This window comes from Peromyscus leucopus, chromosome 1 (assembly GCF_004664715.2).
Source record: "Peromyscus leucopus breed LL Stock chromosome 1, UCI_PerLeu_2.1, whole genome shotgun sequence".
Taxonomy (NCBI): domain Eukaryota; kingdom Metazoa; phylum Chordata; class Mammalia; order Rodentia; family Cricetidae; genus Peromyscus; species Peromyscus leucopus.
In genome coordinates this window covers 65,303,101-65,418,316 of record NC_051063.1, presented here as the reverse complement: position 1 = coordinate 65,418,316, position 115,216 = coordinate 65,303,101, and the positions used below count along the sequence as shown (strand labels likewise).

The following is a 115,216-nucleotide window of genomic DNA, read 5'->3' as shown; positions in this document are numbered from 1 at the left end:
CTGTGTGCCACGCTGTACTTAGGCGTGGGCCTCACTGGGAGCCCTATGGTTAGTCAATCCTGCTGGGTGTGGGTGGTGGTGGTGGTGGTGGTGGTGGTGGACCAGACGGGTCGGAGCTGCCTTCTCTCTCCTGGGGCTTCAGCTCTGTTCTCAGCACAGCCAGAAATTCAGATACTGTGGTCACTTTGGCCCCTGGTCACTTCACAGCCCGGCCAGGCAGGAGGGCGGCATTTACCGGGGTTGGCTGGAACCACAGACATAGGTTCAGATACTCTGTGTGGTAACCAGGGTCGACTACTGTCCTGGGAGGGCACCATACGTGACATGGGATCTCCCAAGTGAACCCACATCGGCCTGTGAAACCCTGGGACAGAGGGGCAGAACTCGTGCTCAGACAGGAGAGGCCAGTGCAATGACTTAATCAAAGTGCCCTCTGGCCACAGAACCCTGGAGCAGTGAGGGGCAGATGTCATATTTTTGGCTGTATTCCTCCTGCCCTGTAGAAGCCACTCCAAGGCTCCTCGGCTTTTGACAATTTTCACTTGGCTTGGACCTTGAAATTGCGCTCAACAGCCCACTTCCGGTGTCTGTAAATGCTGGGGTAGCCACCACAAGGCCACTGTCTTGTGGCACCCGCTACCCAGCTGCCCCAGTCCAATAGACTTTCTCCATGGAAGACTGCAGGCATTGGATGCCATCACTCCACGGGCCCAGAACACACACAGCAGGCGACACAGCAGTTCTTAGACTGTAATTCTCAGAGGTGAAAACTATACACAAATTGCAGAAATTGCCAGAGCAGCGTGTATCTCTAGAAAACGTTCTTTGCCATCCCACCCACTCCCTCCCCAAACCCCCACCCTCAATGACATTATCAGAATCAGCAAGACCTGTTCCCACCCCCACAGCCTTGAGCAGCAAGCTCAGGGACATTCTGGCCAGGCCACAGCAAAGACTGGCCACACGGCTATGTACAGCCAATTCCAAAAGGGTCCAGAAAGCCAATGTACCACTGCCCCAATGTACCACTCCGGCCATCTGCAATCTGCCAGCCTACAGTTAGAGGGGCCAGCCATCATGACGGCTGCCGGACTCCCTCTATGTTGCAAGTAACCATGGTCTAGGTACCCAGGGCCTTCCTCGCCCAACCACCACTCTCGACGGGCACCCATGGCTCCCAGCAGCTTCACCATACTGACTGCCTCACGGGCAGGCTGGGCGGTCAGGTCTTTGCCCCACTGCTGCCTCCTCCTGGCCGTCCTGAGTCTTCAAAGCAGCCTGAGAGAGAACTGCCCTTGGACACAGTCCAGATGGCCTAGCTGCTCCCAGATGAGGGGCAGATGGAGCCACACATGGGCAGGGCTGTGGGCTCTGCCTCGCTGTCTGCGGTGGAATCTGTCATATCTGAAGTCTCGGGGCATGGGAGAGGCTCGTTCATGAGTTCCTGGCTCCTCTTCAGCCTAGGGAGGGGGAGGGGGACGACACACAAGTGTATCCATGTAGCCCACCAAACGGCACAGCATCACTGGCATCTCCAGGGCCCACTGATGTAGACTATATGGCTTTTCCTAGGACCCATGGGATGTGCCCTTCAGGGATGTGGTGTGGGATGCCAAAAATGTCCCTTGTTGGAAACTGTTTCTGGCACATGCTGGGAACACAGGGAGCTGGGAAGTGGATATGGGTGCTGAGAACATTAGAGGTATGGGAGGCTCAGCCCTCTGCTGCTGGCCACAGAGCCACGAGGCTGGGAGCCACAGGCTGTGCATCTCAGCTTATCCAGAAGCTGTTTCAGTGGGCAGCATTGGAACAGCTTTTCAAAGACCATGGCCAAGCCCATAATTCATCCTGTCCTCCAACCACAGGATGGGGCCAGTGTCCTCACCCAGACCCAGATCGCTCTCTGCATCCTCCCCAACCTAGCACAGAGCCACTGCCTCCAGGAAGACCTCCCTGCTTCCCAGGCAGGCGAGTGTTGACCCCTTTCTCAGACCCCACTATACCAGGCTATCTCCACTGAGGCAGCTGTTAGCTGTCTGTTAGCTGTCTGTGCCCTGTCAGCACCCATGCCCTGTCTTTGCTACTGGTACTAGATACTAAAGAAAGCTTTTCTGGGTGAGTGACCAAATGGCAGACGTGACTGGAGGGGCCACCAGGAGGTGACTGGCTCTGGTCTGAGCCAAGTGTGTCCCTGAGATTCTAACCACTGGATTTAAGTTCACCTGGAAGGTCCCCCAGGGAGCCCCTGCAGGGGCCTGAGAAGAGGCCACTCAATTCTGCCTTTCATATCCACTGCTTGTCCTTCCCAGCGAGCACAGGCCACATGGCTGCTGGGTCATCTGTGCTGGGTAACCCCTGTTCCCCTCTATGGTCCCACGCATACATGCACTCACTTTTCTCGGTTAAAAATCACAAAGTCTTGCTGGATAGCATCCAGGCAGTCTTGCAGGTACTCATTCTCCTGTGGACAGAAAGACCATCTGGTGACTTGAGCTGGACGCTATGGGCCGTCCCCAAGCACAGCTCCAGCCACCCATTCCTGAGCTCTGGGAAGGAAACTCCCGGCTTCCAAGGCGCTCCGCTCTTTAGAAGCCCACCTCCTATATCTGAGAGCAGACTCACTAAAGACCAGCTGTGGGGGCAGGGGCATGACATGGGAAAGACAGCTTCCTCAACTCTCCCGTACTCAGTGAACTTGCACATGGCGCCTGGTAGAGAATCTGGTAGGATTGCTCCCTCAATAGCTGCCTCCACTTACCATTCCCCCTCAGAATCATATTTGTGTCTCCCAGCAGCACAGCCAAGCTCAGAGGTGAGGGGCCCTCTGGGGAGCTACAGGGCACAGCTAAGGAGCACCAGTGAGAGCCAGGGCAACAGCCTGGGAGTGGGCATTAAGGCCGTGGGTGGGCTGTAAGTCAGAACATGAGACTAAAGAGTGGTGTCTGCAAGAGACTTTCCTTACTTGGGTTCGGTTTCCTGGTATGAGCACCCCACTCGGGTCTCAAAACACTACAGGACAACTTTTGGAAACCCGGTTATGGGGTTCAAGGGAAGATCCCAAATCGTCTTGGAAGAGTGCTGAGAAGTGAAAATGTATGCATGGGCAGGTTGAAGAGTAAAGGCTGAAGGACCTACTAGATGGCCACGTTCTACCACAAGGTGGTAAGCTGGCGAGGATGGGAGATACTGCAAGGACCTGGCCCTTGTGTCCATGGTGACAATGGCACATCCAAGAAGCTGAAGCCCAGGGGTGCACTGATTCAAAAGGAGCCTGTGGTGATAGCCAGCAGAGCCTGGGGCTCTTGGTGGTCAGAGAGATCAGGGTTAGATCGCAAAGGCTACCAGCTGCCTTGGGGCAGGAGACACAGTTATATATTTGCTTTCCAGATCCAATAGCAGTCCTACAATCCTTTACCTGGGAGGGGTTAGGTCCCCTAAGGGGGAGGACAGGTAGGTCGCAGCAAATGCACACTGTGGGGACCAGGTGCCTGCTGCTGTCTCCACAAAGGGGATGTCTAGTGCTTAGAAGTCTGCTGAGCTAGCTCTCAAGCCCTTCTCACAGGGCCCAGTGGCCACAGACCCACCCTTTCTCTGGATGCTGAAGGCAAGACCGGGGTAAAACTAATGGCATCTGTCAGTGCTGGCTTTCCTGCCAACTCGACCAATGGGTAGCAGCTGTTGTGATGAGAGAGAGGAGGGGAAGCAGATGTAGGTTGAGAATAAAGTGTAAGTTGTGCAGATCAGCACATTTTAGAGACCAAGTGTGTAGCATGGTAACAGTAGTTAACAACGCTGTACTGTATACTTGAGATTCCTGAGAGGATAGACTTGGAAATTCAGCCTTTTCCCCACATGCATACAATAATGATGTGGAAATGGTCAGCACATGACTTGGTTTCGCTTTGATGATTATTTACCATTTTTGCTTGAAATAACATAGCAGCTTGTACACCTTAAGTGTCTATAGCATTTTGGCCAATGATTCCTAAGTAATACTTTTAAAAATAGCTATTGTAGGGGGCTTGAGCTCAGTGTATACAACACTGCAATACCAGGAGGCGAGGCAGGCAGATCTCTATGAGTATGAGGCCAGCCTGATCTACAGAGAGAGTTCCAGGACAGCCAGGGCAGTTTTGCAGAGAAACTCTGCCTTGAAAAACCAAACCAAAAAACAAACAAACAAACAAACAAAAAACACATTTCAATGTAAGCATGAGGATGAGGATTCCCAGCACCCACATAAAAAGTCAGGTAGGCATAGAGGCCCGCCTGCAATCCCAATGCTCAGGAGGCAGAGGCAAGGGATTGCCAGGGCAGGCTGTCTAGCTGGCCTAGCTGCATCAGTGAGTGAGCTCTGGGTTCATCAAGAGATCATGCCTCAGTAAATCAAGTCAAGAGAGTGAAAAAGATACAGGACATCAGATTCTGTCCCCTCCCTGTATACACATGTGCCCACATACCCACACACGTGTGCTCCCTCCCTCCTCCAGAACACATACATTAAAAAACAGATGCTATAATAAATACCCCTAGACCAACCAGCCTACACCATCACCAGGAAGCATGGCACCCAGGCTGAAGTAACCAAAAAGAGCCACAGAGACTTTTATCTTTACCTCTGTTTTTCCATTATGGTGTCTCATAAATTTGCTATTCTGCTCGCAAGACATTCTGCAAGAACCAAGGTCCCCTGGGAACAGCCTTTCAGGGTCAAGGATGGGTGGCTATACCTCACACCTCTTCCTACTGAGAATGTGGCACAGACTCCGGCCTGTAGGAGGCAGCTAGTTTTCTTCATTCCTGTCCAGTGCCCTCCAGAACCCTTCTTGACACCATGTCAAGGGTAGGAACATGAACTAGGTGTGTGTGTATGTGCGTGTGCACGCACACACACACATGAATGTTCACGTGCTGCTTGATCCTTTCTTGTGGCTCTGTTCCCTGACTTGGGCATCTCCTCTCCTTGTATCTACATCAGGTACAGACCAATCAGTACTTAGCTGAAGGCTTGATGGGACTCCAAAGCTCTCCAGATCTCTTCAGGTCTCTCCTTTGCATGAGATATCACACACCCAACATTTTGCCCCATTGCTGTGGCCACCCCAAGAGGGGCCTCCATTCCAGCAGAGGAACTGACTTTAATCACCATGAAGAGGTTGGGCTCTGTTCCTAAATGGGCCTAGCTATGTATGTCTATGTACTGTCCGACGGTAAGCAGACAGACACAAAATTCTAGCCTGAGAAGGTAAAAGCCATCTCAGGGATGAGGGTCTGGATCATAGCCATAGACAGGATTCATCCAACAAAATGCTGAGATTGGCAGGGGTGTGTTGTGAGGGTGGGGAGGAACCAAAGTGGCACTGAGGTAGTGGTGAAAAACCCAAGTATCAGGCGTAGGCCTGACCATGAGAACAGCACCAGAGCAGAGGTGGTGGTCTATCAACTAAGCTCCACATGGGCACATTCCTAGGAATTCAAGTCCCCGGAGGCCTGAGGAGCCCCTACAAAGACATCTAGTAAAAGTGGCTCTGAGTGAGACAAGAGGTAGGCTGCTGTGGGCTCTGAGAGGCCCCATGAGCCTCTTTCCTACAGACTGTCCTCTTGAGTAGTCCAGGTGCTGTCCTCCCATGCATACTTCCTTAGTGGCTCATATATATGCATAAGAATCTTCCGGTCAGGAAGACATCAGCAAGACTGAATAAATGCTCAGACTCAGCATTAGGCCGATGTGTCACTCATGTTGACAGAGAGCCTGGGGAATGGAACCAGGTCCGACCCCTATCTCTGTTGCAAACAGATGTGTCAAGGAGCTCAGGTACTGTTCCTAAAGTGCTCAGAATTCACTAGAAATGCAACAGACCTAGACCAGTGCAATAATCTCAAAAGAACAAAGTGGCCAGAGTCACACGTTCTGGTTTCAACATTGACTTCAAAGCAACAGTAGTCAAGACAGCATGTGCTAGATGAGGACAGATCAATGGGGTAGGATTAATCCATAAATAAACCCTGCTATTTATGGTCAGATTGATTTTTGAAAATGGTGCCAAGAAGTTCAGTGGGAGAAGAATAGCCCTCTCAACACATTTCTGCAACCATCTGATATCCACAGACAAGAGAATAAAGATGAGCCCTCCCCTGACACCACACATAAACATCCGCTCAAAGTGGATCACAGACATAAATAGGAGACCGGGAGCTATCCAACACACAGGCAAAATCCTCCTGACCACAGGTTCGGAGATTCTCCCCCTCACAGCAAAACAGAAGCAGTGGATGCTCCCAGCGGCTCGGCACGAAAGACTCCAGCTGCAGATGACACACCCACAAAGAAAGACAGTCTAGCAAGCACATGACTGTCACCCATCTGACAAGCATTTGCACCCAAAGTATAAAGAATGAAATAAAACGTAAAGATTTCTGCACTGGGTTCTGCTCTGTAAACAGCTTCCACATTGCTGCTCCCATTCTTTCCACCAGAAAAAAAGAAAGAAAGAAAGAAAGAGAGAGAGGCGGGGGAGGGACAGAAGGAGGGAGGGAAGAAGGAAGGAAGGAAGGAAGGAAGGAAGGAAGGAAGGAAGGAAGGAAGGAAGGAAGGAAGGAAGGAAGAGCTGATGGTCAAAAGATCAGTGGCTTTTCTTGGACCTGTCAGAGCTGAAGACAGAGGGTCCCAGTGCCCCCAAATCTACAGAAGACAGTAGAGTCCCAGATGAAGGGCTTCCCTGGAGCTGAGACTAGGGGATCAAGAGCTGCAGGAATGCTTCCTGGAGGACCTCCGAGGCTGTATTCTAGGCTCTACTCACCCATTCCTTCCTGGACTTCATTCCGGGAAGCCAATAAGTATTAATGGAGAACCCAGAAAGGTTCCCCACTTAGGGCTGGAAGAAGAGGGAAGACCTGCCAGGTGAAACACACCCAGGGTCCCCTGTGGAAGTAGAGATTGGTGTCCAAGGGAAAACCCACTGTAGTGGGGAGGAGTTTTCTGAGAGCAGACTCCACTAGCCTTGGCACATCAGCCGAGGAGAGGGACAGTGCTGGGAAATGTTGATAAGGGTGCAGAGTTAATACAGACGACAGTCTCTCCCCACCCGACTTCTGCACCCAGCGAATGGCGGGGGCACAGCACAAGGTGAACAGTGCTGACAGAAAGGGGCTTCTTCCTACGAGAACATTCTCCCACTTGGGTGAAGAAGTGGTGTTGTTTGAAGGTGAATTTTAATTGGCCAAAGACATATTACAAGTTCTACTACAACTACTGGAAAAACTTTTACATTGATTTATGTGTCTGCGTACACACACACACACACACACACACACACACACACACACACACACGCGCGCGCGCGCGCGCGCGCGCGCCAGGGGACAACCTTCAGAAATCAGTCCTCTCCCTCCACCATGTGGGTTCCAGGAATCAAACTCAGGCCACAGGCTTGGCAGCAAGCACCTCTACCCACTGGGCCATCTCGCCAGCCCTCCTAAAACTACTATGGAAAGAACTGTGATTGGTGAGCTGAGGGAGGAGATGGAGGAACCTCATGTAAAGGGCTTGATGAAAATCTGAGGCAAAGCTGGAGAGGAAAGAGCAAACACGGTAAGTAAACTGGCCACAAACACAGTAGATAGGAATCCAACCGTGTCAACGTGAGTGGTCCAAACACACCCGCGAGAGACAGACATGGGCACAGAGGACTTGGAAAGATAACCCAGCTTTGAAAGAACAGGAAAGGGCAGCTCTCCAATAAGATACGTAGTAAGCACAAAAGATGCATGGAACATTGTGGGGTATGTCAGGGCATGCCCCTAATCCCAGCACTTGAATGGTAGAGGCAGGAGATCAGAAATTCAAGGTCATTCTTGACTATAAAATTGGTTCAAGACCAACCTGGGTTACATGAAACCCTGTCTCAAAAAAAAAAAAAAAAAAAAAAAAAAAAACCAACAGAGCATGCAAACAAACAAACAAAAAACCAAACCCAACAGCATGCAAACAAACAAAATAGTCCATCAAACCAAATAACAACTACAAAAAAACCCTAGTAAAATAAAAACAAAACAAAACCTTCCCTGCTTCATACTCAGTGTAGTGGTCACATTGAAGACGCAAACTGAGCAATAAGAACTGGTGAGGACATAAGGCATTTACAGTCCGCATACGTGGCCAGTGCGGGGATAAAATGGTGCAGCTGTGGAACACACCAGGGTGGATTCTTGAAAATGGAGGCACAGAGGTGGCACAGAGGCCGGATGTCACACTAAAGTCCCTCCCATGAAAAAAATGAGAGCACACCCCCACAAGGACCTACACACAAATTCACAGCAGTGCTACAATGATTCAAAATCAGAAGTGGCCCAAATTCCAGTCAGGTGACAAAGGGCTGCGGGGAATGTGTGATATCATCTTGAAAAAAATACTAAACAGAAACGGGATGTTTTTCACAATCAGAAGAGGGGAAGTGCTGGCCTTTGGGACAGCATGGGTGAGCCTTGAAAACACAGCATCCAGTGCAAGAAGTGTGCAGGACCACACTCTCTGATTCCATCTAGGTGAAATGTCAGAGCGGGGGACATCCACAGGGACAGAGGCAGCTGCCATGCCTGCAGGGGAAGGCAGGAGAACAGCGGCTTCTAAGAAGGGGCTATGAGAAAGCTCTCCATGTAGATCCTGGTGGCAGGTGTGCGGGAAGCCAGCAACATTGCACTTCGTGTGTGTGTGTGTGTGTGTGTGTGTGTGTGTGTGTGTGTGTGTGTGTATTGTATGCTATGTGATTGTAAGAAAATAAAGGTATTCATTAAAGGGCCTCAGTCTCAAGGTTCTCAATTTTCCCTAAGAACGTTGGATGTTTTCCCAGTGTTAGCTGACTTCCAGAACACTTCCCACCCTCCAACTAAAGCTCCCACCAACTGCTGCAGGATGGCGCCGAATTCCTCCCGGTGCAGGTGCCTACCCATTCATAGCCTTCAGAGGTCAGCACAGCAGTTAGAGTCTGTACGTGTCTGGATTCTCACACTAGGTACCCACTCCCACACAGAGCCAGTTTCTATTCCCCACAGCCCTGGTTCTAAACACCCCAACAAGAACCTCTGCCATCCCTACTCTTGGTACCTGGCCCAGGAACCGTCAGGCTGAAAACCAACACACAGACACCAGGAGTGCCATGGGCAGGTGACGGAGAGAGAGGACAGGAGACCCACCTACCTATCTAGGCCTGAAAAATCAGGGCATCTAGAGGATGACCCCAGCCTTGCATGCCACACCCACTCAGGAACAACACAGGGCCCATCAGATCTGGGAGGGTATACTCCAGAGAGACAGGCCCAAGTATAAGGCAAACACTGACCATTGATCACTACTACTCTGACATCAACACATAATGGTTGCTCTCACCAGCTGCACCGTGGTCTTAGGTACTAAACTGTGACCCCCACCACCACCACCACCACCAAAAAAAAAATGTTCAGTATCTAACCCCTAGAACCTGTGAATGTGACTTTATGTGGAATGCTCAAGATTGACAGTCACCCCCAAAGCCAGAAAAGCAGGGAAGGATTTCCTTGGAGCCTTCGGAGAGCAGAGCTTTGACAACATTTTGATGTTGGATACTGGTACACCTGAGCCCTGATGCACCAGGACACAAGTTGCCTGCGCGCTAATGCCCCTGGGCACAGCATCAGGGATCTTCACTCTCAGTGCCAGCCGTTGCTCACAGCTGGTTCTCCGGGTGATCACTGTCCAGAGGAGCAAGCAGCTGAGGGCAGGTGTGTGGAAAGGCCGGGAATGACGAGGGAAGCTGGTAATGGTAGAGGGGAAGTCCTCAGCCTCCTTGGAACCCTGGGAACACTATTGCTGGACTATAGAGTGCATGCTGTGCCCAGAGGCCGTGCAGAGTGCTGTGACGGGACCTTGCACACCACACACGGGGTGGGGAAGACCCACAGCCTGAGCCCAGCACTCACCGACTGGGAACTGTCCCTGCTGCTATCCCGAGACTTGTTCTTAGCCAACCGCTTTTTCTTCTTGTGCAGAGGCCTTGACTCCAGGATCATCTCCTCCAACTCGAAGGTGGGGTCACAGTGCAGGCGGCCTTTCTGTGTAGAGACACAGGGTACTGAGCCCTGCCTGTGGGCCACCCACCCACCCACACCCAATAGCCTGGGACTGCCTGTCTGAGTGCACGGGCTTCTTACATTGGGCACAAAGCCCGGCTCCACCTTCTTTTCACTCAGGTCCTCCCAGAGCACGTGGGCCAGCGATGGAGCTGTCTGCATGTCCTGGAGACTGGAAAACCGGTGCTCAGGGTTCACGGTGAGGAGCTGCAAGGAGACCACCCTCTCAGACAAGTCCCACAGAAGAATGGTCGCCTGCCCCAGGTTGGAGCAGCCCTTGAAGGTGTCTACAGGTATGAGGCTTGGAACCTCAGGATCGCCAGCGGCACGTGAGGAAAGGTGGCATCAAGCAATATGGCCCAAGGGACTGACTGTGTGATCCCAGTGCCCTGATGCCCAAGGACAACAGGACCTGCAGGGACGTTCTGCCAAGATTTGCCAGCAGGTGGCAGTGGTAGCCTGGCTAATGTCCTCTCACTAGCATGTGGGCCCAACTCGCTGTAAGGCAAAGCCTCTTCCCGTTATGATGTGGAACTTCCAGGCTCTAGAAATCCAGGTATACACATTGGGTCGGGACATCAGGTCACCAGGGCCAGGTGCCTTCTGTTCAGGTGTCATATATAATAACCCTTTCTCACATCTGTCCTGACCACGGGCTCTGCTATCTGGACTCACCCTTTAGGATACTCCAATCAACATATTTAGAGAAAAGCTCTTCATGTGATACGAAACCCCTAGTCCAGTCCCAGGACGTCTAGTGTCCCTGTGTCCCTGACAGCTGTTACCCTCCATCCTTCTTCCAGTCGTTATAGACAGAACTTGGCTGTGAGAAAGGGACGGGGGACTGGCTTTCTCCTTTGCTCTCTGGGAGTGGTGACCCAAGCCCGGGCACCTTTCAGGGTGGGTGGGGGCAGGGGCAGAGGAGACTAGAGCCCAGTCTGAGTCACGTACCAGCCTGGTACCCTCTCCCTCCTACATGTGTGATGTACAAGGTTTGATGCCTGAATTCTTTGCCTGGGTCTGAGCATCCTGTGAAGTGGGAGATAGCCACATCCTGACACATGGGTTCCTGCCGGGGTTACAGAGAGGGGTATGCCATCATGAGGGCCCAATCAGGCTGCTGGAACTAGAAACCCACGTCTCTGTGGTTGTCCAGGAAAGGCTACGGCTGTGCTAGTGAAGGGGTCTGTGCCCATGGAAAAGATGGGGTGCCTCCCTGAGATCCTCAAAGAGTGAGGGCAGAAGGGATGGGACTCTGGCGGGGCAGGGGGAGGAAGGAGGCTCACCTTCCGAAGCAGGGCCACCATCTCCTTGGACCAGGTGGGCACATACTGGACACTCACAGTGCTGAACAGCTGAACGAGCGACTCCACAGCGTTGTTCGAGTGGATATCATAGGGCCTCTGTGGGCAGGGATGCACTGCACTGGGTGCCCCTCCCCACCCCTGCACCTGGATGCCCTGCACTGGGTGACCCTCCCCACCCCTGCACCCGGATGCCCTGCACTGGGTGCCCCTCCCCACCCCTGCACCTGGATGCCCTGCACTGGGTACCCCTCCCCACCCCTGCACCCGGATGCCCTGCACTGGGTGCCCCTCCCCACCCCTGCACCCGGATGCCCTGCACTGGGTGCCCCTCCCCACCCCTGCACCCGGATGCCCTGCACTGAGTGCCCCTCCTCACCCCTGCACCTGGATGCCCTGCACTGGGTGACCCTCCACACCACACCCCTGCACCCAAGCACAAGTGTAGGCACCCTGGAAGCCCATCTGCAGTCCCAGATGCAGGTCCAGCTCTGAGAAGAGCAGCTACCTGATCCAGAGCCTAGTGGGGAAGGCTTGCACCAGGACTGAACTGGGTACCACAGCCCAGAAACTCATCTGTCAAGAATATGCATTCCCTACCACCACTAAGACCTAAGGTCTGGGTGGGTCAGTCCCAAAGGCCAGGAGGTGCTGTGTTCATCAGGACTGGGGTTTCATGGAATGGTGGGGGTACCCCTAAAGAGGATACCGAGGGCAGTATGTGGCCTAAGCACATCAGTGTCTCTGCTCCTAGAGAAAAAAAAGCAATGTCCCTCCCAGGAACCTGCTGGACATACATCCTGTCCATCGCTGACCACCCCAGGAGACTCGCTTGCTCAAGCATCTATCATGCTTTGCTAAAAGCCTGAGTCCTCTGAGGTTTAGGAGTACCATCCTCCCTCCCTGGCTCTCAGCCAGTCTGGGGCGAGGAAGTGGCTAGCTTAGGGTTACAAGGCTCCGTACCCATCCTCGTAGCAGCTCGTAAGCCATCACCCCCACCGACCACCAGTCCACCTCGAAGGAGTAGCCAGTCCCGCCGTTGACGAAAGAGTGGAAGATCTCTGGAGCTTTTCCAACAAAGAGAAGAAAGAGCTGAGCTGTGGGGCTAGAGGGCCTGATAACCGGGCAACTCACAGTCAGGCCTGGAAAGCAGGCTGCACAGATCTAAAAGAGAGCCCTACCCACCATGATCCTGCACCGTTCCACCCGCAGGGAGCAGCGCCCTTCTGGAACAGCCCACAGCAGTTACAACATCGGCCACAGCTAGACCATTGGGTTCCAGCCCAGGTCCTCTGTTCTAGTGAGTGTGCAGGGACAGAGGGGGCCATCTCATGTTTCCATCCCATGACTCCCATGTACACCCGCAGATTTTCTGCATGTATCAGATCGATCATATAAAAAAGCCTTTCTGTCAATCCTCTTGTGACTTTATATCTGACCCTGGAGGAAAGACTGAGGCGGTGGCATGGCCCTGCATGGCAGGGTGTCACCTGAGGCCTTTGGCTTACCCATGTATGGTTTGGTCCCAGCTAAAGCTGTCGCCCTCTCCCCATCCTTTATGATGGTGGCAATGTTGAAGTCGGTCAGGTGTGCGTGTCCTGTGAAGAGAGGGCAGACCTGGTTTTCCAGATCCCAGGCAGGGTGCCCACACTCCTCTCAGTGTCCCAGAGCTCCAGACACTCACCTTGCTCATCCAGGAGAATGTTGTCAGGCTTGACATCTCTAGGAGGACAGAAGGTGACAAGAAAATCAGCTCGAACCCATGCCATTCCTGCCCTGACATCTCTGACAGTCAGGGGCTCTCCAGATGCCTCACTAGAGGCAGAGGCCCGGAAGGCATGACTTGGTATTTAGGGTGGGTTCTACATAGGACCTGGTGTGAGGCAGAGAGGACACTATTCAGAGGGCACCAAGGCCACCCAGAAGCCGGCTACAGGGAAGCCACCAGCAATCCATCTTCTGGGTCTTGGTGGCCAGAGAGTATCTGGGACTGTACAAAAGGTCGCCTACAGCTGGAAGACCCCAAGGACTGCAGAAGACCCTCAGGGCCAGGTCCCCATGATGCCCTCACCAGAGCCCTGGAACTGCAAGGGAGCGAACTCATGTACATTGCTACCATAACTCGTTTTTGGTTCTCTCCCCTTGACTTCCAGACACAGAACTAGTGTTCAGAAACCATCACACACCTAAATTATGTCCGGACAACAGAATCCCCAGGGCAGAGAGGCAGAAATCAGGTTTATTAGACTTCTAACACACCTCAGTTTACACCGAGGCTGCAGGATTTCAACCTAATTTCTGCTTCCTAATTCTACCTGCTTGCTAATTAGACATTTTCCAATTCCATCTGCTTTGCAAGAACACCGCAATCAGTGTGAAGTCCCAGGATGTGGTCATTGGACAAATAAGAGCCTGGATGTAGCCAGGCCCTGTGGTCCGCTCATGAGGACTAAGTCCTCTGTATCCAGCCTCAAACTGGGTTGTTTGGACAGGGCCCACCACTGGAAACATCCCACCTCCTTATGAGAGGGTGGGATGAGGAGCCAGACCAGACTCTGCTAGACTAGGGATACCCCCTTAGGTGGTGTGACCCAAGGTTATTACCAACCATTCAGCCCAGGTGGGTGCCTCATCCCCAAGGTGTTCACACACCTGTGGATGATGTGCTGGCTACGCAGGTAGTCCAGGGCCAGGGCCATCTCACAGATGTACAGCCTCACTGTGTCCTCTGAGAACTGGACATTCTGCTGTAGGTGGTAGCGCAGGTCTCCACCCAGAAGCAGATCCACCACCATGAACATGTCCTCCTCATCTTGGAATGAATACCTGTGGGCACCAGGGGAAGACTTGGCATATGAATGGCTGAGGAGCTAGAGCAATGGCTTCTGCCACACCTGGTCCTTCCTCCTTCCAATCTGATCGCCATCCTGCCTAAGGCAGTGACTACATCTCTCCCTTCTCAGAGCTGCACTGGGACACTAGGGAAAACAGAATAGCCATGTCCCAGAGGGTGGTTCAACTATGCCCTGATGTGACATAAGTGACACGGGATGCCCATAAGTGACATGGGAGACCCAAAACAGTACACATTCCTGGGCTGTTTCAGGTCTCCCTGGTTTCTTCTGCGAGAATAACAAAACAAAAACACTGGCTAGTAAAAGAAGAACATGAGTCAGTGCCAGTGAAATGCTTAGTACAGAGCCGGGCAAGAAATTGGTGTTGAATGACCAGAAGCCATGGTGATGATGGTAGTGGTGATGGTGGAGACGATGCTGATAGCAATGGTGATGATGGTGGTGGTGATGATGCTGATAGCAATGGTGATGATGGTGGTGGTGATGATGCTGATAGCAATGGTGATGATGGTGGTGATGATGGTGATGGTGGTGTCGGTGAACGTGATGGTGATGGCAGTGATGTTGAGGGTGGTGGTAATGATTTCAATGGTGGTGGTGATGATAACGATGGTTGACAGTGGTGACAACGATGGTGGTGTGACAGCGATGGCGGTGATGATGACTGTAATAAGAGATGCTGGTGGCAGCATCTTGCATGTTGACGATAATGAAAACGATGGTGACAGCAGCAGAAGAGTGTTTTAAGGACTTCCTTCCGCTCAGTACTCTCTTGTGAGCTCTCGGAGGCAACTCTAATTTTTATTTTTATTTATTTTATTTTATTTTATTTTGTTTTTTCGAGATAGGGTTTCTCTGCATAGCTTTGCGCCTTTCCTGGTAGCCCAGGCTGGCCTCGAACTCACAGAGATCCGCCTGGCTCTGCCTCCCGAGTGCTGGGATTAAAGTCATGCGCCACCACCGCCCGGCTAGGCAACTCTAATTTTTAAACAACTGACTCTTTCATGAAGAAAGTCACAGAGAATTCCGTTTCATGTGATGTCCCACTTCCTGCCCTCCGTAAGCCACCCTGTCTCATCCTCAGTGGAAGGTGGCCTGGAGAGGTGGCACAGGCAGGAGTCTGCAGAAGGGGTCAGGAAGAGGGCCGAGGAGCAAAAGACTTGGGTTGTCGTGGTGGCTCCAGTACACAGAGCCCTAGATGGCAGGGGACATCCCCAGAGGGCTGGTGTGTGGAAAGTGCAAGAGCAAGAGGAAAGGAAAGAGCTGGGCGGTGGTGGCGCACGCCTTTAATCCCAGCACCCGGGAGGCAGAGGCAGGCGGATCTCCGTGAGTTCGAGGCCAGCCTGGTCTACAGAGTGAGATCCAGGAAAGGCACCAAAACTACACAGAGAAACCCTGTCTCAAAAAAAAAAAAAAAAAAAAAGGAAAGTACAGACTCTGAACTCCTGGCTTGTGGCCCCCAAGTCACACCAACACCTGCACAGTTGTGACAGCCGCACTGGGGACCTCCTGTTTCACAAGTGAGAAGACTAACAATAAAGAGGTCAGGAGTGTGGTCGACAGCAAGGTAGGGAACTCAACCAGAACCCATGAACCCGACCATTAGGAACACTGTCTTCTAGAAAGCCTGGGGAGGGAGGCTGGGTTGCTAAGGCCCCAAACAGGAAAGTCCTGGGCTTCCTTTTTTCCAAGATGTTTCATTGTCAACACTGTGTTCCCACCTCACAGCAGACTGCCCTTCTTTCTCCTGACCCACCCCCGTGCCAGGCCTGACCTCCTGAGCTACAGCATGACGGGGCAGGTCTGAGGGGTACTTCTCATTTAGACCTCCTCACTTTAGATGTCGCTCAAGCATGCTGAAAACAAGATGATGTGTATCGTAAAAATGCTCTCTGAGGCCGGGCGATGGTGGCACACGCCTTTAATCCCAGCACTCGGGAGGCAGAGCCAGGCGGATCTCTGTGAGTTCAAGGCCAGCCTGGGCTACCAAGTGAGTTCCAGGAAAAAGGCACAAAGCTATGCAGAGAAACCCTGTCTCGAAAAACAAAAACAAAACAAAACAAAACAAAAAAATGCTCTCTGAATCTATCACTCTTCAGCCTGCCTGAAAAGCAGCAGCCACAGCACACCAGAGCTTCTGAGGAGGAAGGAAGCCACTGAGCCATGCTGTGTAGCCGCTGGGAAATGGCCGCTGTCCACTTTGAAGTTTCTTGACAACACAAAACAGCAGGTTGCAGTTTGGGGGATGGGTCTGTGCTCTAAGCAAGTCTTAGGTTCACTGTCAAACAGAACATACTTGCTTTCCACTACCCCCAAACAGCAGTTGGCAGCTCCTTCCTGAAGCTCTGCCAATGGATACAGGGTCACCTACAGGAGAGGGCCACCTATGACTTCTAAAGGCTACTTGGCCAGAGATCCCTACTGTTGGAAAGCCTGTGGTCCACGGAGCCTTTGTCAATCATGCCTGCCCAGGAGCACAGCCCAGAACAGTCTAGATAGGAAGTCTACATAGCCCACTATAGGAAGTAGTCAAGGAGAGCCCCTGGGTCAGGGAAGATCCATGTACTGGAGAGGACTCCAGTGTTGGGAAGGCCCCCTTTGGGTCAGGAAGCAGTCCTGCAATGGAGAGGACCCTGGGTCCTTCCTGGAGAGGAAGGAATCAACCTCCCAACAGCTCATAGGTTCTTATGTGTCTGGCACTCATTTTGTGCAGTGTGGTGGCTTGAAAGAAAATGGCCCCCATAGGCTCATAGCAAGCGGCACTATTAGGAGATGTGGCCTTTGGAGTAGGCATGGCCTTGTTGGAGGAAATGTGTCACCAGGAATGGGCTTTGAGATTTCAGAAGCTCAACCTCAGCCCAGTGGCTCACTCTCTCTTCCTACTGCCTTCAGATCTAGATGTAGGACACTCAGCTACCTCTCCAGTACCATGTCTGCCTGCATGCTTCGATGCTTCCCACTATGACAATAATAGAGTAAACCCCTAAACTGTAAGCTAGCCCCAATTAAATGTTTTCCTTAGTAAGAATTGCCATGGTCATGGTATCTATTCACAGCAATAGAAACCCTACTCAAGACATGCAGGAACCTGAAGGTCCTCCCCTAACTTGGTTGTACAACTTAGTGCTAAACCCTGGGCTCCTCAAAGATTCTGGGGAGATTCTATACAAATCCCAGCACATCACTGGTCCCTGGGCCCAGCAGGCCCTGAGCACAGAAGCTGAATAGATGGTGGGGGACACAGAGGCCTGAGGGGGGGCAGGGGAGCATCCCAGTGGTATTAGAGCCAAAGAACAGCAGGGCCCCTTATCCCATTCCAGAAGGCAAATCACACTGCAAGGAGCATCCGTGGCAGGCCCTGGGGCGGGCTCACCAGAGGTTCACCAGGAAGACATGCTCGATCTCCTGCAGGATCTCCAGCTCCCGGAAGACATTGCGGACCTCATCACGCTCGATGCATTGCTGCTTGTTCATGTACTTCATGGCATACATCTTCTCAGTGTCTCGCTTCTGCACGATGCACACCTGGAGGGCCAAGAGCCGTTGAGCAGAATGCCAGAAACCAAACTCTTTAGCTCCCTCCACCCTGAGAGAGCCAGGGTCCGCAGCCAGCAGAGGGACAAGGCAGTGAGCGGGCCCCTTCTACAGGCTGGCAGAACCCTGTCTCAGTGCGCCCAGACAAGAGTCCTAGCTTCATGGTGGGCTGCCCTGTGTAGAGTGCTAAGCCCCTCACCAGCCATGACCTGTGTAAGTGGTCTCACCTTACCAGGCTTCAGCACCCCTTCATAGCATGTAGCTATGAGGGCCACTAGGGGCTGCTGTGTGGTTTAAGTGTGAAATGCTCCCTCCACAGGTTCAAGTGTTTAAGCATCTAGCCTCCAGCAGGTGGCTCTGTTTTGGAAGCGGGCCGAAGCTTTAGCAGGTAGAGCCTTGCTAGAGGAAGCAGGTCACTGTGCTTGGGAGCAGGGGTGAGGTGTATGGCTTAGCCCTACTTCCTGTCTGCTCTCTGCTTCCTGGAAATGCCCTCACAGACCCATCCAGAGGTGCGTCTCTTAGTTGATTTCAGATCCCATCAAATTAACATTCCAGATAAGCATCACGGGAATGAAGGAGAGAACCCACTTAGCACAAAGCTGTGCATCCAGGAAGCCTCCATCCACACCACAGGATCACCATTTCCACTGAGCAGGGACTGTCCTTGATAGCAGGTCCCTGTGCAGTCAGCCCTTAAGGCTCGGCATTTTCTGAGCATGGCACTGTCTTGGTCAACTACCAGCACCGGTACTACTTAGCAGAGAGGAACAGGTGAAAAGAAGGACGGGGTGAGGAGAAAAGCAGCTGGTAGCCCTTGTGGCCAAGAACCAAGGACAAAGATTCCCAAAAGAAAACAGGAGGTCAAAACACAAAAACCAGGTGCCCAATCAACACCCACCCTCACTGCAAGCCACAGTGACCCTCTGGAGGACAGGTGACTCAGATAACCAGAGCCATTGCTGAGGGTTTCTACAGACTATGGTCTCCAGGTCTCTGTGGAACACTAGCTACAGGTCAGAATGATTCTGGACCTCAAGGTGGGTGAGACTCCCAGGTGTCACCAGAAAGCTCGGCGCTCACCATATACCTCAGTGTCACCGGCCTCAGACCACCCCAAGGGGACCCACATTCCTTTTCCTGGGAATACACACAAGGTAAAAGGTCTCTAGGATCCTTTCAGGAAGCTGACATCTAACCCTATGTCCAGCAAGGCCTCCAGGCACTGAGTGGTAAGCTTAACGACTGCCACTCAGCCACTGAAGAGTCACCGAAAGGACTTTTTTTTTTTTTTTTTTTTTTTTTTTTTTTGGTTTTTCGAGACAGGGTTTCTCTGTGTAGCTTTGCGCCTTTCCTGGAACTCACTTGGTAGCCCAGGCTGGCCTTGAACTCACAGAGATCCGCCTGCCTCTGCCTCCCGAGTGCTGGGATTAAAGGCGTGCGCCACCACCGCCCGGCCCGAAAGGACTTTTAATGACACGCAACAACTGTGGGACACCAAGCAAGGACACTAAGCGGTGCAGGATAAACATCGGGGTGACGCACACTGTCTGCCTAGGAGCTAGAAGTGAGCCATGGAGATGAAAGCGGCTGGGTGGATGGAAGAAGCTGTGCAGACACTTCTTGGCTATGTTTCTGTCACTCTACTGTGAAGTTCTGGTGACGGCTGCTGGTGCTTCCGTGGCCCCTGCCCTTATAGCGGCAGCGGTAGGGCTGTCTGGCACTCTGGTCTTGGATGGAGGGTCTGTGGATGAAGTGGCTGAACAGCTTCTCTCAGTCCTGAGCCCTACATATCCTCCCACCATCCAGAGACACACCCTCTGTATCCACAGCTGCAGTTTCCAAGGCAACACTGAATACATAGCACCTTGCCCACAGGCATGGTAAGCCCAAGGGAGCTCAGCCTGAGACATGATTCCAGCAGGATATGGAGGGGACATCTGACTGCCTCAGCATAAACTTGCCAGTGGTACAAACATAGCCAGGTTCCCACACAGGCCACAAAGACCCTTGCGGAACTCTTCTGGAAGCTTCCTGTGCTGAGACTGATGCCCCAGGGATGGGAGCTCACCTGAACATGCACCAGCCCCTACCTCCAAGGTTCACCACCACCCCTGTACCCCAGTCTCAGAACTGCACTGACTCTGAAGAGTAGGCCTTTGGGAACAGGTGTGGGGTCCAGGGCCTGTAGAGGACATACAGAGAAGGGGGGTCTTGTCTCTGGGGGTGACTTGGGTCAAAGATCCTTCTCAAATCTTTCTTTTCATTAAAAAAAAAAATTAAAGCCAAGTGGAGCTGTACTCAGTAGACAGAGCAGTTGTCTAACATGCACAAAGCCCTGGGTCAAGCCCCAGCACTGCATAAAACTGGAGACGGCAGTGCAATCCTGGAAACTCAGCAATGAGGAGATGAAGGCAGTCCAAGATCATCCTTGGCTACAGAGTGAGTTCGAGACTAGCCTAGGTTATATAAGACTCTCTAAAACACAAGAAAGAAAGAAAAAAGGAAGGAAGGTGTGGCAGTTTGAATACAAATGGCCCCATGGACTCCTAAGGAGCGGCATTATTGGAGGTGTGGCCTTGTTGGAGGAAGCGTGTCACTGCGGGGTGGGCTTTGAGGTTTCAGAAGCTCAAGCCAGGCCCCGTGGCTCACTTGCTCTTCCTGCTGCCTGGGGATCCAGATGTAGAACTACCTCCTCAGCTGCCTTCCCAGCACATGGTGCCTGCGTGCCACCATGCTTCCCGCCATGATGATATTGGACGGATGTTGCCCTGCTCATGGTGTGTTTACAGCAATAAAACCCTAACAAAAACAGAAGGGAAAGAGAAAAAAAGGGGGAAAGACAGACAGATAGACAGACATCCACAGAGGCGTGGGGGGTGAGAGGGAGATCAAAGGTTGTTCCCAAAAAAACCATACAGCTCACCAGCTGGCTTCCCAGGACATATAAGAATATAAACCTAGGCCGGGCGGTGGTGGCGCACGCCTTTAATCCCAGCACTCGGGAGGCAGAGGCAGGCGGATCGCATTGAGTTCGAGGCCAGCCTGGTCTACAAAGTGAGTTCCAAGACAGCCAGGACTGTTACACAGAGAAACCCTGTCTTGAACCGCCCTCCCCCCACCAAAAAAAGACTACAAACCCAGAATCTCCCAAAAAGGCCTCAGACAGCCAAGTTTAACTTGCCTTTCTGTGTCCCTGGACTATGTTCTGTGGACTGTCAAATTAAGTCAGTCCCCCAGAAATCAGGCTAACATAAAGGAGAAGGTGAAAATCACGGCTACTGGGCAGCTGTGCACATGTGTCTGAATAAGCACAGTGGCACTCAAAGCCAGATCATGTGCTTGTTCACACTTGCTCTGCAAATGCTCTCTCAGGACTTCTGAGACCGCCGAGAAGGCGGCTGGATCCTCCTCTGCCCTCTTGCTAGAAGAACCACATGTCCTGAAGGGAAAGCTGCAGGCAGGGCCCTGGGCAATAGGTAGAGATGGCCCAAAGGCTCTGGCCAGGGTTCAGAAAGAAGGAGAACTCAGAACGTTTCAACAGCCCTTCGGTAGTATCTGGCCACTTCTCAGAGTCCACCCACCCCAAAACCAGCACCGGCACAAGCCCAGGCAGGTTTGTGTACAGGCCACCAAGATCCCTGCAAAGCACTGCCTGGCTCTCAGACTAGCTGGGTCTCTTGGGCATTCTGAACTCAGATAGACTTTGATACCAATCCCACTCCGTGATTCTAACTGTACAGCTGCAGAGAAGGACCCACAAGCTTACAGGCTGGAATAAGGTGGCCCCTGGATACATCAGCTCAATCTAGGATGGGGGGTCAAGCCAAGTCAGCCATCCTTGGCTACTAAACAATATCTACCCATTCAACAATCCTGCCCACAAGGTTTCCCTCAAGTCAAGCATGGAGTTGTGACTGAGCACAATGACAGCCAGGTCAGTGACGGAGTTAAAACTATGCCACACTGGCACATCGATTATTTGGAATTAAAGGTACTTTAAAAAAAAGGGGGGGGCAGGCATAAGCCAATAGCTGACTATCGTGCCTCCTAAAAGCAAGAGCTGAAATCCTTTCCCTAAACTGGAAGGGAAGCAACATCCTGACTCAGAACCCAAAACCAGAATGGGAGGGCTGCCTAGACCTTTCTTGTAGCTGTTCCTGTTTAATCCTCCTACACGATCTGGTCGCTTCTTTGCAGGTCAGTAGCTGTGTGATGCCGGGAGCTCTTGGTCAGACCACCTAGACAGCTAGCTGCCTTGGGTGCTGCCTTGGCCTTCACCCCCACTACCCTGCAGACCACAGAACTGCAGCCCTGTCCAAGGGTTCTGTGCTGTCATGGGGTCCCTCCCCATTGGCACATGGGTCAGGTCAGCAGCACCCACTCTCTCCTGGCAACAAACAGGAAGTCGTCTCTTTTGGGGATGGCACCTGTAGAGGAGCTTATGACATCTCTGGTTTAAGACGTCTTCAAAAGAAGATTGTGACTCAGACCTTCCCGGTGCGCCAGCAACCACCAAGGAGACCCAGGAACCTCACCCTCCTGTCTTCCGTTTCCCTACTGGTAACAGCAGTCCATGCAGGAGCCATGGCCTTCAGGCAGAGATGCAAGGGCTGAACTATCATGTGTCACCTCAGTCCTCTGCAGTATGGGGAGAGATGCTTTACAGGGTTTTCTAGTAAGACTGCCAGGCTAGGCCTCTTACCCTGTAGACAGCCTTAGACATGGCCCTCTGGCCCAGGCCTCCCGGCCCCAGCTTTCTGGTCATGAGATTGGCTGCAGATGAATGACCCCCCCACCCCCCTTGGAGCAAAGAAGCAGAAGGAGCACTGTGCTCCATCTCTAAGCTCCAGGTGGTCCTCCCTGCCTCAGGTGTCCTCACAGCCGTCCCCAAAGCTTCTACACCAAGACGTTTTTAGGTGTCTGTTCACACTCTGCCACCCTCTCTTGCATGTGAAACCCATCCTGAACCATTCTGGAAAGCTTTGGGGGCTGTTCTGTGATCACAGAGGAACCCGCAAAGGTCAGCATGTGGCCCCTGGAGGCACCTGTCTGGGTCCGAGGCTAGTTCAAGAGTGTCCCTGGAGTCCCCGCTCTGAGACTCACTCTTCCATCACTCTTTCTCTCTTTCCAGGGTTATGGTGGAGGGGCCGTACGGGAGACAGGGTAGCTGTAGAATGCTTTGCAGAGGCTGGCAGCAAGCCCTTCTGATGGCATGTGAGGGACAGCTTGTGTGGACTAGGGCTGTAGGGCGGTGGGTGCTGGAGAACGTGACCCAGTTACTCACACAGGTCCTAAGTGAGACCTCTCCAGAAAGTGGGCAACACAGATGACTTTGCCCTACTCCGTGAATGTGACAGGAAGAGCCTGGGTAGCAGGGACCACTGAGACATCAAGTATGTGGATAGAGGACTCCTGAGGGTTTGAGAGGCCACACCTGCTCCAAGACTGAGCCAGTGGCAGGTTGGCAGGCCACAGCATCTGAGCAACAGGAGAAAGCACAGGCGGCCAAGTGTTGAGCCGCAGTTTTTTTCCCCCTGAGCTAGTTACAATCCTTTTTCAAATTATTATTTTGAAAGCCTATTGAAAATTTCAGAATGAAAATAAGTGTCAGCCACAGCAGGCCACCCAGCCTACCTGGTCCTGGCTCCAGGCCCTTCTCTGAGTGACGCTTCATTCTGCTCCCAGGGAGCAGAATTAGGGGCCTGTCGGTCAGAGCCCAGGCCAGTCAGAGTATGGACATCGGGGATTCTTGTCCCCCTCCCCCAAATACACTTTCAAGCATGAGGCAGAGAATGCCAGTTACTTCCAAGACAGAAGTGAGCAGGCTGAGAAACTACCCAAGGAGGGCCTACCTTTAGGGGGTGGGAGGGGTCTTTGCCTAGTAAGTCGAGAGCCTTAGGTTATTCTGTCCCTTTTGTGCCTCCCCTATGAAAGCTGCCTATATACCCCCTACCTAGGGTCAGTCATATACACCCACACACACCACAGGCCCTTTCTCCAGGACCCAAGAAAAGCCAAGGGTCTCAGTCTCCAGAGAGAGTATGAACTGTAGCTGTTTGGAGCTGGCATGTGGTAGGACTTTGCTTCAGTCCCAAGAAGTCGAACTGCATGGCCATCCCGAGCATGCCTATCATGATACACCGGCTCCCTAGGGAGCCAAGACCTTGGCCTAAACTTGTAGCACACCCTCACCTGGGGCAGCTTCTCTCTCTTTGGAACCTGCTGATCTAGTCCTTCTCTCCTTAGCGATCTAAACCTTCACTGTCTTCCCACACAGGCTGGCCTGCCCAAGTCATGCCGAGTGGGGCTGGCTGCAGAGTTCTGGACTGTGGACACACTTAACACTTGCTAAGGACGATACTGATTTTGCCCTTAGAATGGGTCATTAATTGCATCTAAGTGCCCTTTGGTGGAGGCAGCTGAGCAGGTTTAAGCCCAGCTGGAAAAGCCTGGCTCTGCTGGCTTCGAATGCCACCCCCTACGGGGAGGCTCCAAGGAAGAGTTTTAGGCGGCCCTGATTTAGAGGGACGGCAGGTGTGGCCGGTCCGGCCGTGCAACACTTCAAAAGGTGAATGGAGACCCAGGGCCTCTTACAGCTAAGCCTTTGCAGCAGGCCCACTGAACTGTTTCCTCAAAGGAAATTGGTCTGGACGTTCTGGGCCACTTCCTCAGTAATCCACTTACACCAGACAAAGAGGAAGTGAGATCAGATCTCAGAGGAGTGAGTCCTGCTGCTCCTGGGCGGCAGGGCGCTCCGCAAAATGCCACTGCTCAGCCTGGAATAAGCTGGTGACTAATGGCGGTGTAAGTGCCATTCTAATTGAACACTGTTTACGCATCTTGCAGATTTAAGTGATTCACCCCAAGCTTTTTTTCTCTCTAAGTCATTTTTGTTCCCCAGAAAGCAAAGGGCTGACAACAGGTACTTAAAGCCTTGAAACACTATAATGAAAAGCACCTCCTGGGAGTAGCAAAACCCAGGGAAGGCAGACTGGACCACAGGGGACCAGATAAGGATCCTGCCTTTCCCAGGATTCTGTTGGTTGCCAATGCCAGCAGCACAAAAGTCACAGGATGGGCCCTGGAGAAGGTATATGTGGTTGCCAGACCTAGGGAGAGGTGCCTGGGTAAGGCACAAAGAAAACAGTGTCACCCCACCCCCCACCTAACAGAGCCAAGCAGTTCATGCAGAGGAACAGCAGGGCAGGGGCTAGACAGAACAGAGAAGGGTGCTCCGATGACTCACAGGCGTCCCTGACAGAGCAACAGCGACTACACCAGTCTCCTGCTTCTCCCAAGAGGGTGTGATCTTGAAGATCTCTGGGAGATCGGCCCTCCTCAAATCCCATCCTGGGCCCCTTCCTGGACCAGCTCCTGCTGTTCGCTAGTACCCAGCACCTGTCCTCAGCCTAGACCCACCCCCTTGCCTGTATCTGGCTCTCCCTTACTGTCCCCTGACCTCTGTCCTTCAGAGACTTCAGAGGAATGCTTGTCCTGGAAGAGGTACCATTTGGAGGGGGTACCTAGCTCCATGTAGTGAGGAGAGGGACAAAACAGGAACACACACAAGGAAGAGAGGGGACAAAGACTTGGCTTTCTCAGCTCTTAAGCACTGTTCCTGGGGCAGCAGCTGGTGGGACTAAAGAAGCTTTGGACGTCACTATACATTAGTCACTTCTTGTCATTGTAACAAGACACCAGACAGAAGCATCTCAAGGCTCGAAAGATTGATTTTGGCTCACAGCTTAGTAAGGTACAGTTCACCATGGTGAGGAAGGCATGACCAGAGTCCACGGTAGCAGACACCTGAGGCTGGGACCTGCCATATCCCTTAGAATTAAGAAGCAAAGATGCATGCTGCTGCTCAGGTCTTTCCTCTTTTCTTCCTCTTTTATTCAGTCTGGATCTCCAGCTCACGGGATGGTGCTGTGCCCACTGGGGGGTGGGTTTTCCTCCTGAGTTCAAGCTCGGCAAACACTCTCATGCACACCAAGTGGTTGTTGCCTCATACACGGATACATGGAGACAGAGCAGGCAGCGGAACAGAACAGAAAATCAAGAAACAGACCAAGCTGCACAGAGATACTTCTTTTGTCATTACAAGTGGCTTCTCAAACTTAAGTGAAAAAAGAAAAATGAATTTTTAGTAATTGATGTTGGGAACAACTAAGTCATTGTATGAAAATTTGATCCATGCCTGACACTACAAACCAGGATAAGCTCCAGGTTATGAGTTTTAACCTGACTCATAGAACCTAAAAACAATAGAAGAAAACATGAAGATGTCTCTCAATGGAGGTAGGGACAAATTTCTGTGGCTCTGAATCCAAAAGCAATTTGGAAAATAACTGATAAAAATGGTTGCATAAAAGAAAATTTCTGTGCATGGGAAAGGGTGTATAAATGAACCTGAAAGACAAGTAAACTGAGAAAATATTTGCAACTTAGGTCAGATCAAGGTTGGCATTCCTAATACATGTATATCAAGCTCTAGAAACAAACAGAAATACCAACCAAAGAGGAATGTGAACAAAAAAATAGGCAAATTAGCCTACCATAAGAGAAATGCAAGGCAAAGCTGTGAGTTGTTGTGCCTTTTCTGTCAGGCTGGCATAAATCCAAGCAGCTGGCAACAGGCCCTGTGGCAGGCACCCTGCGGACGACATTGGTGCCACCCCCTATGCGGGGAGACTTGGCAATTTCCAGCACAATTCATGTGTACCACCCTCCAGCCCACATACTCCACTTCTAGGAACTAGCCCAAAGACAGACTGAAGAAGCACACGGGCATGGCTAGTGCACGAAGCACAGGGACAGTGGGGCTTGTTGATACACCTTCAGACGTAACAAATCGTGGCATAAATGACTGGCCGAATGATGGCCTCCAGAGGCGCATACGACCTAATCCTGGAACCTGTAGATGTGTTCCTATGCCTGGGAAAGGGACTTTGCAGCTGGGATGCTGATCTTGAGAGAAAGACAGCATCCCGGACCAAAGGTATCTGATGCTGCCACATGGTCCTTACCAGGCAGTGGTGGAGGTGGGGGAGCTCAAGTCAAAAGGGAGAGACAAGACCGAAACAAGAGGCCCGAGTGGCAGCAAGACCACCAGCCAAAGACTAAGGAACTCCTCTAGACATGGGAGGCAGATTTGAAATGGATTCTATCCGGGAATGTCCAGAAGGAATGCAATCCAGCCCACACTAGGCTGTAACATATAAGTGGTCAGCACTCATGGAAAATGACTGCCAAGGTCATATGCACACAGGTCTCAGGCAGGAGCAAGGCTCTCTGATGATGGAGGCTTGCTTCAGTCACGGACAATCTGATAAAGACATCTAGAGATGGAGAGGAGCTCACAGAGAGGATCTCTCAAAGACAGAGCAACCTGGGCCACCGCTAAAACCACACAGCAGGGGAAGGAGGGGCAGATACAGAGCAAGGAGACCAAACCACTCATATAAAGATGCACTGTCAATCCAATTCAGAGAAGTAGTAAGAACAACAGTCATGAGTGCTGACCCTGACCACTGCTCACAGGCCCACCGTTGGCTATCTTAGGCGTGAAAAGGTTCTGTAGCTGCGTTTAAGAAAATGATCCTTGTGTTTTGAAGATGCCAACGGCAGCACAGAGGGAAGAGGTGGGCTGTTCTCTGTAATTCAGTTTCATGCATAAGAGAGTCAAGGGAGAGGAACGGCCTCCACAGGGGTGGTCAGGTCTACTTTTGCTCTGTGGATAGACCCAAAGCTACTGTTCACAGTCATCAGTGGAGAGGTACAGTCAGCATTAGCTCTGCTCTATGCAGAGGCCTGGAACCCAAGGCTTAGGATGAAATGAGGACAGCAGCCTTCCATGGCAAGGGTCCATACTTGCTCTACTGTCCTGGCCCTAGAAACTTGTGAATTATCATGAGGCTCCCACAACGGCACGACACACAGAGGCAGCTGATTCAGCTGTCTCAGAGCAGAGATGGGCCTTTGGAACCACCCGGGGCAGAGAGGGAAATAAGGTACATGGTGAGCAGGCTCAACCTCATGCAAGATACCCACAGCCTCCTGTGAACCTCAGAGCATGGCCTGACTCCTGGACAGCTGTGTTAGCCAGCCCCATGAGCTTCACCAGCAAGAGGAGATCCTCCAGGCCCAACAAGCAGGGGGCAACTGCTCCTGGAAGTCAGCAGGGCCACCCTCAGGACACCCTTGTTTGGTCTTTCCAAGTCAAGACTACACAAGGACCAGGTTTAGCGGAAGGATGACAATGGCCTTCACACGCCTAAGCAGGGAAGAAAGCAAGAGCTCTCTGCCTGAGCCTGTCTCGAGGGAAACAGCTATTTTTAAGGCACCAGCACTGCCTGGGTGACCCTGAGAGGCAAGCCTGGCACATTCACATCGTGTTTTGGCCCACTTAGGAGCATGTGATAAATGCTCTGCTGCACGCTGGCTCTGTGGGGCGGTGGCTAGGAGGCTTTCTTTGTCCTATGGCGGCGGCAGAGGCAAGTCCAGAACCCAGCTGTTAGAAGAGGGACTTGCAACAGGCTGCTGATGCCCCAGAGCGCAGCATTCTCAGCCTTCACAGCCCGCATGGCATCCTTGGTGCTCACGGTACCCACAGTTCCTGTGGCACTCCTGGGCTGCCACAGCCCAGGTGGTAACCCCAGCCAAGCCTCAGAGCACAGCCCCTCTCAGGAAAACATCTCTTCCCATCTAGTAAGGGAGGAAGCCCCTCTCCTCGGTCAGCCTCTTGTGGGTGGTGTGGACCTCACCTCCTGACCTTTGAAGAATCCCCCGCAGTAGCTATGTTCAGAACTCCTGTGGGCTTCTTTCACCTCCAATCCAGGAAGGGATGGAGTCCTGTTTGATCCTCAGCATTTTCCCTTCTTCAAAGCCACTGCGGCCAGCAGCCCTGGCTTTCATGAGAAAAGGCCACTGGTGCCTCCCCACCCCTCAGCGTGGGAGGGCACAGAGAGTGTCCTGGGGTGAGGACAGGGCCCAGATGGCTTCTAGAGAGGTCTGTGCTTGGAGGCCCACAGAAGAGAAGTTCATAGGATATCAGGCAGACTGAGTGCCCCAAGACCACTTCTCCAATGAAGGTCCGAGGCAGAAAAGTTCACAGTTCACTCAAAATTAAAACTCAGAGTCAGCCTGGGCCTGAGTGGCAGAGCTCTGAAGTGGCGGGGCTGGGGGTTGAGGACAAGCACCCTGCAGCTGGGCCAGCTGTATGAGACTCACTCAGACCTGACAACCGTCCACTCTGGGTGTCTCTACTGCCCTCCCAAAGCCAACTGCTGCTGTGATCCCTTAAGAAGACATCAGGTCCCACTAGGAGTCTCTCACCTCTCTCCTCTTCCACTAGTGCAAGCATGTTTTCTGCCCTCTTTTTTTTTTTTTTTTTTTTTTTTTTTTTTTTTTTACAATGAACAAAATCAGCAAAAGTACGAACAAGAGTCAATTTCAAACCATCTCAGGTCACAGCCAATATAGCCAACAGCTGCCATTGTTTTGAGGTCTCCGGGGCACACTCCCTGACAAATGAGATAGCCCACTCAATGTGCTTGGCCCTAGGAAGTTCTCATCCACCTCTGCCAATGGGGTAGACGCCACAGGTTGTCTGTGAGAGGGGACCAGGCCGACGCTTTAGCCAGAGCCTGCGTGCTGCAGGACCAGACGGCCACGACTGGGGAAATGAGGCTCAAGCATGAGCAAGGAGCACATGCACTCAGGGTCAGCAGCATCTGGAGCAGGCAGAGACTTCTGTAGTTGTCACTGACATTGGTGACTCTAATGGCCACCTTGAGCTTACATTAGTGATGCTGGCCATAGACGCTACCCACATTGGGATAGCCGGTCCTATGATGGGACCACAAAGCAATGGCCCTGACATCCACAGCACAAAGATTTGAGATGCTAGACCCTAGAGTTCAGGATCCAAGGTCTGACTGTCTTGGGAGAAGAGTGGAGCTGACGGGAAAGTCAAGACAGTCACTTGACATTGGCACAAGCACCAAAGGGTAAGTTGCTGCCAACACACTAACTTCCATCCTGCTGGTGTCAGAGTCCACTGGCTGTGAAGATGGAGGCTAGATGGTACCACCTGCCCAACTAAGCTGACACAGGCCGCTTCCCAATGACCTTCTCATCCTGGTGTCTTGGGTGATCCATACGGGCTGTAGGATGAACTGGCTCCAGCAGCCCCAGAGGTGACCCAGGACCCATGATTCAGCATTAACAACTGGGTAACATCTCAGTAGTCAGGCATCTATGAGCTCTCTGTGGCCATGAATGGCCTCCCGCTGCTGTGTGGACCAACTTAGAACCAGATTCTCTGCAAGACAGACTCAGTGAACCATCGGCTCAGTGATGTCCCACAATACTCCTGGCAGGAGGCAGCCACTGAGGGGTTGCCATGGCAACCACAGTGCTGTCTTGTCTCTGAAATGCTGGGCAAAGCCAAAGTGTCATCACTGGGGGGCCACGTTAACAGATCTGTCAGGGAAAGGCAAGGGGGCCCTGGCCCAGCCTCACACCAGCCCAAAGCCCCCAAATTGCACGTCCACATTGAGGATCATCTTCCTCTGGCTGGAGCCTCTCCTGGATCTAGCTGAGGATTTGGAGACTCAGGAGGGGCAGAACTGCTGGAGTGGTTGGGGACTATGTCAAAGGCATTTTGCCCCCAACTCTCTTAGTTCTTTTCCCATAAGCTTAAGGACAGAGAGCCAACAACTGCTGTCTGTGTGTTGGGCCTGAGCCTTTCTACCGGGGTGCACTCTCTCCTTTCCCATATCATGGCTCCATCGGTTCTTCCGTGAGAGCTCTGCAGCCACAGTGCTAGGTCCAGCTCCTTGGGGTGAGACCTCATGCCCAGACTGTAGTAGGGCAGAAAGGGGCCAGGTCTCCCTCCCTAGAGATCACCGTGTCTAGGCACCCTGGAGCCTCTGTGTGACCTGTGGCTGGTCGTAGCCTGGGGACAGAAAGAGAGTCTAAGGAACAGAGAGTGACCAGGGCATTAGGGAGGGCACAGAGAAAGGTGAATGGAGAGATCCATCCAGTTTGAAACTGGGCCCATAAGGCCTTCAGCAGAGGAACATTCCTGCCATAACAACAAACTATGCCTGCTGTCCCAAAGCCAATCAAAGTACTAACACCCCACCTGGACTAGGGCCCCTGCACTCCCTAAAGGACATCCAGACCCAGGAGTCATGCATCTCCTTGGATCTTCCTAGGGCTCCCTTGATCTTCCACTTGCTGATGACACTTTTCAGAGGATCTTCAGAACCGCCACTTTGCCCTATAGATAGCACTGACTGACATTAATGTTCAGCCTTGAGCGTATTTGGCACATCACAGGAAACATGCTTCTAAAACTCCCCACACCTACTGGAAGCCGGAAGCTGGTCCTGTCTTCCCAGCAAGAAGTGTCCATAGGCTGCAAGATCACTACCTTGACTGCCTGGACCCCTGACTGGGTATAAGTCCTATATCCAAGGCTGTCCAGCCTCTTCCCAGCCATAATGGAGCTCAAGAGAGGAGGCTTTCCCTTCACTATGGGGAGGTGTTACAGCGAGGGTGCTGATGGGCAGGACCACGGCTGGGAGGCACAGACCAACCAGGTCTCCAAATGGAAAACTGAATTCCTCACTACAAGAATCAACACCATACAGAACAACACCACACACAACTCTAAGAACAACAAAATATGGGGCACATAAAGGAAGGGGTCAGGTGACATCCCCAAGCCTGCCACTTTGTGGTACTGAATATTGTGAGGTAAAGGACAGAGAGCCAACAAATGCAGGAAGGTTCTCCAAGAATGCCCCAGAGCTGCTGAGGACACATCCTCCAGGGTCTTTCCCTTTCACCACAATCTGGCCTGCTCCAGGAGGGCCTGCCCCTCATAGAGACCCTAGAGGCAGACCTGCCCCCAGATAGGCTTGATCACAAGCCAGCGCAGCTCACCTGTGCCAACAAGGACCTCTGGGTGCTCCCAGATATGTCATGTACTCTCCCTGAGTGTCCTTCTCCCAGGAAGAGGGAACGCTGATTCTCAGATCTCACCACATTTTGGGGATACTCATTTTTGTTTGCTGTGATGTTACTATACATAAGAAATTATGTATATAGTATAAAAATGTTACTATACATAAGAAATCCTCTGTGGTCAGTTTACACACACACACACACACACAGAGAGAGAGAGAGAGAGAGAGAGAGAGAGAGAGAGAGAGAGAGAGAGAGAGAGAGAGAGAGGCTCCAGCAATAATGGTAGCTGGGGCTAGAATCCAATTTCTTGGAATTAAAACAAGAACAGTTTGGGGAGGGTGAACTTCTCAGATACAGCCTCTTCCAGCCTGAGAGAATACCAAGGTTTTAGTCAAATGAGCTAAAAGTGAGAGAGGACAATGCGGGGAAAGGTAGGCGCTGAAGTCGAAAGGCCGGACAAGCATCCATACCGACAGGAAAGTAGATTGATTTTCTCAGAGCCCTGACTATTCTCACCTGGATGATATGTCTTGGAATTAGTTATAGCCACATCACTCCCTAAACATCAGTCAGTGGAGAAGATGGGGGGGGGGTGTTAAGTGCTGTGCCACCTCCTGCAAAGGCCCTAGAACCCTGGGGCAGGTGCACACTGACCACACACTCACGGGGAGGAACCTGAATGCTCCACAGCTCTGAAAGAGGCGCTGCTGCAGACAGGAGAGTATCCCATCTGAAGCTCACTCCCTCCTGGCATCCTCTGAAAGTAGCCAGGCTGTCATGATGCCCCAGAGGACCAGAAAAAAAAAAAACAACAACAACAAAAAACCGCTTTATTCCATCCCCACACCTATGCGGATTTCATTCCCATGGCTGAAGAATGAAGCTGGCCCAGCCCCAGCCCCCTCTCTTCTTGGAGAATAAAACTCCCTGTGCTAAGACACGCCTTCTCTCAGTTCTGAATTACTGGTAGGTCTGATTATGTCTCCTGCTCTTCAAGGCCAGCCTGCCATTTCCAGAATGCACGGAAGCCTGGCAGGACAGCAAGTCTGTCCAGCAACAGCACCCTTCCTACAGGAAGTCCAGGATTCCGACAGGATGTTTCTTGGGGCTTTGGTTAAACCGGAAAGCCAAGTGTGAAGTTCTGACGCCTGAGTCAGGGGGCTACTGGATCCTGTTGCCACATGCAGGTGACCCTGGGCACCCAGTTCACACTTGATGAAGAAGGACCTTGCAAAGCCCATGTTCAGAGGGTGTCTCCAAAAGGTGGTCAGGGCCAAGGTCATTTGTGCTCACAACGATGATGGTCATTTCAGCTAGTGGGTTCTTCTAGCCTTCACCTTCACTGCCACGGCAGTCGTTTGTCTTTCTAGTCTGTGTTTCTGACTTCAGCTGTATTCCCAAGCAACTGCCCGTGTGTCCCAGTTCACTCCACCTTATGGAAACAACCCAGCAGATTCTGTTCCCAGGAACAGCTTTAAGGTGCTTCCTGCTCAACAAATCCATTACAACAAAATCAGCCCTCAATACCCCAACAGGAGGCCAGGGGAGCCCAGAGTTTCTAAAGCAGAGGCCTGAGTCCCAGACACCTAGACATTGCCCTCACAGGCTCCTATTGAGACATAAGAAACTTCATCAGCCCAGCGGCGGTGGTAGCGCACGCCTTTAATCCCAGCACTCTGGAGGCAGAGGCAGGCAGAACTCTGGCGAGTTCGAGGCCAGCCTGGGCTGCAGAGTGAGTTCCAGGAAAGTGGCAAAGCTACACAGAGAAACCCTATCTCGAAAAACCAAAAGAAAAAAAAAAAAAAAAAAGAAACTTCATCAGCAGACCTATCACCATCAGGGAAAACACGAAGAGACAGCCTCTCGCTTCCACTGGGAAGGCTACAACCTTAGAAACCCAGACAAGTATGGGCAAGGATGTGGAATGATGGGTGTACCCTCTGTGGTGGCAAGGTAACATGATTTAGTCTTTGCTGAAATAGCGTGGCAGTTCCTATAAGGTGATATGTAAGACTGCCCTGTGATATGGCAATTCTACCTCTCAGCAACAGAATTTAAAGCGGGAAAATCCAGCTACTGTTGTAGGCTCACATTCATGGCAGCAGCAGGGCCCACAAATGGTCCATCTGTGTAAGCAACCCAAGAGTTCATCAACAGGAAATCACTGCACACAGGATCAATAGGATCGCTCTACCTTCAGAGGAAGGCATTCTGACACATGCTACAGCAGACACACTTGGAGGGTATTTTGCTACAAGGACCCGACCAGAAACAAAAGACAGGTGTTTTATAATTCCACTCACTACAGCATACTGAAGGCTTGTGTGCCCCCAGATTTGTACATTGACATTTTAAGCAACTAGGTGATAGTAGCAGATCATGAAGGTGGGGGGGGGAGGGGGACTCATGAATAGGACACACCTGATGAGGGACCCCAGGGAACTCTGACCTCTTCCCACCAAGTGAGGACACAGCCAGGAAGTCGGTCCCCACCAAACACCATATCTGCCTTCATTTGGGACTTCTGGCATCCATAACTATGAGAGATATTTATTGCTCGAGCATCCAGTATGTGGTGCTTCCGTCACAGAAGCTAGAAATAACCAAGGCAAGGTGTCCTGAGTACTCAGAACCAGAGATAGAAGCAGAACTCGGCTGCCAGGGCCTGAAAAGGGGGCAAGGGAGAGTTATCACTTAACGGAGACAGCTTCATTCTTTTGCAAGATGAAAGTAACTGAAATCAGTCACACAACATGACCATGGGAACATGGGACTGTACACCTGAAACCGCATAGATGACAAACATATGTTAAATGTAGTCTACCAGTTTCTTTTCAAAGAAATTGGGGAAAAAGTCAAGGACTAGTTATAACACATTGGTATAGCCCATCCCCAAGAGTCATAACCCCAACAGGTGAAGTAGCCCTTGGTTAAAGAAACTTTGGATTGGAAACACTGATCTCAAATGCACACACTCTGCCACCACCAGGCACTCGGCAGGGCTTCCGTAGACTTCATCTCACCTATAGAGAGTCCTCTGCAGGGAACACACCCTCTGGAGCACAGCATACAAGTGGATACCTTCTCAGATCTACCAGACATCCCAGCTTCCTTTCTAGGGCCCCATTGCTTCCTGTCTGGGTCTACTACCGTGGCCACTGAGAGTAGCTGGAAGAACACAACCCAACCTGTGACAGGCTTTATTCTCTCAGACACCCACCAGGCAGCCAAAGACTCCCAGTGGCCTAGGTAGGCAGCTGATTGGGATCAGGAAGGAGTGTCCCAACTGTACTACCTGCCATCTCAGAAAATGTGCCTGTCTCCTCGACCCCACAGCAGCCTGTTCCCAGGCCAACAGCTTTCAAACCCAAGACTTGGTCAGAGGACCCATAATCCTGGGGTTCTGCAAATGCGTCACAGGACAGGATACCCCAGATGCCTTCTTGAGGATCAGGAATGCTCCTCCCCCGAAGGAGTGTGGGGGACAGTAGATGAAGGAAGGGTTGGATAAGGAGTACCCTGAAACCACCCCCCCCAGGGGAAGGAAATGGGAAGATCTCCAGAAAACAGCACCTACTTCCTGTTCCCCATGACCCCAGCTTAGCCCACTAATGGTGGGCTTCATCGTGGGGTGCTACAACCTAGCCCTCTTCAGACCTAAGTTCTGAATGCCCCCTGATCCCAGTACGTCCAGCAGCTGTTTTCCTGAACCCAGTTCCAGCTGCTGTCCTCTGCTATTCCACAAACCCCACCTGCCTGTCCCTCCTACCCACACCCGCCATAGCTCTGGCAGCATCAGCACAGAGGAGTCTCAGTCAGGCTAAGCATCTTCACAGCCTCCCAGCAGCAGGCCTGTAGGAACCTCTGGACCCGGGGATGTTAGCCACGCCTCCCTGTGGTGTGTTTTCAACCCTGTGCAAAGTGCTCATCTGCTTTGACTTACATTCACCCCAGGCTCCAGCCACCAGAACAGCCATCCTTTGTGATACAATGAAGTAGAGGCAATTAATCACCCTCAATCACCCTGTGCTTTGTACTCTGGTAGCTGTACAATCTCTTTAGAGAGGACTTTCGGAGCCTGAATAGACACAGAGCCCAGACAGCTGTGAGGCCGGCGAGGAGGGAAGTGCCCCGACAGCTGAACAGAAATGTCTGTACAGGAGGGGTCCATCCACAGCACACCATGCTGCAGAAGCCGAGGGCTAATTCCAGTCTTTTCAGAGCCCTAGTTAAGTCTCTTTGCGTTATAATTACCCCCAATCTGTAGCTATCACAAGGCAGCAATCAGGAAGTTAGATCTGGCCAAGAGAGAACAAGGCAAGTGAAGACAAGCTCAGCGGCCCCCTGCTTGAGGGACAAGAGCTTCAGGGTTAATCTGAGAGAAGGCAGGCTGGGCCACCACACTGGGTTCTGTCACCTTGCACACCTAAGAAACAGACTTAAGTACAGCCTGGCCTCTGGCCTCCAGTGTGGCCTGAGCTGCTGTTCCGGTTGGCAGGCCGATCAGAGGTCACGGTAACCTCTTGAACCTTGGGGAGCTGCCGCACAGTGCAGCTCTTCCAAGATGCACCCCGTGCTAGGCCACAGTGCGCCCCTTATTGAGGAAATCCGCTCAGACTGCAAGATGGCTACAGTATTGTGAGTGGGTGGGTGACAGGACCTTACAGGGTGACCAGGCCACTCTCTGTCCTCAGCTGAGCCAAGAGCCCCTGCCTGAAAGTTGGTGGAGGGCGGCACTGACGACCCCAGAAAGGCCAGAGCCCCTGCTTCTTCCCTGACAGTCCTGAACTTTTTGCCCCAGTGATGGGGCTAGCTTCTCTGAGGAGAAATGGAGCAGGTCTGTGTGGCTCTGTGGTCCCATATGTCCCCACCCTCCACTGGCCCATCCCGAGAGACTCTTCCTTACCTTGCCAAAGCTGCCCTTCCCAATCGCTCGAAGGATCTGGAAGTGGTCGAAGTTCACTGTGGAGTGAAGCAAAGAGACACCAGGTGAGGTGGTGGCAAGGCCCTGTGCCAGGCGCAAGCGCCACACTTGAGAAGTTTGCCCCTGCTTGGCAATCCTGAAGCCCATCAGGGATCCATCCACTTAACCCCTCAGGAGGGCTGATCACGTCTCTGGGTGAACTCCAGCTGTACAAAGGATGGCTCAGACCCTCCTTGCAGGATTGCCATGGGGTGGGAACACCTATACGATGACAGGCAGGACTGGGGTCAATGGGCCAAGGCAGGCTCCCCGACTTCCTCTGCTGCAAAGCTGCACCCAGCAACTCCACTGACCTCACACCCCTTGAAAGAAGTGCAACCGGAAGCCCACGCATCTCAACACTTGGGGCACCAGCCCCTGGCTCTGGGGTTCTCCAGCAACAGGAGGGAGCATTTGCCCTGGTGGAGCTCACTGGACAAGCCTGGGGCTGCAGTGATCTTTTGATTAACAGTGGGGAGCAGCACAGGACAAAAATACAACACAGCCTGGTTGTCCTTTCCAGGGATCACCAGCGCCCTACTGATGAAGCCTCTTTGCTGCCACAGCCCTGGTGAGTCAGGCACCTCCTGCCTGTGCACCACATCTTTGTCAGTGGAGGATTCTGAGTCCCAGACTTCCAGTTGTGCCCTGACTGAAGCTTTCCCACGGGGTCAGAACGTGTCAGTCTCTTTTACTATCCTTTTCTCAGGAAGGCCTGTGGGATGGACTCAGGCAGCCCTGATTTCTGTCCATTGCCACTGAGCCAGGCCCCTCCAGGCCAGCAGCCTAGGTCCCCAAGTGTATAACTCCACACTGCACCACTTAGAGAGTCTACCCAGGGTCTTGGGCCTAGCTGCATGGACACTTACCCTGAAGAGGACCTGGGCTGCCTGTGGCTAGCGATACATTACTAATTCACTCCATAACTACTTTCCCCCTGGAGATTTGGGGCCAAGTGGGGCTCTCACTTCTAGATTATGGGCATGAGACACGTGCTCTGCTGCTGCTCCAGGGTGGGGATCTGATTAGTATAGGCCTAAGTGGAAACTGGGTTGGTGGGGGGGGGGTGTAAGATGAAGTGGGCAGGGTGCCAAGCATCTGGACTGGCAACCAGGTCGGGAAGGCCTGTAGGGAATGGGTCCACTTTTCACAGATGAGAACGCACAGCCGTCTGATTCAAGCCTGTGCAACTTTAGACAGCATGTTCTAGGCCGCTGTCTACTGACCCCAGGGCTGCCTAGCTTGTGACCAAGTGCCGGAAACCTCAGCCTCTGCCCACGGTCTGTCTGTTGCCCTCAGGACCCAAACTCATCTGAACCTCATTCCTCAGCCACTCATCACTTTACAGCATTTTTTGTTTGTTGGAGAAAACTGCAGACGGCAGAGAGAAAGCAACCACAGCAGGGTGGGTGGCGGCCAGCCCCACAGCCCCTCCTTGAGCAGGAAAGCATGGTTGCTGTTTAGTGTAAGCCACTGCATCGACCAGCTCGGACCGGATGCCTGGCTGTCCAAGCCCATTCATGTGGACAAAACTAACAGAATTAATGGAGAGCACGTGGTGGGTAAGGTGGGAATGTGCAGACACCGTCCAGCGGAGGTGCACATATACCTTGCTCTTCTCTTAAGCCCTAGCCCGTCCCAAAGGCACGGCTCTGCCCAGAGCTATGAAGTGAGGTGAAGATGCCATATGCTGCAATCACCACCAGAATCTCCCCAAACCTTGCAGTTTAAGTACATCCATGACCAACACTAGTACTGACTGGTGATGAGGTGCTACACAGGGTTCCAGAACGAAATGAGCAGGGCTTGGGGAAGGGGTCTGGCATCAGGTGCGGGAGCAGCAGGCTGGGAGTAGAGGCCAGACACTGACCTTAGGGTCTAAAATAAGGTCTGCATCTGGATGGAGGAGAACAGTATCAGAGGAACAAGCCTGGGCCAGCCACAGTGCAGCTTCTGGAGATGGGCTCTGCTAGCAAGCTTTGGGCCAGGGTTCCTCTGCCTGCCTAATCAGAACTCAGATACAGCTGCTGCTGCCTAGAGGTCCTTGGCCTCCTACAGCTGCACAAGAAATCTAACACACTCAGGCCCCCATAGTTAGGCAGCCTCACCCACTCCCAACAGTTGAAGAGAAGTGTGGCCTCCATGTCCACCTCCAGAATGGCAACTTGGAGTCTGCTGGACCTGACCCTGGTTCCATTGGTGCCCAGAGTCCAGTCCAACACCACTTGAGAAACAGGTTAGGCATTCTCCTGCCCATGGGAAGCTCACTGAAATGTCTCTGGCACCCTCAGCAGCCAGCACAATGTAGGGCATCAAGTGTCAGCCTCACGGCTATGAGTTCACACAGGAACTCAGCCGAGACAACTAGCCTTTGCAGAGCCCAGGCATAATTTCCTGATTTAGCCTTTACTGGAGAAAAAGGATGAGAAAGAAAATACATTAAAGAACAGGTCAGAGGCATGTGGGAGTCTCCTAGCAGCTGTCCTGCTCCACGCTCAGACACTTGTACAGCCGAAGTCACCATTCAGGTTTGTGGGGATGCAGCCTCCTAGGAAGGCTGGGTATAATTAATTGCACACGCTTTTAATCCCAGCACTTGGGAGGCAGAGGCAGGTGATCTCTATGAGTTCAAGGGCAGCCTGGTCTAAATGTTAAGTTAAGGCCAGTCGCGATACATAGTGAGACCCTATCTCAAAAACAAACAAACAAACAACAGGAAAGCCTCCAGGGTCCTAGAGAAGAACCGGCAGGATCAGTCGAGGGTCAAGGCCAGGGGGTGCACAGTGAGAGCTGTGGTTTCGACACTGGCTTGTCTGCGGCCTCTCAGCAACTTTCAGCTTCCTGCCATGGGCCAGAGTGGTGCTGGCGCTGCTGCCCACAGTGTGCCCACCTCCTTGGATCCTTGGTCTCCTCCGATGCCTAGGGCACATGAGGATCTTGCCTGCCAGCTCCTGCGGTGGGTGAGGGAGACAGGCAAGAACGATACTACGCTGGCCGCAGCCTCGAGAAGAAGCAGGTGCCAGGTGGCTTCAGGTTTCAGTACGCAAACCTCACAGGCACATTCATTCCATAGCCAATTCATAAAATCACCCAGAGACGTGGCTGCCACGGGAGTTTCCCCGGTGATGGAAGTCAACATGGCCTGTACAGGGAAAAAACCCTATCAAGACAAGGGTGCTGAGTTCATTAAGTTGACCCACCCTCCCAGGAATTGGCCAATGGCCACATGAAGATGCCCTTGGTGTGGGAAAAAAAAAAAACAAAACAAAACAGAGATTCTTGACTTTCGCCAGACCTGCCTCATTCACAACAGCCTTGTTCTTCCAAGTGACCAGGGTCACTTCTACTTGCCATCAATGCTAGCAAACTTACCTGGCTTCACCTCCAAGGATGCTCAGAACCCAGCCCTGCTGCCCAGCCCCAGATGCAGGTTCCCATTGCAGCCAGAGGTCTGGCTAAATCCCCCCAGCACAGAACAGTCCAAAGCTCTGGGGTGTCTTTCCAGTCTTTTCTTCATTGGGGAGACACAAAGAAAACTCTGGTGTGGAAGAAAACACACTAGACAAAGAAGTAAGTGGAGGACAAGACAGGGAAAGGGGGTGCAGACTGCCTGTTTTTACAAGGTCACCACAGGGGACACTTTTGAAGTGGACCCTGAGCCGAAGAAAGAGCCCGGGTGAGAGCTGATCAAGACAGCGTGCACAACTCCAGGGCTCTTCGCTGTGTGATGGCGAGGTGAGATCTCCCCCAGCGTTAAACACCCTGTGAATTATCAAGTAGATAAAAGAAAACACTGGCTCAGTTCCCCACAGGCCCTTCTTATATGTACACATCTCCTCCTCGAATCAAAATGGGTGTTTGAAGAGGAGACGGTCGGCCTTGTACGCAAGGAGAGATGGCCCAGCTCCGAGGTCCAGGCCCCCAGATGCTCTTCCTGTCGTACAACCGACTGAAGCGTGTGGGTACAGACTCTTCCTGGGGCAGATAAATATTTCAAAAATCAAGGGTTTTTAAAATATTTATTCTTCGAAGAAGCTTTCATTTTGCAGAGTGTGGCTGGAAGTAGTCATTGCTATATGGGGACAAGTCACCTCTCTTGTTCCTGTAGCTCTGTAGCCGTTTTCTCAAGGACGAGTCACCATGCGAGGTATCAGAGAGTCACACAGAATGCTGTTCAAGTCATTGGCCGGGGTCACAACTACTAAACTAAACCCAGCAGGAAGAGACAGGGTATCTCAGTGGCCGAACCCACCAGCTCAGAGAACTTCCATGTTCTCTCAATGTGGCATCTAAGGTTCCGAGTGCCCCCATTTGATACTGAGGCTTCCCTGGGTGAGAAACACCCACCACAGGAAAGACAGGCAGGGCTGCCTTCTTCCTCTCTGGTTTCCCTGTGGCCACCGCCTGCTTGACTGAGCGGCCTGAGCAGGAGTTTTCTACACACAAGAGTCCTTGGCACCTTTGAATCATGCACAGAGTGCTGCCCATTGGTCCTGCTGCGGCAAGCAAATCAAGGGTGGCTGGAAGGAGCAGAGGAAACACTCATTTTGATGACAACATCAAGACTGTGTATCAACTAAAAAAAGCGGTCGAGAAAGAGAAAGTCAAAAACATAGATTCTTACACAGTTAGCACAAAATCCTAAGCAAAACCTACAGGTCTTCTTTGAACATGCTTCTCCTAAAACCAAACACATACCCTGCCTGTGACAGGGCCAGGCCTCCTCCCCTGTCCCACATGGCACCTCAGGTCTGGCACTGGGTTCAGCACACAGACTGTGGCAGGCACAGAGACAGGTAACGCTGCGGAAATGCTAAGTCACTAGGTTCTCAGTTAAAGCTGACAAAAGCGTGCCCCTGTGAGGAAGGCAGAGGGAAGATGGTCCCTGGGAAAGTAAAAATAGACCCGCGGCTGCACTGTGAGTCATCCTATTGTTATCAGTGACACAATCAATTCCCAGTCTGAAGGCCTCCCCCGCAGGCCTGGAGGGGCAGCCATGCTCTCCACATCCCCGAGACATCTCCAGAGAATACGATCCAAATCCAGGACAGACCCAGGAAGTTAAGTGCTGGACAGAGAAAAGCCAGGGATGAGGGTGCCACCCACGGCCCCCCATGGATCTGAGGCTGGAAGCCTTTCTGGAGACTGCCTCTCCTGGTCACCTATGAGAGCCTCCTGACCTCAGCGCCCTCCTACAGAGCCAGCCCCTCGCCCACAGGATAGTTCCACACGAAGGTAGAAACTGTCTGAAGGGATCATAAAAGACATAAAAGATCATAAAAAGGCAGGTTATAAGCCGAATTTGCCATTATAGCCTATGACCCAGAAAACTCTCATGAGGAAAATCTCCCAGCCCAAATGACTCAAGGCCTGGTTCAGCACAGTCCTGTGGCTTCTATGAAATGTGTGGCCCAACAGCATCACTGGCTACCTGGGGTACAGGCTCTTCCCTTGGGAGGAATCAATGAAGAGTCAGGCAGCCCAACCCTGTCCTGCAACAGGCCACCTATATGGTACAGACGGGACCCAGGAGTGTCCCTCAGAGCCGCTCAAGGCTGTGGTGGCTCCCCTTTCCTACGTGAGCAAGCTTGAGTGGGGCAGACCAGCTGGCTGGCCAAGGCAATTAGGTATTATAAGGGGTGAAAAAGAAGAATGCTCTCTACCCTGGCTGGACCTCAGGCTACCTCTTTCCTCAGCCGGAAGATGTCTCTGGCCCCAAGGGAAAATGTCCAGACGCAATAGTAGGGAAGTAGATGTCTCTTCTGGCTCTGATGCTGGATTCCCCAGTTCAAAGTATCAAGGGGCAGGCGACAGTGAGTGTACTTACTGCTGTCTCAAAAGGCTCGCTCAGCCACCTCCCACCACCCTGGCCCCAGGCAGAGCAGGGGTGCAGCCCTCTAAGGCCATGAACTTGTAGCCTATGCTATGGCCTGGACGGCCAGTGATGCTCTCAGCCATCACCCCAGCTAGCCAGGCCACACAGGGAGGCACCCCCCCACCACCACCCCAACTGGGAACTGCTCCTGAGATCCTCCTTGCCTGGCCATCTGGGGCTCACCTTCAAGCCTTCTCTCAGAAGCTGGCTGAGGTCTGGCACCCCTCAGAGCCCTGCCTTTGTATCTTCTGTTAGTCTTTGTCTCTAGCCCTGAGGCTGGAGCAAAGGCCTCTCCCTGTTTCCCTGCAGCAGACACAGGATTTAGAAGTAGCTGAGATAAAGCTGAGGTCCCAAGGGACCCTGGATCCCAGAACAATCCGGTCTTCTCATAGCCAGGATCATGCTGAGAGCCTGGGGGCCTGGTGCACCCCCACCACTGAGTCCCTGGGGGCAGTGACCTGGCCCATCCCCCACCTTTTGTTTACAGTAAATGCTCCCCGTAATGGCTTCCCAGACTGCTCTGCCCACCCTGGCCCTGCCACCTGAGCTAATCTGGAATCCTGTTCCCGTGTTCCATTCTGACATCCCCAGACTGCACCGGAAACTTCCATAAATTAATGATTAGGGCAGCAGCCAGATCAATACAATGGCTCTGGCCAGCCACAGCTCAGCTCCTGGGGCCTGCGGGGAAGCTGCCTGGGATGGGCAGAGAGCCTACCCCACAATGGTCGGAACGTGGGGTTCTCCCGCAGTTGTGGGCAAGCACTGCTTCCCCTAAGATTGCCCAGGGGAATCCTGTCGTCCAAAGTCCGACTTTTGCTAACCCTTCAGGTGCTCAACACCCTTAGAACCACCAGGGACAAACCTAGGGAGTCCCAGGTCCATTAGTATCCCATTAGACAAGGACTTACCTTGTTAGGTTCACAGTCAATGGACACAGGCCACACTGTGACACAGGTGTGTGTGTGTGTGTGTGTGTGTGTGTGTGTCTGTGTGTGTGTCTGTGTCTGTGTGTGGTGTGTTTTACTTTCCCTGGCCATGACTTAACACTGAGACCCAGGAGAGCACCCCTGCTGTGATACCCAACTAACTTCAGTCACCACTGGACTTGGGCCTCCACCACCTCCTGGGCTCAGGTGTTTGGGGAGTCAAAGATCCAAACCTACCGGGACCTCTATCCTTCAGATCTCTGAGCTGGGAAGGCAGGATAGAGTGGGGGTTCTCATCCAGGCTCCCTTCCCAGAGACCATAAGGATTTGGGGTTCAGCTGTCTCACAGGATCCCAGAATTACAGACAGGAGGCCTGTGAACTCACCTGCTGCCCCAGGTTCCTCCCCTCCCCAAAGCTGATCACAGCCACACATACTCTCCGTAGACCTCGCTGCTAACGGCTGTCCACGCCCCGACTCTGCTCAGGGTCTCTGGAGCTCCCTGCACGGTGAGTCCTCCTGACCCTTTCCGGTATCACAGGACCCCTCTCCTCAGCAGGTGTGAACTCAGGTTTGGAGTACACGGGCCTCTTGCGTGCTCGGGTGGGTGCTGGACTATAGCAGTGGCTTCACGCAGCAAGAGTCCAGGCAAGGGCCCAGGACAGCAGGCAGCTCTCCAGAAGTGGTACCATGCCGGGCGGTGGTGGCGCACACCTTTAATCCCAGCACTCGGGAGGCAGAGCCAGGCGGATCTCTGTGAGTTCGAGGCCAGCCTGGTCTACAGAGCGGGATCCAGAACAGGCACCAAAACTACACAGAGAAACCCTGTCTCAAAAAAAAAAAGAAGAAGAAGAAGAAGTGGTACCAAAAATGTATTAGCCTCACATGAAGGTACGGAGCAGACAGGCCAGCCGGAGAGGAACCTGGGATGGCCTCGCCAGGGACTGTTTTTTCGTTTTTTGTTTGTTTTGTTTTGTTTTTATGTGAGAAACAAGTCCTGTGCCTGAAGCCATGGTTGGAGAACAAGGGTCAGGGTAGGGTGGGGGGTGTAGACAGACCAAGGGCTGAAAGGAATCTTCCCAAAGCTGCCCTTCCACTGGCCACTGCAGGCTCTGGACGTCCGCTGTAGCTCCACCGGGCTCCAGGCCATCATCCCCTGAGAGGAAGACTGGGGAGCTCCTAGGAAGAGGCAAAAGGTACTGGACTCCCAGGTGCAGGCCTGGGCTGGGCCTCAGCACTTCCAGACCTCTTCACATGTTGGGGAACCACATCCCTGGGCAAGCATAGTAAGGGTCACCGAACCCAGGGAGGCCCCACACCTGTGCTTAGCTCTGCTGCCTCTGACATTGGTCAGCACCTGAGATAGCAACTGCCAGAGCACCCTGAGGGCAAAGCGGCCGCCAGCACTTTCACTCCCCCGTTCCTCCTAGGGGATGGGAATGGAGGCCCAGCTATGTTAGATCCCAGGGCTACGGAAGGAGGTACAGCCCAGCAGCAGGTCATGCACAGTCCTGTGCCCAGCACCTCCTCTCCACCATCACCTGCAGACGCTCACTGCACAGTGGTGCGGGGACAGAGAACTGCCAAAGTGGTACTGCGGCGGCTGCCTAGTGCAGCCGGGCTTCGCACCCAGACAGGCGTGAACTCACATCTTACTCTCGCACACATTAGCACTTCCACAGAGGCGAAAACACCTTCCCTGGCTGCTGTCAACAGCACCTTCCCCGCAGCCGCCTCTTTCCTGGAATGAAGGGCACAGAGGGAGCAACTGGTGCCCTGCCTCCCAGGGCTGCTCGCGGAGGACAAGGGGCACTTCTGTGCCCTTTCTACTTGGTCTATGAGAATGGCACTGCCCCCACACTCATGCCCTGGCCCATGAGCGACAGGTTCAAAGCTTTCTCGACCATTCCTCCATACCCAGCAGGGACAAGAGTTGGGGCTCTGGGATGGTCCACTGTGCATCTCGAGACCCAGTTGCCAGCTCCTATCCACACAGTATGCACAGACTCCTTTTCAAAAGGAGCCACTCACTGCCCCCTGATGTTTACATCTCTGTCCTACCTACATAGGCTAGAGCACATGGCCACGCATCTGAGTGCTTGCTGAGGACCCAAAAACTATGGCCCCCAGATCCCAGAGAACCAAGGACAGGGACAGAAAACATGTATTTCAACGCACTAGAATCTCATCCCACACACAGACTAGGGGTGAGAACAGGCCATTTCATCACGAAAGGGTTTTGTTCTAAAAATGTTTAGCAATAAATGGTAGGAAAATATCAACTTGCTAAAAGCTCCACATTGGCCCAAGGACGTGACTCACTGCTGGAGATCCCTTCAGGGCATAGGGACAGCCATCTCCTCCTCCTCAGTGGCCCACAGGACTGAACCAGGAGATGCCAGAGTTGGACACTGCTGCCATGACCCTGAGGGACCAGTCACCTCCGCCTTTGGGGCTCAGAAAGTAGAGGGGTTCCTGGAGATGAGCCAGGTCACAGCCAGAGCAGAGCCACCCCAAGGCAGCCCCTTCATGAAGCCCACATCCTATGCAGCCTCCTCCCTGCTAGAGTGCCCTGACCACAGGACAGCTCACACAGATTGGTGACTGGTGGAACTGTGCCCCCTATGCACGCTGCAGGTACAAAGACCTTGCTCAGGACAGACACTGCTCTCCTTTCTCATTTGAGAGGAAGGACCATAGCTTACTTTGTGGTCTGAGCAGCCCAACACTCAACAAGAGCCCAAAGGATCTGCCTGAATTCAGCCTTGGTCTCTGAAGATCATGGGGCAATTCCAATCACAGAACAGGAGACCCCATACATGTCTTCTGGAGGTGAGGCCCAGTGGCAGCATCCAGAAGAGAGACATACAGAGAGAGAGAGAGAGAGAGAGAGAGAGAGAGAGAGAGAGAGAGAGACAGAGAGACAGAGAGAGACAGAGAGAGAGAGAGAGAGAGAGACAGAGACAGAGACAGAGAGAGAGAGAGAGAGTGAGTCCTAAGGAATAACTACCTTCTGAGCCTCACCACCAGGCACTGGGATGATGGTACGTAGCAGGAGAGAAATGGTTAGGAGGTGGCCAGGCTCACCTGACCTGAGACAATTGTTTATCAATTCCCAGGGTACCAGCCAAATCAGGAGGCCCCTGGGGAACAGGCTACAGTTCTCAGAAATGCAACACCATGTGGCCCCACATCTGGGCTTCATCTCCCTGTGCTTTGGCAGGTCCTGTCCCACCTCCCACCCCCATACCCTCCCCATCTCCTCCTACTGGAGGGCTGACCATGGAGGAAGCATCCAAGACTCAGCAGGATGCATCTTCTACATCCTTTGACAAGACAGGGGCTTGACGGTGCTCAGAAAGTTGCTAAGGCAACGGGCAAAGTGCAGTGTGAAAGGAGTCTGTGGGGCGCACATGAGCATCAGTGTCTGTACATACACCAGAGCAACATGAGACTGTCTCCTCACATTCATACCCATTACAACCCAGGGCCCAGAACACAAGACACAGTCTTACACACTCATAGCACAACTCACACCCACACACTCACACATTCATCTTACCCACACTGGCACAGGCACACTCACATTTTCACACATATTTCTATGATTTCACACCCACGGCATTCACACCCGCCCAAGACACACACACAGACTCTATCTGCAGAGCACCCAATCTAGAAGCCTGGGTGGCTTCATTTCCCACAGGTCACTTCCTGCAATAGCCAGGGAACTTGAAACTGTGCTTTTCAAGCTGCCACCCTGTAGGGACAGGAAGGGATCTGAGAAGTCCTACCTGGTTCCATGAAAATATCAACCACGATCGGATAACACCAAAAAGACTAGGCAGGCTAAACTTTACACAACAGGATCGGTCAGCTCTGAATCTCTGGGATTCAAAGAGAGGAATAGCTGGGATCCTGAAACCCAGGCAATGTCCTCTTGGGCACTTGGGGAATGTCCAAGGCAGGTGGAAGGATCGCACCATTTTATCTGATTTTTCCTGGCTCTGCCCAACAGAATCCCAGGGGACACACACTGCTGACCTTAACAAGCCTCCATTACAGCCCAGCTCACAGAACTTACTATGTTGGGGACATTGGGACACAGCAGCCAAGTTGGGCATACTGGGATTCCCTCTCCCCGCCAACAGAGTCTCACACTCTTCGATTCACATTGGTTCCTCAGTCATTTTTAAACATGTCATGGAAAATTTAAGGCACTCAAGTAAAAACAGAAGTCCCGAGGCCAGACAGGACTGGTCCAGAGCCTGTGGGCCCCTGCACACACCCTTACTTCTCCTCTGCCAGACATCCCCTCTCTAAGCCACCCTTAGCATCCCAGTTTTACATCACAACACCAAGAGTCTGTTCGGCATGATCCTCAAACCTTCTCCAGGACATGTTTCTCCTAGAATTTCTTTCCTCTTCCCAGCTGTGGATCTACCCATACCAACCTGTGCGGTTCTTTCCACATCTGTATAGCTTTCTGCTGTGGGTGCACCCTCTCCCATCTCTCCTACTGGGGTGTCTGTACCCCGAGATACCATCAAGAGGAACCCTTTGGTTGAGTCCCTGGGCTTCTTCACTTCCTACGAACACTGTGTGGCTTAACAGAGTACCCATTTGTCCTCTTGTGGTTCTGAGGGCTGAAGTGTCTGTCGTGTGGGTCTCACTGAGCTATAAAATCCAAGTGCTAACAAGCAGACGGCATGGGTCTGCCCAGACGCATATGCTGAACCTCCCCCCCAGGATAATGGTACCGGGCAGTGGGGTCCTTTAGAGGTGTCAGGTCCTAAGGGTGCCTCATCCCTTGGTGCATTTATAAGGGAAGCCTCAAAGGACCTCCTGCCATGTCCACCAAGTGAGGGCATGGCAGAAAGACACTGTTCAAGAACCAAGAGGCAGACCTCAGCAGATGATAAATCTGCCAATGTCTTCATCGTGGACTTCCCACTTACCACACTGTGAGATACAAATGTTTGTGACAACAGCTGTGGGCACCAGGACAGCACATCTTCCTGAGGCTCCAGCGGAGAATTCTTCCTTGCTTTCAGCTTCCAGAGAGGGCTGAACCCTAGGCAGCTCCCCTTCCATCCTCGGCCAGCAACCCACCTTCCTCTAGTCACTCTCTCCCAGCCTCTGTTTCTGCTCTCCCAGCTCCCGGCCCTTCAGCCTTCCCGCCTCCCGGTCCCGAGGACAGCTGCTGTGCACTAAGGGCCCACCTAGGTGTTGCATGGCAACCTCCTGGCCCCAAGACCTTCCGCTTAGTCACATTTGCTAGGTCCTCTTTGCCATGTAAGGTGACAGTCACAGCTTCTGCAGATTTAGACACGGACCCCCTCAGAGCACGGTCTAATCCATAACAGCAGGTGAGTGAATACTAAAGCCCCTTGGAGTCGCTGAAGGGAGGTAAAGGTGATGAGGGCTCTGAAGCTGCGAAGCAGAGGGCTCCTCAGAATCGGCAGGCTCCTGCCTCATCCCCAGGCTCTGGACTCACCGGACAAACACGACCTAAGGAGATTGTCAAGTGGTAACCTCTCCAGGCAGACTTCTTATGAGGCACAGTCCCTACCTGTCTTGTTAGGGGTTTTATTGCTGAGAAGAGACACCGTGACCACAGCAACTCTTATAAAGGAAAACGTTTAATTGAGGGGGCTTGCTTACGGTTTCATAGGTTCAGTCCATTATTATTATGATGATGGAAAGCATGGTGGTGTGAGACAGACCTGGTGCTGGAGCAGCTGAGAGTTCTACATCTTGCAGGCAACAGAAAGTTGACTGTCACACTGGGCGGTATCCTTAGCATAGGAAACCTCAAAGCCCACCTACATGGTGACACACTTCCTCCAACAAGGCCATACCCACTCCAACAAAGTCACACCTCCTAATGGTGACATTCCTTGAGATTATGGGGGCCAAGTACATTCAAACTACCACATTCCACTCCCTGGCCCCCATAAGCTTGTAACAATATAATAATGAAAATGCATTTAGTCCACCTTCAAAAGTTCCCATAGTCTATCACAGTCTCAAAAAATGTTTCAAAAGTCCAAAGTTCAAAGTCTCTTCTGAGATTCAATCTTTTAATGTAATCACCTGTGAAAATCAAAATCAAAAAGCAGAACACATATTTCCAACATATAATGAATGGCACAGGATATGCACTACCATTCCAAAACATAGGGCAGGGAGCATAGTGAGGAAATACTGGACCAAAGCAAGACCGAAAACCAGCTGGGCAAACTCCAAACTCTGCATCTCCATGTCTGATGTCAAAATGCTCTTCAGATCTCCAATTCCTTTCAGCTTTGTTGACTGCAGCACACTTCTTTCTCTTAGGCTGGTTCCACTCCCTGTTAGCAGCTCTCCTGGGTAGGATCCCACAACTCTGGCATCTCTAACATTTGGGTTCTCCAAGGCAATCCAGGCTTCAACTTCACAGTTTCATGCAATGGCCTCTCTACTAGGCCTCCATTCAGGGACATCCCTGACACACACCTGGTCTCAGTTTCTTTCTTTAGTCATGGAGGCAAATTCCATAACCCCTTTCTTCTATCCTTCACTCTAAAGTCAGAACCACATGGCCAAAGCTGCCAAGTTCTGTTGCTTACTGGGGCTGGAACATGGCCCCCTAGTTCAATTACATCTTCACCAGCTTTCTATCCTTCACTGCCTAAGCTTGGCTGTCCTGAAACTTGCTCTGTAGACCAGGCTGGCCTCAAACTCAGAAATTGGCCAGCTTCTGCCTTCCCAGTGCTGGGATTAAGGGCATGCACCACAACACCCAGCTCTAAACTTTTCTTTAGTTCCTTTTCACAAGTTGGAAACTTAGCTGAGTGGGATCGTGCCCTGAGATCACCACTCCCTTACTGGTGAATGGACTCACCAGACAAACATGACAAATTTATTCCGTTTCTTAATCTATTTATCTCCTTGAACACAGGATTTAGCTCCATTCTACTTCCTGGTGCTCCGTTTCTCCTCAAAATTTACATTTCATAATTTATTTACTCACCTTGCTTTTTTTTTTCATTATAAACCTCCATTAGAGTTACCACTAAAATCTACATGACAGAGTCTACATTAGGCTGTCTTAGGGTTTCTATTGCTGTGAAGAGACACCATGACCATGACAACTCTTTTTTTTTTTTTTTCCAGTGCTGAGGACCGAACCCAGGGCCTTTAGCAAGCGCTCTACCACTGAGCTAAATCCCCAACCCCCCAAACCCCCATGGCAACTCTTAAAAAGAAAACATGTAATTGGGGTGGTTCACTTATGGTTTCAGAGGTTCAGTCTGTTATCATCATGGTGGGGAGCATGATGGCATGCAGGCAGATGAGGTACTGGCTACATCTTGACCAGAAGGCAGCAGAAAGTCAACTGGCAGTCACACCGAGGGAAGCTTAAGCAAAGGAGACCTTAAAGTTCACCCACCCCTCCACAGTGACACACTTCCTCCAACAAGGCCACACCCACTCCAACAAAACCACACCTCCTAATAGTGCCATTCCCTATGAGATTATGGGGCCCATTACATTCAAACTATCACACTACCCACCACTACCTGCCTGCCAAGTCAGCTGCTCTGGCAACTGTGGGCAATCAGCAATGCTGCCATCTCCCAAACCCATCATTACCCATTCAACCAGAAACGATTTCCATTTGGAGACTAACTGTTCTCTGGAGGAGGTCCTACCTTGCCCAGCATGCCTCCAGTGGGACAGGCCTCAGGACCTGAGCCACCAGGGGCAGTGCCAGCACGTAGAGTATCTCAGCCTCACTGATGCAGTGGTACTGCATAAATGCTAGCCAGCACCCGGGAATGGAATGTGGGTCCTGGAGCCATTTGGAAGAGTCAGAGAAGGCTTCCTAGAGGAGGAGGCTGGGCTGCCCCACAGCCAACATAGACGGGAGTCAGGTACTTTGCGGGGGTTCAGGAATCCTGTGGGTGTGGCTACATTAGCAGAATGTGGGAGCACACACTATAAAAGGAGATTCAGGACCTCAGTACCAGAAGCAGGGCTGGACCCATGAGCAAACAGATGCCCAGGGTACCAGGGCAGCAATGATTTGTGCTATCTAACTGGTAAGATCAGAGAATCTGAGCTCATGTGTGCTCACTGGTATATGTGCACATATATACAATGCTTGCATGTATGTGCCCATTTGAGTATTCTGGCATGGGTTGTGTGTGCGCCTGCATATTCATGTATGTATATTTATATCGAACACATGTCTGCATGTTTATGCTTAGTTAAGGTGTGTGTGTGTGTGTGTGTGTGTTTCTGTGCCCCGTGTTTATGTTGGTATATATGCATATGCAAGTGTGTTTGCATGTGGGCGTGTCGTGTGTATCTGTATGTGAATGTGTGTGTCAAACACTTTTGTTCCTGCATGTTGTGCTTAGCTGTGATTGCCTGCATGTGTGTACACATGCATGTGTACTCATTAGTGTGTGTGTAAGTTTTTAGTATATGTGCCCAGCTGAATTCTAGCATATTAATGCACAGTGAGACTCTTACTGCAAACGGATTGACAACAGTCAGCTCAGGCTGCAAGTGATGTCCCCACAGCACTGTGGACTTCTTCCTGAGTACTACTTTGACCCACTTTATCTAAGGCCACAACCTGGGAAAGTGATCCAGACCCAGGGGGAGATTCTCTGCCCTGTACCCCCACCCTCCAGACCCTCAGTCAGGTGGAGAAACTGACTTTGCATCTTTTCTCTTTTCCAGGACAAAACAGGGTAAGATAACTCATATTTCAAGAAAGCATCCAGAAGTCTCTCAGCTGGGTCTATAGGTCCCCATGCATTTCGGTCTTTCTGGGACATGTACCCTGCTGAGCAAGTCACACTAATTGGGGGGCATGCTTTCAACCTTCCTTAACACACACAGCTGGTCATTAGGGAGTGGTTGCTATAGTTCCCTGATGCCAGCGAGTCTTCCATGTGGGCTCCTGATGGAAGCCGTGTGTCACCAAGGCTGCAGTATGCACATCACAAACACAAACAGCACTGAGTTTAGTCCAAGGAAAAGAAAGTCCTGGTCAAACTCTGGTGCTCGAGAGTGATCACAAGGCTTGTGACTCCTGTACTGACACTATCCCATAAACAACGGCTTGCCCTGCCCTGCGCTGTTCAGACCCAGCCCCTCCCCCGGGACTTCTTCAGTCCCACCCAAAGGACCCAGCCATCAGTTAGAACAAAGGCTGTCTGTGCAAGGACAGCCGGCTCAAAAGAGAACAGGGCATCCATCGTGAAGCCTGCCCCTAGTGGGGCTAGGTGAGCAGCACCACATCCCTCACAGCCAAGCCGCGGCCACTGTGAAGTCCATTCCCTGTCACTCCCTCAGCCTCCATCAGCTCCTATGGGGGGCAAGAGTGGGCACTACCACAAACTCCAGTGCCCTGAGCCCCTCCGAGTAGTGAGGGCACTATCCTAGGAGTGGGCACGGGGGCCTGGTTCCCACCCCTACTCTGGGAGACCCCGACATTAAAGGAGGCAATGCTGCTACCACAAACACTCTAGCAGCAGGTACCGTCAGAGGCCATTCAGGCCCGCAGTGCTGCTCTCCCAGAGCGCCTAGACCAAGCTTCAGCCTGTGCCCTGCTTATAAGAACTAGCAGTGGTCACAGGGCACTCTTTAATCCATATCCCAAGAGACATGCCATCACCCCAAAGCCAGCAAGGTGTATATGAGTTTCTCTTTGTGCAAGCTGGTTACCCTAGTTGGACAAAGATTAACCATGAACAGTTAAAGCAGCTTTATTCTGGCTTTTTTTTTTTCTTTTCAAATGGCATTAAACTGTGTTAAATTAGAATTTGAGCCCTGCTTATCAAGCATGTACTTATACTGTATTTATACTCAGCCAAGTTCCAAGAAAAAACTGGGGATGCTGTCATAGCTGTTTGGTGCATCTCCACATCAGAGCAACAAGGGAGGCCATGGGCAATGTGACCATGCCTTGAAACTGTGGTCCCATGATCCAGCTTTGGGGTGGGGGTGAGGGGGTGGGGGGCTGCGGGGACGGGACACCACCAGAGCATGGGGCCAGATCCTGTAGTTGCCCTGCCATGTGCCAACACCCTCCCCCTTTCCTGCAATACAGCCCAGTTCTCCAGGGCCCAGCTCCCGCTCCCTGACACACACTGCCCTGGGCTGATGGCTTTCTAGATCATCATGGTAGTCATTGAGATAATGGGCAGAATATGAGCCTGAAGGAGGCTGGGGACATTCCCTGGACTTGGGAGACTGCACCAGAACCTGAACCAGTAGAGAGTGCAGCACATCTGAAAAAAAAAAAAAAACAGAGGCTGAAAAAGCAGTTGGCATCAGCCAGCCTCGGAGTAGTCGACCACCCAGGCCAGTGCAATTCCTTCTTACTGAGGCTTGGAGTGAGGGTCAGCCCCCAACCAGCCAACACATTAACAAACCAGGGATTAAAAGCAAGCAAAGGACTCAAACAGAAGGAATAACAAAAGACCCAAGACAAGAGAAGAGACGCTGGCCTTGGTTATTCATCAAGAGATGCCAACTAGACCCCAACCACAGTCCTGCCCCTACAGCAGCCGTGAAACCCACGTCACATGTGTGAGCAATTCAGGGCACCACTGGAATCATACCTCACGACGGGAGTGTGACAGGCTGCATTCACTGGGTAAAACTTGCGCAGTTTCTTAGAAAGTCAAGCATAGACTGGCTGAACAGCCCAGGAATTTCATTGCCTGGATATCAGCCCAAGAGAAATGAGGCGTGCTGACGGCCAAGTGCCGGAAACCACAGGGTGTGGTCACAGGACAGGCGCTCAGGGGACTCTCGCTTTCTGTGCTCACGCACCAGACACCGCTGGAGGACTTGTTGAGCTGCTAAGATCGCTGATACCGAACAACGAACGGGGGTGAATCTCAAACGCACATGAACGACAGAAGCCAGACTTAAGTAAAAAGCACTTATTACACAATGCCATTTGTGCAGGCTCAAGAACAGATATGCGGATCCATGAGACGAGCCTCACAGCCGGGGGGGTGGTATACTCTCTAACTCCAGAACCCAGAGTTATAGGAGGATGGCAAGTTTAAGGTCAGCCTGGACTACACAACGAGAAACTCTCGAAAATGGAACGAGGGAGGGGAAATAAAAGGAAAGAACAGAAAAAAGTTCTTGATGTTTGTCACTGGATTGAGAGAAATGCCTGGAAGAGAACTTTCTAGAATGATGACGAAGTTCTGTACTCTGAGGGACCCCAGCTTCAGGGGACACACGTTTGCCCACGTTTCTCAGCTCGTGTGTGATTTTGATCTGCACCTGTGATTCCAACTCAAAAAGTGCCTGACCTGTTTATGGGTCTTCTGGGGGAATGTTAGGCATTTAATCTGTATTTCTGGAGAAGTGTTTGCTGTCCGAGAACAGTGACCCTTAATGACCTTGGAGGTTAGAATGACCTCTTCACAGTCAGCTGATGGGCAGTGCCAACAAGACCCAAATCTGTCTCTAGGAGGAGCATCAGAGTCAGGCAGAAGATGAGAGAGTCAGACCACAGAACTGATCTGAAAAGGGGGCCAGTGTGGGGTGAAGAGGGAAGGAGACCGGGTGGCAGGGTGTTGACCCTAAAGGTTGCAGAAACCAGGAACACTGAAGATGGGTATGACTGTGGGAGGGGCTACCAGGAAAGCCTTTAAAGCAGGGCTATTGTGGGTCAGAGCAGCAGAACTTCTGAGCCAGCCTGGGCCGGGGATGGCAACGGAGGCTGGAAGGGCTGGGGAGGGGGCTGCTGGAGGACAAGACCCCAAAGAGCCAACGCTGCATCTCTACCACTGCCTTGAGCTTTAGAAACTTGGGTCATCTGAGTGGACAGCAATGTCCACAAACCAAGGCTGGGCCTATGGTGACCCTGAAGTCCCCTCTGGCCCATCCCCACACTACCTCGGCCCTCTGGCCCTGGACTCAGAAGTGCACATCGAACCTGATGCACCGGGAACCACGCTCCCCCTTTACAAGCAGGGTACTTAGTATGGGTTGCTGGTCTGTCTTTGAAACCCCTGGGAAACTGGCTATAATGGGAGATGTCTGTGCACAGAATTCACTAGAGTTCTTAGGTAAGCCTCAGACCATACATGTCTGTATGTGCCAGTGAGTACAACTCTGTCCATGTGTGTGCATGTGCATGCTGCATCTGTGTGTCATGCATGAGTCTGAGGGTGCAGCTCTGTGCCCATATCTGTGTGTGTACATGCATATGTATGCATGTGTGTGTGCATGCACTGCACACACAGTGGGGCACAGAGGTCTCTGAGTGGGTTCACTTTGCTTCAGGCCTCACTGACACACATACCCTTTCCAAAGTCTGGACGCAGCTCTGCGGTCTGAGCCATAGGGGATATGGGATGAAGATGCTGCTGAGTCAGTTCTTCCCTGGAGACCTCGGAGGCTCACTGCCATCCCTGCCTGCTGTTGAGGGAGAACATGGGGCTCACAACCACTTATCACCATCACTACTCCACCTGGAGCCACCACCTCCTCCCTGGGCCGGCTGCTGGGCCACAGCCAGCCAGCTGATGAAGGCTGCCCACTAGGCTGACAGGCAGCAGATGATCTCACCCCCCACAGTCTGGCTCATAAGTCAGACATCAGGCTGTTCTGCACCACATTCATCAGGAGCATTCTGATGAACCCCTACCTCATGTTGAAAAGGTGGGAGAGCCCAGGTTCCCCTTCATCCTAGGCTTTCTCCTATGGGATCACAAATCTTTCTGCCTGTGGCATCACAGATCCTAGCTGCAGAGGCTCAGAGTCAGTCGTGGGGAAAATCTAGGTAAGGCCATGGCCGCGGACATCTGAAGGAGGCCTCTCTTGGATGTGATCTGCTGTGGTTCTCTCGAGCCAGGCCCATCCCCCAAGGCCTGCATTGTAACTCAGCTCCGCATTCCCACTCTCTGGTACCTGCCAGCAGGGCTCCTCACCCATGGTCACAGTTTCCTGGCAACCATGCAGGAATCTGCCAGCAGATCCCTCATCCTGGCCTCATCGGCCCAGTGCCGACTAAGAGTAGCACCCATGCTTATGAGAATCTAAGGAGGCTGCCATGCTCAGCATGTGCTTGGCTGAATGACACCCAGAAGCTCTCTGGACCCCAATCCCTGGAGCCTGTGAATGAGTCACCTTCCACGGCAAGGAGGACTTTGCAGATGTGACAAAGTGAAGGATCTTGAGAGAAGATAAGGACCCTGGATTATCCTGTTGGGATAGAAGTAATCACAATGTCTTTCTATGAACCATGAAGCGGGGATGCTCCCAGGAGAAATGGGGCCAGGGACAGCTCAGGAGAGAGGCAGCGGTGCTGCTGACTTGGAGAATAAATGAAGAGGCCGCAAGTCACAGCCCACAAAGAACAGAGCCTCCAGAAGCTGCAGAGACAAGTAGAGTTTTCCCCCAGAGCCTGTAGAAAAAGGACAGCCCTTACCACCTGATCAGCCCAAGCACACTGATCTTGTCCGGCCTGGAAGGCAGCTGACAGCCATGCCTGATTGCACTCTGGGGAGGGCGCACGGGGTCTTAGCCGAACATCAGCCCCACGTCAAATGGGATCAAGAGAAATGACACATCACTGTTGAGGGAAAGTTGCTATTTTAAATTCTACCTCACAGTAAATATATGGTTTTATTTCAGACTTTTTCTTTGTACACGCTCTGGCGGAAAGTCGATATTTGAAGATTAACAAATCACATGGTTATTTATTTTTACAGGAAATGTATGTTGATAAAGCCTTTTACTGGGCTGTGGAAGCTGAATCAAAGAGCTGACATTTACTCAAGGTTTGAAATCTAATAGGATTGATCACAGACCCTACCCTGACCCTTGCCCAGCATATACTTACAGGCATCAATCCTTCAGGTACTGGCCTGTCCAAGTGCCAACCGGAGATAGCCCAGTCCAATGGCTCCTCAGAATATAGGGCATCTCAGGCTCCAGGTCACCTGAGACTTTTCAGGGTCAAGAAAATTGGCCTGGAACTGGGTCATATCCAGAGGTCCTTTAAAAAGAGCCTCAATCCATCTTTCTCCCACTATTGGGAAAACACCTCAGATTTAGAGAGAAGCAACATCAGGGAGACAGTCATGACAGGGACTGTAAGAAATCAACCGCAAACCTCCACCACACACAGGGCCAAAATGCACGCTCAGATGGTGAGAAGCCAACCCTTCCTGTCAGTGCCAAAGGCTGCTGAGGCCCTGAGGAGCTGTCCCTGGCGCTGCCCGCCTACCCTCCCCTGAACCAATTCCACCCAAGCTTGCTTTCCCAGGCCTCGGCCCAGACTACCATCCTAGGGGGCTCTATCCTCCTCCCCACACTCACTGTCTCCCAGGACCATGTTGCTCCTTGAGGCCCTCACATTCTTCCACATGGTCCTACAGCACAGCAAATGGAATCTAAGATACCGGGCTCCACAGAGACAAATCCAACATCATCCAGAGACCACAGCAAGGCTTGTGAAGAGAAAAAGAGAAAAGGATGAATTCTCTCATCTGCCAACTGAAGAAAGCCAGGTTCCTGGCCTGGATTTGAAAAGTCTAGCTCAACACCAGGGATTAGTGATGAAAGGCAAGCCCCTTTATCTGAATCTTAGCAATGGGAGAAGCCTGCAAGCCCTGAACCCCAACTTATTCTCCAAAACCACACCAGTCTCCCTAGGTTCTCTGCCTCATTTCCTTGAAGTATATGAGCCAGGTCAGTATGAACACCCAAAGCTAGTTCTAAGGCTTTAGTGGGGTGCTGCTAGTATCTACAAATGCCAAGACACCCATCCACAAGGCACAGCTGTGGTTTTTGTGTGGCCAAATGCCTTTAAAATACAAACACCTTCAATCTCAAGGATTCCTCTACTGCCCTTGTCTGGCCTGACACTTCCTGGATATGTCCACAGCAAAGAAAGGGTTCCCATTATCCCTGAGGATCTCAATCACCCTGGCCTGGTCCACCCCTCCTTGTCTGTCCAGCAAACACAGAATGTATTGTTCCCAATGGCATCTATTAACCTGGCATGGCCCATCCATCCCTGACTATCCAGAGCAAACACAGCATCCAGCTATCCCTGAGGGCCCCAGTTATCCTGGCCTGGCCAATTCATCTCCAACTGACCAGAAACCACAGGGTCTGATAGCCCTGAAGACTCAAGGCCACAGCTATGCTCCAGCTCACTTTCCAAGGGAACAGCCAGGGGTGCCCCTCACCCCAGCTCCCTCCCTCCCTCCTCCACCAGCTCAGGAGATGGGATTATTGCCCTGCAAAGGGGCATACCTATTTTTAACCAACTGAATTGAATTAAGGAAAGGCATTATTTCTACACAGAGCATAAGACTTCTGTTCTCTTTGATGTTTCCAAAAATAAGAGTCAAAGCCATCACAGAGCTAGAAGTCAGCTGAAGCCTGTGGTTTCCAGGATGAGCGTCTTGGCCAGACACAGAAGCCTGTGAGGGTTAGGACAAGGGCAGCCAGGAATTCTGGGATGGTTAGACAAGGACAGCCTGGTCTGAGGGCCTTCCCTGAAAGCCAATTCAGAGTCCAGTCCCGACATGAGCACTTAGGCCTTCAGACCCCAATGCTGATGCCACAAAACCAGCCCCATCCATACTCAGTTCAGGGAAGGGGGCCAGGTGGATGGGTGGGGCCACCCATGGTTCTGGACCTTCAGACTGTGCAGTGCCTTCTCTCCAGCCCTCCTGAGCAGCGTCTCTCTCCCAGACAGCTCTCCAGAGCCTAGAAAGTCGGCCCGACTCCAGCCTCGGCACTGCACCTCAGAGCCCCACAGGCAGCCACAGTTAAATCACCTTCTTGTCTACAGTCCCCATGGTCTGCGTTCCCAGGTCTGGGGAGGGGGTCTTTATTTGGCCCTAACTTGGGCTGGATCACATTGCCTTCATGCTTCAGGTAACTGGTTACTTATCCAGTGTTCCAACACACCAACGCAGCATCTCAGGGTCAGCCTTATCTCTGCCAATTGTCCTGTAGAAGCAGAGCCTCTGAGTTCCTCCTGGCCCTCCAGGGTCAAGCAGGAGTGGTCATGATGGATACCATTCAGGGACAGAACCTAGACACAAAGTTCTCTTAGCGTCCCCTCCATCACTCCTCCTTGCAGACACATCCTAAGACTTGGCTTTCAGCTGTGTATTCAAAGGAGATACAGAACCAAAGTGGTCACTACAGAGCAAGATGAGGCAGGTCATCAGTCCCTGCAGAGTCTGGAAAGATCCAGAATCCTGGGAACTCAGTATGTGAGTGACACAGGAGGCGCTCCATCAGAGAGGAAACGCTGAAGAAAGCTGGAGTTCCACCGCCTTCCCAATCCCAATGACAAAATAAACCGCAGATGCAGCAAAAGTCACAGACACACACACACACACACAGACACAGACACAGACACAGACACAGACACACACACACACACACACACACACACACACACAGAGAGAGAGAGAGAGAGAGAGAGAGAGAGAGAGAGAGAGAGCGAGAGAGCGCTACAAACATTTCTGTGGCCATGAGAAGTGGTGAGATTATCCTTAGCTCTGTGGCAAGAAAAGCCTTTCCTAGTCAAAAGTAAACCCCAAAGACTAAACAGGAAAACACTGGATTTTAGATGGATGGACATCTTGAAGTGCCTAAAACCTAACACTTCTGAACAGAGAAAAACCAACACCATTCTGCAACCCAGAGCACTACAAAATGGAGCACTGTCTTACCATGCGGTGCCTGCAGGCATGGGAGAATGTGCCAGGAAGCCCCATGGGCTGGCACTAAGCTGAGCTCTTGGGCTTCCCAGCCTCCAGAACCATGAGCCAAATTTACCTCTATTCCCCATAAATAAACAAAGCCAGATGATGGTGGTGCATGCCTTTAATCCCAGCACTTGGGAGGCAGAGGCAGGTGGATCTCTGGGGGGAGAGTTGAGGCCAGCCTGGTCTGCAGAGCAAGTTTTCCAGGACTACCAGGGCTACACAGAGAAACCCTGTCTCAAAAAAAAATCTAAATAAAATAAAATAACTAAACAAAAAGAAAAGAAAAATAATATGAAGTGGGCAAAAATGATACATCAGTGCAAATTCTCTTAAAGTACAACAAACCTGTACGAACCAATGAGAAAAAGAACCCACCCGAGAAAGTGAAGATGCTCTGGGGACCAATCTGCAGAAGCCACATGTCAGGTAGGAGCCTGCATCCTATCTGTCTCCAGTTTAAATGCAGCTGAAATTCCAAGGAGACACTGTTCTGACTTACCAAATCAAACAGTGCTCACAGCCTGTATGGGCCACCCACACACGATAGTGGCATGTTATCAGCAACCTATACACCATGGTGGCATGTCATCAGTGACCAAAAGTTGAGATAACATTGTAAACAAACTCACAACTTCAAACTGATCTCATCTCCCTGGGTCAGAGAGCAACACCCACGGTTACTAAGTGCAAAGTTAGAGCTGGGCCCTTCTAGGCAGCTATTTTCCTGTGACAGAGTCTGAAAATGGGACACAGTGTTAAACGTGAAGTGGATTTATGTGGTGGTAATCTAATTATAATGAAATGTGATTTTGAATGTATGTTAATAAATAAAGTTGCCCGGCTAGCTCAGTCGGTAGAGCATGAGACTCTTAATCTCAGGGTCGTGGGTTCATGCCCCACGTTAGGCGCCAGATGTAGATGTAACTAACCGTCTTATTAAATAAGAAACACAGAAACAATGTAAAAGAGAAAGCCGAGAGGTCAGAGCTCAGAGCTAAAATCTCACCCTTCCGCCTGCGGTGTCCCAGCTTCCCGAAAAGAGACCTATTTCCTGTCTGTTCGTCTATTTATAGTATTTTGTTCTGCCTTCTCATTGGTTGTAAACCCAAACACAAGTGTGGTTATGGCTTTATCAAAAGGCATCTTCTGAGGCCAGGACAATATGGCACCATCCCTGAAGTGGCCTTCGCAATCCGGAAAAGGTACAGTGCCCTTTTCTTTGAAGGCAGCTTAACAGGCAGAGGGCCGATAGCTTCTGTTGTGCAATGGAACAGCAGCTGAAAGCTCATGCCTCTCGAAAGTAGACTGGCATTTAATAGAGGGATGTGGAGAAGAAGGGGATGCTGAGATGAAGCCATATATACACAGCCAAGAAGAATGGACAGCTGAATTAAAAAACTGTCAACAATTTCCAGAATTTAAAATCCTGAATCATGAGAGGACACTAATGGAATTCAGGTGTTTTTGGTACATGGACTGCTCTCACCCAATGTGAGGTTGAACTGTTGACCTTGTGTACATCCTACATCACAAATGAGTCTGTCAGATACACTAAGCCTATAGGCTGAAGATGATGCCCCAACACTGCGGAGAAACCTCAGGTGACTGCTCAGGCAGCTGGCTGTTTCTGTCAACTCACAAATTTTTTGGAAGTTGCTTGCATGCACTTCCTGTTTTTATTTTTGTTAGCTAATATTATTTCCTTCTTGGGTCTCTGAGGGAGTTGAAGATTAGTTAGTTATGGTTGAAGATTAGTTAGTTATAGTTGAAAATTAATTAGGATAGAAAGTGCATTAGATACATCTTAGATTTACCAAAATAGGATAGATAATGGAATTATTTCTCTGATTTGTCAAATACCTGGTTAGGTATTTATTACTTGTATATATTGTATATAGTTATTGTACTTTTGTATATAGTTTTTCTTTTGTTAGTTATAACCTTTTGCTTTTTTTTCTTTTTATTAAAATAGAAAAGGGGAAATGTAGTGGTAATCTAATTGTACTGAAATGTGATTTTGAATGTATGTTAATAAATAAAGTTGCCCAGGGGTCAGAGCTATTAGAACCATAGCAAGAGTGTGGCGGTGGTGGCACACGCCTTTAATCCCATAGATCTCTGTGTGTTCAGGGATACAGCCAGCATTGGAGACATATGCCTTTAAGACCTAGGGGGCTGTACATTCAGACAGTGACGAGGCAGTCACGTGTTTGGGTTTACAACCAATGAGAAGGCAGAACAAAATACTATAAATAGACGAACAGACAGGAAATAGGTCTCTTTTCGGGAAGCTGGGACACCGCAGGCGGAAGGGTGAGATTTTAGCTCTGAGCTCTGACCTCTTGGCTTTCTCTTTTACATTGTTTCTGTGTTTCTTATTTAATAAGACGGTTAGTTACATCTACAGATTTAGGCTAAAGAGATGGTTCCACAGTTAAGAGCATGTACTGCTCTCCCAGAGGACCAGGGTTCAGTTCCTAGCACCCACACCGGGTGGCTCACAATCACCTAGAACTTTTGTTCCAGGGGATCCAAGATCCTTTTCTGGCCTCCTCAAGCACTGAACATACATGGTTCATGCAGGCAGAACACACATTTCATATGCAGAATCTAGCAAATGGTGTGTGTGTGTGTGTGTGTGTGTGTGTGTGTGTGTGTGTGTGTGTGTAAACAAATGTATATGTGGGTACAGTATAACATGAAGAAAAAAACAAGAAAATCTAAATATAAAGGGACGAGGAGAGACTGGATGGATACATTGCACAGACCTGCACAAGATCCCGCATGAAAGGGGAGGGGCTTCCGAGACTCCACTCACAGCTGAGGAGCCAGTGACAGCTGACAGGTGCCAGAAGCAGAAGGGTCGATTTTCTTTAGAAGTTTGGCTCCTGGTAGGTTGACCATGTTCCCGCAGAAGGCCCTACACTCAAGTATATAGGCGGCAAAATTTGGCCTTGGTGGATTGTAAAAAACAAACAAAAAAAAATTTTAAGGAACATGAAGTTGGGATGGGGGTGGGGGAGATCTTGGAGTTGGGGGAGGGCTGGTGGTAAATATTATCAAAATAAATTGCATGTATGTGTTAAATTCTCACAAAATTAATAAAATATTATGTTTATGTTATATATATGTTTTTATGATATATATATTATTATGTTTTAAACCCATTGACAGGCTGCTTAGAAAAAATCACACAGTGACAACATAATTTACAGAAATTCAGAGCACGCTTCATGGGATACCTCTCTTCATGCACACTAGACGCTCTCTGTAGTAACCACACATACATAAATGCGCATGTGTAAAAAACAGGAGAAGAAACATGTAAAGACACATAAAGGAGTGCATGCGAAGACACACGTATGAACAAAGGAGCGTGAGATGTGTGTGCACAGAGTGCACAGATGGTGAGAGCCTCACGTCCCACCTGCCCTTTCTCTGAGTGTGAGTCTAGGTCTCCTAGGAGTGTTTGACAACTAAAGCAGGGGCCTGCTGACCTTGTACAGAAACAGCCCCCGGCATCCCCAGCTTACCTTCCTGTGCCCCTCCCCACTGGGAAAAAAGAGGCCATTGATGGCTCCGTCACTGTCGTCCTGAACAAACAACTGCAGGTGTTTTTAAGGGGGAAAAATGCTTTAAGAATAAACACACACACTCAGTTTAGAAAACACCATCTTCAGAAACTGAACTCTTGTTGGGTGTTTTACAATTGTTTTGTTGTTGTTGTTGTTACTGTTATGGTTTTGCTTTTAGATGGGTCTGGGGATTGAACCTAGGACCTTCTGCATGCTGGACAACTTTCTACTTTAGAGGTACACCCCTAGTCCTCTTCTGTAAGTTCATTTTGAAACAGAGTCTTGCCAACTTGCCCAGACTGTTTTTGAACTTGCTTTGCAGTTAGAAAATAAAATCTTGCCTAGGGTAAATGTCTCCCAGGTACAGGCTGCTCCCACTAGCAGGAAGTTCCCAGATCTGCTTGTTACTATCAAATGAAAAAATGAACTTTTCAGAACACTTGAAGGTCCTTTGGTTTTTGACTCAGGGGTCTACAGAAGCCCTGAAACACCAGTGAAAAAAATACCAGCTGTGGTCAGCTGGATTCCCCTCAAACAGCGGTCACCACAGACCTACCAGAGGAACCTGGGCCAGCAAGGGGAGGATTTGAACACTCCCTGGACTGTATCTCTATGGGAGCTGACTCTCCAGTGAGGGCTGTGGTCAGACGGGCTGCCAACTGGCCACCTGTGCACATGGTACGGTGTGGGGTGCCTCCCGCTAAGGCAGCCCAAGAGCAGAGTCACCATCTGTATCCTACAGGTCTGGGGGTACCACACGTGCTGGGTGGGGGAGAGGTGTTAAATTGTATAACACTCCAGCCAGTCAGTGCATTGAGCAAGAGCTGGGCTGTGCTTAAAATATTCAGGCAGAACTTCAGAGGTGCCAATGATCTAGCAGCACCCTCGGGGCCTCACAGAGCCACCCACTGCCGCTCTCCAGAGAGAAGTGACACACCATGCAGCCCCTCCTGAGCCACGTGTCCTCATGGAGCAGAGTGCCAGTCCTGGCCTTCCCTGGGTGCCAGGAACAGTCAGCCAGGAACACTGTTTTTATTTCTGTTTTGTTTTTTTTTGAGACAGGCTTTCTCTGTGCAGTCCTGGCTGTACTGGAACTCACTCTGTAGACCAGGCTGGCCTCAGACTCAGAGATCTGCCTGCCTCTGTCTTCTGAGTGCTGGGATTAAAGGCGCTGAGACCATCACCCAGCTTGTCCTGATAGTTTCTTGAACACAGCTTCTCAGCGGCCGGATCCACTCATCTGTGGATTCCTATTTACCATAAGGTTGAGGCCATGACAGTGATGCTTAGAGATGGCCCAGCATCAGTCAGCTGTCGGGAGCCAGTTCTCATCAGCTTGTCTCAGCCTGATAACTGAGAAGGCCAGCCCTGCTAAGTTCTCTGGATCAAGAGATCCTCCCCACAAAGGATGAGCATCAACATGGCATTCTGCACTGGGCCCTCCAGGAACACATCTAGTCATCTCATTTCAACCAATGGTGCTGGATCAAATGTACACTAGACTGCAAGGGAGAGAAGAGGAAGAAAGAAGGAGAAAAAACCCTCAACCTTACCTTATATGGAATGCAAACAAAAATTATTGGCTATAAAACACTAAAAAGAAACAGGAGAAAATCTTTGTAACCTTAGTTAGGCAAAGATTTCATAGCAGAGTACAAAAAGAATAAACTACATAAGAATTGAAAAGATCAAAACACAAACACACACCTTTTTTTTTTTTTTTTCAAGACAGGGTTTCTCTGTCTAACAGCCCACTCTATAGAGCAAGCTGGCTGGCCTCAAACTCACAGAGATCCGCCTGCCTCTGCCTTCCAAGTGCCAGGATTAAAGGCATGTGCTACCACTGCCCAGCTATAAATACACCTTTATCACAGTTGAAAGTGCCTATTTTTAAAACCATCATTTAAAAAAGGAATGTTGGCCAGGTAGTTGTGGTGCACAGCTTTAATCCCAGCACTTGGGAGGCAAATTTAGGTGGATCTCTGTGAGTTCAAGGCCATTCGGGTCTACAGAGTGAGTTCCAGGACAGCCAGAGATACACAGAGAATCCTGTCTCAAAAAAAAGAAAAAAGAAAGAAAGAAAGAGAGAGAGAAAGGAAGGAAGGAAGGAAGGAAGGAAGGAAGGAAGGAAGGAAGGAAGGAAGGAAGAAAAAAAGAATGTGGCATGTACAGAATTAGTGGACTTCTATGTTAATTATGGCTCCTATGAGCAGTAATGAGCTACACATATATTGAGTCAATGAAAAGAAAATGTCCAAGAGAATGAATGTCACAGATCACTCTGAGAGCACCCATCATCACATGGTGGTGTGATTCTGATAAAACCCACTGAAAGCTGGGTGTGGCCACTCATCCCCTTACTGCCAGCACTCAGGAGGCAGTAGCAGGCAGAGTTTTATAAGTTCAAGGCCAGCTGAATCTAGTAGCAAGTTCCAAGCCAGCCAAGGATACATAAGAACACCCTGTCCTCAAAAAGTAAAATAAAAAATCAAACCACTCTTAGAATGGATAAAACTTACATTTTTGCAAACTATACTTCAATAAAACTGATTTTAGAAATCAACTGTATTCATATGTATTGGCAACAAAATATCATATGAAAATGTCACTTATAATAGCATCAAATAACCATAATTACTTAGAGACAAATTTAACGTGAGTTGTGTATGACCTGATTACCAGAAAATACAACCCACTAGTCAGAGAAATTCAAGAAAATCTAAATAAATGGAGAGAGTGAGTTCCAGTCCAGCTCTGTCTCAAAAATAAATGAATGAATGAGTGAGTGAGTAAGTGAGTGAGTGAGTGAGTGAGTGAGTGAGTGAGTGAGTGAATGAGAGATATATTGTGTTGATGGATTGGAAGACAGCTAGGAATACAGACATCTGGTCTCCCTAAAATTGGTTTGTATATGTAATATAATCCCAATCAAAACATCAGCAGGTTTTATGTGGACTCAAAACAAACCAATTCAAAATTTCTATGGAAATACTAAGGACCTAGAATGGTCAAAGTAAGTCTGGGGTCTGGAGAGACGACTCAGTGGTTAATAACATTGCTGCTCTTGCAAAGGATCGGGTTTGGTTTCCAGCACTCACATGGTGGCTCACAAATGTCTCTAACTCTAGTTCTAAAGGCTTTGACAGCCTCTTCTGACCTCCACAGGCACTGCATACATGTGGTGCACATACATACATGCAGGCAAAACACTAGTGTCCATAAAATAAAATAAATCCAAAAAATAAGTTTGGAAAAATGAACAAATTCGAAGTATACACACTACTACTTCCATTCAAGATTTACAGTAAAGTTAAATGTCCGAGGCAGTGTATTGCTGGTGTAAGGAAAGACAAGAAGAGGAACCAGAAAAAGACACTTATTTGCTGAGTTTCGTCCAAGGTGAGAAGGAATTCAGAGAAGAAATGTTAATTCCTTTCAGTGAGAAGGGCTAAAATGACTGGACATTTACATGAAAAACAAGAACCTCTATGTACATCCATCCCAACTCACACTCTCTGTACAAAAAATGCTATCTAAATGCATCTCAGTCCCCAGAGGATGGGAGTGCAGCTCTGTGTCATGTGTTTGGAATGGAGTTTGATCCCAAGTGCCACAGTCAATTAAAGGACAAATAGAGATTCCTTAGTCCAAAATGAAAAAGATTGCTCATCAAAAGATAATACTGAAAAAGAGTGGGAAAGTGAGCAATAATCTGGGAGAAAGGATCATCTCGTATATTCATCCAGGAACTAGAATATGAGTGTAAGAAGTTCCTATGACTCAATATTCACACACACACACACACACACACACACACACACACACACGGTGCAGAAGACTTGAACACACACTTCACAAAATGACACTCTAATAAGTCCAGGCTATCAACAAATGACCATAGTCTGGGTAGCCTAAACACTTATTTTTCTTCTTTCCCATGGTTCTGGAGTCCAGAAACACAAGGTCAAGTCTAGAAGATGTCACAGCTGGTGAAAGTCCATTTTGGGGGTCATTTTGGGGGTCATTCCCATCCTTTTCTACACCCTTATATAATAGATAAGGACACTAATTCCATCACGAGAGATCTACCCATATGACCTATTCACCTCCCAAATGCCACACCTATTGTCTCAGGATCTAGGATTTCAACATATTGGGGGGCGGGGGTCAAACATCCAGTCCATTACAGAAACCAATAAGCACATGAAGGAATAGTCAATATTATTAATCACCGGGAAATGTAGATGTTCCCAAAGCCAGAGTTTCTATGTCTCTACCTCTGAGAATGTCTGTCAGTGCCACAGAAGAAGCATCACTCTCGGGATCACAGTGTGGTCCTCTAGTAACGGGAGAATACACTATGTAATCCATGACACACCCCAAGAACACCTTAAGCTGTATGACATTCACGTGGCCAAACTTTCACAGGGTGCCTGGGTGTCTGCTCATTCGTCTTTTTTCTTTCCAGCCCAGCTTAGTTCACTGCAGTGATGGTTGACTAGTGTGCACAGACACCTACTATGCAAAGCTGAGTCAAGTCTTGCGTGAACATAACCTGGCCCCTGACTTCACAGCTTTCTCAACCAGGTAGAGAAATGAATTCTTGACTCAGGTGGTTCCTGGAAAAGTGTTCACTGAGGGTGTGTAGGGGTTCATGTAGCTCCTAAGAGCTATCATTTCAAAGCAGAAAGCCAGATCCCATGGCTGGACCATGTGGACTGACACTCATGATGATGCCATCAGAAGGCCTTCAGGAGCCCAAAGCCTCCAGAATTCCTTTGTGTGATGCCTGAGGAACCCTCTTGCCCACAGTCTGAAGCATTAGTCACTGTTGCCCTGAGGGCCCAAGGCTGGAGCTCTTTACCCAGGAATATTCAGTTACCCAGGGATACCCAGGAGCACCACACACAAGGAATCATGAAGGATATCACACCTAGAGATATCCATTCAGTCATTCACCAGACATTGACCCAGGGACACCAAACCTAGGGATGACCACCAAGTGACACCCACCCAGGACACCCAAGGAGGTCAGCATGGGCAAGACACCACCAGACCTGGAGGGGGACTTCTGCCTCATCCATCTTACCTGGCCGCTTTTCAACTTTCTCCCGATGACTCATTTGCAGCAGCTCAGTGTACAGAAGGAAGCCAGCAGAGAGAGTAACTGTACTACTGGGAGAAGAGGCTGCTAGACGGCAGGTGTGATTAACAGAAACTTCTGAACTTTCCAATTAGCTCAGTCTGTGAGGAGCAGGCTGTGCTCTCTAGGGTACTACAAGTGTAATTGAAAGGAATCTTCGTTCATTTTAGCGAAGGTTTCTGGAGATTACCCCATAGCAGAGCCCACTGGACACCACCACAGACAAAACCAAAGCCTAGAAGGACCCACCTGGCTCTAAGTAACCACTGAACCCTGTGGTCCCTATCAGTCCATCTGTCCACTCCCAGACTGCACATATGGGGCCTTAAGATGTGTATCATTCTTGGGCTGGAGGTTACGAGCACTAGCTTCTCCTCCAGAGGTCCTGAGTTCAATTCCCAGCAACCACATGTTGGCTTATAACCATCTGTAATGAGATCCAGTTCCCTCTTCCGGCATGTAGGCAGAACACTGTATGCATAATAAATAAATAAATCTTTTTATATTTTTGGTTGTGAGCCTAGCCTTGTGAGCCTAGCTGAGCCATCTCTCCAGCCCAAAAAGTATCATTCTTGTGAAAGGGCAGACTCTGCCTTCCAAGGAACCAGGGATCCTCTGGACAAGACACCTCTCCTGTCAGCCTTTCATAAGCCTATGACTAAGCTATGCTGACTGAAGCCAAGAGTTAGTGCTGCCTCTGAGGATGGGGAGTGCCATGGATCATCACCCCACTGCTGACAGAAGCAGGCCTTGAACCTTCCAGAAATCCCCTCAGTAGCCTGGTGTTAGTGTTACACCATATAACATCCGGCCTCCTCTACAGACATCTAAGGTCCTTGTCACCCACACAAAGTTGAAGTGATGCACTCTCACCTGGCCAGGTACATCCAGCACTGCCAACCCAGGCATCTGCCAGAGCCATTGGGTCAGAATTGGAAAGCATCGCTACCAAGAACAAGCGTGTAGAGAAGCCACTCCTAGGACTCTGGCTACCCAGGACCATCCCCGCCCCCTAGCTCTGACCATGACTGCTACACTGGGGCTCAGCTTGCAGAGCTGGCAGACTCGGAGTGTGTGCCCACATATTACCAGCCTAACCCCTTGCCTCAGGCAGCCTAAAGAGGTACGTGTGTATGTGTGTCAGGGGGCGTCCACCTCCCACATGCCTCACAAACACCTGCAAGGAAAGCAGGAGGCAGGGCTCCTGAGGTGAGGCCCCGCACAGGCTGCTCACCAGCCTCTCTTCCCCTCCCCAGCTTGGGGGTGGGTGGGCATGCTTTAGACCCAAAAGCTCTGGCTGCTATGGGACAGAGTACCTTTTGGCTCTGGCCTCAGGTCCTAGTGGATACAGCACCTTGATGCTCCAGCCACTTTCCTGAAGATGTAAAGACTGCTCTGGAGAACAAGATCCACCATAGGTGCCTGCACCAGGTATCCACACATGAGATGGTCAGGGTAGCAGAATCTTGAGTCCAGGAGCCCCAGCCTAATCCTGGTCTGCAAACCCTGGGATCACCTGCCAGCCAAGGCTCCTTGCAGACACCACTGGCCTCCATTCCCATGCACACATTCAACATGCTATGAATGCTCACACTCACACCACCATGCATGCACACAAACATACCCACATGGCACAGACTTGTGGATTTAATCTCATGCTTACACAACAAGCGAACACTTCATTTATATATGTAATCACACCTTTACACACTCACTCTTACACAGGCTCACCACAGACCCTCAGTAATATCCTGGTTCTCTGGAACCCTTCCCCACCCCCATCAAAACAGGCCTTGTAGTTGGCAAACAGGCCAGCAAGGATGGGCTGTCCCATACAGCTAGTGTATAAGCCCTGGGAGAGCTGGTCCTTAGCCAGACTCTGTGATAATCAGGAGGCTAAATGCTTCTCACAGCCTTTTTAGGACCATCTCTCTCCGGTTTGCTTTCAGCCCTGGAAGTCTCCGGAGCCTATGAGCCCTAGTCAGGCTCTGGAAGCAACACCCACCTGCCACACTCAGCCAAGGCCGCAACTGCGCCCCTCCCCAGCAGTTACAGAAGTAACAAGCCTCAGGGTTCTCACTTGCCTGCACAGCTGCTCTCAGGGTATTGTGGCAACTAGTTGCAAACACAGAGGAGGCTGCTACTGGTGGCAGTGGACAGAGGCCAGATGCTGCCAACATCCCACGGTGCTGGAGGGAGCTTCTCGCCTATGGAGCTACCAAGGCGAGAATTTCTACAACGTTGGGGCTGGGCCCAACCTGGGCTAAAATGGTTCAGGAACCCACTCAGCATGGGAGCCTCATCTCCAGCCATTCAGGGACGCTCCTCCTTTAGTTCAGGGGCTCCCTGTGATGACACAGAAGAAAGCCTTGAACATGCATCAAAGCTGCCCCAGCACAGGGCACGAGGCTCATGCCCTTTTCCTAAACCAGATTTTCAGCTCATGTTGACTCATAACCAGCTCCATACAGAGCGTCCCTCCCACCTCAAGGAAAAGACTTCCAGGAAGATGGGCCTGCAGTGACCAAAACCCAAGAGTTATACTCAGATTGTCAACAGGTGACAGCTCCTGGAAGGTCCAGGCAGCCACCCACCAGGTCACTTTCCTAGTTGGTCCTAGCACTGAGATGTGTCAGTTTCTTCACGTCATTGGCTAGCCTGCAGGGTGGTAATAGCACTGGACAGAAGACATGCCCATAAAATGATGGGCAGGAGCATGCACAGCAGCCCAAAACTGATCTGCAGGCCCCAAGAGCCTGATAGCTGGGAAGGCACAGATGGCCAGACCCCCATGACCACTTGACACCAGGTCCTCTCTACCCGCCACAGGAATCACAGTTCAAGTCACAGAACTGCTAGGCCCTCTGGGAAGGGACAGGGCGAGGACCCTGGGAACATTAGCTGAGGTCTGACTGAGTGCTATTCCCTGGAGCCTTCCATGGGAGATGTAGAAAGAGGGACATTGAGCTGACAACCTTCGGCTGCAGGGAAACAGCACCAGAGTTCCACACTCCATGTCCATCACCCTACAGACATCCCCAACACTGGCAGGAGCCACATGCTCCAGGAACTAAGTCCCTCAGAATACAGGAGTGATGAACCCCATAGGTCTGTGCCTCAGAAGCCACCTTCTTGAGAACACTTGAGATGCACTGTGGTCAGCAGCATGGGAAAGCATGAGGGAGAGCAGGTGTGGCTAAGCTAAGAGGAGGACCGGTGGTGGCCATTCTCCAACATCTGGCCTGGGCTTGGCGAGTGTCCCTGCTGACCTCTGAGACTGCCACTGTGACTTTTTTGACGGCTAAACTGTGAGCCACTCTCAGGTCAGGGGAATCCTTTGCCAATAAGAGACCTTCCAGAGTCCTACGGTCCCTCTGACCCTCTCCTTGGGCTAATGTGACAGAAATGAGGCAAGCTGTGCCCCTGACTGGAGACAGATGAAAGTTCTGTGATCCTGAGCAATGACGGGGGACTTGTCACCCAAGGGTGTCCCACTATCCTGACTATCAGATGAGCCAGGTGGCCACCAAGCAGACAGAGCAGGAAGATGGAGCTAGTGCCCTGAGAACACTGGGGAGACCCCTAGGGACACAGCCAGAGCCTGAGTGAGGATGGGGCTCAGGACACACAAGGAAACAAGGCAGAAGGCCATGCTGTGACATACTCTTCTGATTGTGGAGCCAAGAGGCTATCCTACAGGATGGCTCAGGGACATATGAGAGAAGAGAGACCCTGAAGATAGGTCAAAGGTCTGGCCCAGCATGGGAAGAACAAAGGGGAGCCATTGCTTCGGGTGGTGGTGACCCAGGGAGGTGCCAGAGAAGGACTTGGCTTCGGCCATGCTGAATGCGTGGCATTTTCAAAGACATATAGAGAACCACATGAGGTCAGAAGCTGGGCAGAACGTGTGGGACGTGGGAGACAGGACCCAGCTGGGGATGTAAATTTGAAATTGCTGGCATATAGACGACATTTGAAGCCATGAGATCACCAGCGCATGGTGGAGTGAGAAAAAGAGAGAGGGCGTCCCAGCCTGATGCAGCAGCCATGGAGCCCGGGGGTGGGGGTGGTCAGCCAAGAAGGCTGAGAAGGGTCCTAGAATGTGCATCACCAGCCACTGGGCAAAAAAGAAGGCATATCGGGAGCAACTGATCTTGCTGTGGTAAAGATTGTCAGTGCATTGAACATTAGCCTTAGTCACGTAGAAGGGACCTTCACAAGACAGTTAGGGAGCAGTAGACAAAAGTCCTGTCTCATACTGCTGAGAAGGTGGGGGTGCTAAGAAATGGGGACATAGAGCCAAGAAAGTCTTCCTTACCATGATAAAAATAAGACATTGCCTATTCACTCAGCAATCACACGTGGAATGCCACCCAGTGACCAGTGCTATGCTCTACTCCAGGGACACAAAAATGCATGGCTCACCCTCATGCATCCTCTGGAGCTTGTGGCATGGCAAGTCAACGACTCATTCAGCACAGTCCCCAGCTAACAGTTCCATCTTGCAGCTCCAGGCACCCCCTTTGCCCGGGAGATGCCGCCCACAGCTGGTACCTTGGATAGCTCACAATCCACCAAGACCACCTTCACCCCAAATCCTTGCACCCACGGTTCTCTCCAGGGTCACTAATGGTACCTCCTTCGGGGTGGTGATGACTAAGAGTCCAGGGGTCTCTCTAACTTTCAGGTTGAGTTGTGAGGACAGGAAGGGCACAGAGAAAGCTCTGGTCCTAGACTGCGGACATCGACTAGAGGTCAAGATTCTTCTGGGTCTGTCGCTGAGAGGGGCTATAGATCCACAGAAGAGGGGGAGTGATGTGACAGGCAGGGGTCACAGGGGCACAAGGTCACATGTGGGGAAGAGTTTAAGGGCAGATGTGCTGGGATGGGATTTACAAAATTTTATTTTGTTCGTTTGTTTGTTTATTGAGACAGAGTCTCACTCTAACCCAAAAAAGCCTTGAACTCATAGCCATTATCTTGACTCGCCTTTCAGAGTACTGGGATTACAGGCAAAAGCCACCAAGCCCGACCACAGGACTTGCTCTTGACCACACTGAATTTGGCACCTCTCACAGGACATGCAGAGAAGGACGTCAAATCAGAGGCTAGAAAGTAAAAGACAAGCCCCAGCTGCGGGTAGCAGCTTGAAACCCCTCCCTTGGGCTTTCCTCAAGATGGAGCTGAGCAGCAGGGACCCTGTGCCCAGCTCCTTTCTTCAGAAGCATGGTTATGAGACTGTCATGTGTAGTGAGTCTCCTGTCCCATTAAGAAAGGGTTCTGCAGCATAAACACACAAAAATGTGGCATACATGTCATCTGGTTCCAACTCTTAGTACCACACACAGAGCCACGTGGGCATTCCCACTGGTGCCTCTGAGGACAAAGACACGCACATCTCGCTGGGTCTCTACTTGGGGATACATTTGCCGGGCTATAGGCTCAACACTGCAGACAGACAGAAGCATCCTGTGGTTAAACATGGTTGATGTAAGGCTCATTGCAATAGGAGAGAACACACATCATGGAGAATATAGGGTGTCTCACAGAAAGACTAAATGTGCTAAAAAGACACGTGACAGGTTTAGGGCTTTTTGCAGGTGAACTCCAAGAGGGTTTGAGGTACCAAAGCCTCACTGTACTTAGCATATGGAGTAACCTTATGATTGGCATCTCCATAACTCTTCATGGGAGCAATGAGGCTACCTGGAGCTGTGGCTGGCAAAGCAGCCGCTGTCGCCATGTGATCCAGTATGAGATAAGCAGCAGCTCTCACTCAGGTTAGCCCAGATGGGAGCTCATCATTTAGGTTGAGACATGTCATGTTTCAGGCTGTGTTCAGATGTGGAGGGCTTGTTTTGTCCCGGCCATAGGTAGCACAGGACCATAGGGTGTTCTGTGAGTCTTTTGTGTTCTATGGAGAACAGCAAAGCCCCATCGGGAGCGTCAAGCCAGCTACCATTGGCAGCGGCTGCTGCCCATCCCATAGGACATACAGAAATGCAGCTTCAACAGACAGACTGTTTTCCAAAGTGGGGCATCAGCCCACACGCCCACAAATAATGTGCAGTGAGTGCACAGGAAACATAATGAGCTGAATGAATGGAGCGATGGGAAAAGCAAGATCTTAAGTAGACAATACAACCAGGCTTGTATTTTAAAGACAACTGTCCCCAGAAGCAAGGAGCACACCCAGTCACCCAGTACATAAATCTCAGCTTCTACAACTTCCTTCTGAACACAAACAGAAGCTAGTGTTCCTTAGAGAGTTGGCTGACCCTAGGGTTGGGTCAGGAAATTTGCAGGCTAAGCCAGGAATAATGTGTGCCAGGAGGTAAGAACATTTTCAACAGGCAGCAGCCACAGTGTTGATGAGGCATGCCAACAGAGTCAGATAGCATACTGGGTAGAGCTGGATCATGTCCCCACACCATGGAACAAATGTCTATATGTAACAGTAATACAAGCGACAGAACAGCAAAATGATTGGAGAAGAAACAAATCCTCTATGCAGAAACAGGGGTCCCCTCAAGAAGGCATCTCTGTACAAAATCCTCATGGCTCACCAGTTTGTGCATGCTCACATTCTCTCTCTCTCTCTCTCTCTCTCTCTCTCTCTCTCTCTCTCTCTCTCCACACACACACACACACACACACACACACACACACACACACGCACACGCACACATACACATGCACACACATACACACACATGCACACACACACACATACACACGCACACACATACACACACACGCACGCACGCGCGCACACACACATACACACACATACACACGCACACACACATACACACACACACACACACACACACACGCACACACATACACACATACACACATACACACATACACACACACACACACACACACCCCTCACTGTGAACCACCCCACTGTTGTCTTCTCCCGAGCCAAGACAACGGTTCTTCCTCCCGCCCGATTCTGGGTTTTGACCTCCAGCAGTGTGAACTAATAACCCTTGTTCTCTGTAACAGAAACCTGGGTCAGGTATTTCGTTACAGTACCAAAAGGTTGACTCACACAACCCCTTGGCTGTGTGATCTAATCTGTGTCACGATGAATGGGTGGACTGTGTGAGCTCATGACGAATGGTCCTTTGCCTCTGAGGTCTTTCTCCCCAAATAGCACAGCCCCTGACTAATCCTGAGGCAAAGATGGAATTACCGCTGACTGGGGGGTATGCTACAAAACGTGTGAGTGGCCACCAAGAACACAGGACGTGAGGTGCTGCTACAACCATGAGAAGCCTAAGGAGACACAACACTAAACCTCATGTGGGATCCAGGTGGGGGTCTAGGGACAGAGGGGACACTGAAGAAATCTGAACACAGCACAGACACTGTTCATCACAGCGGATCCCTACTGTGTCGAAGGCTTGGACACACATTGCGCTTTGTTTGGAGAAGGGTCCCACTACATAGCCAAGGGCGGCCTCAACCTCACAATCCTCCTGCCTCAGCCTTCCCAGTGTTGAGATGACAAGTGTGTACCATCACACCAGACTGCACATATACCATATTAATGTCAGATCTTACTGTGAAAGAAAATAGACATTGGGTGGGTTTGCAGGACCTCTACCAGCTTCCCAGCTTTCCTACCCATCTAAATATTCTAAAATAAATTTATTAGAAAAAAAGTTGTTAAGAAGAACTGCGTTGTGTATGTTCAAGTGTGGGTGGGACAGAGAGATGACAAACAAAAAAATGGCTGCTCCACGAGAGCTGGGGTTACATAAGACAATGGATTTCTTAAGGTTTTTGTCACTTTCATTACATAAGAAAAAGCTCTAAAGGGGGGAAGATCGTCTGGCGAGTATCTGGCAGTTAAGTAGAGGATCTATATAATTTATCACCCAAACCAGGACACTGTCACCAGGGAAAGGGGACACTATTAATAACCATGCTAGGTCAGCAGCTGGAAGCCCATGTCCCAGGTGACCCTAGGTGCCTGATCCCCGTATGGAAGCGTAGCTCACGGGTCGGCTTCAGTGACCCCAGGAAGGAATGTGAGGGTCAGCAGGGAGGTCAAGTTCGGCAAAGAAGGGCAGGAGGAGTCTCTGGAGATGGGAAGAGGGGATATGATCTAGGAGAGTGAGGTGAGGGCCTGGGCCTCCCCCTGTCCAGAACAGCTCCTCCTCGATTGCCCCCATCCACACCCTGCCTGTCAGGGCCTGTACCAAGCCCAGATTCAGGGTGACAATTCTCTCCGTCTTCCTGTCTTATGGGATAGATAGGCTTGTCAGAACTCAGTCATGGAAGACCCATTCAGATTTGCATGCTACCCCTTCTGAGGCGCCACCTCAGCTCAGGGCACCCAGGGTTACCCTCTCGGCAACTGTGCCCTGTATGTTCAGAATAGCCAACCCATTCATGCCCTGCCCACCTACTCCTGGTTCTCAGCCCCGCTTGTTGGGGCCACCACAGCACTGATGGAAGGGCCTGAGGTCCTGCCACCTCTTCTAAAGCCTTTTGCATTGCCCCTTTTTTTGTTTCATTTTTCCCCCTACTTCCTCTCTGTCACTGAGTTTTATAAACTCCCTTTTCTGCCTATGGAGCTAAAACAGGACTCTAGAGATATGAAGTAACCTTAATAGTCAAAAGAAAATGAAGAGATTGAGGTGGGGGCATATTTGGAAGTGCCTCCAGGGTAAACGGGAGGATCCGAGTTCGGATCTCCAGCCACACACAAAAGGCAAGGCATGGTGGTGCACACCTATAACCTAGCACTTAGCAGACAAAGACAGGTGTATCCCCAGAGCTGGCTAGTCAATCTATCCCCAGCCAGTCTAGCCAACCTATGAGCTCTGAGCTGAGTGAGAGATGCTACCTCAAAAAAATAAAGTGGAGAGCCTCAGAAGACACTCAACATTGACCTCTGGCCTCTACACATGTGCACATGTACCCACAGGAACTCATGAGCATACTACACACATATATACAAACACAAAAATAAATAAATTGGAGGAAAAGGCAAAATAATGGGACTAAAACTAACAAGACCCATGGGCAGCCATGGGCAGATCCTACAGAGGCCACCCAGGAACTGAATCCAGAGTCTTTAAGCGGTTTCCAGAAAAGTCCCCACAACCAGATGGAGACAGGGCCACAGCTGAGCAGCGACTCCCCACCCCCACCTCATACACACACACACACACACACACACACACACACACACACACACACACTACCCCAAAGGCCTTGGTGCTTCAGGTACTGCGTGCAAGCTGGTTGGGGGAGGGGGTATTGAGTGTGCTGAGTAACCTTGGCCAAATGGGCACCGTGCATGGTCCAGGTTGGCACTGCCAGGAGAAGCCTTGTATAAGGCTCTCTAAATGAAGGTCACTGTGGGTAGATGTGCTAACCATGGTGCTTCCAGCCTGTCTCAGCTACTCCCTGCCCCTGTTCAACTCTTGCCAACAGCCAGCCTTGACCCACAGCAACCTCAGCCCACCTGCAAGTGGGACCTTGGCCCTGTGAAGTTCCTTTCCTGGGTCCAAGTGGAACCTGGAACTGACCTCCACAGTAGATGTAGGAGAAGGGATTCTGCCGTCAAGCCGGCCCCTTGAGAAGCATCTTCCACGTCTATCCTGATATCCTACCACAGAGACTATGGGAAGTGAGAAGCCCGAGACCATGAGGACAACTGAGTTCAAATGTGTCCTTGGGTTCTTGGGTGCTCCCTTCAGAAGGTCAAGTCCAACCCCCCACCCTCCTGCCTAGTACACACTTAGTTCCTTGCTTCTAGAAGGCGGAGGCTTAAGGCGGTGTGACTTCAGAGGCTGGAAGTTCATTTGGTGGGGACTTGAGGCTGGAAGCAGATCCCACAGCCCCTCCACCCCCAGAGAACAGCATCCCAGTGGACATATCAAAGTCTCGGGAGAGACCTGAGCAGCTCTACTGTGGAGGCCACCGGAGGAAACTACTACACTGTGTAGCAGAAGGCTACTAGGTCTTGAGGTGACCCATAAGTAGGAGGATATCCTAACACACTAGCAGCAGCAGCAACTCTTGGGTTCTGACTCCCAAGTGAGGCAGCCACCTTGATGCACGATCCCCACCATGAATGTCACAAATTCCCTGGCCACATAATCACCACAAGAAACAATAAAGATATTTCTGAAGTCATGATGTTTTGGGGTACCTTATCAGGAAAAGATAACCAGCATGATGGTCCCCAGAGCACCAAGTGAGTCTGCCTTGAGAGACACAATGCCACGGGGTCCTGTCAAGGGCCATGAATGGTTTTACCATAAGTAGTAGCTCCAAGGCTAGATATGTATGGCAAGTGACAATGGCACCTGGGGAAAAGCGGAGGTGCCAAGAAGATGGCACTCAAGGCTGCCAGGAGCCCTTTCCTACCTTCGGGATCTCATGTCAAAAACAACAACAAAATACCATACACACAAATGCTGGAAAGTGCCGGTGACACCCATGACGAACTCAGAGAAACTCCACACACATGCTGTTTACTTCTTGCTGCGGTCACAAGTGAAACCCTCTGCATTCGAAGCATGAAGAGTCATATGGTAATTCTTAAAGCCCAGAAACCTTTCCAAAGTCAACTTCTTAAATCACTGTGAAAAAATGGAATGTGCCTGTTCCTATTTTTAATAAATTGGGGGCGACACTGCCTCCCACCTACAGCATCTCCTTGGCTTCGGGACCGAAATAACAGCGAGCTGGGGTTTCACACAATCCACGCGGGCCAGAGTATGCGAGGAAACATGCTGGAGATCAGCGTGGGCTCCCAGGTCACGTTTGGGGGGACAGGGATAGGAGGAACTCCTGCCTCACGGCTGGACCCAGGCAGGCTGGCAAGCGTCCGGCGTGTGCTGATTTCCCAGCCACGAAGACCTCTGTAACTGCCTCGGCTCTCTCAAACATCAGGTTTCCAGCCAATGGGAAATGAGCTTTGTGATGAAGCAGGCAGTTTTTCCCTAAGTGCCATGGTCATTTGCCATATCTATTTTAGTTTTCAAAAATAACAAAACTGCATTAATTACAGTTTCCCCCACATTGTCCTAAATTTTGATCACTCTTATTATTCAACATGTGGGACGATGGTGATTAATATCAACAATTGGATAGGATCTAGAATCTGGAGAGACAAACTTCTGGGCAAGTCTGTGAAAGAGTTTCTGGATTTGGTTAACCGAGGTGGGAAAACCCACCCTGACTCTAGGTGGCACCGTTCCAAGGGGCTGAGATCCCTGCACAGCATAAAAGGGAGACAGCGGAGCACCAGCCTTCATCTCTTCCTGCTTCCTGACTGCAGGTGCCATGTGACCAGCTCCCTCACGTGCCTGTCATCATGCCCTCCCTGCCATGATGGATTGTGCCCTCAAACCATGATAAATGCTTTCTTGGTGGCTTTTGTCGGGTATTTCGTTACAGCAATGAAAAGAGGAACAGGTACAGAGCCCCCGCCTGGTTGAGGTGGGAGAGAAGCAAGAGTGAGACACCTTGGGAGAGCTCTGGGAACAGAATGGCCTGCTCACCCTGGGGGGATAGCACCATACCCAATCCAAGGGGGACAACTGAGAAGACCAGGGCCATATCATGTGCCAGGGTAGCAGTAAAAGCTCAATGGCCCCGGAACTTGTAGCACAGAGCAGAGGGCGGGGCACAGAAACACAGCTCATCATATTTTCAGATGCAAAGTTCAAGTCCAGTTAGAAAGGAAGAATGACACGGGTGGAGGCCCCAGCCTTTTGGCTAAAGTGAACCTCAAATGCAACTCTGAGCATCCTCCCGAGACAGGAAACGTGACCAGGACCACAGGGCCCCAGGCCTCAGCATCAGGACCAGGGGCGGTGTGGACAGCCCCCTCGGCACTCACTGGTTTGGAGGCTGGGGGATGTGGGAACACACATCCCTCCTGTAGCTACATCTGCAAAACAAGACACAGTGACCAAAAGGACAGCTACCCCTCAGTGGCCATGCCTGGAGTGAGAATACTGAGCAAATGCTAAGGCCCAACCTAGAGGCAAGTTGCTGAGCTGCCCAACAAATGGACCACATGAGCATAGTGTGCCAGCCATGGTTTGGTTACACATGGGGAAGGAGTGGCCTCCAAGTCTGCAAGGGGCAGCGTGTGAATAACACACTGACTACGAGGTCCCAGTGACAGCGGGGACACACGGCAGCTCAGTGAGGAGTGCCAGTCGTCACGGCTGTGAGTCTCCTGTGGAGCCAGCACCCAGCAAAGCCACGCAGGCGTCTACCTCGACACTCACAGCTCATCAGGGCCCAGGGTGTGCAGGCCTTACCAGCTCCCCGTCCTCAACAATATACCTGCTGTAAACTCACTGTATACTCGAAGTTCTTGCTATTTGAACTGCATCCAGGGACCAGTGACACATCGTGGGATTTGGCTGGAGATAAACGTGTCAGGCTTCTAGACCCCCCATGAACCAAAATCTGTGCCTTTAAACCCCTCCCCCAGGGGCATGTGGGCACCAAAGATGCTTTGAGAATCTATGTGAGCTATCCAATCCAACTGTTTGGAAGCAGTTCTTTCCCACAGCTTGGCTTCCCTCAGGACCCCCTCAGCATTTCCATCTCATCAGCAGAGAGAAGCCCCGAAAAAAATCCGACTTCCAATGCTGCCTGCATTGCTTCTCAACTGAAAACTGGGTGGCTAAATTTTTAAACAAAACGCTGGCTTATTTTTAGCATTGTAAACTGCACAACCAGATGGATAGACACACAGAGATGACATTTGTTACATAAAAACGCCTGACAGTGGGTCCCAAGTCCACTCTAGAGGGGCCTCATTTGCCAGAAGGACAAGGAGCACCAGGCTCCAAAGCCATCCAAGGATCCTCCCGGGCCTATGCACTGTACCTGGAACCCAGGAACTCAAGCGCGAACATCCAAAGAAGCAGCAACCAGTGACCAAGAGAGGAACTCCTGGCCAAGACCACATGCCCTCCTTCTCAACCTCATTATCTGCAGCCAAAGGCTTCTGGACACCAAAGCCTCTCCAAGGTTGGGGAGAGAGAGAATCGTTAACAAGCCAGGCCCGAGCTACACAAAGTCCTCTTCCTCTCCCTCAGCCCAGAGTCAGAGGCGAAGGGCTGGGGAGACAGTTCAGTCAGTAAAGTACTTGCCATGCAAGCACGATGGCCTGAGTTCGAGCCCCAGAACACACATTTTAAAAGCCGGGTGTGATGACACTCTTACTATAAACACTGGGAAGGCAGAGACAGGAGGATCCCTGGAGCTCACTGGCCAACCAGTGTAGCCTACTTGGCAGGCTGCAGGCCAGTGAGAAACCCTGTCTCAAAAACAAACAAAACGAAAGGTGGGTAATGACTGAAGGACACCACCTAATGCTGTCCTCTAGCCAACCACACACACACACACACACAAACACACAGGTGTTCAGTGCCTAAAGAACAACACAACACACCTGGACTGGAGAGAAGGCTGAGAGGTTAAGAGCACTGACTGGTCTTCCAGAGGTCCTGAGTTCAATTCCCAGCAACCACATGGTGGCTCACAACCATCTGTAATAAGATCTGGTGCCCTCTTCTGGTGTGCAGGGGTACATGCAAACAGAACACTGTAAACATAATAAATAAACAACATAAAAAAAAGAACAACACACCTAGGTCACCTAAGGCTGTCCTCTAGCCTACACACACACACACACACACACACACACACACACCTCAAGGCTACAGCTGCCTTGACAAGATCTCTTAGTAAACTGGACCAAACAGACACTTTGAAACAGCAAAGAGCTTGAGTAGGGGCCAGCAGCCTGGGGCTCAGCCCCTTACTCTCTGCTTCCTGAGCTCTGGTAATAACAGCAAAAGAGAAGCCAGTGTCACCGTATAACTAGAACCATGGGCTGCAGGTGGCACGAAATACCTCCCGGGACACCCAACCGAAGTCACCAGAACACTACAAAGACAAGCAAGGGTCTCAAAAAGTATCCACATTCAAGATGAATAGACTTTGGTTGGTTGGTCTGCTCTCCGTTAAACAGCCTCACTACATAGCCCAGCCTGGTCTCAAACTCCTGATCCTCCTGCCTCAGAGTTCTAAGTGCCGGGATTACAACCAATGCTTGGCAAAGGAATGTTTGAACCAGCAGTCTCTTCAGCCAGCATTAACCATGCGAAGCAGAGCCAGTCAAAAAGCCCCAGCCCAACAATGAAATGTTACTGACATACAGGAAGACAGAGACTCTGAGCCTACAAACACCTTCAACGTGTTCAACCTAAGAACATTCGGAACTCAGAAAACAAGGAGTTGTTCTCGGTGGGCAGAATTCTCAATATAACAAGTAAAACTGGGCCCGTGAGATGACTCAGCAGGTAAAGGCACTGTCCACCAAACCTGACCAGCCTGAGTTTGAACCCTGGGACCCATATGTCAGGAGAGAACCAACTCTCTCAAGTTGTCCTCTGACTTCCACATGTGTGCCATAGTATGTGTATGACAGCTGTCTGCTGTCTTTCAGACAGAGCCTCCATTCCCTATCCAAGTGAGCCAGCCCTGGATACCTGTTGTAACATAGTTATTGTATTTCTAGAAATTCTTCCTAAGGGGACAGTGCCAGACACAGAGATGAGCATGCAAAGGCATTCATGGCCATGTAGTTCATGATATTTCGAAAACGTCCTCCAGTAGGAAATCAAGTAAACAGAGCAGTCACCTCTACACAGAGGAACATACCCTGACTGCTTCTCAGAGTCCCAGGTTCTTAAGGAAGGAGATGCCTAGGCAGGTCATGGTAGCACACACCTTTAATCCCAGCACTTAGGAAGGAGAGGCAGGCCAGCCTCGTCCATAGAGCAAGTTCCAGGACAGCTACACCCTGTCTAGGAAGAAAGGGAGGGAGGGAGGGAACAAGGGAGGGAAGAAGGAAGGAAGGGAGGGAGGGAGAGAGGGAGGGAGGGAGGGAGGGAGGGAGGGAGGGAGGAAGGGAAAAAGGGAGGAAGGGAGGGAGGGAGGAAGGGAGGGAAAGGAGATACCTGAATCTTACCATGAGCCAGCCTACCTCCTCAAGCTGAACCTCAGCTTCTACAGGAAGGGACTTGGCATCTTTCAAGAATGTCTGCTCAGGCATAGAGACATGGCTCAGCAGTTAAAAGGCTACTCTTCCAGGAGACCCAGGTTCAATTCTCAGCACTCACATGGCAGCTTACAACTATCTGTAATTCTAATTCCAGTGATAGGAGATCAGACACTCTCACACAGACATGCATGTAGGCAAGACAAAAATGCACATAAAACGAATAAATAAATTTTAAAAACCAGATTGATTAAAAAAAAAAAAAAAAAAAGAGTGTCCACTGAATGTGATACACCACCCAGGTGGAAAACTGCTGATGTGAATCCAGCAGCCAATTGATACTTCGGACCTCTTAGATGTTGGTGACATGTTGGTAAATAAAAACAGCAGGTTACAACAAAACAGTGTCGAGAACGTGATCCCATTTCTGTACAAAATGGGAAAGAAAAAAAAGGTGTTTCTACACAGCTGTAGGTGTGATTGCTTTCCTAGATCCCTGGAAGAAAGCCCGAGGACAGCACCCAGGCGTTCACTTGGGGACCTCACCATGCTGAATATGCATCAAGTAGAATTTCCTATACACTGTGATGCACCTATAATTAGAAAATGTTTTTTTGTTTTTTTTTTTTAATTTGGTTTTAAAGCAGTGTTGTGTCTGGGTCCCTGTCCTACGCTGTGCTCCCTGACTTACTGCCCTGGAGAGGCACCCAGGGTTCTGGATGGGAGCAAGCCTTCTCAGCTCTCAGGAACTCCCTGTTGTTAGGGGGACACTACATTGGGTCTAAGGTGGCAAGCCTCTGCCGCCGGGCTAGGATGGACCAATGTCTCAGCAGGTCACACTAGCGGGAAGGCGCTGGAACCCCTCAGCATCACAGGAGCGCCAAGGCAGTGACAGGAACTTCCTCTCCAGAGGAATCTCTAGCACAAGTCAGAGCAGAGGGCCAAGGCCAAGGGGAAGGAAAAGGAGCCCTTGGTTGGGGAAGAAGTGCAGGGAATTCTTCATTGCTCCAAATGCCTGTTAGGGAGGAACAGCACACTGGGGTTCGGGGAGGATTCACGGGAACAGAGGCCATTCGAGATGCTATTTGGCCCGCCTAGACTCTTTCAGTTGCAATTTACCTGCTACTTTGTTAAATTGCCCTCCTATTTTCTTCCTTTTTTTCCCTCCTTTGCTGAGCAAATTTGATATATTAATTAGGTGTTTTAATCTAAAAAAAAATTCATCAGAAGGTCTCACATTACCATGGCAACTGTACAGTTCCAGTACATGCAAGTCACCAGCACAGCACGGCCGCCTCTGAGGCCCCACTACATCAGGGAAAGGGGGTGACTTAGGCACAGGAGTCCAGGCCCTCCTCCCTCTCTGAAGGCTGCTCTCCTGCCTAGCTGCACCCTTTTATGTTAGTGAATCCTACCTAACACCTTCACACTAGGCACTGTGTGGAAGGAAACACCGTATCCTGAATGGATGTGTGCCCTGCTAATGACCCAGACAAGTGGTCACTCGCCCAGAGAACATTCTCAGCCTCCGGGCCCAGTACTCCACTCGGTCTCTTAAACCCACCCAAACCCAGTTCAGTTCTGGAGGTATGTCAGTCCGGGGCCACACACCAATGATGAGCACCACCAGTGTGATACATCATACACAATAAGGCCTGGTGAGCCACATCAGTGGATCGTCTTCATAAGCCTGGAACATCCTACTGTAACAGTTAAAGCACATATGGGGGGGGGGGGGTTAGGTTCCCAAGTCACAGCGAGCACCACAGTTGACCTTGCTCCCGTGCCCCTCTGGGAACCCTCACAGCACACTGTGAAGAAGCAGGAGTGGGCTCACACCACCGACCGCAGCAGCCCTTGTACTAACTACATCAATCTCTGTTTCCACCCTGCTGCCTTGGAGACATGACGCAGAGACAGGGAAGGGTAGCCAGCCCTTGGCTGGCACCAGCAAGTACTGAAATCAAATGTGTTTCCCAGACCACTCATCTTGTAGCCAGAAACCAGATGCAAGCCCATTTACTGATCTGCTCCTTCCAATTGGGCAGGGTTTTTGTTTGTTTGTTTGTTTGTTTTTAATTCTGAATACTGATGTTGCAAACGAACACGTAACATGTGAGTCCTGCTGTCTCCAAGTTCAGAGCACAGTGACCAGCCACCTCAGAACACACTGTGCCTGAAGCAGACAGACTTGAATGCCCATCCCCCACGGAGGATACTCAGCAGAGGCCTGGAACTCACTGGCCTGACCCCATGCCTCCCATTTCGGAAAGGAATGCCAGCATGTAGCCCCACATGCTCTCCAACACAGGCCTGGGTTCTGATTATTGTAATTTCCTAAATGCTTAAATTATTTATTGGAAATAAGTAGCCTGGGCTCCTGTGCCGAGCTGTGTTCTAAAATTATAAAAAAAAAAAAATCCATCATATCTCTGCAGGCTGCCTACAAATGAAAATGCATATTTCAACTATTTTAAGAAAATGTCAAAAAAACATCAAATGTGTCATGATTGTACCATTTAAAATTATCCTTATGGCATCTGTAGAAAAAAAAAAAGCTATATGTTGCATGTGATTCCATCACAGTTCCCCCAAAGCCACATCCAGCAGGTGCTAAGTGAAAGGTCCCTGGACCCAGCATGGACCCAGCGGTTGTGCTTGCAAAGCCAGCAGTCTGGCACCTCTCATCCTCGGCTTCTCATCAGAGGCTACCTCGCCTGAGACACAGGTCCTCCAGGTCAACAGTTATTCTTGCAGAAAGATTTCACTGAACCCGAGTTCTCCCGAGGGCGGGTCTCTGCACAAAGGCTGTGCAGCACAATCCAGTGTATGTTCTGGGCTTGCAGGGTGCACGGCAAACTGAAGGGCCCAGGCCCCCGTGCCACCTGTAGGGCAGACACCTCACTTCACAAACTGCACACCAAGCGAGCACCTCCTGGAATTAAAAGTAACCACGCAGCCTGCACACCACCCGTAAAGGAAACTGAAAACATGCGGTGTGCTGGTGTCGCGCCCGAGCCTGGAGCTTCCACGGATCACCCACTCTCACCTCGCAGGGCGGGCCAGAGCCTGCCCTGCCCGCTGCACTGTCACTGGCAACAGGACGCACATGGGGACTTCAGGGGTAGTCTAATAGTTTCTCCGGAAACGCAGACGCCCCACGCGGTCCCACCCAGGTGGCGACTGTGTCCCAACGCAGAGAAATGCCACCTCCGCGTCCTCCCTGCGATAGCGCGCGAGGTCTCCAGGGGCCCGGGTACCCGGCTGTCCCCGGGAGTCCCCAGTGGGCGGTTTCACTCACCGTCCTCCTTGTCGTCAAACACCGGCCTCCGCGTGCTGGCTGCCGATATGGACGACATAGACATCCTCTTCTTCCACTTGCTCCACTGAAACAGGGGGCGCGGCTGCGCGCGGGCATCGCCGGCGTCCCGGGCCCGGGGCTGGCTGGCTGCGGGCTGCGGCAGGGCGGGGGGCGCATCGGAGCCCGCAGGGCGCGCGCGACCGGGAGGAGGCGAGCCCGGGGGCGCCGCGGCGCTGCTGCCCCTGCGCTCGGCGCCGCTCCTCATCGCCAGGCCTGGGTTTGCGCAGCGGCCACAGCCCGGAACATGGCCCGCCGCCCGGCCCGGCAAGAGCAGCAGAGCTAGGGGCCGGCAGCGCGGGCAGTACGCCTAGTATCAGCTCTGGCTCTCTGGGGCAGCCGACCCGCGGATTGTGAGCAGCGGGGCGGGGCCGGAGAGGTGGACTCGGGGTGGAGTCCGGAACCTGGGCGGGGCCAGGCGGGGCCAGGGCGGGGCAGGTATTAGATTCAGAACAACGCGCTCAGCGTGGGTTACCGGTGGAGAAGGGTCTGGTTCGCTTGGGCTCGAAAACCCTTGCACCGAAAAGGCAGCGGGGATGAAAGCGAGAGCGGACAGATGTCAGTCTCCTTCCTTCTATCCTGAAGCGCCGGAAAGGCCAGGGACAAGGACTCTTTGCTTCACTGGGCAGCGGAGACTTTTAGGGGCCCTGCAGGAAGGCTGTGACCGGCGAGCAATCGGGAATCCCCTGGGCTTTCCAACCTCCGCTGACTTTGTAGAAAAGGTTGCGTGCAGATTTCTGCCACTCAGTCCTTAGAAACCTCAAACTTAAGGCCGTGGCTTTGCGTTGTGCACATAATGGGGGTCGCAGGAAGTGGCTGCGCTGCCCTGCGGTGGCAGCAGGGTGCTATCCCTCTCGGAGGCCACAGGAGGCGCGGGATCTCGACGCTCGACGAGGGTGGGAGCAGGGCGGTATCTGGCACGCAAGCTCCGCCCAGCGCGGACACGGGGACCCTGGCTACCAGAGCGCGCATACACACAGACGCTCGTGTCCTGAAACCTAGGTGTGCAGTACCCTAGTCTAGCTCCTCTGACCTCTCCTAGTATGGCTCAATGGACACCGAATAGAGTCCACTAGTGCAGGTTCGGGCCATAGTCCTGGCGAGGAGCACAAGTCGTCCAGGGTCCTGTGTCTGCCCCAAGATTCCCCTAGGCTCTTAGCTGCACATTAAAAAGCCTGGAGCGCAGTTTAGCCTCTCTTGCCTCTGTTCCTTCACAAGGTCGGGATGCTTGGCTTCCAGCGTCTAAGGCCTGGTCACGTAGACCAGTGAGTAACCTTTTTTGGTTACTCACTGGTCTAACTTTTGGAAGTCTGCCCGCTTCTGTCCTGCCCTAAAGCCTGGTCACAAAGATAGCCCTTCTTTCCACCACCTGGAAGTCTGGGGTGGCCTTCCTTCTGCCCCTATGTGAATTAAAGGTGACCACAAGGCAGCAGGTTCCTCCCTCAGCATAATGTCACGGCAGGTTCTTCTCCTGGAAATTCTGTAAGGCCTCCCAGTTTATTGGCTGGAAAAAAATCTAAGTACAGGTGACCTTAGTCAGTAAGGCCTCCCAGCCTGCTTGGCTGGAAAAATCTAAGTACAAATGACCTGACTCTCTTCTGGGCCAACATTTTAGGAGCTAGAACCCCATTGGTTTACAATCCCCTCACCTCCCCGCCCCCTGCTAAACAGGAGCCCCCCCCCCACCTCCTTTTCTTTCTTGGCCAAGACAATGGATGACACAGAGGACAAGGTACAAGGGAGGCACCAGCTGTTTGGAGGTTTTAGGGAGGATTTGCTGTGTAGCACAGCTGAAGGTCAGCCTGGCTTATCTACCGCGCAGGTCTCCATGGAGTCTCAAGGTAAACTCTCCAGGGCAGAGACAGTGGGATATATCCTGGCTGATGTCTGCTGTTTTCTGCACTTGGCACTGTTTCCACTGCCTAGACCTACACCCACCTGCTGCATGCCCTGCTCAGAGGAGCTCCTCAGCTTTCATTGTGGGGAAGAGAGTGGAGGCCAACCAAGCCACCCTGTACATCAGAATTCCCCAAGGACCTTGACCCAAATAGTGGCAGCCTTTCCCTCCCCAGACCTCTGCAAATGGCAGGAAAGAAATAGAATCTACAGTTCTGTCGTCCCCGCGCCCGCGCCCCCCCCCCCCCCACCAAGAGACAGAGGGAACAGAAGGAAGAGAGTTTCCCAGACAAAATACTAATGGGAGAGAGGCTGGGAAGAGAGCTTGTCTGCCACAGAAGCAAGAGTTCCATCCCCAGCACTCACATAATGAGTTCCACTCCCAACACTCACTTGCCTGCCACAGAAGCGTGAGTTCCATTCCCAGCCAGACAGCATGAGTCTGTAGTTCTAGCATGGGAAGGCCAAGACAGGAGGCTCTCTGGGACTTGCTGGCCAACCAGTCTAGCTAAATTGAGTGAGTTCTGGATTTAGTGAGAGACCTTGTCTCAAAAAAATAAGCAGAGAGTGAATTAAGAGGGGCAATGTTGATGTCTCTGACTGTCCAAGTATTATAATTAATACTTAAGGCACCTAAGAGGCTAATAAAGCACACTTCTGTGTGTGTCCTTGATGGCGTTTCCAGAGAGGACTGACATGTGGGACCACAGCTGAAGGGTAAGGTCCACCCTGAATGTGGGCCACACAAACCCACAGGGTAGAGTCCTGAGTGGGATAAAGGGGAAGGAGGAGGAAGCCCACCAGCACAGACATGCTGTCTCTGCCCCCTGCTCACCACAAGAGGAGCATCTCTGCCTCACCACTGTTCTAATTTCGTTCTGCTATTATGGTAAGACACTCTAACCAAAAGCAACTCAGGGGAGAAAGGGTTTATTTCAGTTCACAGGTCACAACCCATCATCCAGGGAATTCAGAAGCAGACACCACAGAGGAATGTTTCTTCATGGCTCACTCAGAGGCTTTCTTATACAGGCCAGGATCACCACAGTGGGCTAGGTCCTGCTGTGTCAATTCCAAATGACAGTCCTCTACAGACATGCCCTCAAGCCGATTTTATCCAAGAAATCCCTCAACTCAGATTCCCTTCTGAGATGACTCTGGACCATCAAGTTGAGAGTCAAAGCTAACGAGAACACTCAGATATTTATCACAATGACAAAATATCTGACTAAAAACTGGATGAGCCAGGCTTCCAGCCATAGCTCAGGGTCCAGAGGTGCATAGATCAGACAGTAAGAACCAGGCTAATGAAGGGCTTACAGCATAAACAGACAGGAAATACTGCACGGAGATGTACCTTGCACCTAACTCCCCACCAAGAGGCTGGAGTTTGAGCCAACCACGATTAAAAAGAGAGCTAGAAGGCCAGTAGGGGGTTCCCAAGCTCCCTAATATCTTCAGGAGTCTCAACACAAATGCCAAGTCCCAAATCCCACCTGAGTATTTTCAGCTCAGATGTCTCGAATCTCCTCATCTAAATCAGGCACATAGCCCCTCCCCTCCATCCACACACATTTTCGCTTTCAGCAGCTCCAGTTATCCTGGGTAAACTGCTGTCCAAAAATCTTAGCTACAGAGGCTGAGAAGATAATTCAGTCAGTAATGTGTTCACAGCACAAGCATAAAGACCTCAGCGAGATCCCCCAGAACTCATGTCAAAAGCGAGGTAGGATGTTGCACACCAGTCATCCCAGCTCTGAGGAAGGAAGGGCAGGCGAGTGCTGAGCTAGCCTAGCTAAACCACTTTTTTCCCCCCACTTAGTGCCCCCTCTCCATTATTAGATTCACTGTGGTGATATCTGGTACTCATAGTTAAGTAACCCTTACTTTACTTCACACTGACACCAAAGAGTAAATGTAAAAGTGACATTAGGATTTGGACATATGCCCAGGAGAAGGTATAAAGCCATTCCTGTAAATAAAGGGGCAAAGTGCCTCACTTAGGAAGGAAATAAACAATCCTGGATTGAGACTGCTAAAATCGGTGATAAGAATAAACCTTGCCTGTGAAATTATGAAGGAACGGGTGCTGGTTTTGCTGTCTCACCAAACTGCTAAACTTACACCACAGTGTGTGACCAGTGCTTTGCCAAGATGGGAAAGCCAGTGAGTGTGTGTGTGTGTGTGTGTGTGTGTGTGTGTGTGTGTGTGTGTGCACGCTGCCCTCTCTTTAAGGCTCTTCTGGGGGTTTTGGATATACTCAAATCTGCTCTCCACCTGGGTTCCCCGCAGCTAGAAAACAAGTTATCTGCTTCCACACTGCAAGAGCAGGAGGGGTAAGAGGTAGACATTTCCATCCCAGGGGAAGAAATAAGGGATAAAGGAACCACCAGGCCCAAGTAAGATGAAACCTAGTAGGAAAAACCTAGGCCTGTGCTACACTTCAAGCTACTCTGCAGCTCTATGCTCCACTCTCTAGGCCTGGAGAGACCCCTGAAGCCCCTGGATGGTCCAGAGGGTGTTTCCTGTGGTGATATTTTGTTTGTGCTCTAACAAATAAAATTTTCCTGTAGATCGGAGTGAGGAGCTAAGCCACTGGTTAACCATAGAGGCCAGGCAGTGGTGCCACACACCTCTAATCAAAGCACTTGGGAGGAGGAAACAGGAAGATCAGGAGTTGAAGGTCACCCTGGGCTACACGAGATTGAGCCTCTCTAAAAGAGAAACAGAGTCAGGCGGTGGAGGCTCACGCCTTTAAGCCCAGTACTTGGGAGGTGAAGACAGGAAGTGATATGGCTGGATGGAGAAAGGAATATAAAGCGGGAGGAGACAGGAGCTCAACCCCCTTCAAGCTGAGGAGTTGGTGAGGTGAGATGTGGCTGTGGCTTGCTCTTTTGTCTCTCTGATCTTTCAGCATTTCCCCTGATATCTGACTCTGGGTTTTTATTATTAAGACCAATTAGGCTTCACGCTACAGTGTCCCTCTGTCTTGAAGTGTAGCACAAATTTTCAGGAAAAATAATGGCAGCCCATTTTCTGCTTGCAGAATTGTGGAAGTCCAGCAGCTTCCCGCACTCTGTCCTGAATCTGTCCATTCCAGTCAAGCTGAGGGCAGTTCTGCTGACAGAACGTTCTTTAAGGCCTAGTGAATCTCCTAGTTACATCAGAAAAGCACTCTGAAGATCATCCCGAACACCTCGTCTCTGCTCCTTACTCAGTTTTATCACTTCAGCCACCATTTAGGGTGTATTTTCCCCCACAGTGGATTTCGTAAATTTGAATAACTTTTGTGACCTGGATAGGCCAGGAAGCTCCCAGATAATTCAGTGCTCACTTGTTTTCACTTAACAGATCCTGTCTGTGTTCCCTTTCTTCCCTCTACCTTCATAAGGGACAGTGAGAAACCAGCCCAAACACCTTCAATGCTCTGCTAGAAAAATCTCAGCTAAACATCTAAGGTTCTCACTCCACATTATCCTTTTCACCAACAGCAGAACACTATTTTCTCCGGGTGCCTGCTGTATTACTTTGGGGAAGCTTTTCTTCCCATTTCTAGGTATGGGTTTTCACCTGTCCCCTCTACCCCAAGCACCTCCATAGTCTGCATCTCTAACCATCACTCTCAGATCATTGAGCCCCGTTTCCTGTTGTGGAATATTATTTTAACTGGAGAAAGATGTGTTACATTTGTTTATGCTGCATTTGTTTAATGAGGTAAGGATGTGTGTTTAATTATTAAAGATGTGTTACATTTGTTTCACCTTGCCTGCCTAAGGCACCTGATTGGTCTAATGAAGAGCTGACTGGCCAGTAGCTAGACAGGGAAAGGACAGCCTGAGTGACTGGCAGAGAGAATAAATAGGAGGAGAAATCTAGGCTCGACAGAGAAGAGAAACAAGAAGAACAAAAGGAGAGAACGAGAGAGGTCACACCCGGGGGCAAGAAGCCAAGCAGCTGCCAGACAGACATACACAAGAAGCAGTGAAAATAAGATATACAGAAAGAAAAGGAAGAGGAAAGGAAGGAAGGACAGAAGGAAGGAAGGGAGAGAAAGAAAGAAAGAAAGAAAGAAAGAAAGAAAGAAAGAAAGAAAGAAAGAAAGAAAGAGAGGAAAAGAAAGAAAGGAAGAGAAAGAAAAATGTAAAAAGCCCCGAGGCAAAATGTAGATAAAGAGAAATAGGTTACTTTAAGTTAAAAGAGCTAGCCAGAAATGAGCCTAAGTTGGTATGAGCATTCAAAACTAATAAGTCTCTGTCATCATTTGGGAGCTGGTTGGTGGCCTAGAAGCAAAAACCTGGTATAACTTCCTATGCTTAAAGTCAGCACCAACCACATGATGCCTTTCCAGACACACCTACATTAGGGTTTGCTTGAGCTCCCCCCAGACAAGTGGGCACACACGACTAGCCCCTGCCCGGTAAAGGATCGGCTCTGTGGGGAAGATGGAGTAGAGTATCTTGTAGTTCACACAGGGGCATGAGATGGCCATGGGTGAGACAAGAATGTTACTCAACCATGCATACAGATCTTAATAAGAAGACACAATTTAATTTGTCAGTTGACAAGAAGATAATAAATTTGAAGAAGATATTATATACTTTTAAAAAAATCACTTCTATAAGCCAATATAGCAGAGGTGGGAAGTTATAGTCAAGGGAAGACAGATGGGTGTGAAGAAAGGAGGAAGGGGAGGAGCTTCAAAGAAAGAAGAATTTAAACACAATGGGAGTAAAAGGGTGGGGAAACAGAGCCTATCATAAATCTACAAAGCAGAACATTACAATGATATCAAAATAAAAAAATCGTCAGTCCTTTTATGAAATCACGAAGGGGCAGGCAATGAGGCTCAGCTGGTAAAAGTACTTGACACTGATGACCTGAGTTTGACTCCAGAACCCACAGTGCAGGGGCGGAGCTGACTCTCAGACTGCACTCTGACCCCTACATGGGCACCAAGGCTGGGGCCCATGCGTGCACGCAAACACATACAGAAATAGACAGAGACAAAGAAACAGATACAGAGGCAAAGAGACAGAGAGATCTAAAATAAAAACAGTAACAATATAAAAACTCTAGCATTATAGAATAAGAAGGAAATTTTCATATCAGAAATAAGGAGGGGGGCTGGAGAGATGGCTCAACAGTTAAGAGCACTGGCTGCTCTTCCAAAGGACCCAGGTTCAATTCCCAGCACCCACATGGCATCTCAAAAAAACTGTCTATTACTCTAGTTCCAAGGGATCCAACACCATCATACAGGCACATAGGCAGACAAAACACCAATGCACATAAAATAAAAATAAATAATAATAATAAAAAAAGAAATAAGGAAGGGTCAGCACTAGAGTCCCTTAAAAAGACACATTAAAAGAACATTATGAAAGTTTCCCACCAATATAGCCTCAACTTGGATGATGAATGGAGAAATTCTTTGAAAAAATGTAATTATTCAAAACTGTCAGAATAGGAAATAGAGCAGTTCCATATGACTGCGTGTGTAAGTTTCCCAAAGGGTCAAGTAGCGAAAGCTTGGACCAAAGCTGGTGGATCATAAGGTCACTTGTGTCATCGATGGGTGAATCCGCTGAGCCCAGTGCAGATGGGCTGTGAGGATGTGGGGATCGATTAGAGGAAGCCGATCATGGAGTCACTCCAGGTGTGTCATGCCTGACCCTTCCTCCTTGTCTTTCTGCTTCCTGGCCATCAGGTGAGAAGATACTTTGTTGTACCACAAACTCATTGCTGTGACACTCTGCCCGAAGCAGTGGAGCCAGCCAGGCATGTGTGAAGCCGTAACTCAAAATGTCTTATCTTTTTTTCTCTCTCTCTTTTGAGACAGAGTCTCATACTGACCTCCAGTCTACTATGCAGCTAAGGATAACCTTGAACCCCTGGCCCTCCTCTCTCCATCTCCCAAGGGCTAGAATTACAGGCATGTATCATCACACCTGGTTTTAGGATGATGTTATCTCAGGTATGTGTATACGTGTAAAAGAAGCAGTGTAATTAAACTGTGTGTGGGCACACACCTGTAATTCTACCAGCACTGTAGAAGTTGAGGCATGTGGGTTCAAGGCCATTCTGGTTCTATACCAAGGCCATATAAGCTGTGTTTGCTGTTGAGCCTGGCAACCTAAGTTCAGTTGCCTGGATCCACAGAATGAAAGAAGAGAGTCAATTCCTGCAGTTGACCTCGGGCCTCACATCCCCCGGGGCACGTATATGCAAGCATGTAAGCACTCTCCCCCACGCTCACAAAATAGATAAATGAATGTAATGATGATTTTTTTAAAAGAAGACTCTGTCTCAAAGAAAGGGGAAAAAAACAGAAAGAATACAAGACATGTAATTAAAAACTTCCCCACAAAGAAAACTAAAGCTGCCGAGGCCTCGAATACCCGCACAAGAACAATAAATAAACCCTTAGACAAATAATAATGCAGAATGAAGAGGCCAGACTAAAGCCCAGCACTTACAGAAACTAGAAGAAAGCTTTGATTTGGGGTTAGAGAGAAGGTAATTAGATATAAAACAAAAAGCATGATCCATAAAAAAAAGTAAACTGATCCTGGTTAACATTAAAAACATTGGTGCTGCAGAGAGTACCATTAAGAGAATAAAAAGACAGATTGGGCCAAAGGCAGTGGGTGGGGCCAATAGCAAATCCTATTTCTAGAACCAGACTCGTCCCCACGGCACATGAAAGATTCTCACAACCAATTTCAAGGAAACAACTCAGCCACACAGTGGAGAGAGTTAAATAGACTCTACACCAAAGAAGTCCTATAAACAGCTAACACACCCATGAAAATGGGACCCACATCACAAATCACTAGGCAAGGAAAACCTAAACCACAACAAGGTGCCATTATCCACTCATACGAATAAAAAGGCTGTAATCAAAAGGACAAACACCACCAAGGGCCGGTCTGGGTCTCACATTTTGCTCAGAGAAATGTAAAGTGCCACAGCTGCTTTGGAAAACACTGCCTTAAAATTTTAAGCACATTTACCATGCAACTCAGAAATGGAGGAATATAAAATATATGCCAACTCAGAGTATGAATATTCATAGCAGCATTATTTCATAATAACCGGAAGCTAGAAATAGTCCAAATGTCTGCCCCCTGGTGAATGGATACACACCAGCATATCAATGCCCTGGAGCTCAACTGAGCAAGGCATAGCAAAGGAACACTGACACTCGCGAGAGCACAGATCAGCCTCAACAGCAACCTACTCAAAAAACAGAGCCATATGAAAAGACTGCACGCTCCAGGATGCCGTTTGTGAGAAAGGCCCGGAAGAGCAAGGTACAGAGACAGCCGGGGGTCAGTGCTCATTGGGCTGGGGTGGGATTGATACTGGCAGGCTTTGGAGTGCTGAGTACAGAGGTCTCAGTGGACTGAGGCCGAGGTCTTTCTTCCCTCTTTCCGTCATCTTTTCATCCCCACCGAGTGCTGTGGTTAGAATGTCAAATGTCCCCCATAGGCTCATGTGACTGACCAGCTGATCCCCAGCTGGTGATGCTGTTTGGGAAGGTTGTAAAACCTTTGTGGTGTGTGTCCTGGCTGGCAGTGGTGGGTTATACCCACTTCTGGTTCTGGCCCAAGTCCTCTACCTCCTGATCTGGCTGACATGGGAGAAACTCAGACACACTTTTTGCTGTCATATGGCACACACAAACCATACACATCATCACCATCATCATCATCATCATCATAAATAATAATTTTAGATAAATGAAGTAAAGTCTTGAATGGTGAGAGATCCCACCTTCTTGTGCTCTTCTGCGCTAGGATAGGGAAAACAAAGTGCCTGGAGATTGTGCAGACCCTAGGCACTCAGGAGCGGGGACAATTTGCTACCTTCCTTCTCACTTCCAGGGGATGCCACAGTCACTCAATTTGTTAGGTATAAAATCAGAGCAACAACTCCAGCTTCTAGCACTTTGGAGGTTGCTGCAGGATGCAGAAATATGTGGTTGGAATTCAGATAACTATGACAAAAGCTATTACCTGGATGGTCAAGGACTTTCCAGAGGAAGCCAAGGCCCAAGGAGAATTGGTGTTGTTTGGCTTCTTTAATATATCAGCTGTTTTCTGCTATGAATTTCATGTGTAGTATCATAGCTTCCCCAATTGATTCTTTTTCCTAAGAACTTCTAAACAGTGTGGATTGATCATTCCTTGGGCATATACGATTAAGGTATTTGGATACAGTCACACAGGCAAGGCTTCCTGCTTCCAGGCTTCCTGCTTCTTCTTTTTAGCATTAGAATCAGATGTCTGCCTTCTGTAATTATCTCCTTTAGCAAACATCCGAAACCAGGGCCAGCTCCGGACAAACGCATCCAAGGACAAACGGCAGACAGAATAAGCTTTCCAGACCACCCACTAGTCTCCTGAATTAAGGTCAATACCCATACCGAGACACCGCCTAGGCCATACCTCTGCTTCTTGTACAAATTAAGTCAGCCCCCCCCCCTTTCTCTCACAGCCTAAGTGGCACCTCTAGACTTCGCCTCAAGTAACTAACTTAGAAAAACAGGGCTTTTTCATACCAGGTGATTCAAGCTACAACTCAGGTTTCCTAGCTCTAGTAGACTTCCCCCGCAGCAGGGCCAGAGTATTGTTGATTGTAGGTGTATGGAGACGGGTCACGGGGAGAGGAAAGGAAGGAACAGGATGGAGAGAGGAACAGAGACAAAGATGAGAACAAGATGGAAAGAACTTAGAACTATGAGAGGACAGCGGGAGAAGGGACAGAGAGGAGCTAAGTATGAGAACGGAACTGAAGCCGCATAGATAGAATTTTGTCTTAGAAGAATAAAGTTAGTGGACTAAAGAGTTTCGCGTAGGTAGATTAATTTGATATCCCTCAGATTACTATCCCTGCTACTTGTAGCGTCTTCCCGGGACTCTGGGAACAAATCTCCTCAGGCCAGGCACCTGAGGGGCTTTCAATAGGTGTGGTTATGTGGTTCTCTTTCGGAGCATCCAGTACCACTCTAAATTAAAATTGAATTGCAAAATCTACATATTGGCTTGTCAAGAGCGAAAACCCCACTGAGGCACTGGGAAGGAAGCCATCCTCCCTTCTGCATCAACCCCACCCATGCCTTGCTTCTAAGGGAATCTTGTTCAAATACTTCCAGAATCTTTAGAAAAGGGCCAAACCAATTCCTCGCATCATCTGGATTTAGCAGCCCACGATCCTCTTTTCAAAATAGGCTTAGTGCCTCATCCGCTTTTGACACTGAAAAAAAGGGCAAGTTCTGCAGTATAGCATCAGTCTTTGGGGGTATTGAGGAAGCACTGTCACTGGGGGGCCAGCCCCCCACCATGGCTGAGGACTTCCCAACAGAAGCTCCTGGGAAGGTTTAGGTCTCTCCACTAGGCATTATTTGCCAATGATACAGACCGTAGCCTTCACTAGAGAGGTAGTAGCCCCAAGGTCAAGGTCATTGTCCAAAAGTCATTCCTATATACTGGACAGCCCCAGCCCAGCATCCTAACCAGATCAATGGGTCGTTCAGCTCAGAGCCTGCCCAGAACAGACACCTATGAGGAATAGAGGCAAGACTACACAATACAGTTACTCCTTGGATGTTCACCTGGGTCAGGATCCCAATGGTATCATTATTCTTGATTGAGATCTAATATTGTGGGCAGAACCACTACCTGGGCAGGGGATGCTGGGCTGTAAAAAGTGGAGAAAGCAAGCTGAGCTTAATTAAGCAGGCATGTACTTCTTGATTGTGGATACAATGTTACCAACTCCCTCGAGTTCCAGTCACTGTGACTTCCCCACCACACGGACTGTAACCTGCCTGAACTCTGAGCCCAAATAAACTTTAAAAAAAAAATGGAACAGTTTAGAAATTTGCATGTCTTCCTTGCAAAAAAGGCCATGCTAATCTACCTGGTATCATCCCTATTTTAGTATACATGCTGCCAAAGCAAAATTAACTTGTAAGTTGCTTTGGTTGGAGCATTTTGTCAGAGCTGTAGTAAAAGTAACTAAGAGGCTGGCTGAATTTTTACATTTCTGTTGTGTTAAGATGGATATCTACAAAGGAAACATGTAACAGAATTCTGTGGTTTGAACAAGAATGGCCCCCATAGGCTCATATATTTGAATGCTTAGTCACCAAGGAGTGGACCTCTTTGAAAGGATTAGAAGGATTAGGAGGTGTGACCTTGTTGCAAGCAGTGTGTCACTGGGGGTGGGCTTTGAGGTTTCAAAAGCCCATACCAGGACCAGGCTCTCTCCTCTGCCTGTGGATCAGGATGCAGCTCTCAACTACTCCACCACGCCTGGCATGCCTGCCGCCATGTTCCCTGCCATGTCCATGATGGACCAAGCTTCTGGAACTGTAGGAAAGCCCCTGATAAAATACTTTCCTTCTAAGAGTTGCCCTGGTCATAGTGTCTCTTCACAGTAGCAGTGACATATGAATGTCCTGAAGAGTAACAAGGAAACACCCACAGGTGGCCTCCGCTTGCAGCCCATCTTCTTTTTCCCAGTCAGCTAGCTAGAACCCTCTTGCCTGGATAGGAATCCTGGGTAGGCTAGGACAAGCTGGTCAAACAGCTGGTGAACATGAACAGTAGCTCCAGGCCTGCAGGAGCTGCAGCCAAGTGCTGCCCTCTAGTGTTAGAGCTCGGGTGCAGCCCTTGGTTAACTAAATCCTTAAGACCCTGGGTCCCCCTGGAAGTCCAGGTTGCTTAGCCCTTGACGGTAACTGCCATTACAGCTTCAGAATCTGGGGGTGTCCGAGACTTGTAGCCCTCAAGACTTGACAGCTCTAAGGAACTCTTCAGTGACCAGGGCCTGAAGTTCCTCTTCTGGCTTTTTATGGCCTTCTATCCTCCTTCATCTTCTCTCTACTTCTGCCTCCTCTCTTGTTCCTCCCCTCCCCTCTCAGATGTTCAACTATGTCTTCCAGTGATGGCCATTGTCACAGCTACCGCCATTCAGGGTGTTCTGGAGGTGGCCGCTGCTGCTCTATGGCTGGTGCTGTCTCTGCCACCGGTGCCACCGCCGTCACTGCTGCTGTTCGGGCACTGGTGTTTCTTTCTTCATATTACCAGCTCTGCACACTCAAGGGAGCCTAAGACTGGAATACCAGAGAGGGAGCACAGGAGGCTAGCTCTCCTAAGAGGCCCTGAACAGCACCAATCAGAGCACACTGCCCATGCAAACCAAGGCTTGGGTTTGAACCAATGGCAGAATTGACTTTAAAAAAAAAAAAAAAAAAAAAACCAATAATGTGCCGGGCGGTGGTGGCACATACCTTTAATCTCAGCACTGAGGAGGCAGAGGCAGGTGGATCTCTGTGAGTTCAAGACCAGCCTGGTCTACAGAGTGAGTTCCAGGATAGGCTCCAAAGCTACACAGAGAAACCCTGTCTCGATAAAATAATTAAAAAAAAATCACTTTATTTCTATCTAAATACACATTGGAGCAGTATAGGAAGATTTCAACACCAACATAACTGCAAAAATAAGCAGATTTGTTTTATTAAGCTTAATAGAGTTTCATTGTGCTAAAGACCTATTAGCCAACTTCTTTTCATCTGTTGCCTACAGCAGTAGATACAATTAGCATTACTGAAAAGCAGACAAGTACCTGTGGTCAGGCTGCAAATAACAGCAAACATCATTTGCCTTTTGGACCACTTGTCTCACTGTTCATAAAATACCAAGTACCAGAGGGCCTTCATTAACAGTATTTTTAATTGAAGTTTTAACTTTAAATATTTAATTATACCTCAAATGCTCAAAGCCACTTGGGTGACCCTACAACATTAAACTCCAGGCTCTCTGAACAAACATGATATGGTTAATATACAACATATATCATCTCACCCAACCTCTTTTAAGTTAGGCGGTAATTAAAAGGTTTAAAAAATTGTTTTCAACTGATGCTTGGAAGAATGATGTGGTATCCTAGCAACAGTGATACTATCCCATTATTACAACTGCAGAATGTATTCATGAATTACAGTTGCAAAGAACTCTATGGGCACTAGATACACGGCCCAGTGGTTAAATGATCTTGCAGAAGACCTTGACTTGATTTATAGCCCCCACATGGCAGCTATAACCTATAATTTCAACTCCAGAGAATCTGATGGCCTCTGATGGCCTCCTCTGGCTCCTGTACTCATATGATACACATAAAGTCACACAGTCCTTGTTATGTGACACTCTTGTGTTTATATCTTCTTCCAGAGATATAAACAAACATCTGCCTGTGCCAGACAGGGCACCAATGACAAACTAACGCAAGGGTACCACAGAAACTCAACTGGGCAAGCTCCTGAGATTTGTTGGGTAATATGAGGAATGGGTTACTTACAGGAACAGAAATGGCTCAAAGGCAGCTGTATCATTGCAAAGCCCTCCCCAGAATGGGTGACAGTTCACAAAATCTGGAAATCTAGAGCTCACTGCACAGCCTGCAGGCAGCTCAACAAGTTGAAAACTGTCTCCTCCAGGCAGCTCAGTGAGTCTGAGCCTCCTCAAGGAATCTCAGCTTGTCTCAGCAGTCCTTACTGCTTATATATGTGTGGAGTGGAAGAAGCCTCGTGAATCTGCTCAGTTTTAGGGACTTCCTGAAGCCCTTCATTGTTTACTCTGAGCTTAATGAGTTTCCCTGAAGGATACCATGTTTCACGTCTTCAGATATCCTGCTGTTTCCTCCTCCTTTCTAACATCCAGTGTCTTAAGGAGCTTCCCTCTAAGATGGAGAGTTTAATCTCAGAGGAAATAATAATATAATAAATAAATAATTTTAGGTACAATGGGTCTATGCTCATTTTAAGTATTCTTTTTTTTTTATTGGAAATACTTTTTTCCACATAATATATTCTGATGCATTTTCTATCCTCCAGCTCCTCCAGCTCCTCTAGCTCCTCCCACATTCTCTGTCCACCCAACTCCATGTTTCTCTCTCTCTCTCTCTCTCTCTCTCTCTCTCTCTCTCTCTCTCTCTCTCTCTCTCTGTTTTCTGAGACAGGGTTTCTCTGTGTAGCTTTGTGCCTTTCCTGGAACTCGCTTTTCTTTCTCTCTCTTAAGAAAACAAACAGGCAAAGGAAACAAACAAACCAGAATTTAGAAAGAAAAAAAGAGCACAAGGAAAACACACAGAGAGACATCATAAAAACACAAAATCAGGGGGCTGGAGAGATGACTCAGAGGTTAAGAGCACTAGCTTCTCTTCCAGAGGTCATGAGTTCAATTCCCAGCAACTACAAGGTAGCTCACAACCATCTGTAATGCATTCAGGTGCCCTCTTCTGGTCTGCATTGCAAGCATACATGCAGGCAGAACACTGTTTACATAATAAGTAAATCTTTAAATAAATAAAAAACAACCCACAAAACCAGAAACCATAATATACAAGCCACAGACCAGTAAGACAAAAAAATGCCCAAACAAAGCAATATAAGTCAAAAAGTCTACAAAAAATACCACTGAGTTCATTTTGTGTTGGTCATTTACTGCTGGACATGGGGCCTGCCCATGTGGGAAGTAAGACTCCATTAGAGGGAAATCATTTTTTCCTTTGCAAGCAAGTGTCAATTAGCTTTGTGGTGAGAGGTGGGCAATCGTGTCCACTTCCCCCTCTCAACATTGGAATGTAATCTGTGAGTTCATACGTGTGTCTGTCCTGTTGTGTCTGGTAGATACTTGCTTCTTGCTGTCATCCATCCCCTCTGGCTCCTAAAATCTTTCTGTCTCCTCTTCCACAAAGATACCTGAACCCTGAAGGGGGCAGGGGTTGATGAAGACATTCCGTTTAGCTCTAACGCTCCAAAGTCTCTCACTCTCTGCACTTTGTCCAGTTGTGGGTCTCTGTGTTAGTTCCTGTCTACTGCAAGAGGAAGTGTCTCTGATGATGGCTGAGCAAGACACTGATCTGTGGGTAGAGCAGAATGTCCTTACCAGTCATTTTATTGCTGTGCTCCTTTAGGAGAACAAAGGCATTTGGTTTCCCCCTAGGCCTCCATATGGTCACATGGTTTCCATAGGATCCCTCAAATGGATCCTTACATCCTCAGTGTTAGTTGTTCTTCCCTGTACTCCCCCCTTACCTCTTCTTCCCTCCCACTCTCCATTTAATCCTCCTGCTCCAGTCTCCTTCAGGTCTCTCCATACCTATATATTCTACTTCCCCTTCACTGGAAGACCCTCCCTCCCTCTTAGTCTTTTACTCTATAGCTAACCTCTACAGTATATGGACTCTAACATGCCTATCAAAAGATAACATCCAATATATAAGAGAATATATACAATATTTGTCTTTTGGGTCTGGGCTACCTCAGAATGATTTTTCTGTAGCTCCAATCACTTATCTGCAAATTTTAAAATTTTGTTTAACAGCTGAATAATATTCCATTGTGTAAATGTTCCATATTTTATTATCCATTCATTTGTTGATAGGCATCTAGACTGTTTCTAATCTCTGGCTGTTATGAGTAGAACAGCAATGAATTTGAATGAGCAAGTGTCTCTGTAGTAGGATGTGGAGTCCTTTGGGTATATGCCCAAGAGTGCTATAGCTGGATCTGGAGGTAGATCTATCCCCAGCTTCCTGGGGAACCACCACACTGACTCCCACAGTGGCTGTACAAGTTTGCGTTCCCACAAGCAATAAATGAGTGTTCCACTTTCTCCACATCCTGACTAGCATGAGTTGTCATTTGTTGTATTGATCTTAGCCATTCTGACAGATGTAGGATGGAATTTCAAAGTAGTTTTGGTTTGCATTTTCCTGATGACTAAGGATGTTGGACATTTCTGTAAGTGTTTCTCGGCCATTTGTGTTTCATCCTTTGAGAACTCTCTGTATCTGTAACTCGTTTTTTATTGGGTTGTTTTCTTAATATCCAGTGTATTTAATTTTTTTTGTTTTGTTTGCTTGTTGGTTTGTTTTTGGTTCTTTATGTATCTTTGATATCATTGAATGTATCTGGTAAAGACCTTTCCCCATTCTGTAGCTGGCTGCTTTGGCCGAATGATGGTGTCCTTTGCCATGCAGAAGTTTTTCAGTTTCGTGACATCCCATTTATTGTTGATCTTAGTGCCTGTGCTATCAGTGTCCTGTTCAGAAAGTCGTCTCCTGTGCCACTGAGTTCAAGACTATTCCCCACTTTCTCTTCTAGCGGGTTCAGTGTAGCTGGCCTTGTGTTGAGGTCCTTGATTCATTGGAGTTGAGTTTTGTACAGGGTGATTCATATGGATCTATTTGCATTCTTCTACATGCAGTTTGACAAGCACTATTTGTTGATGATGCCTTCTTTTTTCCCTGTGTACTTTTGGCTTCTTTGTCAAAAACCAGGTGCCCATAGGTGTGTGCACTTATGTGTGGGTCTTCAATTTGATTCCATTGTTCAGTGTGTCTGTTTTTATGCCAATACCATGCTGTTCTTTATTACTGTAGCTTTGTAGTATAATTTGAGATCAGAGATGGTGATATCTCCAGCAGCTCTTTTATTATTCAGGATTGGGTTTATTTATTTATTTATTTATTTATTTATTTATTTATTTATTTATTTATTTATTAGCTATTCTGAGATTTTTGTGTTTCCATATGAAACTGAAAACTGTCTTTTCCATTTTGTTAGAATTTTGATGGAACTGCGTTGAATCTGTAGATTGTTTTTGGTAAGATGGCTGTTTTCACTATATTGATCCATAAGTAGTGATCCATTGATTCACTAACCGATCCATGAACATGGAAGATATTTCCATCTTCTGGTGTCTTCTTTAATTACTTTCTTCAATGTCTTAAATTTTTTTATTATACAAGTCTTTCACTTGCTTGGTTAGGGCTATCCCAAGATTTGTTTGTTTTGCTGATGTGAAAGGTACCATTTCCATGATTCTTTCTCAGTCTGTTTATCATTTGTGTACAGGAAGGCTACTGACTTTTGTGCATTGATTTTGTATCCTGCTATTTTGATGAATGTGTTTATCAGCTGTAAAAGTTTCCTGGTAGAGTTTTTAGGGTCTTTTATATATAATATATCATTTGCAAATAAAGACACTTTGAGTTCTTCCTTTCATATTTGTATTCCCTTAATCTTCTTCAGTTGTCTTATTGCTCTGGCTAAGACTTCAAGTACCTATATAATACATTTGAGAATGGACATCGTTGTCTTGTCTTGCTCCCAATTTTAGTGGAAATGCTTTGAGTTTCTCCTCATTTAGGTTAATTTTAATTATGAGCTTGCTGTAAATGCCTTTATTATGTTGAGATATATTCTTGATTGTGGTGATATATCGCATACCCTAAATATGGTAATATATTGTGTACCCTAGTAAACTTATCTATGTATCAGAGGACAGAGCCAGCCACTAGATTAGACATAAAGACCAGACATGGGTGGCACACACCCTTAATCCTATCACTTGAGAGGCAGAGATCTGTCTGGATCTCTGTGAGTTCAAGACCACACTGAAAACAGAGCCAGGCAATGGTGGCACACACCTTTAATCCCAGGACTTGAGATCTCAAGTCTTTGCTTGGGAAGGACACACACCTTTAATCCCAGGAAGTAATATGGCAGGACACAGAAAAGTATATAAGGCATGAGGAAACGGGGACTCACTCTCTTTCAACAGAGGATTTCATAGGGGTAAGAACTAGAACTAGTGGCTTTCTGATCTTTCAGCTTTCACCCCAATATCTGGCTCCTGGTTGTTGTTTTTTATTTATCATTAATAAGACAGTTTAAAATTCGTGTTACATCTGGTGCCCAACTTTTTTTTTTTTATTAATAAGACCATTTAGCAAATCATGTTACACTTTATATCCCTAGTCTCTCTGGGACTTTTATTATGAAGGGATGCTGGATTTTGTCAAAGACCTTTCCTGCATCTCATGAGATGGCCCCCCTTTTTTTTCATCCTTTAGTCTGTTTTTTGGTGGGTTACATTTATTGATTTATGTATGTTAAACCATCCCTCCATCTCTGGGATGAAGCCTACTTGATTATGGTGGATAATCATTTTATAGTTCTTAGATTTAGCTTGCAAGTGTTTTATTGAGAGTTTTTGTATCTATATTTTTAAGGACTATTGGTCTGTAATTTTCTTTCTTTCTTAGGTCTTTGTATGGTTTAGGTATCAGAATAATTATGGCCTCATAAGAATAATTGGGCAATGTTCCTTCAGTTTCTATTTTGCAGAACAATTTGAGGAGCATTAATGTTAATTCTTCTTTGAAGATCTGGTAGAATTCTGCCCAGAATCCACTGGGCACTGGTGAAAAGTTTCTTTGGGTTGGGAAATTTAATTACTGCTTCTATATCTCTAGGTGTTATGGGTCTTTTTAAATTGCTTATCTGATTTTGACACAGGTTGTATATATAAAAAATGTATCCATTTCTTTTTTAGGATTTCCAGTTTGGTGGAGTACACCACCTGAAGATGGTGCCACTAATATGAGATATCTCCTATTTATTGATTGATTTATTTATATGTATTGCATTTAATGCTATGAACTTGCCTCTTAGAACTGCCTTCATTGGGTTCCATAGGTTTGATTATGTTGTTTTCTCTTTTTAAAATTTATTTTTTATTTTATGTTTTTTTCAAGAGGGTTTCTCTGAGTAGGCCTGGCTGTCCTGGAACTCACTAGATAAACCAGACTGTCCTTGAACTCGGACATCCACCTGCCTCTGCCTCAAAAGTCCTGGGATTAAAGGCGTGTGCCGCCACCACCCAGCTGTGTTTTCATTCTTATTCTAAAATGCTTTTAATTTCTTTCCTAATTTCTATCTTGACCCATTTTTCATTCAGTTCAGTTTCCATGAGTTTGTATACTTTCTGTTGGTGATATCCAGCTTTAATCCATGGCGGTCAGCTAAGATGCAGAGTGTTACTTCAATTTTCTTATATCTGTTAGGATTTGGTTTGTTGCCCAAGTGTGTGGTCAGTTTTGGAGAAAGTTCCATGAGAAAAAAGGTATATTCTTTTGTATTTGGGTGAAATGTTCTGTAAATGTCTACTGTGTCCATTTGATTTATGATGTCATTTAACTGTAGCATTTCTGTTTTGTTTTTTTCCTGGATGACCTATCTGTTGTTGAGAGTGGGGTGTTAAAGTCGCCCGCTATCACTGTGTGAGGGTCCATATGTGATTTTCAGCAGTAGCAGTGTTTCTTTTATGAACTCAGGTGCCTTTGTATTTGATGCATAAATGTTTAGGATTGCAGTATCCTCTTGGTGGATTTTTCCTTTGATGAGTATGTAGTGACTTCCCCTATTTCTACTGATTAATTTTGGTTTAAAGTCTATTTTGTCAGATATTTTAAAAGGCTGTCCCTGCTTGCTTCTTGGATTTGTTTGCTTGGAATATCTTTTTCCATCCTTTACTCTGAGGTAATGTTTATTCTTTATGGTAAGGGGTGTTTCTTGGATGCAGCAGAAAGATGGATCCTGTTTTCTACTCCATTAGTCTATATCTTTTTATTGGGGAACTGAAACCTTTAACACTGAAAGTTATCAATGAGCAGTGTTTATTGATTCCTGTTATATTGTTGTTATAGCTCGGGTTTTCCCCTTCTTTTGACTAGCTGTTCTGGGATTATTTATTTCTTATGTTTTCTTGGTCGTGTTCAGCCTCTTCTGACTGGTTTTCCTTCTAGTGCCTTCTATAGAGCTGGACTGATAGACAGAAATTGCTTAAATTTGTTTTTTTTTTCATAGAATGTCTTTCTCATCTACTGTGATTGAAACTTTTGATGAGTATAATAGTCCAGGCCAGCATCTGTGGTCCCTTAGAGTCTACAGAACATGTCAGGTCCTTCTGGTTCTTAGAGTCTCCATTAGCAGTCCAGTGTTCTTCTAATAGGTCTGTATTTGTATGTTACTTGTCTTTTTTTTCCCTTGCCACTTTTAATATTCTTTCGTTGTTCAATGTGTTTAGTGTTTTGTTTTATTATGTGCCATGGAGGATTTCTTTTCTGTTCTTATCTATTTGGTAATCTGCATGCTTCTTGTGCCTTGATGGGCACCTCCTTCTTTAGGTTGGGGAAATTTTCTTCTATGGTTTTGCTGGAAATATTTTATGTGTCTTTGACCTGGGTTTCATCATTTTCCTCTATTCCTATTACTTATAGATTTGTTTTTTATAGTGTCCCAGATTTCCTGAATGTTTGGTGGCTGGATTTTTTTTTTTTTTGATTTAACATTTTCTTTGACTGAGGTATCCGCCTCTTCTGCCTTATCTTCAATGCCTGAGAGTCTCTCTTCCAAGTCTTTGGTAGGTGAGGCTTACCTCTGAGGTTTTTGTTTGACTTCCTAAATTTTTTATTTCCAGTTTTATTTGTTTGGGTTTTCTTTAGTGTTTTTTAGTCTATTTCTTTGTTAAATTGTTTTATGTTGTGAATTATTTTCATGATTTCATTCCATTGTTTGTGTTTTCACAGACTTAAGGGATTTATCCATATCCTCTTTAAGGCCCTTGAACATAGTCTTAATTGCCGTTTTGAAGTCCTCTTCGTGTGCTTCAGCTATAGTACATTTCTCCTGGGCTACTGTAGTGGTGACTATGTTCTGGTGGAAGGATATTGTCTTGGCTGTTAATGTTTGTGCTTTCATAGGGGAACCTAACCCAGACGAGGTGGGAGGAGGGACATCTGCAAGCAGGCTGCTACAGGGCATCTGTGAGATGGGGAGATCATATAGAGGCTAAGGAAAGAGCGAAACCTGCTGACCTGAGTCCTAGCCCACGGTGTGACAACGGCCGGTCACAGGTAGAAAGTGTTTCTAGGCCCACAGGAGGAGGAAAGCTGGATCCACAGCAGGGATCAGCCCCCAGGGAATAGTGGTGGGGTGACAGGAGAGGCACCGGCAAGCCTCTTTTTTTTGTTTTGTTTTGTTTTGTTTTCTCAAGAGAGGGTCTCATGTATTCCACACTGGTATTTTGAACTTTGGATCTTCTACCTCCTGAGTTCTGGGTTACAGGCATGTGCCACAATATCAAGTTTATGCAGTGCTGGAGCTGGAACCCAGGACTTTTTTGTTTTGTTTTGTTTGTTGTTTTTTTGAGACAGGGTTTCTCTGTGTAGCCCTGAGTGTCCTGGAACTTGCTCTGTAGACCAGGCTGGCCTCAAACTCAGAGATCTACCTACTTCTGCCTCCTGAGTGCTAAAACCAAAGGCGTGCACCACCGCCACCCAGCAGAAACCAGGGCTTTGTGTGTGCTAGGAGCGCACCCTACCCACTGAACCACACCGGGGCTCAGGGCTCCGTATTCCGTGTGCTCATTTTCAGCACAGCAGATTTTCGTCAAAGCTGGTTTAACAAATACTGACTTCTGAATACGAACCATGAAAGCACTTCCCAAGAGTGGGCAAGCTGACGCTGACAGGAAGTGACACAGTTCTTTGTTCCCTTCACGTACTATGCCCTCCACGCTCCACAAAGCAACAGTTCCCCCAGGTGTGTTTGTTTCTGGACCCTACAGCTTGTGTGCTCTTTTTTTCAAAGACAGCTACCATCTGTTTTACAGCTTCTTTGAAAACCAGTATAGCAAGCTGAGTGGGCAGAAGTGAGCAGAATTCAAAAGAAATAGAAAAATTCAAAGTTCAAGTTCTTAGATAGCCAGGGAGACCAGAAATAAAACACTAAATAGTCTCCACGTAATTGAAAAGTCTCCCATTGGTCCAGGATGCTTATACCAAATGTGGCTTTACCAAGGTTCCCACTGACACATATTACTCCAACACAGGTGGAAACCTACTTTCTAATCATCTTTAGCAATATTCAGAAACAAGAATTCTAGACATCTGTATACCATGGGAAGCTATGTCTGGTATTACGCGCAGACCCCTTTCCTGAGCCTGCACCAATGGACTTCAGCTTTGGATGGCATCCAGAGACCACCTTTGTTGGTGGCCTCTGACCAGTACCAGGTGCCATGACCGTCTGTCTCTCTGAAGGCAGTTGCAGCCTTTCCCCTCATTATAGTCTCTGGATCACCAGTCACGGCGATTCTCTTCTGGGCCACCAGGGGGCAGTCTGCACCCTCTGGCCTAGGTGAAAAATGGTTGCAGGTTAACTATTCAAACTCAGTGGACTTTTTCCTTCAGGAGCCAGAGCAAGCAAGCAGTTGTAGTTGTCTCGGGACATCTAAGGGGTCTTCAAAAACAGTTGTGATGGTCTAAGGGTAGTTTGGATGGCGGTTTGACTGACAGCTGTTTGGCTCAAGACAGCAAGGGCAGTAGAGTCCAACAAATACTAGAGATCCAAATCGTCCCCAACCTCCATGGTTTTTACTGACTAACAGGAAGATGGGCATCAGAAGGAGTGCTTACAGTAAGAAATTAAAGAACTTATCAAGAGCATTAATCATGATTTTAAGTGTCTTGACAGTGTTTAACTTCTGCCTAGTGCCCCAGGAAGAAATGGATTCTCCCTCCCTTATCTGCCTCCCTCTGACACTATCACAAGCCTCCTACATCCATTTCCTGCCCCTCTCTGGCCTGGGCTGAGTGACTCCCTCCTCAGTCAGCTCTCGCTGCCACAGTGAGTCCTGCAGTCTGGATCACAAACCAGGTTATTTCTGACTTTGGTGGTGACTGGGAGAAAAGATGCAGGTGTGGTGGGACTGGTTCCTTTGGAGGTCTCTCTCCCTGACTTGTAGGTGACATCTACCTGTGTCCTCACATGGTCATACCCCTGTGGCAGTGTCCTGAGCTCTTCCTATGAGGACACTGGTCACTATGGATCAGGGCCCACTTACAGATCCCCATTTTACTTTGATGAACTCATTAGTGGCATTGTTTCCAAATGGTGACCCTATGACGAACTGGGGTCAGGACTCCAATGTGTGAACAAAGATTCTGCCCTAGGTAGAGCCCCAGCTAGGGCTCTTGCAGTCAATAAAGACTTTTCTAACAGCTCAAGCCTCATTAGTAAGATGGCCTCCCCAGTACCTTCCTGGAACTCTCAAGACTGCCAAAGGTATTTCTTGTCTGTTGAACCACACCTGCAGGCTGACCGCTTCTGTAGGGCCAGCGAGCAAACCCTGATTTTGGAGCAGCCCTATCCCACTTTCTTGCACACTTCCTCTTCTCTGATCTCACTGAGCCCAGCTGCACCCTCCCTCATCCCTTTTTCTCCCTTATGAGGCCTAGAGACCTAGAGGCCAGGATGAGCTTAATCCCCGCCCCAGGCTCAGCCCCTGCCCCAGGCTCTTTTACCCCATTACAGTAGTTATTGCAGATTTAGATTGTTCTGAGCTCTCACCAGTGTGGCCTTACTTATCTGGTGAAGAACCGAAGCACCCCGATTTCAAGCAAACCCCTCACCCCAGCTTGAAACAGGCCTGAGTTTAAAAATTCTCAGAGCTGCTGACATAGGTCCCAGGACAAAGTCAGGATGTTTGAAGAGCCAACTGATAAACCATAGAATGCCCCAGTGCTGGAGATGGTCAAGAGTACAAAGTCAGGATGTTTAAAGGACTATCTGGTAGCAATTGATTAACCACAGAATGCCCCAATGCTGGAGGTAGTCTATAAAGTTTGACAAACAACCGGTTAAAACTACAAAGTAAGATAACACAGAAATTCTGAAAAGCCCCTGAAACTTGAACCAATTAGAATTGTACCCGTACTAGCACCCCTAAATGATGTAACCTTATGGTTTTTGCCTTTAAAACCCGAGCTTGCAGAGGGGCGGGCACTTCCTCCAGCCTCTACTACTGGATTGCTTGAAGAGGTCCCTACCTCGGCCTGAACTGCTTCATTAAACCTTGCTTTTGCATTTCAGTGAGTTCGTGTCTCTGGTGGTCTCTTGGGGGGGAGTGTCTCGCGCCCAGGGCACAACACTGGGACAGTATGAGCTCATACCCTGCACATGGTCCCATTCTGCACTCCCCTGCCCATGCCCGGCCTCCCTTCTTCCCAGCCATGGACTATGGGATGCTCCTCTATGAGCTTTGGCTTTAGCCTTCTATCTTTCCACTCCTGTTGTCGTTTATCCTTGTTTAGCTTTAGCCTTCATAAGGGTGTGTCATACTGAGGCCCCTGCCCACTTCCTCTAAGGTCCCTTCTCACGGCAGCTGACAGCCATTGCTCACTCAGTACAAGGCATGAGATGCTTCACGACTCATGGAATTCACTAATCTGTGTGTTCTCCTGTCCTTTGCAGTACTATGATTAGTCAAGTGGCCCTGCTGTGGACAGATTGGTATAGCAGAGACACATCTCTAACAGCCGCTCTAGAAAAGAGTCTAAAAGCATAGCATGTGACCATTGCACACAGAACTCAGATCTATACAGTTCCTGTGCTGGAGTACCCAGTGGCTGCCCAATGTGCCTAGAGACGTCAGTTCCCAGCAGGGAGACCAAGCACATGGACATTACACCAGGATTCTCATTTTGTCAATCAAATGTGTAGAAAATAACATCCAATTTTGGGTGGGTTTTTGTTTGTTTGTTTGTTTGTTGAAACAGGGTTTCTCTGTGTAGCTTTGAAGTCTTCCTTGGAACTCACTCTGTAGCCCAAGCTGGCCTTGAACTCATAGAGATCTGCCTGCCTCTGCCTCCCGAGTGCTGGGATTAAAGGCGTGCACCACCACCACCACCACCACCACCACCACCACCACCACCACCCGGCTTCCAATTTTGGATAAAGTTTTATTTCTCTAGTAGTTGAAAGAGGGTGAATATACATATATGTATATATATATATGTATATACATATATAATTGTGTATGTGTATATGTTATATATAACAATAAATATGTATAAATAAAACATAGTAAATATATTATATATATTTGTATTTGCATTCTCCCTTTTTCTATTGTAAGTTTTGGTTCCTATTCTTTTACTCATTAACCTAAGTGTATTGTCATATTTTTCTTATTGAATTATAGAAGCTTTTCCTTATTTTATTATATATTCTGAATTTTGGGCTCAGTCAGTAAAGCACTTGCTTCACAAGCTTGAGGACCTGAGTTCAGATCCCCGAAATCCACATAAAAAGCTAAATGCAATGGTGGGCACTTGTGTTCCCAGTCACAGCAACATGGGAGGAGACTGGACAGCTATCCTAGCCTATGTGACCATGTTTCAGGCCAATGAGAACCCCTGGTTCAAACAAAAAAGAAGAAGGCACCTGAGGAATGACACTGAGCTTGTCCTCCAACCTCATGTGTGTACCCGAATGCACATATGCTGCATGAATGAAGGCAAGAGAGAGAGAGAGAGAGAGAGAGAGAGAGAGAGAGAGAGAGAATTAGACATGCAAAATGAAGTCACTTGAGAAACTCAACTCAACAGTTGAAGCTGGCAGATGGTCCATAAGAACAGAGATGGGTGACTCTCAGGAAGGGCAGTTCTGAGCTGGGGGGGAGGGGGCTGGGCACAGTGAGGGATTCCCACCAATGTGAGCCAGTGTCGGGGTGTAGACAAGTAATGGGATGACCAAAAAGGCTGAGAAGAGGCTGAGTGGAGGACAGACTTCACAGGCAGAGTGACAGCGGTGTGGGCTTAGAGACCCAGGAGTGGGGTTTCAGAGCAAGGATGAGGATGGAAGACACGGACGCCTACACTGAAACGGCCATGGGGCTGGCAGCAGCCCTCTCAACAGCAGCCAGCAAGTAATGTCTTTAAAATTCGGATAGAAAATTGCTGTCAACAGGGAACTCTGCACCAGCTAAACAGTCATTCAAGAATTAGACGAAAATAAAGAGGGTACATTCATAAGCTTAAGGAGAACAGCCCAGAAACACTTGCCAAGAGAACTACTCGACAGAGGCGTTCTAGCTGGATAATGAGCACAAAAAAAAAAAAAAAAAAAAAAAAAAAAAAAAAAAAAAAAAAAAAAAAAAAAAAAAAAAAGAATGGCAAGATAAGTTCCTACATATAATTAGCTGTTGGATACAAAAACTAATTTGGTGGACTTTTAAGTGAAATCAAAACTTAAGATAACAGTAGGAAGAGGCAACAGGCTCTGGGTCCTGTGTTAGGGTAACTGGTGATTCTCCAAGGTGCCTATGGACACCGGTCCCAGCAGGGGGACCCTGTGATTGTCAGCACATGGACATTACACCAAGCTTCTCATTTTACCGATCAAATGTGAATAATACAATGTCCTGTTTGGGGTGAAGTTCTATTTTCCTAGGAGCTGGGAAGGTGGAACATATCTCACGTGGGTGGGTATAGGTACATGTGTGGAGGTTGAATGTCAACCTCGGATGTCATTCCTCATGAGCTGTCAACCTTGTTTCTAGTTTTTTTGAGACCGGGTCTCATTAGCCTGGAGGAAAGTGGGTTAGGCTGGTTGGCCAGTGAACCCTAGGAATTCACCTGTCTGCCTCCTAAGAGCAGGGATTACAGACTTACCCTGCTGTACCTAACCTTTCAAATGGATTCAAGGTCCCCATGCGTGTGTGGCGACACTTCACTGGCCAAACCATCAGAAAGGGCTCTCTCAGGCATGTGTGGCCAGGCAGGAACGGCCCACCTTCTTTGCCTCCTGAAGCTCCTCTCGGCACCTCTTGGCCTCAGCCTTTACCAACATGTAACCAAATAGAAATTCTGCTGCCAGCATCCATCTCTGCTGTGTTGATGGGACATCAGAAGATGCCTTTAATCCCAGCACTCAAGAGGCAGAGGCAGGTGGATCTCTGTGAGTTCGAGGCCAGACTGGTCTACAAAGCGAGTTCTAGGACAGCCAGGGCTGTTACACAGAAAAACCTTGTCTTGAAGAAAAAAAAAAGACAGTTGATCAGAGGACACCCAGGCACACACGTACCTGGGCCACTGGACTCCCATATCGCTTGAGTTTTCTAAGCTTTATCATTTTCTTGTTTGGGGATTTTTTTTTTTTTTA

The 115,216-nt window shown here is 49.4% G+C and overlaps 1 protein-coding gene and 1 non-coding gene across 2 annotated transcripts; both read right to left on the bottom strand.

Moving 5' to 3' along the window:
* Positions 1 to 736: 736 nt before the first annotated feature.
* On the bottom strand, positions 737 to 87,836 carry Stk32c (serine/threonine kinase 32C). The gene is made up of 12 exons (XM_028869421.2): positions 87,400 to 87,836; positions 36,681 to 36,736; positions 17,637 to 17,788; positions 14,061 to 14,234; positions 13,093 to 13,130; positions 12,917 to 13,006; positions 12,372 to 12,475; positions 11,391 to 11,507; positions 10,186 to 10,311; positions 9,955 to 10,086; positions 2,394 to 2,461; positions 737 to 1,460 (listed from the first exon to the last, which is right to left on the bottom strand). The coding sequence occupies exons 1-12, from the start codon at positions 87,662 to 87,664 to the stop codon at positions 1,316 to 1,318; spliced, it is 1,467 nt and encodes a 488-aa protein (XP_028725254.1). The 5' UTR covers positions 87,665 to 87,836; the 3' UTR covers positions 737 to 1,315.
* Positions 87,837 to 99,213: 11,377 nt separating this feature from the next.
* On the bottom strand, positions 99,214 to 99,317 carry LOC114695436. The gene has a single exon (XR_003734865.1). It is a non-coding gene; the product is annotated as a U6 spliceosomal RNA (small nuclear RNA).
* Positions 99,318 to 115,216: the final 15,899 nt, after the last annotated feature.

Excerpts from the sequence above, each read along its gene's own strand:
- Stk32c (XM_028869421.2), bottom strand. The coding sequence starts at position 87,664 with ATGAGGAGCGGCGCCGAGCGCAGGGGCAGCAGCGCCGCGGCGCCCCCG. Across the intron at positions 14,235-17,636 it reads GTCTTCCTGGTGAACCTCTG|GTATTCATTCCAAGATGAGG; the intron begins GTGAGCCCGCCC and ends TGGTGCCCACAG. Across the intron at positions 2,462-9,954 it reads GCAGGGACAGTTCCCAGTCG|GAGAATGAGTACCTGCAAGA; the intron begins GTGAGTGCTGGG and ends TTCTGTCCACAG.